Consider the following 144179-nt stretch of genomic DNA (forward strand, 5'->3'; position numbering starts at 1 on the left):
CTACTGCTCCTTCTATCTGAAATGCTGCACCATTACTACACCCGCCCCCCATGCCTCACCCCGAATGAGTCATTTAACTCTTTCACATAGTGGGGGACTGGAATTGGCCACCCCAAGATACGTCTCTTTGGCATGAGGATTATTTTGGGCTGCTTACTTTTTTTTTAATGTTTTTGTTTTTCTTTTTCTCCCCCAACCCCCCCCCAGTACATAGTTGTATATTTTAGTTGTGGGTCCTTCTAGCTGTGGCCTGTGGGATACCACCTCAACATGGCCTGATGAGTGGTGCTATATCCACGCCTAGGATGGATTCCAACTGGCAAAACCCAGGGCCACTGAAGTAGAGCATGTGAACTTAACCACTCGGCCATAGACAGGAGAGAAACTCTGAGAAGTAGAAGTGACCCTTTGTTAAGAGATATTTACATTTATAAAGGAAATCTCCATCTATAAAGGTGTCTCCCTCTCGGTACCAGGAAGAAGGAGGGATGACCTTATCTCTAGAAACTCTTATCAAGGCAGACGGCAAGGATTTACATCTGCATAATAATCTTATTCTTGTTTACTGTGCTTTTCTGGTAATCTCCCATAACTGACTCTCCCCACCCCCAACATACTCCTTTGTCTTTAGCTGAGGGTGGTATTTAAGCTGAGAGCTTCTGCCATTTTGGCAAGGTACTCAGTTTGCCTGAGCCTCTCGCATGTATACATGTTACAAAGCTTTGTTTAATTTTCTTTTGTAATTCTGTCTCATAGGAATTTAATTCATTATCTGGCCAGAAGGACCCAGAGTGAGTAGAGGGGGTTCCTCCCCTACAACATCCTTCAACACTTGGCTCAGGAAGGATTCTGTGCAGGAAGCTCTCCCTGCCACCTCTTTGTGCTGCCACAGCATCTTGGTACATCTCCACTAAATCAATATCACCATCCTCGAAGCCCCTTGAAGTCCAGACCCTTGCTCACTCATCTTTGTATCCTCAAGACTTAGTGTGGTATCTGGCAGAGAGTAGGTGTCCAGTATTTGTTGAACTGAGTGGGACACATTATGTCTGCGTGCTTACCATCTCGGGTACAGAATGCGGGAAGTACTAAGGAGGTCTCATGGGTCTCCCCAGACAGACCTGAGAGTCAGAAACTCCAAGGTATACAGAAGTTGGAGTGACCTACGGCAACTGCCAAGAGAATGACAACATAAGTCTGGAGGCAAAAACAGAAAAGAATTCACCAACATGAAAGAAGTCTTAGGACTGAACCTTTGAAAAGCTCATGTTATCTGCCTCCATAAGAGTTTTCATGATACTGTCCCTCTAGATCATGAGCTGGGGAGGGGGTGGGAAGGAAGGGAAGGGGTATCCTCTTATTCACCTTGGGATCACCTTGTGAAGCTCATGGAAGGCACCTGCCAGAGAGTCATTCATTTCCTTGTTTCTATACATCTGTTTCAATATATACAGAGCAATTGAATGCTGATCATTTTGTAACACGGATTCTATTTTTCTCAAGTAATATTTTCATTGCCAATTTAAAATTCAGAGTTAAAAAAAAAAATCCCTTCAAATATGGTTGAGACAATCAAATCAGATGGCCCAAGCTGGATGGGGTGCATTCATTATCTTAATGGTTAACTAAGCAGTGCAAGAACTGTGACCTCTTTCACAAACATAAAAACATTTTGTTGGAGAGTGGGAATTTCTGCTCTTGGTCCTGGGGATTCCCAGTTTGGCCCCAATTCTTGGAGAAGACAGGGCCCCTTACATGAGGAGAGTAGTGGGGAGGAATAGAAGAAAGTTCATTATACTAGATATTAATTAGGAAGTCTAGGCGCCTGCCTCAGCTGTGTCACTAACTCGCTGACCCTTGGCCTCTCCAGGCACCAATTTCCTCAACCTGAAAAATAAGGCAGATGGATTAGATGATATTATAAACCCCTTTTATATATCACAATCATATACTCCAATTATATCCCTTCCACCTGTCATTCTAAGTAATTCCACACGCCTAATCAAGGAGGTTCCCAGCAGTTAACCACAGAGACCCACAAGGGCCCCTCCCAGGGTACCCGACCCTCTCGGTTCTCCCTGCCGGCGCTCGCCTTCGGCCCCGCCCGCCCTCCGGCCCCTGCGCGCCGCCTCCGCGAGCGCGGGAACGCGCCACGCGCGCCCGAGGCCACGTGACCCCGAGCCGCGGGGCCGCGCCCGAGCCGCCATGGCGGCGGTACCGAGAGATGCAGGCTCTGGGCCTGCAGCGGGCGCCCGCTTCTTCTGCACCGCGGGCCGCGGTCTGGAGCCCTTCGTGATGCGGGAGGTGCGGGCGCGGCTGGCGGCCACGCAAGTGAGTCGGCCTCGCCGCGCGCCCGGGCGGGGAGGAGGGCGTCCCGGCCGCGCCCCCGCCTCTGCCCCTGCCCCTGCCCCTACCCCTGCCCCTGCCCGGCACCGGGAGAGCCCCTAGCCCGAGCGCGCGGCCGCGCCCCCCGCTCGGAGTTCTGCCGGCAGGTGGAAAGCACTGCTGGAAAGAACCGCCGGTCGTTGTTCCCCACGTATCTATTACCGCACGTGTGTCACGGCTGAAGTGTTTTTAAAAGGGAAGTTGAGGCAAGTTAGTTCCTAGATTCTTTGAAAGAAAGTATTTGATAGTGCCTATAATTAGAACTATCGGACTTGGAATCCTCTCTCCATCCTTTAATTGCAGATGGAATCTTAGGGTTCAGTTACTTGACTCTTGTCAGTTTCCTGACAAGGGTTGTATTTACTCCATAGGATTGTTGTGAGGATTAAATGGTATGGGGTGGGTAAGTACACCTAAACACACAGTAAATAGTAGCTAGAAAAATAATATACTCTTGGAGGCCCCGTAGTCCAACTTCCGGAGGAAGTTAACAGTTGCCGGTATTTGTTGTTAATTTCAATGAAATGAACACGGTTTTAAACATAAGTTTAGGTTCTAGAACATGCTGAGCTGGTTTCCTGAAAGCAGAGGAAAAACCGTAACACTACAAGTGACCAATATCTTGATGGGGTGTATATGGCAGCGTGAATGATGTTTTAGGAAAAGGAGAGCTCGCTAAGTGAAACTGACCACTCCACTCCCACAGCTATTACAGTGTTGGAACCCACAAAAGGAGTTTCTGCAACGACGAGGTGAGGGAAGAGGAGGATGGAGCGGGTAAAGAATGACATCAGTCTTATTAGACTACCTGCCTCTTGTGGTTTGGGCCACAGATTTTAATAGAGTGTTGAATATAGCTAATCTAATAAAACGACATTATAATAACTGCAGTCATTGATTGAGCGTTTAATATGTGTCAGGCATATGTTCTCAGGTCCTTACTCTGCGTTCACTTGCTTAATTTCCACGACAGCCCTATAAGGTAGACTCCACGTTTAACAGAAAAGGAAAATGAAGCACAGGTAAGGCCAATAAATTATTCAACTCACCTAACCAGAAAATAGCAGAGCTGAGATTCGAACCCAAGCTGTCTGTGAAATCAGGCATGAGTAGATAATCATGATCAACCTGGGCAGGCCGGCACCTGGCTCCAGTTCCGAGACCACTGTGTGGCCATGACATCACACTGCACTGATTTTTTTTTAATGTTAACTTAGAGTTCTTGGTATGAAAAACAGAAGGTTTGACCCGGTCTGAGTGTTTTGGATTATTAGAAAGAAGAAAGACCTTCTCTGCTTGTTCTCCATCTTCTCTAAACATGAAATGAGATGGGGGGGGCGGGGATTTTAATCACAGCAGAAAATTTCGATTAATTATAGGGAAAAACTTCTTGGCAATGGGAGGAATTAAATGCCAAGAGATTTGGGAATTTCCATATTTTGATTGTGTATGTTTTAAAGCTAGATATGCCTGGAAATGGGATCTGAACAAATAAACTCAAATTCCGTCCCAGTTCCACTTATATAAACTCTCAAAGTTAAGGCAATCCTGAAATAATGATGACAGCATCTAACATTTATTAAGCACTTGAAGTGCATCAGATGCTTTGTGTACATGACATGATTTAATCCTCAAAAGAATCCCATGTGGTATGTCGTTTTTACTTCCATTTTACAAAGAAAGAGAAAGCTGATGCTAAATGGTGGAGCGGGGACTTGGGTCTGAATCTTTCTTCCTTCGAAGCTCCTGTGCTTTACGGCTGCGCTAAATCCCCAGGGAAAACTGCCCTGGAACATTGGATGTAGCTTATTTCTGTAACAGTGTGGTGAAGAGTGTGTGTGGGCTTTAGAGTCAAAAGACATGTGTTCAAACCTTCTATCTTCCTATAACAGATTTTTAAATTTGGACAAATTACTCAAATTTCTGAGCCTCACTTTCCTTGGATATGAAATAGAGATGATAATACCCACTTTAAAGGATTAGTGCAATCCTGAGATGAAGATCGATAGCACGTGTGTCATGGTGTCTGGCAAATAGTAGGTGCTCAATAAATGTCCCCAAAGAATGAGTTGCACAGGAATACTTAAAATCATTCTTGCGATGACAAGAGAGTTTTTTAGAACCTTTGGTTCACTTCAACAAAATTAATATTGTAAAATCTGAATTTACAAAAATTAATTCAGAAGCGATTATTTACTTTTACAAAGTAATCACTGCTCTCATGAGTTGTTTTTCCAATTTTGGTGAACATAAGAATCATCTAGGGAGCTGGTTGAAAATGCATATCCCTGGTTGCCGTCCCCAAAAGCTTTTCTTTCAATAGGGCTGTGGATATTTTGACTTGCAACCTCTCTCCCCCGCACCAGGTGACTGATGTAGGTGCTTCCTCCAACTCACAGCTTGCTGTAGGACATGTCCTGTGTATTCTGTTTAGGTTTTTCCATGGAGAATTTCAAACATACGCAAAAGTAGACAGAACAGTATGATGAATCTCATGTACACAATAACGATCAGCCATGGTGAATTCTGCTCCCTTCGCAGCCCTCCCACTCCCCACCCCATGTTATTTCGAAGCAAATCCCAGATATCACTTCATCTGTAAATATTTGCCTGAATATCTGTAAGAACTCTTTTATAGCACGATACATGTATTATAGTATAAAAGAGAGAGTACATATAAGGGCTCTTTTTTAAAAAAAAAGATAAACCACAGTATCATTATCACATCTAAAAATTAATAATTCCTTATTGTCAAATATCTAGTCAGTGTTCAAATTTCACTTGTCTCATAAATTTAACTTTTGTTTTTAAGTTTGTATGTTTGAATCAGGATTCAGGTATAAGGTCCACATGTTGTGATTGGCTGATATTCTTATAAGTCAGTTTCACTTTTTTTGAGTCTTTTTCAATCTATACATTTCCCCTCCATCTTTTTTTCCCCTTGCAATTTGTTAAAGAAGCTGGATTGTTGTCCCATGGTGTAGAGCGAGGGTTGGCTAACTTTTTCTGTAAAAGGCCAGATAATAAATATTTCATGCTTTGTGGATCACACATGTGGATCATTTTGTGGTTTCTGTCACACGTTCTTTGTGTTATCGTTCGTTTTTATATCCCTTTAAAATGTAAAAACCATTCTTAGCTCACCAGGCCTAGTTTTCTGACCCCTAGTCTAGAGCTGTGCTGTCCAACAGGATCATCAGCCAAAGTGGCTGTTTTAATTAAAATTAAATAAAATTAAAACTTCACTTTCTCCCTCGCATCAGTCACATTTCCACTTCTCAGAAGCCGCGTGTGCTGGCGGTGACTGTGTGGGAGAGCACAGGTTGTGGAAGATTTTCGTCGTCACAGCACGTTGTTGCACGGCACTGCTGGGGCTTCCCCTGGTCTAGGTGTTGCCGGTTGTGCCTCCATGGTGTCGTTTAACAGGTTCCTCTGTCCTCTGTGTTTCCTGTAAGTTGGAATCTTGTAAGTTGTATCTAGAGCTTGGTCAGATACAGGTTTGGTTTTTTTTTTTCCTCCTGGTTGTGGGGCAAACTTCTTGATCGTTTCCTGGGTATTGTAAAATATTTAATTTTATTATACAAATATATATTTTTTATATATGTGATATATTTTATATACATACATTATATGTTTTTTACTTAGACTACTTTAATGAAATATATTGGGAAAAATTAAGCTTTACTTTATAACAACGTTTAATGTGTTAAATAGTATGATTTATTATAACAATAATAGTAGGAACAGTTATTTTTAACATAAATTAAATATAGTAGAGGTGTCTCTAATGCCAGCTGGCCAGAAAGGCCCTATGAATTGATTAATCAGTCTTTATAAACTCACATAGCAAAGACTATTAACCCAAGTCCTGATAAGCCAACCAGTTTTTAATTTTTTGATGGGGTCATGATGCTGGAGGCTAAGGGGTAGAGCTAAGCAGATAGTCAAGTTATTTCATAGTAATTTCATTTAATAGGATGATTGCGGCTGATTTTTTTTTTGAAGGTTCTCTGCATTCCTTGTAGATTGAATGCCTTTTTAAAAATTAAGTTAAATGTTTTTTAGTTCTGTCTTCTAAAGTGAACCAAAAAAGCTCGCACACCACCTCAACTCTTCACTTAGCACTTTAAAATTAATTCTGAAACGAAATGGCATTTGTAGAATTAGAACTTTGGTATCTCCCTGTATTACTATACGTTTGTGCCTACACTTAAACTTTTAATCTTTGTGTTAGACTTGAATCCCTGAATTTTAAACGAAAAGCTAAAATGCTAATTGCTTAGATATGCTAGCTGATGACAGAGCTGTTTTTATTTTAATAAAGGCTGTTACTTCATCTTCAGAAGTGTTAGACCTAAAACCAGCTGGTTTTAGACATTTAGTTATGATTTAGTTCCAAATGGAAAAAAAAACCCAAATTATATATATAAATGAATTTTCAAGTAACAAATACTGGGATGAAATATTCTAAAACACCACATTTCCCCTAACTATTGAGATTGAATATGATCTATTATAAGCAATAAACTAAAGAGAAACAGTGACACTAGCTTCAGCTGTTTTTGAGATTATAAGCTTCCAAATTCATTCTCCCTACTGCTGTAAGATATAATACCTTATCTTCACAAAGAATAAACTGTTAAAAGTGCTTCCATATATATGAGTATTTGATTTTTTTTATAGTGACTGTTTTACAATTTGGTAAACTTCTGATTACATGCTTATTACTTATAAAAGGAATGTAGGCCTTATGTTAATTTTTATTTATTTATTTGTTTGTTTGTTTATTTTTTGAGGAAGATTAGCCCTGAGCTAACTGCTGCCAATCCTCCTCTTTTTGCTGAGGAAGACTGGCCCTGAGCTCACATCCATGCCCATCTTCCTCTACTTTATATGTGGCATGCCTACCACAGCATGGCTTGCCAGGCGGTGCCATGTCTGCACCCGGGATCCGAACCAGCGAACCCCGGGGCTGCCAAAGCAGAACATGTGCACTTAACTGCTGCGCCACCAGGCTGGCCCTAATTTTTAAATAAAGAAAATAATGTTGCTTTTGTTTTGAGAGTGTATTTAGCATTTTAATGCCTCAACACATGTTATTCTTATGATTTGACACCCCAATTAAATTAACCTTTTAAGTCCTCTTAACCGACTTGATTTTCAGTCTTTTTTCTTCTCCTCCCTCCTCCAAAGGAAGATGATATTTTTAGAGGAAGCTCATTGTATAAAATGTTTCCTTTGGTATTCAAATAACTAAGAAAAGATCTTTGCACAGTTAAATAACTATAAATTAATGTTAGATCATTGACTACTTAAATTAAAATCAGTGGTCTAGATGTTTGCATCAGTTTATTTATAGGACTTGAATCTTAAAACTATACAGTTTCAGTGAAACATTTATTTCAGTTGCCCTGGAATCTTGGCAAAGTATTTCATGTCTGTTAACTTGTTTTGTGATGGCTTTAATATCAGCTATATTTTTATTTTAAGTGACATAAAGTCTAAATTTTTAAAAATTTACTTTTTGAAACTTTGTTTTTAAGTTCTAAGCATTTGAGGTATGTATTTAGTTTTGACTTTAGTGGGAAACTGTCACCTTTGTAATGAGAAAGAAATAAATTCTAGAAACCACAAGTTCTTATTTTAGTTACTTCATTATCCCCTTAAATATTGGTTCCTAAACATTCTTTGCATTCCCTACTTCCTCTGTCTCTCTTGGTCAGCTGCATTGCTGGTACCTAAGCTATTTGAGTTTTATTTTTATTTATTTATTTTTCCAGCTTTAATGAGGTGTAATTGACATATATTATGTAAGTTTAAGGTATACAGCACATTGATTTATACGTTTATCTATTGCAGAATGATTACCACTATGGCATTAACTAACACTCCCATTCTTCACGTAATTGCCATTACATTTCTGTGCTGAGAACACTTTAAGATCTACTGTCTTAGCAACTTTCAAGTATGTAATATAGTAGTATTAGTTGTGATCACCATGCTGTACATTAGATCCCCAGAACTTGTACATCTTATAACCGGAAGTGTCAAGATTTTAATTGGTGTCAACCTAAGACTTCCTCGGCAGAGGTTCTTCTTCATCAGGCTAGAGAGGTAACCCCAGAAATAACCATCCCCAAAGCTTAATTGGACCATGCCAGATCAAAGGAACCCAAAACACCTGGAGTTCAAGTTCCCATGGAATGGAAGCTCCCTAAACACATGGGATACCCCAAATTCCCTGTTGCCTCAGTTCTAAGAGATGACTTAGAAACATGTTAGTCAGCCCGTGACCACTGCCGAAAGGAGAATTCTAGGACAATCCATATCCATCCTGAACTTGGGTTGAATCCATGTCCATCCTGAACAGGTGCACGGGGTTGGGTTGACCTGAAAAGGTTGAGCATTCATTGGTATTGGGCAACGTTTGCCGTACCTCATTAGACTATGAGTCAGTGCTCTTAGTTCTCCTTTCTTCTCTCACTCTTACCACATGTCCATCCTGTCTCCAAAGCCTCTTTCTGTTTGATGCATATTTCTTGATTCTGTCCGTTTTCCAGCTCCCACAGCCAAGTGTCTCACTGTTTCCACCTCAGTAATCTACTTCTCCCTCCAGCATCACATTCTACACTCACTACCTCTTCCCGAGTCATTTTTTTGCCAGCTAATTCAGTGCTGTCACAGGTTTTATCAAAAGTCTGTAATGGCTGACTGTTACCATCTGTGGTACTCCAAATTTCATGACCGTTTATCAAGCTGGCCTGAACTACACCATTCGTCCATCTGACGCGCAGTCAGCATAACACAGCAAATGTTGGCATGCTAACTTACACTGTACTTCAGCCAGGTGGTCACTCTCACCTCTGCGTCTTGCTCTTTGTTCTTTTGTTAGAATCCCTCTTCCCGAATCTTATAGAGACCTTTCTAATGATGGCTTCCATATTCAGTCCTACTTACTGTACTTAGAGATTATCAATGCATTTCTTCTGTTAACTTTTTGGTTTGCTTCTGGGTTTAATTCAAGTTATTGGCTTATAAATTTTACATTTTAATTTGTATGTCAGTGTATGTCTATTACATTATTATTCATATGTATGCCCCCTGGTAGAACACAAGGAAGGTGTTTAATAAATACCTGCTGAGTATGTTAACCTGGGGCTAGACACCTGATTTGTCCTATCCATTATACCTTTCTTTTGTCCACTTTTAAATAGTGTGTGAAATTTGGTAATTACTATTTTGTGTTCTCTTTTTCTAGTAGTATATGTGTGCATTTGCACGCACACACACACTTTACAAAAGGTAACATAGGAAGAGTATACTCTTGGTCACTGACTGTGTGACTTCATACAAACTATTTAACCCACTGAAGCCTCAGTTTCCTAATTTGTAAAATGGGGAGGATAAAATCTACCTTAGAGAGTTGTTATAAGGATGAAGGGAAAAAATGTATTCTGAGTACCTAGTACAGTGTCTCACAGCTGGTAGATACTTCAGAAATGATCATTTTTATTACTGTTAATCTAGATGCTGTGTTTTAATTGAGGGGGCAAAAGGGAAGTGATTGTTTCTCTGACACTGGACTCCATTAATAGCTATTTTTTCTATCTCTAGGTTGAATATATTTCAGGAAAAGTTTTTTTCACCACCTGTCCTGACTTGAATAGGCTGAAAAAGTTAAAATCTGCAGAAAGATTATTTTTGCTAATTAAAAAGCAGTTTCCATTTGATGTTTCTTCTGTAAGTAAAGGTATGGTGTATACCTATTGCTTTTACCCACATAATATATTGTACTCTGAAGTTTTCTGCTTGGTAATTGTTATGTAGCTATTTCACATTTTTAAGATTCATTCATACCTATGGGATCATTAATTATGTATTTTTCCTGCATATTGTAACCTGATTGTGTCTCTTCTCTTTGCAATCTGCTGCCTGTCTTCTGAGATTTCAGTGTCCTAAGTCACATTTCTTCCCTGAGCATTATGATCACAGACCTTCTCTAGAGACATGCATGGGCAGTTGCATTTGTTTAGTTTTCGGAGCATGTGATAAGTCAATGCGTTGTTTTAATAAATTGGTAAAAATTGCCACCTTGTAAATTTTAACTGATGAATGATATAATTGGAAAAATACTACATAATAAAATTTCCTGTTTGGGGGACTTTAAATATTAGGAATAAATTTATATTCATGCTTTATAAAAAGCATCAGAGTTAAAGGGACCTTAAGAGATTTCCTTTCTACTCCCTAAATTTGTAAATATGCTGCTAACATAGTTTAAGGATCTTGATAAAAGCAACAAAAAAGGGTCAGATGCTGCTGGACTAAACATTGCCTTAAACTTCATTTTGATTGCTAAATGTGCACCAGAGATCATGTCATCATATAATCTATAATAAGCTGTGTCAGGAAAGATACAACTGGCAAGAAATCAAGACAGGGCAGAAAAATGGTTTTAAAGCAAATCCTAAGGTTTTATACTGTGGGGTCAATACAATGTCATCCCAGTATTCCATACACCCTCATCTTAGAGAGCTACAGTTATTACTCTTGGGTCATCGTGATGACCTTTGTTCATCAAGGAAAGATTACATTCAGGGCCAGCCCAGTGGCGCAGCGGTTAAGTTCCCACGTTCCACTTTGGTGGCCTGGGGTTTGCAGGTTTGGACCCCAGGTGTGGACCTATGCACTGCTTGTCAAGTCATGCTGTGGCAGGCGTCCCACATATAAAATAGAGGAAGATGGGCACAGATGTTAGCTCAGGGCCAATCTTCCTCAGCAAAAAAGAGGAGGATTGGCAGCAGATGTTAGCTCAGGGCTAATCTTCCTCAAAAAAAAAAAGAAAGAAAAGATTACATTTTATTGAGCATGCTGGCAGTCCGTAAGTTATGAATGGGTTGTGTATCTGAAGTGTTACTTTATGGAAACTCATTTATTATGTATGCTAATATGTTACGATCTCAAATGGTCCCAAGATTTAGTTGCTCTGTTTCTGAGCTCTGTGTTTTGCAATTTATTCTGTTTTTTTAAACTTTATTTTTATAGGCAAGATCAGCATTATTTCAAGGATCGATACACACTCTAGGTTTATGCATATATTGAAGAGATATATGTATTATCATAGGACAAATGATCTTGCTAAAGTATATGATAATTCTGTGGGAATTTTAAAATAATTTTGATGTTAAATATGGAATCTAAAAATGAACTTTGTTCTGCACAATATTCTTATGTTAAACTATGAATTCCGGATGAAAGTGAAGTCACCATTCATGTAGCGAGTTTACAAAACTTATTTTAAAGAAATAAAGTAATGGAATTGGAAGGTGATAAATGTAATAGACTGTCTTTAAAGCTTCTATATAGGATAAACTGAGATTTTATTTTTTTAGGAAGAATGTGTAATGAAATGCAAAGACTGATAAGTGATGATCCTGAGAGTTGGTTGAATGCCATTTCAATATGGAAAAATCTTCTTGAACTTGATGCAAAAAAGGAAAAACTGTCTCAAAGAGATGCTAACCCACTGAAAAGAAACATGGGAGAGAATGACATCATCATTGCTAAGAAATCAAAAACAGAGATACAAGAGAACAGGGAATGCCAACTGGAAAAACAAATGGAAGAAGAAATACTGGAGCAAGGAAATGGTATCACTGAAAGAGAAGAAGTTCAAGAGGAAGAATCTGAGAAGGATGTAGCAAAAGCGGTGGTTGCTCATATCCAGGGCGACTTGACTTTCCGAGTTTCTTGCCGCTGTAGTGGGGCTGTTGCAAAGACCTTCACTGCACAGGTACGCGTACCTCCAAAGTGGGGGTTTTCTACAGAATTTTCTAACAGAATTATTTACTCTTTAAATTTAAAATGAGATAAACACCTTTCACAGAAGAGATAACTAGGCCCAGGCGGATAACTAGGCCTAATCTCTTATAATTAAATCTCTTTAAACATGCGTTTTCTGACTTCACCTCAGATCCTTAAGAGGAATAGGATGCCATTCCATGTAGTGACCTCCTTTTTCTTTCTCCCTAAATGTTCCCTTAAACTCACAGATATCCTTTACATCTGGAAATCCTAATATCATGGTCCTAAGCTTTTTGGATTTCTCTTCAATTCTGTTTACTGAGTGTTTACTCTGTACCAGGCCCTGCAAGATGACTGTCACCAGGACCCAGACTGCAGATAACTCAAATGCAAAGTCCCCACTATCTAGAAACTTCAAAACAGCTTGTCAGTTGACCCTTACAAAGTTCAGTGATACAAAGGGCATAGGTCTGGTCCTTTGGCCAACTTTGAGATGAGTCAGACCCTAAAGTTTGAGTCTTATGCTACTGATCTGGTAATTTTTAAACATACAGGATTATGGTAATTAAAAGACTTAATATTTCAGCTTGCCTCTATATCCTAAAACCCAGAATGACCATATTTATCCGGGTCATGATCTGGTTATTTCATGTATCAAAATTACAGGAATAGAGATTACACATGAGTAGATGTTAATGCCATAGAATGTGGTGGGGGGTGGAAGAGGTAAAATGCAACCTTATTGTCTTGAATAGAAAATGCTTTAGTGTAATATTCTGATATTGCAGCCCTAAATTACCATCAGATAGTCTGACTTGATTTTCCTGCAGGCTTTGTTAGTTTTTGCTTACATTTATACTTAAAATTTGTATTTTTAGTATTCTTATCTTTTCTGTAACTTGCTGCTTTTCCAGGAGATAGGAAGAGTAATTGGAATTGCACTTATGAAACAGTTTGGATGGAAAGCAGATTTGAGGAATCCAAATTTGGAGGTACTGAATGTTCGTTTTATTTTACATGCTTATAACCTAATTCTTTAAAGACAATGTCAACTAGTCTTCTTGTACTTTTCCATTTTGTTTTAGAGTTTTAAAAACTGTGCCTGCATGGATCCATGGTCTGTCTTCTCTAGCAGTAGAGTAGTGCAGATAATTTGCTAGTAGTTTTCACTATGAAAATGTCTTATCCAAATAAGACGTTTTGGAATGGAATTGTTTAGTCCATTTGTTATAAGGTTGCAGAGATGTTCTCGGCAATCACTATGCTATGTAACAAGTCTCTATAATCAGAAATTCTAGCTAATGTTTAAAAAAAAAAGAATAGAAAGCAAAAAGTCCTGCACAAAATTCAGTAGTGTGTTAGTATGACTTTGTTAGGGTTGTGGGATCATGTGTTTCTTTTTCTCTGTTTTCAAAATTAATTTAATGAGGTTGCGCTAGTTTTAATTAGAACAAAGGAAAACACTTAACATGGGGAAACAAATCCTAGCTGTAGAAAATGTTCTCCACTATTTTGTGAAAAACATCTCGTAAATTTGACGGGTAGTCATTTCCCTGATTCGTTAATTCATAAATTTATTGTTATGTAGCTTTAAATGGAGTAATAGCTCGCCAAATCAGAACATTTTGTGTTGTTTTATTTTTTAATTTTTTATATGCTATTTTTCACTTTTCGAAAGTAATGCCTGGTATATTTCCTTTATTGCTGTCATGAAAAACATTTTGACCCCAAAAGTGTTTTGACCTGAGGGTGTCTTCCCTCATCTCTTCCTGTCCTCTTCTCCCATCTTCTCCCCTCCTGGTCTCCTCCTCACCATCGCCCCATGACTGCATCTCACTGTGTCAGAATTACAGTTTTCTCATAGTTTAGCTCATAAACAAATATAGCTAATTTAATTCCTATCAGCCACTTAATGCAAGTAATAATAGCTATTCTTGGTAGAAATAATCAACACAAAGTTGACAAAACTAAAATCACACATAGTAAAATTTATGACCAAAATTGACAGAAGAATCAAATCTTAACATTTTTGTTCTACAGAATTATAGAAAAAATTTTATAGGGGGAGAAGCTATTCTTAATAACATTTGATGTATAAAAATATTAGTGTATCATATCTTTTCTAAATTTTAAAAAGAGAATTAATGCCAATAAATAATTTTGCTAAGATGAATAATATAAAAAATTGGAGAGGCCAGCCCTGTGGCATAGCAGTTCAGTTCACGCACTCTGCTTTGGCAGCCTGGGGTTCACTGGTTTGGATCCTGGGCCTACACACAGCTGTCAAGCCATACTGTGGCAGGCATCCCACATATAAAGTAGAGGAAGATGGGGACAGATGTTAGCTCAGGGCCAATCTTCCTCAGCAAAAAGAGGAGGATTGGTGGCAGATGTTAGCTCGGGGCTAATCTTCCTCAAAAAAAAAAAAAAAAAAAAAAAACTTTAGCTGTGTGATGATCAAGGAATTAAATTGACTAAATGGAGTTCATTCCAGATCATTCTTTCTTGATGAAAATTTATCAGTATTGGAATAATTCTGATTAACTACATATATTAAAAATAACCTTAGGTTGAAAGTATCGAGAATCAGATGTTCCTGAAGTCAAATGGCAGAATTAGAATATTCCATAAACCTTTTCATACTACAATAGTAAGATTTTAACTTTTAAGATTTAGGTGGGCTACTAATTATATCTTGAGACGTTGAAATCCTCCTTATGGCCTAACAGAAGACAGGTAATAGAAAGGAAGAAGCTCACCTGTAGAGAGGAGACAGAGAAGAGGTCCCCTTGCTACCATATATTTGACCTGAAGAAGGTTTTCTCTGACCTGTGATAGCCCTTTGTGGCCTCAAGGCTCGCTAGAAGTTAGAATTTGGGTAGAATGTAGGAAGCCTTCTCTAACCCAGAATGCTGAAAATCTGATCCAGTGATGATAATTAGAGAATCTCCAGGAAGAAAGTTGCTCTTGAGCTCATAACATGATTCTCCTTATAACTTGTATACCAAATTGACCTCAGAATTTTTCTATGAAATGCACTTAAAATTTACTTCACCTCTGCTCAAGAAAAAAATATTATGGAACATTTTTCCAGATATGACAAATAAGGCCTTAGAATTTCTTATTAAAATATAGGTGATATAGGTTCAAAATGGAAGTTTCCAGGTTGTCGATAATTTGGTCCTGCATTTCCTATTCCATTCTAACTTCCGTATTTTTTCTTTCAGATATTTATACATCTAAATGACGTTTACTCTGTGGTGGGAATTCCAGTGTTCAGGTAGATATTGTATTCTGAGTTCAGGTTTGTCCCTTAGTAGAGTTTGTAAAATTAAGAACTTTATGCTTTTTATTTATAGTATGAAACACTGATATAACAGGAGGCTAAAGGTAAAGCGTTTGAGTTCTTTGAACCAGGGAAGTGTTGTCATGGAGCTTAGTGGGTCTGATTTAATCTAAACAGTTAGAGCTGTGAAAGATTTGATCACAATAATCTACTGATTACATGATTCATACTGAAAATTATACCTAATCATTTCTATTAAATGATTTTCACAGGCCCATATTTGAACTAAAATTTTTAGTCTATTGGCATCTTGGAGTTTTAATTGAAATAGAAAATACAGCACAGTTCTTTAAAATTTACCTTGAATATTCCCCAAATTTTATTACCATTATTCTGTTACTGTAGGAGAGTATTTCCAGTTTTAAAAATTTTCTTCAGGTATCTCCCTAGTTATGCTGGGTACTATAATAATAATAAATGCAAATGATTTATTTCCTTATTCAAAAATACTTATTAATGCATATCGTACACCAGGTACTTTTCTAGATGCATTGGGAAGAAAGAGCTGGTTGGATGAAAATAGTGATTTTCAGTTTCTTGGGATCATATAAAAATTGTTGGCATCTTCAAGACATTTTATATGCATAGCCCTATTTGCATAGTATAAAGGGATTTAGATACCCTTTTGTAGCTGATTCCAGGAATAGAATGTTTTTAAAATCATAAAAGTCCTGTGGGAATACCCCATTTGCCCTAAGATCACATTTATGCATGTGCCAGCCTGACTCAGGATGTAGAAAAGAACATTTAAGGTTATTGTGATAGCTTTTATCAGATGGTGCCGTACGGCAGTTGATTACCACAGTGCTGAGAACATTGTAGCTGTTAAGAAATGTGGATGATTGAGTTCTTGCTGTGTGTTCCATCAGCCTCTAGATTACAAAATTCATGCGCTAAATATTTCTTGTCACTTTCACACCCATGAGGTCATCATGTTGTAATACGCTGTTGCTTTCCCTTGGCCCCTACATCCCCCAATACCTTCCAAGTTCTCGGAGACCAAACCTAACCCACTGTCTTACATCTTCTCTCACAGGGCATCCAGCCTCCCCTACTTGAAGCCCCAGGCCCTGACCACTGCAGAATGTTTGTAAAACTGATTGCCTTTAATTTGAACAATTTTGCCTATTTGGCTTTTTAAAATTCCATAATAGTTGGCAGGAAACGTAGGGGTAACTGAAAGATGGTCACACTTCAACCTAGTATAGTTATTGATGGTCACCAAGAGAAGGGTAAGAAAGACTAGTAAAACGTAAAATATGAAATATCTTTTTAGAAGAATTCTTAAAGTAGTTAAACATTTTTTTTAACACTTTGGCCTCTAAAAGGGTTAGCGTAAGTCTCTAGAATACTGACTTAAGAGAAATGTTGTATCCTCAGCAGGGTTGACTTAGTGTAGCACGAATGTATTTAGCTTCTTAGCACCAAATAAAGGAACTAGTGTTTAACTGTTAATTATATATAAAAATGCCAAATTTCATGCTCTTTGGTTATTAACTTAACAAGTATATATGTATACATTCTTATATAAATATCTTTAAAAGGTGTTAAATTTTATTTAAAATTTTTTGAGTGCTTGCCAGACACACTCAAGAAGTCGTGTTTATGACATCTCAAATAATAACTGGTAATGTGTACCTAAAAGTTTACAATTAAAAGGTATCAATATAAAAATTAAGACTCAGACCCTGAATGAGCAGTGGCTGAAAATAAGAAGACTGTATTAGATGCTCCATGACTAGTGGGTTTGACATTCTCAGGAAAGGAAGGAATCAGTCTCAATGATGTGTGTTGGTTAAAGAGAACAGTTCGCTGGTGTGCGAGGAAAGGAGGTCGTATGAAGAATAGCAGATGGCAGCGGACGGGAAGTGAGAGTGGAGATCAGAAACTGCCACCTGGTGACCCTGACGAGAGAAGAAAGTCAGAAGGGATGAAACAGAGAATAGAGCAGCCATGCAGTTTGAGGGGACATAAAAATTTGTATCTTGGTAGTTCCTAAAGACATCATTTGTAATAGAGCTCTGCTTTCTTCGCAGTCAGGAACCATTTGGATATCAGTAGCTCCATAGGACATTACCTGTGTGCAGCTGTGCACACTGACACATCACCGAGGACAGCATAGCATAGCGGACAAGAACTGTGCACTTCAATTCTGCCTTCACGGATTAACTCCACAAGTGTAGGCAAATTATCACATCCCTCTGCTGTAAAGTCAGGACAACAGTAGTACCTACTTCAGAGATTTGTGGTTGGGATTAAATGAGATAACCCATGTAGAAATGAGAGAGCTGATAAATTTCAATTGTTTTGTTTTTTGGGGTTTTTTGTGAGGAAGATTAGCCCTGAGCTAACATCTGTTGCCAATCCTCCTCTTTTTGCTTGAGGAAGATTGTCGCTGAGCTAACATCTGTGCCAATCTCCTTTTATTTTATATGGGATGCTGCCACAGCACAGCTTGATGAGCGGTGCTAGGTCTGCGCCCAGGATCTGAACCTGAGAACTCTGGGCCACTGAAGCAGAGTGCTTAAACCTAACTACTACGCCACGGGGCCAGCCCCTCAACTGCTTTGTTTTTTAAACAGATCAGCAGGTAGGGAGAGAAAGACAGAAGCGTTTACTAAGTTTAATCCATTCAGTTAACTTCAGTTGAGACATCTAGTGAGGACTTACTGTATGCTAAGCATTATGCCGGAGATCCAAAGTTCAAAAATGGTTATTAAGTTCAAAGAATTCAGTCTGGTGGTAGAACATATCGGTGATAAATGCTTGACTAGAGTTAGAAAAGCGGACCTAACTCTGATGGAGGACAGGTGAGCAAAAGAACATAGAGGAGAATAGCTTAATGTATCACTTAAAAGGAGAATAATAAGCAAGGGTTCTCAAGTGGACAAGAGATGGAAAGGATCTTACTAGCAAGGAATTGCATGTGCACAGGCATGGAGGTGTGAAGAAGCTTGATTTATGTGGTGGATAGCAAGTAGTTTCAGTATAGATGGGACAGGCAATGCATTGGGGGGTTGGTAGAAAATGAGACAGAACGATTAGAAACAAGTCTTGAAGTGTCTTATAAGCCATGGATTGGATTTTATTCTTAAAGCAGTAAGAGCATCAGCCCCAGTGGCCTAGTGGTTAAGTTTGGCTGTGCTCAACTTTCGTGGCCCGGATTCAGTTCCTGGGCGCCGACCTACACCATTTGTCTGTCAGTGGCCATGCTCTGATGGCAATTCACATACGAAATAGGGGAGGTTTGGCAACAGATGTTAGCTCAGGGCGAATCTTCCTCAGCAAAAAAATAAAATCAGTAAGGATTTGAAGCAGAAGAGTGATGTGATCAGATTTATGATTTTGAAAAATTAGCAAGGAAATTATATTTTAAAATGAAAGAGAATTAAAAAGAAAAAGGAGGTTTAAATTCATTTATAATAGTTAAGGCAATGAATGATGAGCTGAACTAAGGCAAAATTGGGAGTAACAAAAAAGGAGGCCATCAATTCAAGAAAAAGTAAAGAGCCTAGAATAACTTCCAGATATCTGATTTGGCAACTGGTAGATACTGGTGTCAGTCACTGAGATACGAAATGTAGGGCAAGAAAGTAGTGTATTCAGTGAAAAATGTCCAAGTAGGTATTTAAGTTACAGCTCTGTGTTCAGGTGACAAGTGTAGGCTGGAGATGTAGATTAGGACACGCAATATATAGATGGTAAGTGGCCCAGGAAGATGAGGAAATGTGTCAAGATGTGAAATGCAGGGAAAGGAGAGTGTGCTCAGTTTACGGCTATTGAATTCGCAGTAGATAGATCACCTCCAGGTCAAAGGTGTCCTATAAATACACTTTTGGAGATAAAGATGTAGGATTTGAGTGACAGGTCTAGGCTAGAGATGTAGATGAGAGTGTCTTCATCTTGGTGATAGATGGTGTGTAAGAGAGTAAAGAAGAAACACATGTATATATGGAGGATCAAAACCCACATTTTTGTATTAGGTGAAAACCAAATAAAATCTAAGTAAACACATTAGCCAGATTCTATGGAAGCAGAGAATTATTTTTATTTTCTAGGAGTTTATTTCTGAATACTTTCTTCCCCTGAATAATTTAATTATATTGAGCCCCCGCCCTTTTTTTTGTCGCTGAGCTAACATCTGTGCCAGTCTTCCCCTATTTTGCATGTGGGACGCCACCACAGCATGGCTTCATGAGTAGTGTGTAGGTCTGAGCCTAGGATCTGAGCCTGTGAACCCTGGGCTGCCGAGTGGAGTGCACGAACTTAACCACCACGCCACCAGGCTGGGCCCCTACTGAAGCCCTTTTGTTGAAGTAATAGCAGATCAGTTTGCCCAGATGTATGCAAAATAAGAACACACTCACTTTTGTCACGTCTTAATAGGATTGGCTCTCATAAAATAAAACCTCTATTAGTAAAAATATATACATAATTGTCAAAACTTTCAAAGTTTCTACATAAATCCCTGGTGCTTAGAAAACCACTTTGCAATAGATTTGGACAAAGAGAGTTTTCTATATCAAGTCTCTCTTTTTTGGTATCCAGAGTGAAAAATAATCTCTCAATTCTGGTTTTAACTAATGTGTTTTGTAGCAAGACTATTGCTGAGCCTAGCCTATAGAAGCAAGATTTGTTGATAAAAATATTTTAGTGTTTCCACCCTTGAAGTTTATATCCCAAATTCCAAATCTATGGATATAGTACTATTTACAGTGTGAATTGTTAAACAAATTTGCATGGGTTTACCATGCAGAGCTTCCTCATTATAACAATTAATCTACCTTTATTCTGTTTTATTTGGAAGAGATACCTCATCTAATTATAACATTTTAAGAGGCTTACAATAAATACATGCAGAACAGGATAACTTAAGGTCAAAGAAAGATCAGAAACAAAATGATGAAAGAAAGTGTTTGGAGAATCTGTGGCTTTGTGTAACGTTCGTAGAAGAGCCCTCTTAGTGGTGTTGGAACAAGCCTACTCCCAAAACAGCCAAGCACTAATTCTTGAAATCATATCTTCATATCTTACCAACAAATTATTTAAATGAAATAGAAAAGTGCATTGAAATTTCCAGGGAAATGCTTGTTCATTGCATTGGGAACATAGAAGAAATATTTTGGACATTTCTGTCAAATCTGGAAACACTGATAGTAGCAGTGATGAGATGGAGGATAAAGTATGAAGTGATGTGTCACAGAGACCAGCGAACTAATGTGGGAGACCCTGCTTCAGCCCTTCACTCAGTAAATTATTTTAGACAATGCAATGTCATGCTTCATTTCATCTCTTGAGAAAGATGCAAATGAGCAAAAAGCAACTTACAAAAAGGACTTCTTATAGAAAACATGTTTTAAGAGTTAGCATTCATTCAGCCCTACTTGCCATACTACATCTGTGTCACAGAACGATATGTTCTTCTTAATGACTGTGGATCAGCAAGAAAGGTCAATTCCGTATGGGAATTCTGTGTAAACACTTTAGAAAGATTTCTCTCCGGGGTGATTAAATTTTTATGGGTTAAACACATAAGAGTTAAATTTCAGTTACCTAAAAAATTTACCTTTCTGAAATACTGCACTGGCTGATGAACAAGGTGCCAATTAGAGAAGGTGTTTTTGTACTAAGGTTAAATACTCTCTAACTTAGGGAACACTTCCGTGACTGTTGTATGAACATGTTAAAATGATTCACAGATGTGGACAGCTTAATCATTTGTATTTAGGCCATGTTCTCCTTTGACATGCAGTAATAGTGGGTATTTCATCAGGCTCTTTTCTTCACAGGGTTCCTTTAGCCAGCAGAGCTTACATCAGGACAGCAGGGCTGAGGTCTACCATAGCGTGGGCAATGGCCTCTCTCGCCGAAATTAAGGTAAGGAAAATGTCTTCAGATAGCAAGGTCCTTTCCATAGGTAACTCACACAGTCTTTTATCGGTGGACAGCTTGCTTGCTTGCTTTCTCTTCCTTTCTTTTGTCTTTTTCTTTCATTGTTTTTTTCCCCCTCTTTTTTGTTGTTTTTATTGCTGCCGTTACACTCGGGAACTGCTGCAGTGATGTGCTTTTATGTATTGTTGAACTTTTAAGAGTGTTTTGGCTATGAAAAAGCTGAGTCAAAAGATGGCAACATTTTATTATTTCTAATTTTTTGTATCCTAATCATGTGGCCTGTAAAACCTCTACTTCTTAAAATTTAAGGGTTTTTTTTCTGTGACCAAGATCTTGATCAATTTTTGTAGATGTTCCATGGACAAAAGAAAATAATTTTATTCTCTAGTCAAGAATTGTCCTCTATATCTTTACTTATGTGATCTTTTACTGCTCAATTCTGAAAGAAATATTTTCAAATCTCATTGTTACATATTTTAAAGTTTTTGCATTTTTATTAGTTGTTGCCTTATTTGGTTGCTATGTAGTTTGATATGTATGCACATTTATGACTGCTGTTGCTTCATCATGAATTGTGCCTTTTTATTATTACATAAAGTTGTCTTTATCTTGATTAGTGAGTGTAAACTTAAATTTCATTGTCTTATTAATATTTTCACTCTTTTTCTTTGCATTTGCCTAATATTTCTTTGACCCTGCTTTATTTTCAACTTTGTTTTCAGTTTTTTTTACAACCACACAGCTGTTTTTATCCCACTCTGATGGTCTCTGTCTTTTGATGAGAGACTTCAGTATTACGACAGACCCACTTGATTGTATTTCTCCTGTTTAACTTCTTACAGTTAGTCTTTTTCTGCTAGTTTGATCAAGTTACATCATAATCCTCCCTGAGGTTGGAGATTTTACTTTATTGTTCTATGCCATTAATAGTTCCCTTTTCCAACTCTCTTAATTAAATAGCCTCTACTATTACTTTAAACCAAGGTATCAGCTCTTTCCTCTGTCAAAATGAAAGAACACTCTGATCTTCCCCTCTTCCCTATCATGAGGCCCGTAGAATGCTTTTTTCTCTTCTCCTGCCCCACCTTTACTCCTGCCTACAATGAGACCTTTGAAACATTTTTACCCCTTCCCTTCCCAACCTCCAACTACTAGATTGAACTAAAGTATTTATTGTATATCGGAATTCCCCTTAAAATCTGTCCCTTCTGTTTCAGAAGTTCTTATTTAGCACTTACATTACACAGCCTGTCCTTAATCATTAAGATATAATTGTCTAACAAACCCACATTTCTGTATAAACACAGAGAGATTGTAGGGTGTGTCACTGCTGGCCATTGTTCTTCACTTGATCTTTCCCTGTTTTAGGTTTCTGTTCTGGTTCACATTTTGCTTGGTTAAAGTCTTTTCTTAGACATTTTCCTCAAATGTGGTAGTATTTGAATAATATACTATCTGAATTCCAGTATGGCCTCAAATTTCTTCCTTTCATCCTGCGTATACCCGTCTTGGCTGGGTATAAGATTCTTGAGTTGCAGTCCTTTTCTCTCAGAAATCTATGGATGTGATTCCCTTGTCTTGTAGCTTCTGCTGTTATAGGTGAGCAGTCCATGCTGGTATGATTTTTCCCTTCCTTTCTAGCTACCTTGTTCTCTTTCCTTGGAAGCTTATAAGACTTTTCTCTTGAATCTTCTGACGTTCAAGAATATTACCAGGATATACTTATGTATGTGTCTTTTCTCTCCAACCCAGAACTCGGTGAGCCTGGGTTCTAGTTCTGGCTCCAAGGAAACTTTGGGCAAGATACTTAACATCTCCGTGCCACAGTTTCTCATTTGCAAGATGAAAAGAATAATATCTTATAGGGTCATGTGAGGATTACGTGAATTAGCATTTATCAAGTGATTAGAACAGTGACTGGCATATAGAAAATATATAAGTATTAATTGTTGCTATAGAGATAGTAATTATAGTAATTATTGTTTGGAATATATAATAACTATAAAAATTATTATTTCTCTAGCTCAGGGACTCATTCTTTCATTATTTATTTATTATTGCCTCAACTGTTTTGCTTTAGTGACTTTAACCTTAAACTACTTTCTTTTTTCTGATTCTGAAATTCATGTTGTAAACATGTTCAGCTTCCTGGATCTGTCGCCACGTGGCTTCTCCTTTCCCACGTGGTTTCCATCTCTATGTTTTGGCTCTGCATCTTGAGTTATTCTTGAGCATTCTCTTCCAAGCTATAACAAGAGTCATAGAGAGACGCTCTACTTTAACTTTATTAAAATTTTTAACTTAATTGTGGTGTTTTAGCTTTGGACAATGTTGTGTGCTACATTTGAGCATCCCTAGGAGCTGTAAACGTCTTTTATTCAACTGTTTATTTCGCTGGATGTGTGTTCTGATTGCTTTGCCTATTTATTCTTTAGCTCCTGAGGGACCCCCTCCCCTTAGATGTGCCATTATTTTTCTTTGTTGGGTCACTGGGACTCAAGTGTGGTTATTAAAGTATTTTAAATGGCCAGAATCCTATAAATGGTAAAAGGCAAATGATCTCTGGTACCACTGGGCATAGCAGTATAGGAGAAGCTGTCGCCATGCCGGGACACTTGGTGAAAACCTTTCTATTCACTGGTCTTCCTGCAGGCCCATGGATCTCTGAAGACAATTCTTCCCCGGTCCCAAGGATACTCCTCGGCCCTGCGCTCCAGTGCTGTTTTCTAATCACCTACTCAGCCCCTGGCAAGGAGGCCCCATACCAGTTCCTTCTTCCGGGACCCATCAGAGCCCAGAGCTTCTCTCAGCACCAGTTGCCTCTAGGTCTGAGCATCACTCGGCTCAGGGGACGTAAATAGCTGGAAGCTGAGAGAAGAGAAGAGAGCTACCTTCAGATTAACATGCCCCACAGTCCGTGATTGGCTTTTTTATTTGATTTAAATCTTCAGTCTAAATTTCTTTTAGTATAAGGAAAGATAGGTATGTTTACAGTTTATTTTTTCCAAACTGCCAGTGATTTCACCACAGTTTATATTTAAATATAAATTTATATAACCACCTACAAATTTGAAATGTTACCTTTATCTTGCTATAAACGTTCATTTTTCAGAAAACTAGGAAGTAAATGATCAAAAATGTCCAAAGATAATGCTTGATAAAATTTTTCCTTACTGTCAGTTTGTCCTGCGAGGACCCGGGGTGAATGTGCCCACCAGCAGGGAGGTTGCTTAACACAGGAGGAAGGAGCCCAGCAGAGTCCTTTTGGAGGAATGGAGTGATGGCCCGCGATGCACGTGATCCCAGTATCCAGCCTTGATTCAGTCCACTCTTTGGGGCTGGGGACCCATGGCGGTCCTGACAGCTCAACCTTGGGTAGGGCAATGCCTCTAAAAATGAAATTTAAGCCTGCGGATGTTAGATATTTTTCATGTTTGCTATAAACTGTTCTCCTTCCTACATATCTTAACAAGTAGGGAAATTGAGTTCTGTAAATCTTAGTTGTTATTATAAGCATCCAGCAAGACTTCTCTACTTCTGCCTGTGTACACAAATGCCACGGCTAGAAAAGGTCTTATGGTAAAATAAAGACTTTTAAAGATATTTAAGCCAGATTACCTCACTGAACATGGACCATGGGGGAGGGAGAGTACAGGTTTGGCACATTTTAAGATCTTAATAAAAATTCTCATACCACTAATTTTAAATAAAATGCCATTTAAATCATGGTTCTTTTTGTTACTTAACTGCCCCTTCACGGGGGATTCATATGATGCTCTCCTTAGAATTTAGTGCCGGGGACCGTCTCTCTCCTTAAGGACATTGTGTTTCTTTCTGTTAGGTACCCTCTGGCTCTGACTGAAACCTGCCTGCACACTGAGCGCTCTGCTTCCTCTGTAGACATATCAAGGGACTGCTGGGCCTGAGGTGGGGTAGGTGTCCTGCTTGCTCCTCATTGCTCCTTCTGCCCCAAACCTCCCTGTGCCTTTGAAACAGATGCCATTTGATTATCCCAGTCCAATACAGATCCCTCCCTGTCATTCCCGGAGGAGTCCAGGCCATTATTCCTCTCCTAATTCTTCATGATCTCAGTATCCTCTCTGTAACCCGATCCCTTAGTGTCCTGGCTGCCCTACCTCTAATGAGCTGCCTTGTGACATCTAGACCTTATCATACCCAGAAGGGTATACCATCCAAAAATCTCAGTTTCCAGAATCCTGCTCTTAACCTCCGTGTCTTTCCTACTCACTTCCTCCTGCACCCTAAACCAATTCTTTAACCCCACGAGACCTCCAGTCATTTGACCCTACCACCGTCCGTTACTCACACCCATCCTCATCCCTCCTTCACAGCTTAGATGTTATGTTCTATAGTTATAGTCATTTCCTTGCCCACACTTTTAACTCTCGCTTCTTATTTGACTTAAATATTGGAATCAGAAGAGAACTCAGCATGCTCTCCTCACCAAATCTACCAACATTTTGGAATCTGTGTCCACATACTTTGCCTTATTGTCATTACAGTAAGTGTCCTTATTTCACTCCATTACTTGTGTACTGGATTCCATTCCCTCTTGCCTACTTAAGGACTTTTCTCTCTACTGAGCCATTCCCATCAGCATGTACACTTGCTGTAATATCTTGCAAAGAATAGCCGTTTTCTGAACCCACGTACTCCTTCAGCTGCCACCCCCTCCCTCTTCTTCCCTATGCAGAAAAACTCTTAAAACTAGTTGTCCGTATTTGAGGTCTCTGCTCTTCTCATTCTCTCTTGTGCCCACTTCTGTCAGGCTGTCACCACCAACGATCCACTGAAACTGCTCGTCTTACCTAACCTGTTAGCTCTTTGACACTGTCGCCAGTCTCCTCCTTGAAGTGGCTTTGTCCCCTTTGTTTCCGGAGCACCCCTTTAGGCTCTCCTCCTGCATCAGTGTGCTGCTGTCAGTGTGCATTGCTGAATCTCCATCTACCGAACGTCTCTACTTAGGAGATCACTGGTGTCCAACCTGTAGACTTTTCTTTTGTAACTTCTCTTGTTTCCTAAATGGCGCATCCAGTTTTAACGCTTTAAATACCATTTATAAACTTACTAACTCTCACTGTTCCCAAATTTATATCTGTAGCCTGAACCTCTCCCTTGAACTCCAGACCCATGTGTCCAATGACTCACTTGACATACTTGGCCTGAGAGGTATCTCAAAATTACATGTCCAGAACGATACTCTTGTCTCCATTGAAGCTTCTCCTCCCCAGAGCTTCCCATCTCAATAACAGGCAGCTCTCTTCTTCCAGTTGCTCAGGTCAGAAGCTTTAGTCATTTCAGGGCCAGCCCAGTGGTGTAGTGGTTGGGTTCGCAGCCTCTGCTTTGGCGGCCCCAGGTTTGTGAGTTCAGATCCCAGGTGTGGACCTACACACCACTCATCAAGCCATTTTGTGGCACCATCCCACATACAAAATTGAGGAAGATTGGGACAGACTTTAGCTCAGCAACAATCTTCCTCAAGCGGAAAGAGGAAAATTGCCAACAGATGTTAGCTCAGGGCCAATCTTTCTTACCAAAAAAAATAAATAAATAAATTTTAGTCATTTCAGATTGTTGCCATTCTTTAACATTCCACACCCGATCCATCCTGTTGGCTCCACCTTTAAAATACACCCAGAATCCAACCACTTCTCACCACTTGCACTCTTTATTCAAGCACCATCATCTCTGCCTGGATTGCCTAATTAGCCCTCCTGTTAATACTCTTACTCTTCTGTGGCCCATTCTCAGCAGAGCAGCCAGAATGATCTTTGAAATGTAATGTCATGTTACTCCTCTGCTCAAAACCCTCCAATAGTTTCCTATGCTTTGGAATATAACCAGAATGCTTACAGCACCTACCCAATCTGACATGATGTGACCCCCATAATGGGAGTCATTGGTTTTTTCTCCAAATTTCCTGTTCTCCTCCAAGGTGTACATAGGATTACACTTTCCTGGTCCCTTGAAATTGGGTGTGTCCTGTGACTGACATGCTTTAGTCTCTTAAATGTTGGTGGAAGTGATGCGTGTCACTTCCAGATGGCACCTTTAAGAGCCAGTGCGTAATTCATCATGCTTTCTTTCCCTCTGCCACAGTAGTGGCGGTGCAGCAGATGGTGACTGCTTCATCAGAGTGAGGAGCTGAAGCCCCAGGTGCCCTGCTGTGGGCATGTAGCATGAGCTCTGTGGTATTTTAAACCTCTCAGACTGGGATTGTTATGACATGCAGCATAACCCAGCCCGTCTTGATGGAATCGCCCAGTTACCTCTATGCCGTAATCACCACATTTTCCCCCTCGCTCACTGTGCTTTGACCACACTGGTCTCCTGCCTAACCTCTACACGTGCCAAGCATGCACCTGCCTTAGGGCTTTAACTACCTGAAATTCCTAATAAAGTGTAAAAAGGAATCTTTACTCTTGAAATAGTGATTCTTCAAGTTTTAGGGTTTTTTTTATAGTATGTATTACAATAGACTTAATACCAAATCAATATTTCTACCTATAGGCTGGTGCATTTGTGTTAGATCCAATGTGTGGACTTGGAACAATACTTCTGGAAGCCGCTAAAGAATGGCCAGTAAGTTGTAAAGTTTGGTCAACCAAGCAGTACATTCACTTTAATCAGTATGTGTGTGTGTGTGTGTATATATTCACTTACCAATTATTTACTTATAGATTGTCTATTTGGGGATTATTATTTTTAATTATATGAATTGCTATTTACTATAGTCAAAGTAGATTATAAAGGGTTAAATTGCTATGTTATTTGTGATACTGTGATAAATTTAGGAAAACATAACAGAATTCCAGTAATTAGTCATGACCTAGATTATAGAAATCCCTAAATTTCTTAGATGTTGTTAATTGTAAAATATTATTGACAGATTTTAAAGTTTGGACAAAATTTTTAAACTTTGCTGTTAAGTATCATTTTAAAGAAATACAGTAAACTTGTTTTAACCCAAATTAACAAATCAATTAATTTCATTTTCATCATTTGAGAAAGTGTAAGTAGGTTTTCCTAACTACATAAAATATCTGATTGTTTTATTTATACTTAAAATATGAACTTCTTTCCTCATAGGATGTGTATTATGTAGGTGCTGATGTCAGCGACTCGCAGTTGCTCGGTTCGCGTGACAATCTGAAAGCTGCCGGCCTTGAGGATAAAGTGGAGTTACTTAAAGTCTCTGTTGTAGGTAAGATATTAAAATGTAAACACTTGGAAAAATGAACATATGTCACTATATTTAGAATCATAATACAAAACATGACTCGCTTTCTGTGTATAAAGGTTGAATTGTATACCCTGTAATATATCTGTGGGGCTAATACTAAGTTTACTTCCAATCTTATCATTGTAACTTTTTTATTTTTCAAAAGACTCATGATCAAAAACAATATTTATAAAGTTTCCCTAAGCATTTAAGTAAAAGCATGCCTTTTTTTTTTTAAGATTGGCACCTGAGCTAACAACCGTTGCCAATCTTCTTCTGTTTTTTTCCCTGCTTTTTCTCCCCAAATCCCCCCAGTACATAGTTGTATTTTTAGTTGTGGGTCCTTCTAGTTTTGGCATGTGGGATGCCACCTCAGCATGGCCTGACGAGTGGCGCCATGTCCGCACCCAGGATCCAAACCAGTGAAACCCTGGGCCACCAAAGTGGAGTGTGCAAACTTAACCACTCAGCCACGGGGCCAGCCCCAAAAGCATGGCTTTTTCAGTTGTGTTTGTAGCATCTGAACCATTTCTCATATCATAACCAGGGATCACTTAATATAAGCAGAAAATAAAGAGAACAGTATAATAATACTGGTAAAGGCTCTTTGGACATCTTTCAGATAAACTGTATGAAATGTTTTGAATTATCTTGCCTTCCCTGCCTCACATTGGGCAGGATTCCTGTGATATGTAGGAGGCAGGTAATTGGCCATCCCAGTTTGCTAAACCAGTACTTTCAATGCCAAAACCAGCCAAGTCTGGGGCACACCAGGACCGTTGGTCACCCTGTGAAGTTGAGGGAAACTGTTCCCCCGTTAACTGATAGGAAATCAGCAGTGACAAACATGGTGAGGAGTCAAGTCTGGAGTCCAATCAAAATAATACTTCCCTAAGGGCCAGGGGACTCAGACTGTTTGAGAGAAGCCCCACATTCCTTCCTTCTTTTCCTTTCCCCTAGTACACTTTTCTCCCTTAAAAATGAGCACATTTAATTCCCAGCTAAGAAAATCGTATTCTCTTGACACAGTGTCACTAGGTAGTAGAGAGGTCCCAGTAGTGAACCTGTAATCTGGAGAAACAAAATATTGTTTAAAAAAACTTTATCGTAGTGGAAAAGTGGTAGAGACGAGTTATGAACAAGAAGAGAGTGTTAGGATAACTTCTGTGTAAGAGCATAATAAAGCGGCCCCAAAGAAGAAATTGATTGTTGATTGAGATCTCACAGTTTGCTGCCAATGACTATTTTGTCAACCTTTCTGTCAAAGTTTTTAATAGGATTCTGTGCATAAAACAGAAGTTTCTGGAGGAAACGGGTGGTTACACTAAAATGAAGCTTTTATTAACCCTAATTTCTTTATGAAAGCTATTTTGGGGGGACCTTCAAGAAAACTTCAATGGGGGCCAGTCCAGTATCACAGCAGTTAAGTTCCCATGTTCTGCTTTTGGGGCCTGGGGTTCGCCAGTTCGGATCCCAGGTGCGGATGTGGCACCACGTGTCAAGCCATGCTGTGGTAGGAGTCCCACGTATAAAGTAGAGGAAGACGGGCGGGGATGTTAGCTCAGGGCCAGTCTTCCTCAGCAAAAAGAGGAGAACTGGCAGATGTTAGCTCAGGGCTAATATTCCTCAAAAAAAAAAAAAAAAAGAAACAAAACTGGAATGGCTTCATCAGTTGTTCCGGAGCAGTGTTTTTTCAAACCCTTTGCAGTGTCCACAGTGCCTTGGAGGCCTAAGGAAGGAAGTGCTGACCTGGCCTTCACACACCTGCCGCACTGCCAACTCACTTTTATTTGTTTGCATTTGGGGGATATTTTCTGTAAGATTTCACTTTAAAAACAAACAAAAGTGCTCAATTTTTTTTTTTTAAATATTTAAAAGAAAAGAAGGTTCTCCATGGCACCAAATAAATCCTAGTTTTTGAAAGGATCCCTCTGTCATGTTAAGAACAGACAGTAGTAGGGGAAGGATGGAGACAAAGAGACCACTTAGAAGACTGTTGCAGTAATCCAGGTAAAGATGATGGTGGTGGTGTGGGCCAAAGTGGTGTTCATGGAGGTGTCGAGAAGAGGTCGGATGTACATCCATTTGAAGATGGAGTCAACAGGATTTGCTGTTGGATTGAATGTGGCGAGTGAGAGAAAGAACAAGAATGACTCTAAGCTTTCTGCCTTGAGCAGCTAGAGGGTGGAGTTGCCATGTACTGAGCTGGGGAAAGCTGCAGGGGGCACAAGTTAGAGTTTGGGACCTGTGAAGTTTCACATGATTGTCAGACACCACGTGGAGATGACGTCAAGTCAGTAGCTCAATACAGTGTGGGCGTCACCAGTATAGATAACATTTAAATCCATGAGATCATCTAGGGAATGAGTAAAATACAGAAAGGAAAGAGGCCTGAGGATGAGATGCTTAGAGTTCTGGAAGGTGAGGCTCTAGTAAAGGAACAGGCAATGATATAAGAGAATAAGTGGGAAAGAACCCAAAAAATAATGATCAGCCATGTCAAATGCTGCCAGTTAGTGAAGTGAAATGAGGCCTGGCAGTTGCAGAAGTCAAGGGCCATTTCCTTGAGCAGCAGGAGCAAAGGCCTGCCTGAGTGGGTTCCGGAGAGAATAGGAAGAGAGAACTTAAAGACACTTGGTTTCGATCATTCTCTTAAACGGTTTGGCTGGTAAGGGGAGTAGAGAAATGGGACAGTATTGAAAGGGAGGAGACTGGGGATCAAGCAGGGATCTTTTGAAGATAGAAAATCGAATTTACTTTTTTTTTAAAAGCGCCACGTATTTGTATGCTCAAGAGAATGATCAGATAAAAATGAGAAACTTGACAATGCAGGAGAGAGAGTATTGCTCATCTGATACACTCACGGCCCCAAGAAGAGGTGAGACCCAGTGCACAGGTGGTGGGGCAGCACTCCTGGTAATGGGAGGCAAAGCGCCTGAGAAAAGAGGTTGTAATAGATGCCCCCGGACCAGCAGTGGCCATGAGTGCCATTTCCCTAAACCTTTGTTGAGATTGATGTTATCATTTTATTACAGTTTTTAAAACTCTTTACAAATTTGGTAAGTTTTTAAAATTTACCTTTAATTACTAGTGAGATAAAACATTTTTCACATTATGTCATTTGTAGATTTTTCTTTTATGAATTAATTATTTTCAGGATAACTTTCCAGAGGAAAGAATACAATGTCTATTTTAAATTGTTTCAGCATCACAACCTTTTAATATTAAAATTCAGTCTAGGGGGATCTATATATCTTGCGTACATAGGGGCCTATATTAACTGTTTAATAATTAGCCCTTCATTGTACATCTCTGCTTTGGAGGTGGACATTGTAGCTAGATACAAGTGTTTATTTTCTTCATTAATTTGATTTTACCTTTAAAAGCTTTCATCATAAATAGAGTTTAGAATATTGAGACCCCGGAACCCCTTGTTGAATGTTTGCAGGTGCACACCTTTTCAGTATAGTAAGAGCATGAATGGACTTTAGAGTCAAACAGGCCGAATGTAAAGCCAGGCTCCACCATTGTTTCTTCACTGTGTGGTCTTCAGCAAAATACTGGACCTCTCTGTATTTTCTCATTTATAATATGAAGATAATACCTACTTCATAGGGCTATAGTGAGGATTTACATAACCACATAGAGTACAGTGGCTAATACAGAGCAGGAATTAAAGACCTCTGTAAGCCTGGAAAGGTCTAGGATGTTAGTAATACTCTCATCATGATTTATCTTTCTGCAAAATTACTATCTTCATTCTCTTTGTATGCCTTAATGACTTTATTCTTTTCTACTTTTTTAGTAACATTCACTTTATTTTATAACCCTCTACTAGCAGAAAAGGAGGTACTCCTTTAACATGCAAAAAGGGCATGTGTTTATTCCTAAGTTTTAATCATTATGAAAATTTGGAGGGGCCAGCCCCGTGGCCGAGTAGTTAAGTTCACACGCTCTGCTTCGGCGGCCCCAGGGTTTTGCCGGTTCAAATCCTGGGCAGGGACACGGCAGTGCTCCTCAAGCCATGCTGAGGTGGCATCCCACATGCCACAGCTAGAAGGACCCACAACTCAAAAAAATAAACGACTATGTACCGGGGGGCTTTGGGGAGAAAAAGGAAAAATAAAATCTTAAAAATAAACAAATAGATAAAAGAAAATTTGGAACCAAATGAATATTATGTTACAGGCTATCTTAAGAAATAATTGGTCATTGGTTAGGCTTGTTGAAAAAATCTGCAGATGTATTTACCTTCTTAGTGTAAGATGGAGAGCTGTAATATATACAGATTTGAGCAAAAGAAACACATGTATGATTAATTAAAATGACAAAATTATAGACAGGTAAAAAAACGGGGAATGTTTTCATTCCTTCCAATTAGACATTGTACAGCCTGTCATATATTACTTCAGTGTAAGAGTTATAACAACATTTTTGGTACAACTGTGCTTTGTTCTCAGGTGTCACTCACTTCTACCCTTGTAGGAGTGGGTCATGCATTTTCCAGTACACCCATAAACTCCCCATAATGTGGTGGTTGCATTTTATTTCATATTAGAGTGAGTTTTCCTCTACTACCCATTCTGCCCCTGCTGACCTGGCCCAGCCCCTGGTGTACCAGCCAGGTGTCTTGTGGCGCATGCCATATTCCACAAGATTCATGAAGCTGCCAGGCTGCCCATTTGGGGAATCAGAAGGCAATGTGGGAAATGATGGTTGAAGTGTATGTGAAATGTGTGTGTGGGGATAAGAAGCCTACCACCGAGAGTTGAGTGTTTTTGCTGCAATGGCTTTATCATTCGTTGTGTGGCAGAGATCCTGTTTTGTTGTTTGGTGACACTGCTACTCTGTAATACCGTCACGCGCTGCTTAACAACGGGGATACATTCTGAGAAATGCATTGCTAGGTGACATCGTCCTGAGAACATCACACCCTGTGCTTACACAAACCTACATGCTATAGCCTACTACACACTAGGCTATATGGTGTCAGTCTTATGGTCCCACAATTGTATACGTGGTCCGTCGTTGAGCAAAATGTCGTTATGTGACACATGACTATAAACTCAGCAGCAGTAAGTTTTTAAAAGAGCATATTTAGTGAAAAAGTAAATACAGAATTTCCATTTCTCAAGAAAGCTGATAATGAACACATAACTTGAGTAAGTTTGTTGACATTTACCATCCACTATGAGGGCTGTGGTGATTTCACTGACCAAATGAAAGAGATCTGATTATAGAAGGATCTAGCATTTACTTCAAAACTTAGTAGTTATTTTAGGGAGACTAAGCCTGAAGCCAACTGTTTATCACATGCAGCCGAAGAAAATGCATTTAAATATCACTCTGTGAAGCATGACTTTTCATTTAGATGAAATGACTACTCTTTAAATTAACTTCGTGTATTTTCAATTCCAAGTTTTCTTATGTACATGAACAAAATGAAGCTGTAGCCAGTAATACGTTGGCTCCATTAGCAAAAGACCTTTACAGAGTTAAGTGTTGCCAGTTTTGTATCAGTGTTGTCAGATGCTTCAAAAAGAAAATCAGTTAAGTCAATTCTACTACTGGTTTAGCTTTTCTCCCCACCAGTTCTTGGAAATTTAGGATGTTTTTTCTGTCAAAGATGAAACATCTTTCATTATTGTGAATGCTCCTGTAAATGTGCTCAGCACTGCACATGTGTCTGTTTATGTTTTATTTGGTGGACCACAGCATCATGGTAAAAATTAACATTCTTATAAATAGAGAAACCTATGAAGCAGAAATGTGCTTGGAATTTGACAGGGTACCCACGTAATTCATAATTACCTCCAAACAAGCGTGATGTTCTGTAATTGAAACAGAAACTTAAATTATCAACATAACAGACTTTGAAACAATTTTAAAAATATACAGAGTAACTGAACTGCAAACTATTTGTGATAAAGATGGTTGAATGCAAAAAATACTCAGCGTGACAGTACACACTTTATTTGCTTGTACGTCATCAGTTGGGTTTAAAAATGTTTAAGCCTTTGAAGAATTACTTGTAAATCAGCCAAAGTGTCCTACAATTGTGCTATAAGCTTTTTATAAATAAACTAGTTGCCTAATCGTGGTTGCATCTTTTTCCAAAACCCATTGGAAATCCATAATCAAAGGATTCAACAAATGGCGTGCCAAATAACTTAAGTTTTTAAAATTTTTGATGAATTGCAGCTATTAAAAACAAAACTGGCAATAGGAGGATGTTATAATCTATCCCCAAAAACACTAAGGAAGAAATGAACAAATTAAAACAGTGAGAGCTCAGTAATGCACAAGATTTAATTCTGAAGTTCTGTAAATATACTTAGGATATCTTATGGGAAGAATCTTCTGATGGCTTTCTTTATTGTAATTGGATAAATATACATTCTAGTGTGGAATGGAATGAAGTTGAGAAGGGCTTCAATTTTGCAGCCTCTAAATTTGGTAAAACAAAGAAGAATAGAGACGAACTGTTTGAGTTTTGTGTTGTGAAAATGTTTGTCAGAGACACTGTGAATGGAGAGGCTGTGACCTGGAGGGCTGAAATATTTACTCTTCCCTGTGAAAGAAACAGAACTGAGAGCATCCTCCATTTAGCAGAATTTGCTCTGGGCTCTACTGTTACTTTAGCTCCTGTAGAGAAAATGTTTTCTCAAATAAAAATATTATAGTCTACAGAGAAGTTCATTAACCATAAAAACAAAACTTTAAAGAATATTGCAGGCAATTTAGGAAAAAATTTAAAAGTCCACATTAAAAAAATACATTCTTCCAAAAAATTCCAGTGATGTCATGGGATTAGAGATGGATACATCCAAGAAACTGATCAGTATATGAATACAAGCTACAAGTAATTATTTCACTTGTTAGTTTTAAGGTTAAAATAATATTTTAAAAGTGTGGTTTTTTTAAAAGAAAAAAAAACTCCAGTGTGCACAGATATATTAGTTTTAGGTCCACCATAATAATTAATTTGTTAGACAATATTTCAAAAAATATATAATTTTATTTCTGACGCCCTTGTTTTCAAAAATGTTCCTGTTTGGACTATCAATTAAATGGTGACAGGATCCAGATGCCAAACGACATTTAGCATATTTGAGATGAATTATGGACTTCTGGACTGAGATGACAGATTGAAACGTCACTGAAGGATTTGCATTCTCCTGCACTTAGTGAAATGAGAATCAGAATAGTAAAAATAAAAGGAAAAAAATTCACCAGCAGCAACCAAACAAGGAAAGGGCATAATCTAATGCAATAAACTTCAAAATCTGGCCCAGTGGAAAGAAGCAGAAAGTTATAGAGCAATAGCCAATAAAACTGTGGCTGTTTACAAGGCTGCTGAGGCCAAGTGTGACCCAAAAATACTGTGCCCGACCGAGGTGTCATTTTAGTACAGGGACAATTTCAAATAGAAAATAGTTCAGTACACATTTCACTAATAAGCCCTTTTGGCGGAAAAATTAATAAAATCCAGACATTTAAGAGATGAATCACCTGAGGAATGGAGAAAGCGAAGGCAGAGTGGCTGGTCGTGAGGCCTGAATCAACTTAAATATACAATAATTTTAAACCACTATAGGGATTATTACAGTTACATGGCAGAGTGTGAATGTTATTAACCTGACAATGGAAAGAATGTTCAAACAGCAGAAAATACAAGGAAAGAAAATATGAAGAAGGGTGTGCCCAAATTTATCAGTCCTCGATTTACTTAGTCTTTTGTCTAAATATATGCATAAAGAAGTATCCGGAAGGCCCTTAAAACCTATTGGAAGAAAATATCTTAGGGCCAGTATCCTGAGTTTTAAGCAATTCTCACCCATTTTTCTCCTGGAAGGAGGGAGAAATAGGCCAGCTCTTTTCAGACACACAAGTGTTTTAAAATTTTTCATGTTCTTGAATCATCCTGCAGAGATGTAAAAAAGAGATGATTCTTACTTGTTTGTTTTGAGCTACATTTCTATTTCAGAATTTTATCTCCTTGGTTGCAAGCAAACTCTTTGTTTACAGGCAGCTCAGAGCTGCCTTTAGAAGAGTTTGCTGTGTAGTGAACTTACGGGTCAGGTGCTCTTGGCTTTAGGAGTTTCTGCGTCAGAAACTCTGGAGATGGGGCCAAGAATCGGTTTTTTACCAAGCCTTTCAGTTATTTCTGATACACACTAAATAGTAGGTTTGGAGGGTCAGGGAGGGCTGAGAATTTGCATTTGTAGTTCCCAGGTGATACTGATGCTGCTGGACTGGGGACCACACTTTGAGAACCGCTGCTAGAGGAAAGGAGGGTAAAGAGGCCCACCTGGAAGTAGTTGCCCTGCCTGGCTTTTGAGGAGCCGTGAGGAGGAAATGCTGTGTTCTCCAGGGCTTGTTTGAAGGATTCTGGCCCACTGGTCACCACCTGGCCATCCTCTCCCTATACACATCAGAGAGGACATTGCAAATAATAACCCCAACAATAGCTAACAGTTAGTCAGTGCTCACTAGGTGCCAAGCACTGTTCTAAATGCTTTCCATAAATTACCTTACTGGTTAACTTCTGAGATAGATCCTCTTAATCTCATTTTACAGATAAGGAAATGAAGCAAGAACTTCTGAAAGTTCCACCACTAGTAAGTGGCAGAGCCAAATGCAAGCTGTTTGACACAGAGCCTGCTCTCAGCCACATCAACAAAAGCTTAGATTATTCTATTGGAAGATGACGCTGTTCCGTTCTAGAAATCTTCTGAAAATTTATCTAGGTGAAGTCTACTCCTTCAACTTCTAAAATGATTTAAAGCAGTTTAGCAAATACAGCGTAGGAAAGTTGCAAATAAAAATAGACACTGGCCAGAAGAAGAAAAAAAATGTTAACAAACCTGTTGGACAGCTAATTTGTGTGTGTGTGTGTGTGTGTGTATGAAGGCAAAAGACAGACTTGAGCTCCAACTCGAGTAAATTACACATAGTTCATCATGTGTGAAACATTTGATAACCATGGTTGCCTTCCTTGTCTGTTCATTATCTTCAGTAGTTTTGCAAAAAGTATAGTTATGGTATTCAAATAGATGTGTCCTATATCAACGCCCTAAAATTAAGTGCATGAAGTTAAAACGTGACTTGGAAAAAAAGAATTCCTGCCCAGCTCTAAAAGAATATCCTGTTACTTTTTTTTCTAACCTTCTCTTCTTTCTTCTACAAATTTCAGGTGAAGGTTAGCACTAGAAGAGATCTAGCAAGTGTTCATTAGACTTTCCCAGATAACAGGACTTACGTTTTGTTTTTAAATTTCCTGCCAACAAAAATTTATCTAGTATTTAGAATAGTAAAGATTATTTAAATTTTATTGCGTTTCTACAGAATTAAATGCTATTCAAAATCAAAATTGGGACACCTTCTACTTTGTGAATATCCAACTTAGGTGAGATGAATGACGGGTGGAAGAAAAATAGGTAGAAAGTGACAGGTGTGCTCAGAAAATGTGAAAGTGAAGATGGGAGTATTATCTTATAGTCTGATTTCTGAGAATGTAAAGATAAGAAAGAAATTTAGATTTAATAATCGAACACTGTATTTAATTTTTTTTAGTGATAATCATTTTGTTGATTATTGATTAACCTTTTCTCTAGTCCTGGGACTTCAGTAGATATTCTCAACCTTTTGGGCCCCCTTTAAAAATACAGTGAAAACGATGAAACAAATAGATCGACACATGCATCATTCATGTATAACTATGAATAGGGAAATGAAAGTTATTCTGATTGGGTTAAAGATTTTTCTAGACAACTTAATATATTTCTTCTTGGATCTGGCGACTTTCTGTTCATGTAATATGTTTAGAGGATTGAATTTTCTGGTTACTTTAAAATTCTGCTTAATTTTTGTCATATTTTATCATACCTGAAAAGCTAATTTTCAAAGAACAAAATACGATAACTATCATTTATCTTTAGTGATTCCCAGAGCCTTTCAGGATCTTGTAATTCCTTAGAAATTTAATATGCAAAAATAATCCTGTGTACTTCAGTTTTCTCATATTTTGGTTGTAAATATTTGAACTTTCTGTAATAGGATTCTCTGATTTCTCTATTTCAGAATTGCCGTTGCCTTCAGAAAGTGTCGATATTATTATTTCTGACATTCCATTTGGGAAAAAGTTTAAGTTGGGAAAAGACATCAGGAGCATTCTACAAGAAATGGAAAGGTAAGTTGTTGAATTTGTTTCCATAATTTTTTTAGCTATTGGGCATTTAACCAAAATATATCATAGCTTTTCAGTTAAGATTAGATTGCATTTTAGTAATTTCCCAGAATTTTTTTGGCTTAATTTTCTAAGGTTTCAAATCAGAAGTTCATAATTGAAATAAATAGTTAATCCATATCATCTTACACTCTTAAATTTTATTCAGAAAAAATACTAGCTTTTCATTTTGCCTGAAATTTGAATGTATGAAATAGTGACCTATATTTCAGTCGCTGAGCTGGGTAATTTACATATTTACTTCTAATCCTCACAAAACCCTGCCTCCTACATGTCAGTCCCCAACACTTTGCAGATAAGAAACTGGGACCCAGAAAGATTAACTTTTTCAAGATCCTGCAGCTGCCAAACAAGAGCACAGAATTCACATAAGGAACGCTCAGTAACACAGATGGACGTCTTCATTATTGACTGTGAAATGAAAATGCAGAAGTGTTTTAATATTATGGCTTTCTTAGGTCGACCTCAGGGAATATAATTCAGTGAAAGTATTTCTTTGAGAGGTTCAGTAAGGCCTGGATCTGTATTTTTGTGATCGTTTAAGTTGATAAAGGAGAGAACTTAGAATAACGTAGAGGAATAATGGGGATGAATAAGAGGTCAATTCATATTAAATTGTCTCAGCTCGGCATTTGATAGAGCAGGACAACATAAATGTTCAACAGCCTGGATATAAATAGCGTGCCGGCAAATGAAAAAGTGAGCCATGTGCTTTGGATGGGGAAAATTCAGTGTCACTGCTGACATGCTGTAAGGAAAATTAGAGATTGACATGAAGCCTAAGCTTCACTAGGAGCCGCCTCACCTCCATCTGGCGAGCTCAGTCCTCCAGGCTTCTTTATGGGTTATCTTATTTCTAAGCGGCTGCCCCTGTTACACAGTGACGTAACTCTTGGTGTGTTACCTGGATCTTTCTTTCTGGACAGCATCTGTAATTCAGATGTTCCCTGAGTTCCTGTACTCCCTCCTGCCTGACAACACATTCCCCTCAAGCAGATTTTACAACCCTGACTTCATATTAAGATCATTGTAGGAGCTTTCAAGAAACACCGATGCCTGTTCTCCACCCCTCCCCTCCGAGGCTCTGATTTAATTGGTCTGGGGTAGAACCTGGGCGTCAGCATCTCTTAACTGCTCCCAAGGTGATTCCGTTGTGCAGCCAGGGTTAATAAGCACAGCCTTTGCACCTAGCGAGGTAATTTGCCAGCTCTACACATGGTGAGATACTAATTGTGTGAGCAGTGACTTACACTTAAGCTGGAACTTGCCAGAGATAATGGCTCACCCTAACTGACGATCTAACGCTGCGTATTTGAGACATCACCACAGTCAGTGGAGGGCAGTATTGTGATTAGACAGCCCTTCCAGCGCTAGCCTGACTTTCTCTAGGCTGGTTTTGCTTTTTGTTCTAGGTAATTGAAAATGAGGCAGTAATAGATATGACTGCCCTCACATTGTGGCAGTAAATTTAAATGTTTACCTGAGAATCAGGAAGATAGTCAAGATTTCCTACATAATTCAAGTGCCTCAGTAGGATCAATTGAAAGTGTACGTATTTGGACATAAGGAGCTTCTCCTGTGACCAAGCTTCTTTGCCACCTGCCCGCAGCCTTTATGGTGTGACTCGTGACTTGTCATGGTTTGGGGTTTTCTGCAGGCGTTGTAGCATAATTCAGCACTGCAGAGTGCAGGCTTCAGAGCCAGAGCACCTGGCTGCTAGTCTGGGTTCTGTTCCCTAGCAGTTCTTCAGTCAGAGGCCAATCGCCTAACCACTCTGTGCCTCCTCTTTAAATAACAGTAGCTACCTCATAGCATTGTTCTGAAGAGTCAGTGGATTTAAAGCTCTGTGAACAGTGCTCGGCCTCTAGAAAGTGCTCAGGAACTGTTAGCTCTTACCTGGTGTTTGAGTGTCAACTTCAGATCCTTTTGGGAAGTGGGTGGGATATATATATATAAATATATCTATGTACGAATAACTTTTCTCCCGATAGTTTACGAATAAAGACTGTACATAGAAAATGGAAGGAAGGGGAATTGTGTTAATAAAAATAAGAGAAAATACAAGAGGTCAGTCAACCTGTTCTTAACAGGCAATGAAAATAGTTGGTCCTGTATGTAATACAGAACTGGATTCTTCAAGAAAGAATATGCAGTCAGAATTAAAGATTGTCAGACACATGATTGCTCTGGTGGCACGAGCTGGGCACTCTCAGCTCAATTATTGCCTCCTTTAATTTATTTCAGCAATAACCATGTCATGAGGACAGAGCATTGTGAGGAATTCAGAGAAGTATAATATTTGAGCTTTGCTCTCAAATATAACCATGTAAAACATGTGAGCAAAATTAGAAATTCAGCCTGCTCAGTTTGAAGGAAGAGTCACTGCGTGCCCAAGAGGCTTGAGATGGATTCATGGAAGAAGCAAGATTTCAGTGAAATTTAGGAATTTGAAAGGAATAAAAAAGGAGACCCCACCCTGTTTTATACAGACGTTCAATAAGTTTTTCTTAAGTAAACACTTCAAAAGGCACATTCAAGGAACATGGATACACCAGACTGCTTGGAACAGAGATTGGTAGTAGAAGCTTAAGGCCTGATGTGTTCCAAGGCCACATGACTTGTAACTCTTTGTATCACCTAGCCCTTGTCTTGCAGGTTTACTTGCAGAAGAGAATCTCTTTTACGTTAATTGATACAGAGCTTCCCCAACTTACTGACCACAGAATTTTTTTTTTTACAAAAAGTAATATCTCATACTACACTAGTATTCAGAGGAATTCAATTTGGGAAATGTTTTTTTTATAATTGCTCAGTAGCTCTCTTAGTAAGAAATTATGTGTATATGAACATGGAAAGATGCCTAGAAAGACATTTATCAAAAATATTCACCTCTGAATAGCAGGATTCCAAGTGATTTTTACTTTCTTATTTTCTCCATCATTTACGATTTGCAATAAGTAAATTGGTAAATGTCCTGCTATGCATCGTTTCGTCTACATATATACGAATAGATGTTTTTAATTTTACATAAATAAGATCATCCTTAATTTATTATACTGTAACCTGCTTTTTTCACTCAACGATATGTCCTGAATCTCCTTTCTGATAAGTTGTTATGATGTGCATTATAGTTTTCAGTAGTCACCAGGGTACTACGTTCTGTTTGTATACCATTGTGTAACCAGTACCTATGGAGGAGCATTTAGATAATTCCAAGTTTTTCATTTTAATAAAGAACAATGCTCCGAGCATCAGTTTTCAAACTTACTACATGACCAGGTTACTTAAAACCACCATGCCTCAGTTTCTTCCTCTGCAAAATGGTGATGCCAACAGGACATACTTGAAAGGATAATTCTGAGGATTATATGGTATGTAATAGAAAGCATTTAAAACAGTGCCTGGCATATAATAAGTGCTCAAAAAATATTAGTGTCATCACCATTGTTGTCACTATCATTCTACTGCTACTACTGTTATGTCTTCTTAGGGTAATTTCCTGCAAGTGAGATTGCTGGGTCAAAGGTTATGCACATTTCATATTTTCGATATGTTATTGCTAAACTACTGTCTCAAAAAAGTTACATCAATTCCGTCTCAGGAGTGCTCATTTTCTCACAGTCTTGCCATCCTGAGTATGACAGTCTTTTTGTTTTTAATAGGGTAGGTAAAAAGTTATATCTCATTTATTATTTTGTGTATGTTTTCTTTTATATGTTGAGAGATATTTCTTGTTTCTGTCCGATGGTACACAGCCACATCTGTCCTCATCCCAAACCCTCCTCTCTCAGTGGAAGAGGTTTCTCTCCTCTCGCCAGGATTTATGCTCTGAGTTCCTACCTCCTCAAAGATCGTACTCTGCCCCTTCTCCTTCTTATCTTCAAACTATGCATCTCCTGGTTCTTTCCAGATTCAGTCTTCCTTCCCCAGACACTTTTGGAGGTCTTCGTATAACACACACTGTACTAGGCACTGGAGATAGAGCTGTGACTAGGACAAGACCCCTGCCCGTGTGGTGCTTGCATTCCAGCCTGGGAAGACAGATGGTTAATACATAAACAGGATGGTTTCAGATCATGAGTGATACCATGAAAGAAATCCAACAGGATATTTGGCTAGAGAGTGACTGAGAGAGACGCAGTGGCTGCCTTAGATAGTCAGGGAAGGCCTCTCCAAGGAGATGGTGTTTGAACTCTGGGATGTGAGTGAGGAGAAGGCACTCAGAGGATGAGTGTTAAGCGCAGAGTGAACAGCAAGGCCGGCCGTCAAAGACAAGGAGCAGCTTGCTGAGTTCCAGCAGCTGAGGGAGGGTCAGTGTGTTCAGACCATAGTGAGCAAAGGGGAGCAAGCAGGCAGCGCATTGCGAAAGGTGGGTGACTCAGGTCACGGAGGAGTTTATATTTATTTGAAGTCTAACGGAAGAGAGGAATTTACATTTGTCTCCTAGGTGGAAAGTGGGAAGGGAGAGTGGGAGGAGCGACGGAATGGAAAGGAGACCTGTCGGGAGATGCCGAGATGGTGCTGGCAGGATATGAGGATGGAATGAAGTGATGTAGTTTGGAGACAGACTTGTCTAGATTTGCTGCTTGTTTCAATGGGGGGAAGCTACTCAACATCCTGACATCTTCGCTGGGCGTTGGGGAGAACTCTTGGTCCTCTAGCTCTCGTCCTGTTTCCTTACCTGTACAACCGAAATTCTTCAAAGAATAGTCTACACTTGACGTCTCTGCTTCCTACCTTCCAGTCCCCCCTCGATTCGAGCAGACCAGCATTTGCTGCTCCCTTAACTAAGATTGCTGTCCCCAGGTTCACTAATGACTTCTTATCATCTTAATCACTTGTTCGTCCTGTAGCATTTGACACTGTTGAGACGATGCGCTTCTTGAAACTATTCCTTTGGCTTCCATGACGTCATTGTTGTCCAGATTTTCTCTCAGGATGTGTTTCATGGGCTCCTCCTCCTCCGTCCTTCCTTAAGTGTTAAGTCTCTCTTCCTTGGCCCTTTTTCTCTTCTCACTCCATGCTGCCACCGCAGATGATCTCATCCACCATTATGGCTCTGTCTACCATTTACTATTGAAAACTCTGAAATCTCTACCTCACGCCTGGTCTTTCTCGTTACCTCCAGGCTGTGTATCCAGCTGTCTGTTGGAATCCACACTGCTGTGTTCCTTAGGCACCTCCGCACGTTCCAAACAGAACTCTTTTCCTCCCACCACCCTCTGATTCACCCTGGTGCTGAAGTACTTTCAGTGCCTCCCCCTCTTCTCGTCTTCCTGTCTGCTGCTTTCTCTGCTCCAGCTCCCTCCCTTGCTCCAGCCCCTAGCTCCCACTTGGCCTGGCTCACTCCTGCTTGTCCTTAATGCACACGGTAGGTGATCTCATCCTCCAGGGATTTTCTACACTGCCTTGTGCCTGGCTTTGGGACCCCCCCTAATGTGTTCCCACGGCGCTTGCCACACTCTTTAACTCTTTACTTTCCTCTCTCTCCCACTGTTCAGTAATCTCTTTAGCACTCGGAGGACAGTATGTCGTTTGTCACCTTTTCCACGTGGGTGCTGTACAGACTTTGGTCAAATGATTAAGTAAATGAATTCAACAAGCTGACATTTCAAGGTTTCCCTTCATTTTCTCATCTTTCCTTCTGCCATTCTTTTGTTCATATCTTCGCTCCTTCCTGGTGACTTTCTTCTGCCATCAGCCTACTGCCGTTAATATATGCTAATCCTTTAGGATTCTTCCGTTTGCCTTTTCCTGTGTACAATCATTAAAATGTGACTACAAATTATTTTGAGGCTTGCCTTTTAAGTAGAGTAAAAATAGATAATTACAGCAGATTTGTACTAGTGATTCCATAATTACTATAATAAATATGCATTATGGAAGATACCACCTAATTATCAAAATCCTTGTATTTAAATAGACAAAATTAAATTTCTAATTAAAAACACCAAATATTTTAAATAAAGTGGGATTGTTTGTTGTCCAAAAAGAAAGAAATACTCATACCAATTATCATTTTTTGTCACAGAGTGCTTCACGTTGGCGGGACCGTTGTGCTCTTGCTCAGCGAAGATCACCACAGGCGCCTTAAAGACTGTGAAGAGAGCAGCAGCCCTTCGAGATCCCATGGCAGCCACACAGGTGAACCAGGAAGTGAAAAGTGTTTGAATCCTGAAGAAAAACCTGGCCTGTCAGAGACAGCGTCATCTTCATTCGAAGCCAGTCACCAGGGATGCTTAGACCAAATGCCACCGTTTGGTTCTTTAGTGCCAGTAGAATGCTACAGCGTTAGCCTTGGAAAAACAGGTGCATGCATCTGTAAATATAAGAAGTCACACTCCTCTGGACTAGCGCAAGCTTGCCACCATAGGCCAGGTTCAAGTCCTCGTGCGTCAGCTGGACGGCAATAGAAGCTGGTTGTCTCAAGCGTCTTGATCGTGCCACAGAGTTCCAGTAAACAGAATCCACTGAAGGCTGGAGTTGGGACAAAGGCTCTCAGTCAGAGTTTCTGGTTTAGACTCTAAAGGGCTTCATGTTTCTGACAAAGAACAATGAATCAATACTTAAAGTTCTCTTCAACTTTGTATTCTGTCAAAATGTAAAAAGTTCTGCTCTGCCTGCACTGTTTCTGAGCAGAAGCTTCAATTTCAAAACAGATGTTCTCAGAGGTTCGCATAAAGTGAATTGTAATCATCACAACGTGGGTATCACTATTTTAACTATCAGCTTTTCAAAATGTAGAAACTTTTATATGTTACTTCTTCGGATATTAAACTTGACTTTTTGAACCTGTAATTTTCTCCTCCATTGGAAAGAAATTACTTTTTATTTGCAGTACATTTTGTGCATCCCACATTATGCAAAACAACAATGGGAATAATAACAATATAAATTAAGCCAGTATCCTCCAACATGATGGAAAATAAAGTTTGCTTTTTTCTAAAAGCTTTAATGAATTTTCACTCAGGCTTATTTAAATTAAATGCATTCCTTGTGTTCACTGCTTGAGAAGAAGCAACAGGAAGTTGAAGAAAATGCGATTTCATTTTTTTCAGTAGCCTAATGTAGTGGCTTAGCTTTTGGCTACTTTAGTACGATTTGAACAATCTTTCCATGTTTGGGAAATTTCTCACCTTGTGAATCCCACCTCTCTGAAGTAGAAGCAGAAAACTTGTTTTCTAGCTAGGGTGTGGCATGTACCCGAGGCCCAGTATCAAGGTCCACTGGTCAGAGTGGGGCTAGTGGGGCACAGGTGATAAGTGGAATTTTTACCTGAGAGCACCTCACAGTAAGCCCGGTGGGACCTGGGCCTACTACATCGTCAAACAACAAATATTTACTGGGTACCTACTATCTGCCAAGGCACTGTTCTCGGCCCATGAAGCACATCAGCGAACCAAACAAAGATCCCTAACCCTTAGAACTTAAACGCTCTAGTGGAGGAGACAGATAAGAAATAGTAGACATAATAAGTAATTGATGAGTTAGGAGGTGATAAGTGTTGGGGGGTAAGGCAGCATACAATGATGGGGAGTACAGGAGGATGGGGGGCGGGTCTCCCTGAGAATGTGAAATTTGAGCAGATATTTAAAGGACATCGAATAGTGTTCCAGACAGATGGAAGAGCCAGTTGCAAAGGCCCTGAGGCAAGAGAGTGCCTGATGTGTTTGAGGAAGAGCAGAGAGGCAGATGTGGCTGGAGTAGAGTGAGCGAGGGGGAGAATGAGAGGTTAAAGAGTGGCAGGTTAGATCATACAGGCCTTGATGACTAATATGAGGACTTTGACTTTCAAAACCCCTAGAGAGTTTTGAACAGGTGGCAGTTCTAACATTTTACAGAATCACTGTGACTGCTGTATTGTGAATCCATTATAGGGAGGCAAAGGTGGAAGTAGAGAGAGCAGTTGGGAGATTTTGCAGTTATCTAGGCAAGAGAAAATGGTAGCTTGTCCCAGGGCGGTAGCAGTAGAGGAGGTAAGAGGCAGCTGGATTCTGGATATACTTTTAAAGTAGAACCAGCAGGATCTGCTGATGTCTTTGATGAGTGGTGTGATAACGGAGAGGAGGCAGGAATGACTACAAAATTTTTGGCCAAGCACTTGGAACAGTGGAGTTTCCGTCAACTGATGGGGAAAGGCTGCAGGAGGGGCAGGTGGGGTGGGAGATAGCAGAAGTTCAGTTTTAGACTTGCTAATTTTGAAATGTGCAGTATACATCCAAGAGCTGTTGAGCAGGCAATTGAATATGAGTCTACAGTTGAAGAAGAAGGCGTGCTCTGGAGATAGAAATTTGGGAATTTTCAGCATGTTGGTGCCATGAAACTGTGATCCTTTGGGATCACCAAAGGACTGAATGTAGGAGAGAAAGAAAGAGGAGCAGGACTGAGCCCTGGCTTCCTCAACACTGAGAGGTCAGGAGAAGAAGAGGAATCCTCAAGGGAGACTGACAAGGAGCTAACAGGGAGGCAGGAGGAAACCCTCGAGTGGTCTGCCGGAAGGCAGATGAACAAAGGGTATGGAGGAGGGAGGAGTGGGCAACTGTTAAATGCTGCTGACCGGCCAAGTGAGATAAAGACTGGAGATTGAGTTTTGGCCTTGGCCATGAGGTCATCAGTGACCCTGCTAATGGAGTTTTGGTGGGGTGGAGAAGGAGCAAAACCAGACTGGACTGGGCTAAAGAGAAAACAGGAAACGAGCTGGAGGTAGTGAGTATAGACAACTCTTTCAACTAGTTTTGCTGAAAAGGGAGCAAAAAATGGAGGTAGTAGGTTGGTAGGGGATGTGGAATTGAGACAACGAATTTTTTTTAAGATAGGAGAAGTAGCAGCATGTTTTTTATGTTGAAGAGAATGTTCCAGGAAAGGCAAAAAACGGTTGAGGTGTAGGGAAAAGGGGATAAATGCTGGACCAGTGTCCTTGAATGAGGGGATGGAATGCAGTCCACACGTGGAGGACTTAGCTTTAGATAAGAGCATGAAGAATTTCTCCATGGTTACGAGTGGGAAGGCAGCAAACAAGCATTTCTGCAATAACATGATAAATGTGCCCCTGGAAATTGTGTCATTCTCAAATTCATGCACTAAAAATAACACAATTTATGGAAAAATTAGGTTTGGGGCAGATCATTCCAAACCTATCCAACTTTGCAACCCATGCACTAACAAAAACAACATAGTTCAAAAAGTGTATTCCTAATAAATAAATACATCAGTAAGTTAAGGATTTCACCTTTCCAGAAAAAGGGCAAAGACAGCTTGATAGAATTTGGTAGAAGGAAGGGTAGAAGCTACTGAGTTACACAACAAGGACTTGCAAGACAGAACCTGCGGTCAAACTGGACCCAAGGAGAAGGTGCAGTGACTGGACATCCTGTGAAGAGCCTGATTCTCCTGCAGCTTGCTCAGTCCGCTCATTCCATTGGTGTCCTTCACATTCAGCTGCTCTTATCTAGTGGCACAAAATATTAATGTGCTGGAGGGGAAAGAAATCACTTACAAACCGACCTGATTTCCACATTATAGTGACATCATCCCCCTACTTAGCCATATTTGAGTGAATGCCCATTACAGAAACATGCATTGTCGGAGAACAGACTGTAAGTGGGAGCAGATGCTGGAAGGTGGGCGGATGTGGTGATGGTAGACTGTGCAAGTTGTCTTCTGATTGCTTCAGTTTTCTCAGTGAAAAACTATGTGGTAATCTCCCCAGTTCCTGAGTCGATAGTTGGAATAGCTACCCTCAGCAATTGCAGAATCCCCACAATGGCTTTCAGACCCATGGAGTAGGGGTGTTTATGACTGGAGGGCCAAGGTCACATACTCCTTAGGTTCCCCCTTCCTACCAAAATGGCCAAACAAAAGCACTATCATATCTTTGTAAGAACTGCAGCTCTTAGAAGCCCCTGCAGCCACCAAGGAGAAAGAGGCCCAGACGCTTGATGGAATTCTTTGGCATCTGAAGGCAACCCACGTCACCTTTGGGTTTGCTGCTCTGATGGAGCCCTGGGTAAGAGAGGGCTCTCCAACTGGCCCACTGTAAGCAGTAAGCACTGTAAGCAGTTCTGCATTTGTGCCCTTATGACCCAGGAGATCTAATGGGCTCAGAGTGTCTGTGGCCAACCTGGATGCAGCATGCAGCCCACAGAAAGTCCTAATAGGGGGAATACAGCTGCAGCTTCTTAGCTTTTGGAGCAAAACCAAGCTCTCATGCAAGTAATTATTCTCCTTTTAGAGAGAAACTCTTGGGGGCCGGCCCCATGGCCAAGTGGTTAAGTTCAGCACCCCAGGGTTTCACTGGTTCGGATCCTGGGCATCCCGCATAGCACAACCAGAGAAACTCACAACTAGAATATACAACTACGTACTGGGGGGCTTGGGGGAGAAGAAAAAGGGGGGAAAAAACAAAAACCCTTGGCTTGCTATTGAGGGCCTGGCCAGAGAACACTAGGTGACCATGTGACCTAACTGCCCATCTTGAACTGGGAGTGATTTGATCATCCAGGCCAAAAGTTCAGTGGGCCCAGCCCAGCAGCACACCCTCATTAGGCGGAGTGGTAGATATTAGCACTGTGCGCCACGTGGCTGGCGATCCTCATGAGCTGCAGGAGCAGTCAGTATCTCATCTTGTCGAGTGCCTCCTGCCTGCCACGCTGCTGGCCTCCCTCACGACCATGGTCCCCTGGGGAATTCCCAAAGAGCAGTTGGCCAAGGAAAAAATCATATCTGGTTTACAGATGGCTCTGCAAGTTTTGCTGGCACCTGCTGGAACTTAACTGCTGGGCTATTTCAGCCCCGCCTGGAGCTGAGGGACAGTGGGGAAAGGAAATCCTCCCAGGGAGCAGAACTTGAAGTGATCCACATTGTACACTTTGCCTGGAGGGAGAGGTGGCCTAAGAGGCAGATGCTCACTGTGTTGTGGGCAGTGGCTACCAGGTTTAAAGGATGATCAGCAACTTGAAAGGAGGCCTGGGGAAGAGCAATGTGGATGGACATCTCAAAACAGGCCCGATGTGGGAGAATGTGTCCCGCTAACATGATCAAGAGTTCCCACTGTGGAGAAGCTTCTAAGTATGCAGGTGGATGATTGCCTGACCTGTGCCCTGTAGATGTCAGTCTTCCCCTTTACCCAGCCACCCTTGCTCAATGGCCTCATGAACAAAGTGGCCATAGTTTGAGGGCTAGAGATAATCCACTGGCCCAACAAGGACTTCTCCTCACCAAGGCTGATGTGCCTATTGCCACTGCTGATTAACTTTCAGCAGCAGTGACCAACCCTGAGACTTGTTATAATACCACATCCAGGAAGAGAATGGTAGAAGAGACCCTTCCCTTGTGGAGAGGGCAATAATTCATATCACTGGAATAACTGCTCATTCTGGATTTGGACTCTCCGGGCCAGCACCGCCTTTCGTGGACTTAGCAAATTGCCTTATTCACTTGCATTTATTTCCATGCAACAGTGCTTTTCAGCAGAGTTCAGTTACAGTGATGTGAGTGAGACCACAGACCAAGGCTCAAAGGATTTCTAGTCTTACCATGTACCCCATCACCTGAAACAGAAGGCGTTATGGCATAGTGGAGCAGCCTATTGACCACTCAATTATTGTGCCAGCAGAGGGAGAATTCCTTGAAAGGGTGAGATGTCTCCCTACGGGATGCTGTGTGTGTTATGAAGCAGCAACCAATAGATGGCGCTCTTGCTCCCAAAGTCAGAATAAAGGGACTAATGTGAAAGTGGGAGGGATACCCGTTACCACATCACGTCTAATTAAGCAGGCACCATAATGGAACCCACTTTCTGGAAGGGTGGCAACAGAAGCATCTGGCCTCAGGGGTCAGCAGGGGCAGAGGGCAGCATTCACGGTCCAACGTCTATGGTGCAAGCTGCAGTGTGGGTGCCTAGCAGAGGCTGCAATGGGTCATTGTGGCAACAATCCCGTCATGTGGTTTGGATGGTGTTCCTGGCAAATATCCACCCAGGCTAATTTTCTGACCCTCTTGAACACTTTAATATATTTTTTAATAAACTCTTTTTCTGCTAAACAACGTAGCAGTATAATTTAGTTCAAGAAATACTATTCTCATGTGCCACACTCTGTGCCACATTTGGCAAAAGGGAAAATGCAAAACATATGCGACACGCCCCCGAGAATGACATAGGTAGTGTCTGTGTGACAGGAGTGTGCTTTCAGTAACCAGTGTGGTGGGGGCACTGTTCCCTGTTGCAATCAACAGAATCCACTCTAAACAACTAACAGGAGCCAGGGAAAAAAGTCCCATAAAATACTTCAGCATGAGCAGGGAGTGGGAGGGCACCGCCAAGAGTCCGTGGTTTTGAGAGGATTGACCTCTGGAGATGGAAAGAGGAAACCACTCTCTGAAAGAGCTTGCCAGAGAGAGAGAGATGAAAGAGTCCAGGAAAACATGTGAGAGTGAAAAGTAATGGATTTCTGAGGAGTTTAAAGACAGCTGAAAACATGCCTAAGTACATGAAGAGCTCAGCTTTGCCTTCTAGTTAAATTCCATGAAGTTATTATGTTCAAGAGAATCAGGAGATTTGAAGTATAATTTGCCATCTGAATGTCACAATCATTTAATATGGTCAGTTTTCATCAAGTCCCTTCAGCAAGTAACTGCCTTTTCAAGGGTGTAACAAATGAGACCACTTACTCTGGGTCCCTCCCTACCTGCCTCCATCTCTCCTACGCATTATTTCTACCACTTCGCGGTCATCCTTCCAGCTGCCCCTTGTAACTCCTGCCCTTGACACTATCTGAGGTTGAGTCCAGCCTGGAAGAGTGGGTATATTAACCATGTATTCTGCCAGGGGGCCCCAAATGCCCAGTACCGGCCTCTGGGTATTAACATGGGAGCCAAGGAAAATTAATTCACTCGGACAAACGTTTTTTGTTTCTGTTTTTATGTGTCAGATTATATCATTCTCCAGCTCAAAACCCTCCAATGACTTTGCATTTTACTCAGAATAAAACCCAAAGTCTTGATCTGGCCACTGGTACCCCTCCAACTTCATCTCTAACACTCTCCCTCTCATTCCACCCCCTTACTGACCCTGGAATGTGCAAAGCTCAGGCCGTTGTACTTGCTGCTGCCTCTCTCTGGACATTTCCCCACATACCTGCGTTACTCAACCTCTCTGCTCAAACGTCCCCTTATTAGCAAGGCTGTCCCTGGCCTCCCTATCTAAAAGACCCATCACCTTACCCTTCACACTGTTCTCCTAGCCATCTCTATTTCGCTTCATAGTACCTACCACCAGCACACATGACATGCTAGCTTATTGTCTGCCTCCTGAGGGGAGTGGCTTTGTTGACGTGCTCACTGATTACCCGCTGTACTTGAGTCAGTCTCTGGCACACACCAGGCACTCCGTATAGATCTGATAAGTGAATGACCACATGCAAGTTACTTTTCCTAGTCATCTGACAACCAAGTAAACAGAGCCAGAAAGACCTAGATGCTAGACCAAATTCCCCCTTGCTTTGACCAAATCCATGCATTCCAATATCACAAGGGAAAAAAGAAAACATTTTCAGCTGTTATTCCCTGAAGAAAGACTTTTTTTTTCTTTTGTGACTGTGGAATGTATGGAATCACGCAGCACCAAACAAGCTGCTCGATCGTTACTAGGTAAAAGCTTGACATTTTCTGTGACACCCTTCTTGATTATGTAGGCGTATCACAGACCCACAAGCTGATTGCTTTAAAAAATAATAAAATTGTACTAAATTTCATCTTAACCAGTTGCATTCTTCACTTTTCTGGCTCCCCACAGTAACTGGTATTTTTTTGACAAGCTTGTGAGAAGGAGGCATCCACATGTCCCAGTCCACATGGTTCCACGTGGCTCTCTGCCCCTCAGCCCGCCTCACTCCAGCTCACCCTCATTCTTCCCTCACCTTCACTCCAGTTCTTTTATTCCCTACTCCTGTGAACACTCTTTAAACTGTTACCTTATTTGGAAAATTCTTTGTTTAAGAGCTGGCTCATCCTTTGAATCAATACCACATTAATCACTTGTGTTGTCTCCCCCAGATTACCTTTCACAGTTGGTTTAGTTCCAATTCCCAAGTCCATTTTATTTGAGAAACATGTTGGCATGATAGCGATTTACTGTAGTCACAGCAGAGGCATATAAAGCAGAGGCCAATGGTCCATCGACATATTTGCAGGAATACAGATACTTACTCAGATGTACTGACCTCAAAACCTAGTTAGCTCATTTGTTGGGAAGTTAGACACCCTGCCAGAGTCTGCTGAGAGATCTTGGGCTAATGCTTAGGGTCTCGGTTTCCTTTATTGCCAACAGGAATGACAGAGCCTCCACAGACCTCCCAAGGCTGTCCTGAGGTTTTGTTTTGTTTTGTTTTGAAACCACTGCATGGCGACCAAACTCTTGAAGAAAAAATGTAAAATGAAGTGCTCTCCTTCATGTGTAATAAAAAACTTGGATGATGTCCTTGTATCGACTCAACATCAAATGGCTTTATTTCATTGTGTAATTTACATGCTGTGTTTCTTAAATTTGTTCACTTTCAACTTGGATAAAGAAAATAAAAAGTTTATAGTGGGGTTCAGAGTATTTCATGGGTTTCTTAATGGGTAGTTATTGCCAATGTCCCTGGAAAGCATGTCAGCTCGTAACTGTCTGCAGAGGTTTGGGAGAGATGATTGACTTTCAGGGCCACACATGAAGACAGTCACAACACAAGGACTGAAATTCATGAGTCTGTGAGTTCCTATCCCATCTCTAACCACAAAGCTATATAGCCTTCTTTTTCAAATAATTGCTTTCATTTAATAATTTTTAAAAAGTCATCAGGAATGCTTTCACGGGACAAAGTAAGGTGAACCTAGCCACTTAAATATTAATCTTTGAGCTGCCCTGGTGACACGGGAATTTCTCAAAATGTTCTGGGGTTGGGGAGTGTCAAGAAGGTAATTAAAATTGCTGTCATACCTTTAGGCTACTGCAGAGGACAGGGTCTCCCAAAGGTCACTCATGTAAGGAGAGGTTCTGTGCTTATAAAAATAGATTTGGCATTCTTTACAGAATTACAAAGGGCAACGTATGCTTGGGTTTAGAAATATAGCTTGATTAAAAACTGCAGAGCAGCGCTTCCAAGGAGAACCATGAAAAATGCAGGGGAATGTGAATCTATCTAGATGTATAAAATTTTGAGAAATAAGTTCAGATGTGGTTAAAAATGCACTGTTGATATTTGTGCTCGGTCTCGAGTAGGTGATGTGGATGCTGTATGGGAAAGTGGAAAGAGCAACAACTTGGGAGTGAGCGGGCCAGAATCCAGACCTTGGCTCTACCACTTAGTACCTTAGGGAAGGTTATTCCACCACTATGAGCCTTAGTTTCTCCAACCATAAAGTAGGGGTTATAAAAGCAAGATAAGGTTTGTAAAGAGCATGGCCTGGAATGGTCCCCGAGGAAACCCTGAGTCAGTATCATCAAGGCCAAGAGACAGAACAGGAGAGGACGCGAGAATCAGAGCTTTCTTTTCCACTTCTTATTTATATGCAACACTTACAAGGAGGAAGGAGACCTAGGAATTGACAGGAATGGGACTCCAGCACCATCTTCTTAGTATCAAGTGCTTTGAAAGAGAGAAGTGTTTTTTTGAGCACCCACTAAAGTCCGAAACTAGTAAATGGAAAACCAGGGCTTAGGGAGAAGTAAGAAAACCTCAGCAATTTATGCAAAAGGCATTGGGTTCCTTCTGTGTTTTCATACTTAACAGCTCCAACTGGTATGATGAGATGTGACGTGTTTTATGTGTGGGGAATGAGTTTGAAGCCCACTGAAGCCACAGCTGAGTGAAGTTCAGTTCAGGCATGGCCAAGTTTCTAAAGCAAGTATGCATGTGCTCATCAGTCAACTTGACTGACAGGCAAAGAAGTGAGGGTAAAAACAAAAGGTGTTTTACGATTCAAGAATTAAACGTCCTGAACTTGACATCTGTCTGTGATTGTGAGGGATCTGTTGTGTTCTAGCAGCCTAATCAATGGAGTCCTAGACTCTTCTCGTCAGGAGCTAATGACGCCTCCATGAACCCTGCTCTAGCAAGCCTTCCCTGTACTTTCCAGAATTCCCAGAGGGTGTCACTCCACATCTATGCAGATTTGAGGGAATGTACCTCTAAGGTCCTATGTAGATTTAGAATGTGTCCTAAAGAGTCTGAGGGTAGTTAGTTCATCCATCCTTACAACAACTCACTCAAGGCAGTGACATCATCAGAGTCTTGGCCATCCAAAAGGAGCAGATCATGGGGCAGTGGTCTGTGTACTTCGTGAATGTCAGCAAGGCCAGCCCTAAGATATGATGGGGGCTTAAAAAAAACAGGCCAATAGTCTATTGGGTGTGATTGAAGCTGGGGGTAGCCAGTGTGTGATACCTGCCTTTCCTATTCACTCACAATCACTACATCCTTTCCCCTTGTGGCTGGACAGAAATCTCCCCAGTCATCACAAATTGATCAAGTTCACATTCAAACTAAATCCTATTTGCCAACCCTGGTGTAGGTAGCTTCTGGAGAACAACTAAAAACCAAAGAGGAAGAGGCTGGCAGCAGGATCAATTAAAGAGAAAGTACACTGGGGTCATTGGACCATATTCTCAACTACAGCTTTTCTTTTTTTTTTTTTTAAAGATTGGCACCTGAGCTAACACCTGTTGCCAATCTTCTTTTTCTTCTTCTTCTTCTCCCCGAAGCTCCAGTACATGGTTATACATTCTAGTTGTGAGTCCTTCTGGTTGTGCTATGTAGGATGCCGCCTCAGCATAGCTCGATGAGCAGTGCTAAGTCCGCGCCCAGGATCCGAACCAGTGAAACCCTGGGCCCCCAAAGAGGAGAGCACAAACTTAACCATTCGGCCATAGGGCCGGCCCCTCAACTACAGCTTTTCAATCTTGGGTTCCACTCAGTTAAAGATAAAGCCGTCCTAAGTGACACTGGATTTACCGTGAAATTTAGTATTTTTTTTCTTTTTCTCTTTTTTTTCAAATTATGCTATCTCTTTTTTGATACAAGGACCATAATTTCCTCAGAAAATAACAACTCTAAAAATTGCTTAGTTGTCATCTTTGATAATGTCCCTTCTTTTTTCCCCCTTCCATCCAATTTACCAGCAAGTCTTTTCAACTCTATCTCTAAAATATGTCTGCCCACTTCTCTCCATCTTCATTGCCACCCTCTTGGTCCAGGCCACCATCACGTCTCCTGGACTCCTGTAACGCCCTCCTCCTCAACCGGCTTCTCCACCTTCAGTCTTGGCTTCTTCTAATCCATTCTCCATCCAGCGGCAACACTGATATTCTTAAAGTGGAAATCAGATCACATCATTGTCCTTCTTTAAACCCTTTCATTGCTTTCCATTGCCACAATAAAACCCAGCCTCCTTACGGCAGCCAACAAGGCTCTGCCTATCTTGGCAATCTTGCCTGCACCACTGCCCCCTTGCTCTCACCACTCAAGCCCCACGGTCTTCTGTCAATTCCCATCTGCAGAGAGGACCTGAGAGAGGCCCATGCACAGCCCAAGGCCTTACACGTAGCAGGCAGTATTTTACAGGACATGCTGATGGGGAGAAAAAATAGGAAATAAAGATAGAAAAGTATCTAATTTTAGAGCCACCTAATTTGTTTTCCTCTTATGGAAGCTACAAGAAGACATATTCTAATAGGTTTTAGAACAATTCAAAATCTTGCTTTGAAGGCTGGCAAAATATAGGTTTTGTATTGGAGAGGAAATATGTTGGATAGCCATGTTCCCAGTATGCAATGGGATGCCCTGAGCATCGTCAAGCAATTGTGCTTGTCCTGCAGCAAGGAGAATTTCCTCTCCTTCTGGTCAAAGGACAAGGCCCCAGAGAAATTCAAATAATGCAATTTAAAAAGGTTTTTGGTCAGTATAGCTATTTGCATTCAAACGAAGTCATTTTTGAAGCATTCTTTTCAGAATTCCAATTAGAGATTTAAAACATACCCGCACATAAATGGGAAAGCTTTAAATTGAGGTGTAGAATCATATTGAGGTTACTGCCTTAATACTGTTTGAGCCATCAAATAAATGTTCCATAGTACTTAGTTCATAACACATTTCAAGTTTTATCTGGGCTAGTTTGGGTTAATAGCCCCTTTAATTATTCTAATGAGGCTTACTTGCTTGCCAAGCTATATTCTCATTCCATTTAGCCTATTATAACACTATATATGTTTTTTATGGGCTCCCTAAAATTGGTGCTAAGGGAGTCAGTTCTGTACAGGGAAGATGAGAGTTTATCTTTGGGACTTGGAATTCATGCATTTATTCCACAAAGATTTGTGAGTACCTACTGTGTTCCAGGCTTAAGCCCTGGAGACAAAACACAAACAAGACACAGCTGACATCTTACAAGAGGCTATGATGCAGTTAGGGGTGATGGGCAAGCACAGTGTAACCAGTCAGGAGAAGGGTAGGGCAGTGTAGCATGCTCAAGGCAGGCTTCCAGGAGCATTGTGTTGAAGCTGAGACACAAGGAAAAGTCTGCACAGGTCTGCACTGGGTAGTTTATTTTGACCTTGTGGCCCCCTGAGTCTCTCAGATCCCAGATTCCTCTTCATCCTTAGCTCAGATAACCTTAGGAACTCAGGAACCCAGTCTCCTTAGCTCAGGTAACTGAAGCTTGCCTGTGCAATGCACCTTTATCGTTCTCAGATTTAAGTTTCAAACGAGAAATCTTCGAGAGGCAACCCCGCCCCGCCAAAAAGTTAATAATATACTTTTTATGTTACTGAGGATAGATCCAAATAAGAATGATACGAAGTGAAATGCACAGCCAATGTAAACGTAATTCAAAAGAAACATTTTAATAACTATATTGAGCTACTTTAATCCTGGATTTATGAAATCGTTTCGGGCTTGAAAGGGTAACTGATTTTTTACTTGTACTTTACTGCGTTTTACTAGAACACGCTTCACAAGGGCAAGAACCTTTATATGTTTTGCTTCACTGATGTTCCCCAAGTGCCCAGAATAGTGTCTGTCATATAGTAGGCATTCAAAACATATTTGTAGAATATATAATGACTTTTATGGAGAAATTACTTTCTATGTAAGTTTCCTACATCCTGGACTCCTGACTATCACGGGTCCATGGTTCTCCAAAGGAGGGGTAGAGTTCCCCGGAGTGGGTAGCAATGGTTCTAACACTGCAAATACACCAAGGACAACAATGTCAAAAGGAGGAGCCTGTGGGGTCTGTGGTTATCTCATCAAGGTTTGAATAAAGCCCTATTTCTTTGTAATTGTCATCTATATATGGCAAAGGGACATGATTCTTAGTATACAACCCCGGGTGTTCTGTAAATCCACTTACTTTCTATTCAAAAAGCCTTATCTTACAGGACTGGGGAGAATGTGACTTCAGTCTTTATTGGAGACAGACACACACAGCTATGCCAATGTCCCTGGGCCTTTCAAGGGTTAGAATGCTACCACTGAGAAGCTCATTATTCCAAGGCTAGGTTCCTCCCAGCCATTGGTTCTGCTGCTCAGAAAGCCATTGTACCAACGGCCCCAGTATGCCTGGCTGCCCCACGCAGCCACCCTCTCCGAGGTCCTGACACCTTCAGGCTGTGTGGGCCCAGCTAACCACGAGCTCACCATCCTTTTCTCTTTCCGGTCTCCAGGATGCCCTGAGGCACTTCTAGCCCACAAAGTCAGTCCTCTGACCTGTCCTCCCTTCTGGACTCATTGCATCCTCACTTCCATGAGCTCATGCACCTCTGCTTTCTGCCCTGTAAAAAATCCCCGAGGCAAAGAAATACTGTCTGGCTACAGGCATGCAAGCAGAAGTGGGACAGAGAGAACAAACCAATGGTCTCAATAAGTTATTCTGCCCCATGCAGTACTGCGTGGCCATTTCAATCATTCTTCATTCACCAGCCAATTAAGAACACACCCCTAAGAGAAGCCCAAGGACTAGGGGTCAAATGCCCAACTTTAGCACCACTTGCTCACAGTTTCATGACAGTCAATAGAAAGCAAGGAAGCTTGGGCGCTCGCTCCTCGCTCCTCGCTCTGCGCTCCCTTGGGCTGGAAGGTGGGGAGGCTCTCTTCCCGCCAGCACACGTTTGAATCCCAAAGAAACTCCCCTTGCTTCTGGGCAAATCTTTCTGCTGCCTGAACCCTTCAACCTCCTGTCATTCCTGGGCTTTCTTCCATTCTCACCTCAAACCCCTAGGAAGCTTCTCAGAAACTTCAAAAGTCACTCGCTCAGACACTGCTTTGGTGGTTGGAATATAAATGTTCAAGAGTCTTGACATCTTCCATGAGGATCTTTAAAGAAGACTTCAAAGAAACAGCTCTCCAGCTTTGAGAATTTCCCACATAAGCAATAAATGAAAATAATTGCCCATTTCTATATGTCTCTGATCTCATCCCGAGGGACAGGTTTATTAAAAAGGCCTGAGAGATTGCCAGGGAAAATACACACAGGCTTCGGCAAGGGCTTGTGTGGTCACTGGCATCATCTAAAGTCTTCCAAAAGGCTTCCATGACAATATGTGGAACTGTCACTCGGAAATCAGGCTTTATTTTGAGGGGGTACATTATCATTATCCTTTTATAAGTACGAAATCAGTTTTTATAAAGAAGAAAAAAAGTATCTTTTATGAAATCTGAAATGGTGTCTCACTTCTAGATACGGCATCTTCCTCTATTTTAAAGAGCATCTTTATCACACATTGTGTGTAGAATACAGGATAATGTTGGCGTTAAAAGGAAAAGCTTAGAAGTTAGCCAGTGCCCACCTTTCCATTTAAAGATAAGAAAACACAATGGGAGGATTTTAATTTTTGTCCTAGACCCACACATAGGAAAAGGATTGAGAAAAAAATAAAGCAAACGTTCAGTCTGAGCCTCAGCTTCCTTATCGTAAAATGGAATAATAATACCTACCTCATAAGCTTTCAAGAGGATTAAATGAAATTATAGCCAGAAAAGACAAAGCTCAGTTGCTTGCACACAGTGAGTACTAAATAAATGTTAGCTGCTCAGGAGACAACTGCAGCTCTGGCCCAGGTCAGTGGCTCTGAATCCCACCTCCACATCAGAACTATCTGAGATGTTTTATCAAAAATACTCAAGTCTGGGCCAAGACGCAGTTCTGAGTCAATCGTTCTGAGGTGTGGCCCATTCTAGGTACCACTCAAAAATTCACCGGATGATTCAGCCAAGGCTGAAACCTACGGGCCTGGGAGGGCCAAGGACAAGGTATCCTTTTCGCTCCCCAAGTACCAGGCCAATGATAAAGGGAGAGAGAGAGAGAGAAGAAAATTTAAAATACTATGGTAAGGTCTTAAAAGAAGTTTGAAGATGGCATCTTTTGTCACTATCAAGTGTGTGGTTGCTACAAAAGATAAATAATAATGACCAACCTAGTGGAAATGATGCACTTCGCAAGGCTTAATAAGAGTCTTATGAAAACAACAGCTCTCCCCTGTCCATATGGCTAGGGAGGCCTGTTGCCACAGCTGAAAGCCAGGAAAACAAAGCCAGATTAACAAGGGGGCAGCCGTTTATTGCAGAAATCCAGTTAACATAAAGAGACAGAGGTTGAACAACAGAGAGGACTTCAAACAATACTGCATAGTGTCACAGAGTAGCTCTTACACGGTTCATCTGTTTTCCTTATGATTTTGATTCCCACACAAAGACAGAGAAGAGACTTCAATTAAAAAGAATAAATAAGGCAACAGAAGAAGAATCTTCCTGTGACAAGGAACATCCACAAATAATGCACCAATATTTGGTGCTGACCCAAGAAGACACCATTAGGACAAGTGCTGAAGGTGCTGCATTAAAATTTAACAAGCATGGTCCAATGACAAGAAAATTATACTTGCTTTGTTACGAATCCTTTTGCAAATAGAAACGACTCTCAGGTAATTGTTATATACAAACTTTCCGAAATAAATGGCAATCATACAAATTTTTCCATTGCTGTTTCCTCTTTTTCTAAACCTAGAAATGTCCCATGGCACTGCTCCCTATTTCTCACAGTCAAAGCATAAATAGTCATTAAAGCACTTGAATCCACAGTAGGCTTGTCCTTAGAAAGGTATGGAGGTTTTGCATGATTTCATATCAGTCATCCAGAAAGGGCTGGCAGGCAACAGGCTGGAATGTAAAAGACCATTTTGTGCTTGGGATCCTGACGCAGACTCTGCTCCGTGCCCCTCAGGAGTTGTCCGCACTGTGGACGGGTCACCGAGCAGTGAACTTGAGGGTGGGCAGTCATACCGTGGAGTCCCTGCCAGACTTTAGATGTGCAATCTTGGTCCGGCTAATAAATGGATAGGCGATGCAGAGACCTCCAGCTGCCACAATAAAGCCTAAACTGCACCAGGCGCAAAAGATGGACCAGCTGTAGCCATGTTCCACATCATCAGGCAGGCTATAAATTAGCTTCGGGAGCCGGTTCAAATCATAGGAGATGCTGGCAGCGTAAGTGCAGAGGGAAATGGTGCAAAATATCCCTATAAATAACACAAAGAGAGCAGAATGATCAGTTACTGTTTTGCCTGCTACAAGGCAAATGCCAGACAGGCCTTTGTGAAAATCAGATCAACTGATGAGGCGATCCCTCCAAATTAATAAAGGATCTATAATTGTTTCACTTGAATTACTTCATTCAACAAACATTGGCAAAACCTTTATGTGCCAGACCGTACATTAGTTACTGAAGATATGGGAGTGAAAGAGACAGACAGGGGAAAGTGCTGGTAACCTGAATTATTCAGAATTATCTTGCTTGAATGGTATGTATACTTGAATTTATTTTTGTTTTTTATTCTTAAAAACAACTTAATAAAAATTCTAATTACTTTAAGGGAAAAAAATCTTCTGTAATCACTCAAATGTAATGCAAAAGAGTTTTCATTTCCCTTTGTTCTATACCTGATTTGACACATTTTTGTAAAGTTGCAATCATCATACAAAGTCTGCTTTCTTTTTCAATTACTACCATCATTAGTGTTTACCATGTTGCCTGTAAATAATATTTTAAATGAATTTTTACAAGTGTTAAATCATTTTTTAAGGCACAGAGCCTGGCACATTCCAGGGCCTCAACAAATCGTTGTGGGGTTTTTTGGGTTTTTTTTTTTTTTAAATGAATGAATAAAAGCTTTTAAATAATATAAATTAAATCTGGAAAGCTGGAATTGATGTAAAACAGCTGAGTAAGCAGATGATACACTTCAACCACTCAGAATGTAGGGAATATTTGGGTGACACAAGGAAAATGAACAGAGCCAAAACTTTACTTTTTTATATCAACGCATGTATGTACAATTGTCCTTCCAGAACACTAAAATCAAGACTGATAGAAGTGCTTCAAAAGTCCAAAACACAGGATTTTTAGTGTTCAAGTGATGCACCGAGGATGCAGATGCTTCCGTTCCACCACAACGGACCCCCAAGGATGCTTCTTTTGAATGGGCATGGGATCAGAATGAGGCGGCTGCTGAGCTGACGGTGGGTAATGGAAACAGAAACTGGCACCCAGTGAAGTATCAGAATGTCCAGCTCAGTTCCGAGTCCTACACATCTCTTCTTCATATTTCAGTTTACCCCTGTGTACAGTGGAGGTTACATCCACTTGCTGGAAAATTGCTTTGGGAATCTTGGGGAAATATTCAGCATCTCCATGGGAAACAGAGACACAGATTTGGGAAAGATTAGCCCTGAGCTAACATCTGCTGCTAATCCTCCTCTTTTTGCTGAGGAAGACTGGCCCTGAGCTAACATCCGTGCCCATCTTCCTCTACTTTATATGTGGGACGCCTACCACAGCATGGCTTGCCAAGCGGTGCCATGTCCGCACCCGGGATCCAAACCAGCGAACCCTGGGCTACCGAAGCGGAACGTGTGAACTTAACCAATACGCCAGCGGGCCAGACCCCCCAACCCCCTTTTTTAAATAGAGCTTTTGGGGTCAGAAACACTAGCAGAAAAACAAACTCAGAGCAGACAGCTGTTGAGAGGAAATAAAGATCACCTTAATGCCATTTTTAAGCACTAGGAGTCTGCCTGCACTCAAATCACATAAGGGCACATTGCCTGAATCCTTTTCCAAATGAGCATTTAGAAAAGAAATGTTTTAAATTAAAAGGACACTTGATCTGAGATAATTTGGTATTTCCCACTCTGCTTAATTCTGTTTTTAAACTCTAAAGTGATTCTGTTATTCTAAAAAGGATAAAATCTTAGCTTCCGATTCCTTGCTCCAGATTACTACGGGAAACATACCACTATGAGTTCTCCAAAGAAAGAACATGATGGAAATAATTTTTTCATAAAGGAGTGGACCAGTCAAAAAAGAATACTCTGCTGCTTTCAAACCTTGCGAAGAGCAAATTTTCTTATATCTCCATGAATGTTTTCTCTGGCATCAAAGCAAAGACAACGTTTAATATAAAACAAGGTCCTTCTAACGAATGCTGGTGACAGAACAAGAAGGCGGTTAGAAAAAATTGATCTCTGGAGTATCAACAGGTAAAATATAATGGAACAATGACCTGTTCACAGGACAAAAAACTCTACTCTGCATTTAACTGCACACAGCTGAATGCCTAAAAGCAAGGCTTTTTACCAGTAATGTGGTTTTAGCAACCTCTGAAAGCTTGAGTTCAAGCTTGGACTTTTAAGCATTCTTTGATGTCCAAATGCATTGGGCTGGGATGCAGGAAATGTGTATTCTGGTCCCCAGATCTACTACGAATCACTGCGTGACCTTGAAATTACCTAACATCTCTGAACCTTCTTAGTTTATCTAGGAAAAAAAAACTGGGGGACCTGGTTACTGAAGTCCCTTATAGCATCAAATTTCTGTGATTCTGTTATTCCAAAGTAAGGCATAGAGCAAGAACATTTCCCCAAACTTCCTAATGAATCTAGTACTCAGTATTATGCAACTAAATAAAATATAGAATGTCATGGATTTTTCTTTCTTTATATACTCCCTTTGATTTTACACTAAACATTGATTTTATTATCACCTCTCCCCTGCCAACTCCATAAAATTATTTTGGGTGAAATGAATTTTAGCATAACACCACCAGTTCACACTGAATACACAAGGATTATAGAAAACAATCTAACCCGAGGACTTAACCAAGAGGATGATTTTCTCTGCCCTTGCTGTCATGAACAGTTGTGCTTTCCCAGGGCACTTGCTTTGTGGGTACCTCATGGACACTGTGAATGATGTCACTAACAGGATTTCTTTCTTTGACTAAGTTGCCAGGGAGCTGAAACACCCTAACGCTAAATCAGTGGTCCACGGTGAGCAGAAGTTGGGGACTTCACATCATGCTATTTGCTGCTGCTCTCACTCTTGGATCCATCTTGACTTGCAAACCTGATTGCTCCTTTGTCTTATTTTTAGACTTATTTGTATTTATTTTATCATGAAATATTATACGCATCTCTGTGCCACTTAAGTTCTTTTTGGAATAGGGCGCTCATCAAACCTGGATGAAAACCTGCTTTATTTTCTGCAGCCTTTCCTCACGCAGCTGAGAATGGTGGGGAGGGTTCCTAGGAGCCCACAGATATGCCTCTGTCTGCCCCTCCCGCTTCCCACAAAGGCCCCCACAGGCCCTTCGGGACAGTTTTCCTCCTTCCGAGATGCTCCTGAAGTTGTTCTGAAGAAGAGAAGAGCAAAGATTGACAAAAGAGCATATCTCCGAGTTCCTCCTCTTCAGACCCTCGCATCCCTAAGAACGTTTGCAAGCATCCAGCTGCCACAGCTATTATTTGTGGGATGAGCAGGACTGTTTCTGATGATTACAGGGAAACGTCCTGAGAGGAGATAAAGCACTCTTGGCAATGTTTCCAACAAGCTTTTGTAAAAGAGTTCTAACCCATTCAAGATATTTTTAAAAGGAAAAAAGAACCTTCTAACTTTGAAGACACCAAGAAAAAGTGTTGTTTAAATGATGAAAACATCTTTGTTGTGGCTGGATTCTCAGTCTTCGGTCAGCTTTGATGTGGTGGACTTCTATTTTAGTTCCATATACTCGTCTTACAGTACCCATGCGTATTGGTTTGCTCGGGCTGCCACAGCAAAGTACCACAGACTAAGTGGCCGACACAACAGAAATTTATTTTCTCACAATTCTGGAGGCTGGAAGTCTGAGATCAAACTGCTGGTGGGGTGGATTTCTTCCAAGGCCTCTCTCCTTGGCATGGATGGCTGTCTTCTCCCTGTGCCTTCACACAGTCTTCCCTCTGTAACTGTCTATGTCCAAATTTCCTCCTCTTACCAGGACACCAGTCATAGTATAGGATTACGGCCCATCCTAATGACCTCATTTTAACTGAATTACCACTATAAAGACCCTCTCTCCAAATACAGTCACATTCCGAGGTACTAGGGGTTAGGACGTCAACATAAGAATTTTGGGGACACACAATTGAGCCCATAACATCATGTGTGTGAGTGTGTGTGTGTGTGTGTGTAGTCAATTACGAAGTATATTTCTATCCCTTTTATAGGTCTAAGCAAGGTTTTACTATTTTAGATGTTATTTAATCAGTTATTCAAGAATTCTTTATCAAGCATCTACTATGTCCCAGATCCAGCTCTGATTATCTTAGAGACAGTTTAGTTTAATGACTCCCTGTTGGTCACAGCCATCAATGGTTTGACGTCAACGTGGTCAAGAACCCCAGGAGTTCTTTCCACTCCACTTTCCAGCACGCATCTCAGGGAAAGGTAGTGGAGACCTTCTACACTTCCCATAAGTTCTTCACAGCGTCTAACAGAGCGGAGCACATGGAGTCAACAAAACCTGCTGGACAAAATCAAGCTCTGCGATGCACTGAGCTCTACCAACCTCAGAACCAGTTCATGCCAAAGTGCCCCATGCAGGACTAACCTACATAGCAAGCTCTTTCAGAGAATGCTGCATTTTTGTCCGTAGCATCTAGTTAATGCAAGGTATGGAACAGGATATGAGAAGATAAATCAGGTAGCAACGCTGCAGTCAAAAAGTTCAAAATCTAATGGTCCTTCCTAAAAACCCACGAGAGAGGTTGCCTCTCCTCCATTCTTCTCTCAGGTTTTCCCTTCCCTTTCGCTTCTCCCCTGCCCAGGCAGAAGTTACCTGTGGTACCACTGACACTCTCCAGCCCAGCTGGTGGCACAAGGGAAGAGCTTGCTGAGTCCCAAGATGGGTCCCGGCTATTGCTGGTAGCATCTTCCAAAGAGTGAATAACTACTGGTTCTGAAAAGCCCTGTATGCCACTACTTTTCTTATAAAATATTAAAAGGTTTTCTGCCAATATTCTTAATTAGAAGATACCAAAATATCACAGAATTACAGGGCTGGAAGGGATACTTGTGGATCAGGACAGAAGTAAATTTATGCTGCCATCCCAGATCATCTAACTAATTTCCTTCCCCGAAGTCTTCCTGGTGCCTGTAGCCAGCTGGTGAGATGTAATTAGGGTAACTGGGCCCGCTCTTTTGACCATCCTCCTTTGATGTGCTTAAAAGGCTGAAAGGAGTGGAGGCTGCTTCACCCTGGTTAGCCTGCTTGATAAATAACGTGACTGCAACACCCAAAGGCACAAACATTGATTTTTTTTTTTCACTCCTTCAAAAAATGGCCTGCCCCTCATTTCGGTCTCTTTGCAATTCCAGAAAAAAAATGCCTCATGCTACCTTTCACACAGATTGCTCAAAAAGCCATTCCTAAGTTGTCAACTAAATGACTGGAGGGGGGACAAATAGAGACAGACAAAACTTAAAAAAAAAAAATAAAGGATCCACAAGCTGCAATGATCAAATCCAGAAAACCTCCAATCTTCTTCTGAAAGATCGCAGCAATCTCATTTAATGGCAAAGCTGACCTGATGTGACATGGGTTATTTATAGTCTTTATAGATCCTGCTTAGTATGAATATTCATATGTTTTGCTGCAGAAATGTTAATGTATTTGATTTCAGCCCCGGCTGAGGGTGTTAGATGATAGAACATATATGTACCATACTACCTTTCTAAAATAAAACTTAAAAATCCTGAATTCCAAAACACACCTGACCCCAAGGGTTTAGGTCATAATCAATGGATAACTTAGATAATCTAATACATCTACTATAGTGGAGTCTTTTTTAATTTGAACACAGTGAAGCAAAGGAATGCATAAAAAGCACAGGTGTGAACTGTCCCTGGGCTTTGCTGGGGCTGTCTAGGCTCTATCCCTTCTTTATCTGCTGTCACAAAGCCCGCTGGAAGGCCCTGCCTCATGGGCAGTGGCCGCTCAGGGCACAGCCTGGGAAGGGGAGTGGATCCAGTGAGCAGTGAGGCCACCCTCAGGGGAGGCCCAAGCTTTATCCAATTTTTGAGACTCCCAGTGTATACAAACTCTACAACAAAGACATAGAAATTGTATTTAAAAACGTTTGCATTGAATAAATTAACCCTTTCAAATATTTATATTTATAACAAATTATAATCATTATCACTGTATCACTATGGCAATCTAATAGAATGCATCATTTAATGTTGATGGGAATACTCATTCACAGCGCCCTGAAAGCAGTGTGGTCCAGCAATGGGCAGCGGCTCACACCTGGGAGATGAGTGTCTTATCCCCTCAGTCCTCTGTCTACGCCTCTGTGACCCTCTGTGTGTAACCTCACAGGCCATGAAAACACATGCTACATCTGGGGCCCCTGGGGAATGTGATGCCTGCCCCTGGCCCTTCTGGAGGAGCCCTTGAGAGACCCCAAGGAGGAGGAAGGAGTTGAGAACCTGACTCCCGATGAGAAGTGATGAGAATTGACAGTCGGCAGCATGGCTGTTCCACACGTGGGTAATCAAGAACTATCTGCATGCAATAAGGCAGAAGGAGAAAGATTGTTTCAAAGTTTCCATTTTAACATCTCAAACTGTCACAGCACTGATGTTCTTCATTGAAGGTTTGGCTAATAAGTTCAGGCGGAGAATGAAGATGCCAGCGCATTAGATGGGGCTAAGTTTAGCATCAAAACTCTGTGGGAGTGACGCTGACTAGGGCTGCTGAAGACATTTCTGCTTAATTAAAATCAATTCCTTTAACCCTTGTTTGCTCTCATCTCCTGGTACTACATGTGAAGGTCCAACAGCTAATTTATCTCTTGCGATGGATTAACATAGTTATCTCGGTGTTTACAGAGGAAATGTAAAGGCATTATCTGTAGTAGCAAAAATAAAACAAGCCTCCCTAAACCCCACAGGAAGGGAACAGATGAACACAAAACAGCATATCCACTCCATGGAAAAACATGCAGCGATTGAAAGCAATTAAGGGGCCAGCCTTGTCGCCAAGTGGTTAAGTTCGTGCACTCTGCTTTGGTGGCCCACGGTTCGCTGGTTCAGATCCTGGGGATGGACCTGCGCACTGCTCATCAAACCACACTATGGCAGCATACCACATAGAAGAACTAGAATGACCTGCAACTAGGATATACAACTGTGTACTGGGACTTTGGGGAGGTCAAAAAAAAAGAGGGAGATTGGCAACAGATACTAGCTCAGGACCAATATTCCTCACACACACACACACAAAGCTATTGAAAACTAAGCAGAGGGGCCGGCCCAGTGGCACAGCAGTTAAGTTCGCATGTTCCGCTTCAGCAGGGCCCAGGGTTCACTTATTCGGATCCCAGGTACAGACCTACGCACCACTTGTCAAGCCATGCTGTGGCAGGAGTCCCACATATAAAGTAGAGGAGGATGGGCACGGATGTTAGCTCAGGGCCAATCTTCCTCAGCAAAAAAGAGGAAGATTGGCAGCAGATGTTAGCTCAGGGCTAATCTTCCTCAAAAAAAAAGTGAGTCGAGAACAATGTGGAAACATGGGGAATGTTTATGGTATGATGCTCAGTGGAAGCCCAGAAGACTAAATACTTTCCATGTGATAATGGTCCAATTTTTTTGTTTCTTCCTTCCTTTTTTCCTTTCTCTTCCTTCCTTCCTTTTTTCCCTTCCTTCCTCTCTTTTCTTTCTTTCCATCCTTCCTTCCCTCTTTCCTTCCTTACTTCCAACACATAGGCAAGATTTGGTCCAGAATAAAGAAAATATTTACGCAAACTCATTTTTCAGGTGGCAGGATCTATAAGTGGATTTCCCTTTATTCCAAAAATGTTGTTTGGCCAACCAAAAGCAAAGCAATCTTATGTTGTGTCTGTTAGTTCTTCAGGACTGGTTATCAAACGTCAAGTTTATAAGTTTGGGGTGGTGTTTTGGCTGTTGTGAGTTTTTATTATTACGGCTATTGCTTTACTTGTTTTATCTTTGCTTAACAATTGCACAGGGCTTTTGAGACAAACCCTGAGGACCCCTGAGCCAGTCTGGCCCGGAGGTACGGTCCACGTAAGGATGAGAAACAAGGGCTGAGCAGGAAAAGGGGGAAGTGGCTGAGCAGACTCTTCCTCGCTCTCCTCCAGCCAACCCACAGCTGAACTCCACTCTCCTTTCCTCCACAACCAAACCAGCCCCTCGACCTCCCAAGGAACACTACCAGCTCTGGCTTTTATGGCCCTGTGATTTATTTTAATGCTAACGATTATTTTATATGCTAAGAGCATCCTAAATTATTCATGCCTTACTCATATTAAAACTGTCCTTTAAAAACTATTACTACTGGGGTTTCTATTGGATCCAGAGCTTCTCTCACTTTCCTGACAAGGGGATGTGATGTGGGGCCTTTGCAGGGTTGGGGGGAAGTGAATCTGCACTTCTTTGATGTATATGGGGACAAGAGTCAGCAAAATAGGGGCTCAAGTAATAAAGGGATGGGAGAAAATGGGGGAGATTTTTAATGAGCATTGAGCCCCAGCAGAGGCTTAAAGAAATCCTCTGAGAAGCACAGGCCTCTGATTCTTTGCCACCCTCGCCCACTCATTCTATAATTTGGATTTTAAATAAATCCCTTAGGCAGGCGCTGGATGGCTGGTCTTAAGGGCTCAAATCCTACTCTAAAACCTCAGGAACTAGAATTTTAGCTACAGTCCTGGCAGCCACTGTGTAGTCACCCAAATCTGGAAAACCTAAGTTGGTTTTCAGCTCACAACTCTTCAGAGGCCATGGGACTTCGGAATGGTCCGTCAGGATGCTCACAATGATGATCCACATTCCAGATCATTCCCAGTTACAACACCACCTCATGGAGCAGGAAAGGGGCAGGTGGGAGTTAGAAGGAAGGGCCCCTGCCAGTGAATTGGGTTTCTTAGGCCACGGTTTGGCTGACCTCACCAGAAAGCAAAGCGCCACCTACCTGTCAGACCTGAAAGACAGACAGACAGAAAACGGTGTCAGCCACAGAGTGGTTCTGGGGCCTCCAGTTAACACGGGCCTGAGTAGGAGACCCATTACAGTGATAAGTGCTAGAAAATCCTGTCATGGCCACCTGAGCAAAGAACTCCAGGGAATGGAAATAAGGCTATTTAAAATGGCTACATGTCAGGGCCAGCCCGGTGGTGCAGTGGTTAAGTTCGCACCTTCCACTTCAGTGGCCCAGGGTTCACCAGTTTGGATCCCAGGTGCAGACATGGCACCGCTTGGCAAGCCTTGCTGTAGTAGGCGTCCCACATATAAAATACAGGAAGATGGGCATGGATGTTAGCTTAAGGCCAGTCTTCCTCAGCAAAAAGAGGAGGATTAGCAGCAGATGTTAGCTCAGGGCTAATCTTCCTCAAAATACATAAATAAATAAATAAATTTTTTTAAATGGCTACATGTCTAGAGTAACAGTAGTTCTGATACTGAGTGTACTTTACGGAACTTTTAATTTGGCATTCATTAATCACTAATACACTAATTTTTTGTGAACGAGCAGAAAGAAGGAAGGATTTCTTTCCTGCAACTACCTTGAGTCAGTGTTAGCTGTCAGCTCAGCTCCTGATTTCTTTTCAGACAAAAATATCCTTCACCTGCTAACCAAAAAGACCACGGTCACGTCTCCACACACCCTCTTCCAATCTCCTGCTTTAAGATCGAGTCACTCTTCTGCTTAAAACCTTCTGGTGGCTTCCATCACCCTCAGATTAAAACCCGAGACACTGCTTGCTTCTCCCACCTCACATGACACTCTCCTTTCCTCCCCTGCCTTCCAGCCACCCTGGTCTTCTTTCTATGGCTCAATATACACTAACCCACGGGCCATCCCGGTGGGGTAGTGGTTAAGTTCCCGCACTCCACTTCGGCGGCCCAGATTTATTTTCCTACAGCTTTTGTCACCATCACAACTTATCGTTTATGCCTCCCCACAACAAAAATGGAGGATTTTTGTCTGCCCTCTTCATTGCGTCTCTAGTCCCTAGAGCAGTGCCTGCTACATAGTAAGTCCTCAAAAAATATCTGTGGAGGGGCCAGCCCTGTGGCTGAGTGGTTAAAGTTCCACACACTCTGCTTCGGCGGCCCAGGTTCACGGGTTTGGATCCCAGGTGAGGACCTACTTCACTTATCAGTCATGCTGTAGAGGCATCCCACATACAAAGTAGAGGAAGACTGGCACGGATGTTAGCTCATGGCTAATCTTCCTCAGGGGGAAAAAAAAAGGGAGGACCATTGGCAATGAATGTTAGCTCAGGGCAAATCTTCCTCACCAAAAAAAAAAAAAAAAAAACCTGTGGGATGAAATGAATGAATGTTTTGTGTATAAAAATGACACCAGTGACACCATCATTAAGAGATGTACTTTGAGTTGACTTTCAGCCTGAGGGGCTGGGGAGGGCTTGTGCTGACGCATTACCCTCTCTCTCCTCCAGGCCTCCTGATAAGCAGTGGCCCATGTTTGCCAAGAATCCAGGTCAGGATTATGGGCATGGTATGAAAGAATGAGACAGAAAAAACAGAGCTGGCTCATATGGAGATGAAACCCAAGATATTTCCATCTAACCTAAGAGGCCACAATAGAGAAGTAAGGGCTGCATTTTTACCATTGCTGTTTTCTTTAAATTCTGTATTACCCACCAAAGCCAAATGACCTTCTGGCTGCTTTTCTCACAAGTGAAAACAAAATTAACAGAGAGAGAGAACGGAGTGAAGCCAGCTGCACACAGAGCAGCCTCCCCTCCTGCCGAGGGGAGGAGAGTCTGAGGCGTTGGGCCCCCGTACCTGTCATGAGGAAAAGGAGCCCGGCCACGTGCTGGGTCAAACTTTCCTCCCAGAAGAAGCTGACCGTGGCCACAACGCAGCCGCAGAGCAGGACGGCCACAGCCATGCCCAGGAAGCCGGCCGTGAGTCTTCTTAAGTCTGATCTCAGAACACAAACACACATTCAGAAGAAGCTGAAGCAGGAGAGTCATTGAAAATGAGAGAATGAAAGCTTTGTATACACTGTGCAAATTAGTAAGTTTCACGGGCAGGCTTAGGCCTGCAGAGCCCAGGCGGTTCAGGGAATTCTTGGCCACCTGTCCTGTTTCATAAGAGGACAGGTGGGGTGTAACACACGGAGGGGTCAGAGTCTGCCCTCTCTAAGTCCATGGAAGCGTCTACACCAAGCAGAGAATAGACCAGAGGACCATGCCAGGGTAAACTCAGGTAATGATAGCAAGTTACTTAGTAAACTGAGAGTGAAGTGGGTTTCAGAAATATCCTTATTATCCTTAAATGAGCAATAGAAATGTAAGTTGCCACCACTGTAGTGGCTCTAATTAATCTGGCTTTGGAGAAAAAGACTAAAAAGTGAGCTACAGTGAAACAAGGTTTTACCTGAGCATCACGGATGCCAATTATTTTATTTATTATCCACATCTACGCCTGCCTATTTTCAAAAAGGATTTGAGAAAGTGAAGGCAATTGTGGGGACTGAAACAGGGCCCAAAGTGCACATATGCGACATCCGCTCATAAACGTCCTCTCCCACAGCCCAATCCCCGTTTCCCCAGGTTGAGGAGGGTCTGTTCCCACGGGTCAAGTGTCCACTGTACACACAACTGTCAGGTTTGGTCTATCACAAAAACAGAGTTGTGATCACTGGGCCGGAAACCCAGCCCCTCCCCCACCTTCTAGGCAAAACCAAGAGACGGACCGACTACCTGTACCTGGACATCCTTCCACCCCGGGTGCTACCCTGAAGGAGTACTCCCATTGCCCACTCTCCTTCTATTAGTTCTTCTTTCTCTTTCCTTCCTTCCTTTTTTTTTTTTTTTTGAACAAAGCTGATTTTAAAAATTGTTAGCTAAATTTCTGTGATCCTTCATAAAACAAGAAACCCCAAATATAGGTCTGCTGCCCCTGAGGCCAGTCAATAGGTCTGGGCAAGTGCATGTGGATCAGGCACACCTGTGCACACACAGAGCCAAGACAAGGGGCATGCCCCACTGTTTGAAATGAGGGCGGCCTGCTAAGGTGGAAGTGCCAGTCAGATGTTCGCTTGGCTCCTGGGCATCTTGGGGGTGCTGCCTACAGGGTTAGAGGGTGGATTATAGCAGCTGCCAGTCTTGTTCGTAGTCACACATGGACCATCCCTTTCTTTTAAAAGGATTTCTCATTTCCAGCTCAAGGCATCTAAATTAAAGCAGGGCATCGCTGCCCAGAAGAGGAAGTGTAGACACCACAGAGCGAGGGCTCAGGGGCAGCGACAATTTAAAGGGGCTGAGTTTAATGTTAAGGGTTTAAGTCGTTTTGGGACATCCACATCTGAGCAGGAGAAGAAATGTAATAACAGTTCAGCCACTATTAGCTGACAACCTCCTAAATTCCCAGTGGCTTAAGCAATAGTTCTATTTTCTATGACCATTAAAAGGCATAAGGTTCAGATATAATCCACACGGGATTCACATTAGTACTAGACATGTTAAGATTATCTAGTAAACATGGTACAGATCTCCAAGCGTGACTTTCTTAGAAGGAGCCACGCATGAGACTGCTAAAAGTGTCTTTCCATGTGAACCTCAACAAGGATTAAGAGGAGAACGCTCACATACTGTCTTGCTGGGCAGTAACAGGGTACATACTCAGAGCAAGAGATGAGTGGCTTTTCAGGATCGTGGTGATCTTTTCTCACCTGACTAAAACCAGTGATCATGGGGCTTTCTAGACAGATGATTAAGGCAACGAACTCGAAGCATGCTCATAAAGAATTCAGATTCAAGAATACTTAAGACTCTAACTCTGATCTGTGGAGAAACGATCATTAAGATCAGCCAGCAAGAAAGAATTTTCAGGAATTTACACTATTAAGAAATAAACCGCATTTGAGCCAATGACTTTCCAAGTCCTAAATTTGCCAATCATAATATTTATAGTATTATACCACTGCTGTGGCAATATCATAAGAGCTTCCATTTGCGTGTTTGAGATTCAAAACAGAGCCTTTTGACCTGCAGAGACACTCACAAAACAAGACCCTGCTTGGCTTTCTGCAGTGGCGTTGGTCACCAAAAAGATTGCTGAAGTCCTTGCGGCTTATTTCATTGGAAAATGACAATGTCAACCTCTGATTAGGATAAACGCTGAAAAGAATCTGGTCTAGTTTTTTGCTTTCCTGAGTTATCTATCACCAGGCAGCAGGGATCAACAGTTTTCAGGTAAATATCAGCCCTCTTTAGCGTCACGTTGCATGATCCTTTCTAGAGTTTCACATTTTCCTAACAGTGAAAAAGAGTAGTTCCTGACATCGAGATGTGGAGGTAACAAACACGCTCTGAGAAAATTATGATGCACACTCATGAAGATGTTTTAGCAGAAATACCAAGGTCTGAGATAGACACAGTAGTTAAAATGAATGTTGTATAAACAAAATAAGACAAGCGGCAGAGCAGATCCTCTTACCAATGACTTGCTAAAGAAAACTCAGGAGGCCACTTGAGTGCAGATGCCACCAGGAGGGGCACACACGCTGCACTCTCACAAAGCCTCATGCCCAATTTTCACACATTGGCTCTGTAAACAAGTCGTGACCCAGCACGGCGAAATGCATCTCTGAGTCTCTGACCACGTTGGATTGGGCCCAGAGGCCCACATATAATCAGCACAGTAACTTTCAGTCCAAACCCGAGAGGGCTGGTGGGGATACTTTTTGTTCAGAAAGACACCATTTCCTCTCTGACCCTTTCCCAGAAATACTCACGAAGCAGATGCCATTCATCTTGCTGTATTGTCTTGGTTAAATTGAAAGGAATGTTTCGTAAGCGGATTGGCTGAGAAAAGTGGTACTTGATAGCCGTGCATCGCTGCGCAATACCTTGAAGGAAACAAGAAATGCGACTTACTAGTCTGTGCATTTGTGACAGAATTCTGGGGACCTAGGGCAGGATAACATATCCTAACATGGGTTGAATGGGGGGAAGGGATAGGAATCTCTTGATTACTCTCATTAATAGAGGCAAGTCAGAGCAGTAAAAACCAAATCATGAAATAATTTTTAAAACCATGTTTCACTTTTGAACGTATTAAATTTGATAAGGATCTAAAGTCCCCTCAATTTTTCAACATTGAGTTTGTATTAACTAAACGCCAAACTCCTCAAGGAGAAATGGCCTAAAAGCATACAGACGATTGGGAGAAATCAGCTTGGAATTTTAAGTTAACACAGATAAATTACACATGTCTGAGTTTGACCCAACCCATTTGAACTTTCAAATGGGTTGCACCAAAAAGTTTATTAGGAAGTGTGTTATTTGGAAACCAGAAGACATTTTTCCATAAAGACAACCTTCTACATGGTGGCTTAGGTGGTGACTGGGTCTCCAGACAACCCAGAAGCCTATTTAACCCCAGGGCAGCTGATGTCATTCCTTCATATGAATTTTACTAACCTGAATTCTGGGTCCCAGGAGAAAAGGTAATATAGAAAGTAGAAAGGAGAAAGAAAAACATTTCCTCCCTTTTCTGGTTGCATGGCCAGCTCTACGCATAATATTTTGAAATGGGCAAATGTACCCATTGATCTATCTTGTCCCTTCTCCTACCCACCCTCCCAACCCACGCTTTTATTGCATAAATTAATATAGGCCTATTTTTCCTCTAAAGTCTTCTCAATCCCATGAAAGTATCTACCTTTCCTTCAAATTAAAACACAACAAAACCTCCTTCTTTCATTACAAATCATCTTGGTCAGTTGTTCAGATAAATGCAACGTGATCTGATTAATTTTTAAAGAGATATGAGTGAATGTTGATCCTTTAACTCTGGCAGCTATTAAAAAAATACCCTCATAGATGCAAATAAACCTCTAACTGGTGGAATTTAAGTAAGCATAAAAATAAAGTGATTTTTAAAAAAAAATCAGGCATCGAAAGGGGGAGATTACTATTTGAGCATAGTTCGTGTCATGCGTCAGTCACTCCCTGACGTGAAGGCACCCACAGTATCATCTTCCCTAAAGAGTTTCTCAGATGTCATTGTGCATTAAGAATCAATCACCTGGGGAGCTAGTTCAAAATGTAGATTCCTGGACCCCACCCAAGATATTCTGAATCAAAAGATTTTGGATGGATCCAGGAACCTGAATTTTAACAAACATCCCAAATAATTCTGAGGCAGGCAGTCCTTGCATCTCACTTTCACAAACCCTGCCCAAGACTCTCTCTGCTCTTCAGAAGGTTTTTTTTTTTTCTTATGAAACCACAGATTCCCTAAAAGCTCAAAACTCTTTTATTTTCCTCTTTGTTCTTTCAACCTGTGGCAGTGACTGTGAGGGCTAAGGCATATACGTTAGGTGTTTATGTCTAAGTTAAGTGTTTATAAGTCAGAAAATTCTTGTGCTTAAAAAGAGCAAACAATCTGGGTACGAGAAGAACAATAGAAAACAAACTGCAAATGTATTTTTTTAAGTAGATCTTTACTAGTTACTTTATTTTTATTATTTTTTATTTTTATTTATTTATTTGTTTATTATTTTTAATTTTTTTGTGAGGAAGATTGCCCTGAACTAACATCTGTTGCCAATCATCCTTTTATTTTTTTTTCTCCCCAAAGCCCCAGCACATGGTTGTATATCCCAGTCGTAAGTCATCTAGTCCTTCTATGTGGGATGCCACCACAGCATGGCTTGATGAGTGGTGTGTAGGTCCACGCTCAGCATCCAAACTGGCAAACCCAAGATCGCCAAAGCGGAGTGCGTGAACTTAACTGCTCAGCTGGCCCCTGCAAATGTATTAAGAGCTTACATTTGTATTATTCAAAACTATCGTTCCACTAGATATTCAACCTCAGGCTGACCTTGAGGCTCTGTGTAAGCAGGAAGTAAAAACTAAAGCAGAGTTGAAGTTATGTCCAAATACACACACTGAATCGATCAGCAAAGACTGGGGGACTTACTGGTTCCAGGCAGTTAAGGAGACTTTTGTCCAATCATTAGCTTCCCACTAAGCTAGCCAAGCAGAGACTTCGGGGGCCACATACGACAAAGAATACAGACTGTACAGAATTAGTTCAGAAAGTCACTAAAGAAACAAACAGCAACAACATTAAAACAATAACAAACTCTAGGGAGGAAGAAGAATCTAATTTCCAGAGTTGCTACATTATATAATTTTAAATGCTCAGTTTTCAACAAGAAAAGTACAAAACATACAAAGAAACAAGAACATATAGCCCATACATGAGGAAAAAAAGCCAGTCAATAGAAACTGTCCCTGAGGAAGCCCAGACACTGGACTCACATGACAAAGCCTTTAAATCAGCTGTTTTAAATATCTTCAAAGAACTGAAAGAAATCATGTCCAAGGAACGAAAGGCAAGTATGAGAATGATGTCTCATCAAATAGAGAATACCAGTAAGGAGATGGAAAGTATGAAAAGAAAAAAATCACTCAAAGAAAAAAACAAATAGAAATTCTGGCATTAAAAAGTAGAATAACTGAAATAAAAACTTCACTAGAGGAGCTCAAGAGGATGTTGAGCAGGCAGAAGAAAGAATCAGCAAACTTGAAGATAGGTCAATTGAGATTATCCAATCTGAGAAAATTAAGGAAAAAGTATGAAGAAAATGAACGGAGCCTCAGAGACCTGTGATCTATCATCAATCAGTCCAATAATAGTAATTCTGGGGCATAATGCGAGCCCCAAAAAGTAAAAGAAAGAAAGGGAGGCAAAAAGAATATTTGAAGAAATAATCACCAGAAATTTCCGAAATTTGATGAAAAACATGAATCTACACATCAAAGAAGTTTTATGAACTACAAATAGGAGAAACTCAAAAAATCCACACCCAGACACATAGTAATCAAAGTAGTGAAAGCCAAAGATAGAGAATATTATAAGCAGCAAGAAAAAAGCAATTTATCACATACAAGGAGTTCTCAAAAGATTAGAAGCTGCTTTCTCATCAGAAGGGAGAGGACTGACATGTTCAAAGCACTGAATGAAGGATTCTCAAACAAGAATTCTATATGCAGCAAAGTCACCCTTCAGAAATGAAAAAAAATTAAGACATTCCCAGTTAAACAAAAACAGAAAATTTGTCACTAGCAGACCAGCCCTACGAGAAATGCCAAAAAGAAAATGTCTCCCTTTACTAAAGGACAGTAACTGAATCTACATAAAGAAAGAAAAAACATTTGTAAAGGTCATGACATAGGTAAACATAAAAGATAATATAAATGTATTTTATTGTTTGTAACTTTTTTCCTCTTGTCTGATTTAAAGGACTGAAAGCATAAAGCAATAATTATAAGTCTGCATTGATGGGCATACAATTTAATTTGTACGAACAACAATAACAGTTCAAAGGAGAAGACAGGGAATGGAGCTTATAGGAGCAATGTTTTTATATACTAATGAAAGTCAGTTGGTATTAATTCAGATTTAATTGCTATAAATTAAGATGTTTGTTGTAATCCACAGGGCAACCACTAAGAAAATAACAAACAAACAAAGTATATATGTAGGAAATGAAATGAAAAGGGAATTAAAAACCTCATTGGAAAAACATCTATTTAACCCCAAAGAAAAGATAATAAAGGAAGAATGGAGGAACAAAAAAGACATAAGGCATATAGAAAACACCGTGCAAAATGGCAGACATAAATCCTACCTTATCAGGAACTACAATAGATCAAACACACCAATCAAAAGGCAGAGATTGGCATTATAAATAAAACAACAAGATCCAACTGTACGATGTCCACAAGAGACAGACACGAATAGGTTGGAAGGAAGATGGAAAAAGATATACCATGCAAACAGTCACCAAAAGAGAGATGGAATGGCTATACTAGTATCAGACAAAACAGACTTTAAAACAAAACTTGTTACTAGAGGCAAAGAAAGACATTTTATAACGATAAAAGGTCAATCCATTAAGAAGATATAACAACTACAAACATATGTGCACTTACCAACAGAGCCCCAAACTACTCGAAGCAAAAACTAACAGAATTGAAGGGAGAAATAGACAACTCAAAAATAATAGTTGGAAATTTCAATACTCCACTTTCAATAATGGTAGAACAGATGGACGAATCAGCAAGGAAACAGAAGACTTGAACAACGCTATAAACCAACTAGACAACAGAGATATCAACAGAACCCTGCACCCAACAGCAGCAGAACACACATCCTTGTTGAGTGCACCTAGAACATTCTTCAGCATAGACCATATGTTAGGCAATTTTTTAAATCTCAACAGATTTAAAAGTATTAAAGTCATACAAAGTATGTTCTCTGAACACAATACCATAAAATCAGAAATCAAGAACAGAAGGAAATTTGGGAAATTCACAAATTTGTAGAAATTAAGTAATACACTCCTAAACAGTCAAAAGGTCAAAGAAGAAATCACAAGAGAAATTTAAAAACACTTTGAGATTAATGAAAACAAAATCACAATGTACTCAAACTTATGGGATGCAGCTAAAGCAGTGCTTCGAGGGAAATTTATAGCTGCAAGTGCCTACCTTAATAAAGAAGTTCTAAAATCAATGACCTAACTTTCCTCCGCGAGAAACTAGAAAAAGAAGAACAAACTAAACTCAAAACAGAAAGAAAGAAATTATATAATTACAGTGGAAATGAAATAGAGAATAAAAAAATAGAGACAATAAATAAAACTAAAAATTGGTTCTTTGAAAAGATTAATAAAACTGATAAATCTTTAGCTAGATTGTCCAAGATGAAAAGAAAGAAGACTCAAGTTACTAAAATCAGGAATTAAACAGGAGACATTACTAATGATCTTACAGAAATAAAATATAGTATAAGAGAATACTGTGAAAAAGTTATATGCCAACAAATTATTATTATTATTTTTGCCAAGAAAGATTAGCCCTCAGCACATTTGTGCCAATCTTCCTCTATTTTCTATGTGGGGTGCCACCAAAGCATGGCTGACGAGTGCTGTAGGTCCACACCCAGGATCCGAACCCACAAATCTGGGCCGTCGAAGTGGAGCACACCAAACTTAACCATTATCCCATGGGGCTGACGCCAACAAATTAGATAATACAGATAAAAGGGCAAATTTCTAGAAACACATAAACTATCAAGACTGAGTAAAGAAGAAATAGAATAGATCTATAACAAGTAAAGAGATTGAGTTAGTAATTAACTTAATAAAAAACTTCCTACAAAGAAAAGTCCAGGACCAGATGGTTTCACGGGTGAATTTTACCAAATGTTAAAAGAAGAATTAACAATCTTTCGTAAACTTTCAAAATAAAACAATAGAAGAGGAGGGAACAATTCCCAAGTCATTGTATGAGACCAGTATTACCCTGATAGAAAAAACAAAGACATCACAAGAAAAGAATACCACAAAATATTCCTTATGAATATGTATGCAAAAATCTTCAACAAAATACTAGCAAACTGAATTTGGCAATACATAAAAAGTGAGATTTATGCCAGGAACGAAAGATTGGTTCGACATATGAAAATCAATTAATGTAGGATACCTTAGTAATAGAATAAAGCACAGAAACCACATGATCATCTCATAGACACAGAAAAACCATTTGACAAAATCCATTTGACACTCATCAACAACTCTACGAGCTAGATATAAAATAGGTAATATCAGCACCATTAAGTAGGTAGAAATATCTGAAGCTCAGGGAGGTTAAGCAACTAGCCCAAGGACACAGGGCAAAGTAGTAACCAAGCTTTAACGTATATGCCGTTACATCATTTTTGTGTACTACTCAATCAGGAAAGTTAGAAATCCTTAATCTTTTAGAAATGTATCTTAATTCTGTGAGTGGTTGGAACTGTAGCTATTAAATGGACTGTCAATCTGAAGTGAAAAATTTTTTCAGGTTAGTACCAATATATACTCTTGTGGAAACAAAGCATATATCTAATCGAGGCTTCTGTCTGTATATTATCCATACTTTTCAGTACATGTTATTTGGAGATTAGACTAGCTCCACAGCTGAGTCAATGGCCTCATCCTACCTGCATCTCACAGAAGCTAGTTAACGTTGGCACTGGGGTGTGGACTGGGGAGAAACTGTTCTCTCAGACCCAGAGGGGCCAGACCTACAACAACTCCTGTGCTAAGCAAATGTGTGCTTCCTCTTACCTCATTGCAAATATTCTCAGGGCCCATCTCCTCTGCCCCGAGCTGGGAACAGGCATGCTCCCAGTGGGCATGGAGAGTAGCAGAAGGAGGCGGGCAGCTGGCCCAGGGCTCTCCCGCTTCCCCAGGGGAGTCTGGCATGTGCCAGCAATGAGGTAAGCTGTGCACACATCACCAAATTACCTTTCCTTCCCCACTAATCCCCGAGGCTAAATTTAAACTGCCAAGAACTCTGAAATGAGAAGAGAAAGGAGGTTGGGAGAGTGACAAAGTCTGGACCAGACAGTGATAAGCACTACTCAAAGATCCCAGTGACCGGGAGTCTGGTGGTGAGCCCAGAGCATCTGAGCTGAATTTGCAAGAAAATCTTCTCCAGCCCCCATGCTCTGTTCCCTCGGAAGATGATTAGAGGCTTCACGCAGAATCAGAGAGAAAGTGGGAATGAAGGACAGATCAGTCGCAGTGTCAGAGGCCTGCCATTAGCCGTTTTACTTCCCTGTTCTTAAACACTTGTTCCACTGTCATAGCAGAAAATCAAATAGATTCGAAGAGGAAAATATATTGTTAAGGTCTGGCTTCCTGCAGCATACACATAAAACTGACAAAATGAAACCTGACAAAACTCACATAGGAAAAGACCTGTAGTTGCTTGATGGCTTGCAAAGACAAATTATGTCCTTTTGATAAAAAGGCAAGTATATATACTAGCGGGGGTTACAGACAAAAGTTCCATGCACTATTATGTTAAAGAGTGATACTGTGAAAATCCACAAGGAGGCACCAGATTCAAATTTTTTCAAAGCCATGCATGCAAACTTTGAAGTTAACTGGCTTTTCTGGGTTTAGAGAGCAATGAATCTGGCTCTCTGAAAAGGAACACAAAAAGCATGAGCTCATAGCACCAGATGGCATCACACAATGCGGGGAAGAAACACGCAGAGGGCTGGAAAGAACAAGTTGTGGTTTATATTTAGTGATTAATTAGCTTCTTAAAGGGCCAAGTAGAGCCGCTTTAAAGACAATATAAATCATACAATAAGATATATAAATATGCTGCACAGGGGTTAGGAATGAGGCTTATGGTCTGGTGAATTTCTGTTGTTTCTGATGCTTAGAGAGATGAACCAAATTCCAAGCTAAGTCATAGAAACCCATACTCTAGGTTAAACGAGAGAGAAATGTGAGAAACAGCAGAACATGCTGTAAAAAGTCCTAACTCCCAGTCAACAATGAGGGAGTATACCTGATGGCTAAAGGCCTCATAGTCAGACAGACTTGGATTTGAATTCCAGCTGTGTGACTGTGGGCAAATTATTTAACCTCTCTGAGCCTCAGTTCTCTCACCTGTAAAAGAGGGGGAATAACGGCAGACACCCTATGGGGTCACTGTGAAGAATGGAAGAGGTAATTCAAGGACTAAGCATTGGATGTGGCCCACTCCAGTCACTCAATAAATGTCAGCATTTGATTATGAGTTATCTCTCAGCCCTGCTCGCGTTCATTGTATAGAACCATTGCCACTGTGTAGTCTGTGTCCTAAATGGGCATCACAGATTAGCCCGAGTATACGGAGAGAAACAGACATGAAACAGCTGCCTGAACAATGGCCCAACGAACGGCTCTCGGGTTTCCTCTCCATCCTCACCGCCTCAGTGCAAGACTCCCAACCCTTCACTCCTGAAGATTGGTAACTGGCCTCCTCGCCTCTGCTCTCTCCACCGTCCAGCGCCCCCTGCCTGCCAGTGCCAGACAAACCTGCCGTGGGGCCTCTGGAGCCTCAGCTGCCCATCTGTAATGTGGAATATGAAAACCTTTAAGACTTTTGCTATATCCACCTGCCTTTTACAGTACCAGGAACTCAATAGATTCTTTAAATTATTACTATTAGTGGGACACAGTTTTCTTTGCCATAATGTAATTAAGCATTTATTTTAGAATTACATACTTATTTTAAAAATACAGTGCCTGGCACATAATAGTGCTACATAATTGTTTATTAAATAGCTTTAACGTTGGCCCCTGGCAGTGTCGTGCCCATTTCTTCCTAAACCTGCAGCCTTCACCTTAAGATAATGAAAACCTCCTTGGCCCCCCAGGCCCACCGACTTCACTCGAAACGCCTTCCCACACACCAGAGCCCACGCGGCCCACTCCCTTCTCTGGCTTTATTTTGAAGTTAGAGGCTGAGCCACACAATTTGGCTCTGGATTACTAGTCATTTCCTAACATACGGGAAACTCTGCCTCCCTCTGAACGTCCCAAGTTCCTTAAGAGCTGAGGCTGTGACTTCTTTCTGGGTCCGTGATGTTTAAGAGCTATGTCAGCAACAGTTGCTGACAACGCGGTATAATCGATGCTTCAAGTTCTCCAGCAGATGAAAGGATAGTGAACACTCTGCTTTGTTTCCTAAAACATTTCAAAGGCCACTAGGAATTCCATAACAGGCCCATAGGCAGAAAAATAAAGAACTCTTTCCTACCAGCTCTGCCTGCACACATGCCAGTTTCAAAGGAAAGATCAGTCGTGGGGTCACAGGGCAGGGTGGCTGCCATGTTCTTGTCAGAGAGATTTAATTTCAGAGGGAATCAGGTGCTAAGCAGACAAAAGGAAATGTTTTCCTCGTCACCTCCTTTAATGGGTATGAACAGCCCCCATTTAGATAAATCAAACAAGTACAGTAAGTTTATTGGCTTAATGCTGACTTTGAAGCCTCAAATGGCCAAAACCAGGCCTAAAGATCAAGCCCCTGAGGGCAAACCCAATGGCAAGTCTCCAGAATTTAAAGGAGAGAAGTAGGAAGTTAGTAAAGCCAAGAGTGGTGCTGTCCAGTAGAAACATAATGTAAGTCGCATACAGTCATGTGTCACTTAATGATGGGGACCTGTTCTGAGAAATGCATCATTAGGTGATTTCATAGTTATGTGAACACTGTAGAGCATACTGAAGGGGAACAAAATTTGCCACCCCAAAATACGTCTCCCTAACATGAGGATTAGTTTAGGCTGATTATTTTTAAGAAACAAAAGACACAAAGTTTTTCTTGCTACCTCCCCCTTACCTGCCTAAAAGAATTCAGATTAAAAAAACCCTGTCTCAGGAAGCAAGCTGTCACCTCAGCATGACATGAGCTAGGTGGTAGACAGAGAGGAACCTAGAAGAGCCTGTTTGTTGGGCTCCCCTCTGTGTACTTCTGTTTCTGTGTGGCCAAACACTTGTTTTCCAACCGTTTGCTCCTTTTCACCTACATGTGAATTGCCTTCCTTCTCTTTGAAGTGACTCTCCCCACCTCCAAAACCTTCTTTTGTCTTTAGCTGAGGATGGTATTTACGGTGAGGGCTTCAGCCATTTTGGGGAGATGGTCGGTTTTCCTGGGTTTCTCCCATGTATACACACTATTAAACTGTTGTTTGTTTTTCTCCTATTAATCTGTCCATGTCAATTTAATTCTTAGACCAGCCAGAAGAACCTAGAAGGGTAGAGGAAAATTTCTTCCCCCACCCCCCCCGCCCTACAGTACTTACACAAACACAAACCAAGATGGTATAGCTTACTATACACTTAGGCTATAGGTACTAATCTCATGGGACCATCACTGTACATGCCATCTGTCCTTGATGAAAATATCATTATTCAGCACATGACTGTATACAATTTTAAATTTTCTAACAGTCACACTATAAAAATAAACAGTTACTATTAATTTACTATATTACAATTTAACATGCAATCAATATTTTGAAGATTATTAATACTTGATATACTTTTTTCCATATTAAGTCTTCAAAATCTGGTGTGTGCTTTCCACTTACAGCACATCTCCTTTTGGACAAGTCTCATTTCAAGTGCTCAACAGACACAGGTGGCTGGTGGCTATTGTACTGGACAGAGATTTCCAGAAGAAGGTGAATAAGATTCCAATGAAAATAAAAGCAACTGAGAGCACATGTTTGAAACAGGAAGTGCCTGAAAAGTGTGAAAGTTATTCTTTGTTTCAGATACTCTCTCCACAACATACTGTCATGTTCTGCTATAATTGTTTCATATTACCAATGAAGAATCATCTTCTCAGTAGTGTGGAATTATATCTTAGTTCACTCTGTGTTCTCTTTGGAGCAAGACAGCCTGGGTTTGCATTCTAGCTTCACCACTTACCAGCTGTGTGCTCTTGGCCAGTTGCTGAACCTCTCTGGGCACCAGTTTACTCAGCTGTAATATATGTATAGACAGTGACAGCCCACCTATCTCAGAGGAGAACTGAATGAAACGCTTATATATAGTATTATTAGTGTGAGCTCAGGTGAGTTCCTTGAACTGTAAATACATGCTCTCTAGGGGCCAAAAAGGGAGGGTTACAAAGTGACAGATTCAACTTATTGCAGAGATAGGAAACATTGCCACAGGAAGTTTTAAAAAAAAGTGACAGTAGGGGACTGGCTCCATGGCCAAGCGGTTAAATTCTCGCGCTCGGCTGCAGGCGGCCCAGCGTTTCGTTGGTTCGAATCCTGGGCGCGGACATGGCACTGCTCATCAAACCACGCTGAGTCAGATCCCACATGCCACAACTAGAAGGATCCACAACGAAGAATATACAACTATGTACCGGGGGGCTTTGGGGAGAAAAAGGAAAAAATAAAAGCTTTAAAAGAAAAAAATTTTTAAAAAAAAGTGACAGTAGAGCAAACCAGAAATAACTGTTCAGACAGGCATGATCCTGGGCAAAGGTGGAAACTTGTTGTGTTGGGATTTTGGAGGTCACTGGTTTGCAGAATTAAAATTTAAATTTCCTTTAATTTAGTTACTATGTTGCATCTACAATAAAAAGTAATAAAATATTTACAACTTCAAAACTAGGGGTTTTCAGTTTCTCAGAAGCACCCCGGCACAGTCAGTAGCGTAGCTGGTGGGTGGGGGATTCACGATCGATCGGGGGCCAAAGAGCACATGGGATTTTATGTGGCTTATGGGGGATTTCAGCCCAGCTAAGCACTCTCTGCCTCACCTCCCTCCCCTTCTCCTCTTCTCCTTCCATTTACCTTCTCTCTCCAGCAGGAGACGGCAGAACCACAATGTGGACCAGGCTCCTATTCCTTTTTCTCCGTCTCAGAGGTGCCAGTGTGGGAAAGGGTACATGGTCATGCCACTGGAGAGAAGGCAGACACAGGCAAGACCGACACCCCTCCCATACCTCACTCCCTGAGCCCATCTCCTGTGAAACCGAATACATACAGCCATCAACTCAGTGGATGTGCGGCCGCAATGCACTGTGGTATTTTCCTTCCCACAGGGGATACCGTGTTACTGGGACAGGCCTCAGTTGCTGCTCCTTACTCTCGCTCTGGTCAGAACATGCTGACCTCAGAGAGTTCGATAAGTCTGAACAACAGCTGTCTTAACAGTACACAGGTCTGAAGCTGTTGTTAATACACACCTGGTTAGAATCTCCTGGATTCAGGAAGGCATCCAGTCAGGGTGGGAAGCAAACCTAAGCCTTCTTTCCTTTCTGGTCTCCACAGCTTTTTCAACTAGTGTGGACATCAAGGAACAAAATTTTTTTAAATCAGAAGGTTAAGCCTATGTACTCCCAAATACTAGGAGAAACTTGGGAATATGGGTTTTTGTTCTGCATTTAATATGTGTGTATATGAAGCAGCATGCAAGAGTGTAAACTAGAATATTGGCTCTGGAACCAGTTGTGTGACTTACAGCAATAAACTCAACTGCTCTGAGCCTCCATTTCCTCATTTGTAAAATAGAGGTAATACAGTCTCACGGAATTGTCATGAGGATGGAATGAGATCATATATATCAAGTGTCCTAACAGTGCCCAGCTCATAGGTGATGCTTAATAAAGGACAGTGTCTATCTACCCCTCTACCTCCATCCCCTTTATAAGCAGGATGAGAAAAGTGTGAGTCCTGGGGCTGGCCGGGTGGTGTAGTTAAGTTTGCACACTGTGCTTCGGCAGCCCAGGGTTCGCCAGTTTGGATCCCGGGTGTAGACATATGCACCGTTTATCAAGCTATGCTGTGGCAGTGTCCCACATATAAAATAGAGGAAGATGGGCACAGATGTTACTCAGGGCCAATCTTCCTCAGCAAAAAGAGGAGGATTGGCAGTGGATGTTAGCTCAGGGCTAATCTTCCTCACAAAAAAAAAAAAAAAAAAGAAAAGAAAAGTGTGAGTCCTGACCTGAGGGACCGCAGTGCTTGTAATTTCATTCTCATCTCCAGCATTTGGGAAAAAACTAGTGGTCAAGTATCAATCACTGTCCTTTGCCATCAAAAGTCAATCACTTTATCATTTATTCTTTCTTCGGAAGTGCCTTTTAGATGGAGGGCCTACTTTCTGAATCTAGAATATGGTTCCACAAAAACTAAGAACTAGTAAAGTGTAACTAAACCCTAACTCTGAAATGAGGAGAGGGGAGGGAGAGAGAGGGGGAGGGAAAGAGGGAAGGAGGGAGAGAGAGGGGGAGGGAAAGAGAGAGAGAGAGCACTCTCCCACTTGCCACTTGATGACCTACGAATACTGATGGCTTTAGCAACTTCTCAAATACTCAGAAAAGAGCAACTGACTGGAGAAAGCCTGCCCATTCTAGAATGGGTTGGCAGTGTTCCAGCACAAAAATTATCCTTAAAAACAACACACTCTTGGCCTCTTCCAGGTGACTTGATAGAATCCTTCTCGTTGAGCTACACTTTCAAAAGTTGTTTCCTTTCTGAAAATGAGCCCTGGATCAAGCTGAATTGACTAACTGCTACAGTATATGGAGTCAGGAGAGCAACGTTCGGTATGGCTAATTTATGAAAATATAGACAAGGGCAACAGCTCTGCTCAGACTGTGAAAAAATTCAAACATATTTGTTACCATGAACAATGTGCTTGTGTCCCCTTCACCAGATGGGCTGCTGGATTTATGACGGGACGTGTCAAAGATACATATCGAGATAAATGGAAACCAGGAGCCCCTTTAAAGCCAGCCTTCAGGATCTGAAGAGAGAGCCTGTTCTATTGCTGGCTCGAGAACTGATAGAGTTGTACTCCTAGGCTTTGAAAAGTTACTGAAATCAATTTCAAAAAACAACAGAAAGTAATTTTAAACAATATTTTCAACTTTTTCTAAGTAATGATCAGGCCAAGCGATGATGAGGCAAAACAGACAAGTCTGAATTTCACTTCCTTTTAGCCCTTCAGCCCAGCCTCTCATAGTCAGGTGGCCTGGTAGGTACCAGAGACAGGAAGTGAAGGAGCAATAAAATCTCCAAATTGGATGAATTATCAAGAATTCCCTCCAAGAAGAGCCGAGGATGGCACTTGTCACCTTCCAGGGGCAAGAACTTGATGGCAGGAAGAAGCCAAATCCCAAAGCCATTTGGGGCAGGGAGATGACAGTCAGGGCAGGGCCCTCTGTCTTGGCAGCCTTTACCACTATTTTCCATGTGCTCTAGTTCCTCCAACAGCTCAACGGGCATCTCTAAATCACGACAGAAATCTGCAGCCAGATAAGCACACTTTCGAGACCACCAGAATTGCTTTCGTGTCATTATAGGCAAATGATAATCATGCTTTTATTTATTATATAGCTGTTACGCCGTACTCAAAGCGCCTTCTCACACATCCCTGTAAGTCACATAAGGCAGACATTCTGTCTCTTTTGCAAATAAGGAGAACAAGGCACACAGAGCTTAAGCAGCATGCCTATGGCCAGATAACTAAATAGTGATGATAATTTACTGAGGGCTTGCTATATGCCAGGCTCTGTGCTGAGAGCTTTACTCACATCGCCCCATGAGATAGGTTCTATATTACCTCTGTTTTACAGAGGGGGAAACTGAGGCTCAGAGAAGTTAAATAATTGCCTGAAGTCCCACGGCTAAAGATTGACAGAGCTGGCACTGAATTGGCATCTACTTCACAAACCAGTTCTTAGCTATCTTAACAGACTTTGCCAGATGAGAATCACTGTGACTACATCTGATCATGCCTAATTAGGCCTCTGACATGGACAAGGACAAAGCAGGCAGGTACGGACTGCTGTGTGGCATTGCTTGTAGCATAATATTAACTTGTGTATTCCCATTCCCTCGGCCCTCACGCTGCCCTTTACCCACAAGGAAGCAGAAACAAAGGCTGGAGGAAACCACTGTCCAAAGCTCTGCACGCAAAGATTTCTCCCCGGGCTTGCCTGGCAGGTTTCCAGGTGCCTCCACCCCTGCGTGGGGCTGAGGAAAAACAGGAGAAGGGGCAGCGGAGGGGCTGGGGAGAGGTACAGGAAGGGTGGGAGGGGAAGGAGGGCCGAGAAGGGAGGAGATTCCACCTCTCTGTAACCCCAGAGCTGCAGATATGAAGGACCCCAGGATGAGAGTGGGGGGGGGGGGGGGATTCAACTCCTAAAGTGAAGGTGGAGGGAAAAACCTCCCCCTTGACGGAGTGCAGCGGAGGTCCCCAGATGGGAATCTCTCTGTGTGTGGGGGGAAAGAGGGCCCACGCCCACAGCTGCACACTCTACACTGACGTCTCCATTCTTCCTCCTACCAGAACTCAACCACCTACCCGCATAGTTCAAACAGTCAAAATAACCATCAGGTGCTTGAGCCTGAAATACAAATGTACTTCTGGTCCAGTTCCAATGACAGTGTAAAGGAGAGCTGTAATTCTCTTTCTGTTTACCACCTGTGCATATCACACCTCATCCTAACAGTCCTTGTAGGAGGACAAGGAGAGAACGAGATATCTTGCATGTAGTCCAGAGCTGTACCTTACTACCCTTCTCATGGCATCTTAGAACACACACACACACACACACACACACACACACACACACACACCCCTTGCCACATTTCAGCCCACATCACATCAAAACATGCCCACAAAATGTTTCCAGCCTTCATGAAGCAGCATGAACGACACAGAGGACCAGGCAGGAAAAACTAAAGTTCCAATAGGCAGTTTTGCTAAGCATCACTTAAGTCAGCTATTTGGGGATACAGCGCCAAGATCCGATGGGTAGGCAGAGTTATCAGAATCGCAAAAATCAAAGGTTAACACCGAGCCTCCATTCAGCTTGTGGGTCAGCAGCTCTGCCCCAGCCGCCCCTCTCATCTGCTCCCCACCCCGCCCCCAGGCCCGGTTCAGCGAGGCTTCTCCCCTCAGGCGCCAGCTCAGCCCAGAGCTGCAGCTCATTAGCATTCCTCTCACTCCCCTCAACCCAAGGGGAAAAACCTCCAGCTGCCTTGTACTTAAGCATCACCCTCGGCGCCTTAAGCCTGAGCCTGTGCATAATTGACTAGGAATATGTTGATAAGGAATGGGACTGTTCCAAGGTTCTGAAGGATAACTAGGTAATTAAAAGAAAAACCTAATTTAAGAAAATTCTGAAGACATTTTTTTAAACTCTCTGGCAACATCCTTTATGGATTATTCTCTTTTACCAGAGACTCCTGTTTTGCCTTTGTTTGGTTTTCAAAGCCTGGGGCTAGATATCCACTGTTTCAGGGCTTCCCGCAGTCCTCAGCCTCCTCGGGGGTAACTTACAAAGCCCTGAACTAGAAGCACAAAGGCCACCTCCGTTTCCTCGCAGGGCTCAGAAGTACCTCAGGTTTTGGAACTCTGCACACCTGGTGACTTCCTGCTCAGGGCTCAGGACAGTGCACCCTGAGGACCCTGGCACCCTAGGCAGCAGCTGCTGCCACTTGTTAGGGCAATGCACAAGGTCCCGGGAGCGCCACGAATTACCAGATGCACAAATAGGCAGGGACGAGACCAGCCTCTGTGGCGCTCCCTGCTTTCTGGCTGCACCACTTCGCTGCCTCGCTGGTTTACGCCAGCCAGCTGCCACATGCATCCTGAGACGCGCAAACAAACATGCGGGGCTCTACAACCGCGCACCAGGAGGTCCCTCCCTCCCTAATAGACAGCCTGCACCAGCATGTCCTCACTCCGCATGGCCTCCCTATCCTGGAGGCTGGCCTAACCTTAAATTGTGGCCCTGCAACCTGCTATCTTTATGAAATTCTCTGAGTTTTAGCTAATCCGTAAAATGAGGCTGATAATATTGATTTCATAGGGTAAGCAGGGAGTGTTCGAGCCCAGGCACTCTTTATGCATGATCACCCTTTAATCCACACTTCCTGCTTTGCCCCACTTGGTCACATCTCACAGAGCTGGTCTTATCCAGCCCGATTTGCTGAAGAGCTTGTCTAACTTCAGCTATTGGACTTGTGAGTTTCCCTTAATAAACCTATAACCTGAATGAAAATGAACACAGGCCCTACCCTCAGAGAGCTTAAAGTCTAGAGAAGGACACTGGCATTACTGAAATAACAGCACAAACAGATGTCAAATTACGACTGACACAAAGGAGAAGCACACAGTGCTCCGAGCCCCTAGAACAGGGTGCCGGAGCTGCGAGGGGAAGGTGGAGGCAGTCCAAGCTCATGGATTATCCAGCACAAGGATTATCCTCGTGGGGCTGGAGGAAGGCATGTACGTGGATTTGAAGAGAAAGGGGTGGAGTACAGGGGTGCAGAGGGTAATGGGGTGTCAGGGAAGATGTTGCTAGGGAGGAAAGTGAGGGCTAGACCATGGAGGGCCTGAAAGCGGGGTTGAGACTTGGTCTCTATCATGAGCCTCAGTGGAAGTCACTGCAGACTGTAAACTAAGAGAAGACGGGATCAGAATTGGTTTTTTAAAACAAACAAGCATAAAACGCTACTCTTGGGGATGGCCTGGTGGTATAGTGGTTGGGTTTGCACGCTCTGCTTCGGTGGCCCGGGGTTTGGGGGTTTGGATCCCAGGTACCAACCTACACACTGCTCATCAGATCAGGCTGCGGTGATGTCCCACATACAAAAAATAGAGGAAGATTGCCAAAGATTTTAGCTCAGCAACAATCTTCCTCAAGCAAAAAAGAGGGGGATTGGAAACAGATGTTAACTCAGGGCCAGTCTTCCTCGCCAAAACAAAAAACAAAAAACAAAACTTCACTTTTGCCCCAGCATGGAGAACAGATTGGAGGGGCCAGCAGGCATTTAAGCAATGGAGATACAAGCAGGCCAGGCAAAACCACCAGCAGAGACTGGTTCCCAGTGATGGGAGGTCAGAAAAGCCCCACTGGAGTGAATCTGAAAATTGATTCAGAGTCAGCCAGGTCAAGGGGCGTGGGGTTGGTGGTGTTAGGGGAAGGAGTGGGCATTCCAGATGGAAGAACAGCAAAAGCTAAGGTGTAGAGGGAAGGAGTGGTTACAGGGACTGAAGGACAGGAGGTTCCGTATTGCTGGAGAAAAAGTGTGAGATGGAGAATGATGAGAAATAAAGTACTGAGGGGACAGGTTGGAAGAGACCAGGCAGGAAGGGCACCTCCCCCCACTGCAAGGCTCCAGCCAGCAAGTTATCAGGAGCCACAGAAGGGTTTAAGCAAGGAAGCGATAGCATCAAGTTTTATTCTAGATAGATGATTCTGTCAGTTGGACAAAAAAAGGGATATGAGGAGATATGGGAGTCTGAAAGATCAGTTGACTAGAAGGCTATGCATCCACACGTTAAAATACTATGCAGATATTAAAAATGATTAAAATTGAAAAATTCTTGTGGCTTAATCCTGGATACAAAGCAGTATATATGGTATTATCTCAAATATGTGCTTCTGTATATATTTGCATAAAGACTGGATGAAAATAAATCAAATTTTAACAGGTTATATAACTAAGTGGCAGGGTTCTAGATGACTTTTGTCTTCTTTGCAGTTTTCTGCGTTTTCTACAATAAGTATGTGTTTATGAAAGTTCATAATTAGAAAAAAATAAAGATTTAGACTACATGAAGTCAGCATAAATGGCCCTATCAAACTGATAGCAACAATTTACATTTTGCTAGTGCCTGAGATTTAGTGACCCTAAATCTTAAGCCACAAGATAAACATCATCTCCCTGTGTTCACAGAGAGGAAAATGAAAAACAGGGAAGCAAAATGATTCATTTAACATGACACAAAGGGCTCGAGGCAGGAGCAGGTAGGAAGCAGGTAAGTGCATGCACACCTCAGCTGGTTCAATTCTTTTTGCTGAGAAATTATTTGAACAGAACAGATCATGCACAATCCAATAATTAAGATAGCCAAAATAATTAGAAACAGCCCAACAGACTGCATGATTATCAGCCCGAATCAATAAAGAAGTCAATCCAAAGCCTCGGATAAATCAGGCCTCTAGCCACCCTGCCACAGGGACTGTAATTTCAGAATCCTGAGCTCGATGAGGATGGTATTTTTCTAGAAGTGAGGAGGGGCCAGCATGAGGGGGAAGAAAGCAGAAGTTGCTTCCACACTGTGCCCATCCTCACCCATGCTGATGGTGTTAAGAGAGGAAAATGCTAACACAAGTGGTACACAATCGTGGCACACTTCACTCCCATGCTAAACGGGATGGTAGATACAGTGTGTTTCTCTAATTATTGATCATCTCGTGGCTTTTTCCCCACACCTCCCCATCACCCTCAGGAGTGTACCCAGAAAACACAGCAAAGAGCCCCACAGGAGACTGACCTCTATGACGCTTATTTTTACGTATTTTAAAACTTCAGAAAAGCTGAGAGAAACCCAGGGGCATTTTTTAATATGGCTCCTACAGCCTAAAATAACATTCTTGGCTTTGTTGGTCGGGCGAGGTGAGACCTGAGGGAGGGAGCATGCAGGAGGTAGGAGGCTAACCCAAACTGCCAGGCTTGCAGATTAAACAAGCGCAAATTAGTCAGTGTCCAAATTTATGCTGAAATGGACAGATACTGTATTTTGCAAGCTAATAAAGTGCATTTACATGTAAATACACAGAAAATGAATAACCAATTTACACTTTCTTAACCTACTGTGAGTGGTCCTGAGGAGCCACAGAATAACAAGTAACTAGAAGTTCAGCGTCCATGGGTCCTAATTCAATCCTGCCACTGCCAATCTCCTGCATCCGCTTTATCTAAAGGAGGCAGTAATGGGCTGTCACGGCAGAGAATGGCTGGCAAGCAGAGGCAGTGAAGAGGACGACTGTGTGGGATGCTCTACAAATGAGACCTGGCTGTGACTGTCAATCATCTGGACACTCTCACAGACCCGCCCCTCCGCCCTCCCAGTGACCCCTTTCTACTTCTGAGCCCTCTTGTAGTCCCTTGGGCTATGGCATTCCTGCCTGGCTCTCATCTTCATTTTCTCCTCTAGGAAGGATGGTCACAAACTTTACATCATTCCATAAATAGGAAGGACTATACACAGTACTTATCTAAGGCTCACTTATTGCAACACAGAAGAACACCCCAAGGCCTGAGGCAGGGACAATCAAGTCCCAAGGTCTTTACTCACAGAGCACCTCCTGAAACCCCACCTAGAGACTACCTGCCCTAACTTCAGACCTAATTCCAACTTGCTTCATCTATGGCCCTCTGTTCCTAGCCAATTAGAAGCAGCAAAGTAGAATACAAAAAGGGACAGAGTAGCTGTCTGAAGCAGACAACAGACGCAAAAGCAAGTGATGTTTAGAAAAGCAGCAAGCAAGAAAAATAATCAGAACAAGCACAATCTTTTTCTTAAAGGGTAGTAGACAGTGTCATTAAGTTTTGAGGCACATAGTTTCACACATCTCTATATTCCCTAAGGGTGCCTAGGTATTAGGTCACAGTACACGACGATAACAGAGTCACTAACAAAACTTGAATTTCGTGCTCTCTGTTTCAGAAGGACGAGATGTACATAATGCCCTGAATAAATATATCCCTTCAGTTAGATAAAAAGTTTTGATGCACAGAAAGGTAGGTCATAGCTAACTGGAAAACTCACCCTTTACTTCCCAACGCTCTAAGTAAATCATAAAATGGAATAATTTGGAAAATTTCTTAGAAATCATGAAGTCTGACTCTTCACTTTAAAAATAAGAAAGAGAAGTCTAGAGAGGTTTAAATAACTTCCTGAGGTCCCACCGGTAGCAGAGAGAGCCAGGCCCAGGCCTGTAGCTCCTGGTTCCCGGGGTTCCTCATCTCCCCAGACTCCCACACAGGCACACACCCCTCTGTCTACAAACGGTAATTTCCAGCAGTTCCAACCACACAGTCAGGGAACTGTCTCCTTTTTCTCCTGGTAAAAACGACTCTGAGTTGTGTGGCAGGAATTTGCTGTGTACATTTAAGGTGCTTTATCGTATATTCCATGAGTACCATACTCCTGGCCATATGGCTACCACAGACTAATTTCAGTTTCCTGGCTCATAATCTCCCACGGATTTTGTAAAACCCTTCCTAGTGTTACTGTTTATAAAGGGAAACAAACAAACGAAATCTCAAAAGAATGAAGAAACTTCCTAAGAAATATATTCCCAAATCAAGAGACCAAAAGACCACAATACCTTAGACCACGTCCAGTCTGTCTTCTGGAAGTCGCACTCTGGTCTCTCAGTAAGAATCAGCCTGACAATGATGGGGACGATGAAGATGATTGTCTTGTCTAGCAAATCTCTGCTTTGTGTGGAATGATTTAAGCAAAAGCCACTGATCCCATCAAGCATCAGAAGTTGAGCAGTGGATCTGCCATTGTAATCCTTGCCATGGAGGACTAAAGAAGTTGACCTGAGCATTTCCTTCTCTCTACCTTAAGGAGGAAATCTGAGGTCAAAGCAATTATGTCATGCTCAAATTGTCTGAATAGGGCTTTCAGTGAAATTATTATGCCAATTACAATACGTGGCATAGCCACCTAAAATATGATTTGAGGGGGGGAAAAAAGAATCTGAAATGAATAATCAGGATTCATAATATGAAGTATATTAAAATGATCAAATATAACTTCCAGGTATTTAATACAGTGGATTATTAAATTCAGAAAGTACATCTCTAAAACTTTTGAACAAAATGAAGCGTAACACATAATTGAGGACTTCTCTTTGACTTCACGTGGATTGTGAGTATTAAATACTCTCATGAAGCAAAGAAGGAATAAACCTAGAATTTTTTCCTATAGTAACAAAAAAAAAGTATACCATATTTTTCTTTCCTCAAAATCTTTTCAAAACTTCTTCAAAAAAACTTAAAATGAGCAAGTAAGGCAAAATTTAAATTATACTCTGCAATTTTCTAAAGGGTCCTCCGTTTTTGCTCTCTATTATAGACTCTAACTGGTTCCTCAAACCAGATATAATTTATTTCCAACTCCTTATGACGTCATCTAGAGAGAAAAAAATTATACAGTTGAGTCCTTCCAACCAAATGGCAAACATTACTCCCACAGAAGACAATTCCTGGAACAATACAGAAAGTTCTGCTTCTCCTGTGAAACCCTCAGGAAATGAAAACGAAAATTAGACTTGGGGGGAAACAATTGAAAACAGGAAAAGGCTCTCAAAGGATTGTCCTAATGCATACCTGCTTCTAGAGAGAACTGACCTTTTTCTGGCCTTACACTTTGCTGAGTTAATTAAGCTGCTGTTTTCTGGGCATCCTATAATTACAGGCAGTTAATGCTGCCAGAGACCCAACAGGTTACACTGATCCAACCTTTGTATTTACCAATGAGAAAACGACGATCTGGAGAGGTGAGGTGACTTGCCCAAGGTTACACAGCTAGTTAATAGCAGCGTGAAGAGGATGCCCCAAGTCTCCTGACTCCCGTCACCTCAATAAACTGCAAAATAAACTTGCTGAGAGGGAGATCACTTCAGAATGCCAGCAAAGCCAGCATCCTCTTGGAGAGCTCTCTGTGCTTGAAGAGTGCGAAGAGCGCTCTTGTACCCCACGTGAGACTCTGGGCTTTTTCAGCCTGCAAGGGCTCCTCTCATGACAGGCCTGACACAGACAGCTCAGGTAAGAGCCAGATGCAGGCCACAAGCGAGACTCTTTCAGCAACTCCTTCCAGCAACTCTGCTTTCTGGGAAAAGGAAGTAGGCCACTGGACTTGCAACAGTTTTATTGAAAAAAAAGAATATTCAATAAGCCAAAACTGTACAAGGAAATACTTGGAATGAACTTGGCAAAACACCACCTATGTACTGAGTTCCTGATGTTTGAAAACCACCCTTCCAGGTCCTGTGAGAGAACAGAGACAAAGGAACAGTTCCTGGAAGGTACAGACTTCCCACGGAGATAAGCAGAAAGACAAGAAAACCTCAATAATAATATAATCCTTTAGTTGAGGATTAAGAACATTTCATGAGGCAAATCCCCCATAAAGAAGCATTTTGTGAATTTTACACTGATTTTTTGAATACTTCCAAAATAAAAGCAACCATAAATGTGGTGGTTTTTTTTTTATTTCTACTACTATTACTCCTTTTTTTTAAACGCCAAGTCCTTTGTCTTCTTTGAATTATTAGCATCCTAGTTCTCCAAAACTGAGAATAATTCTCTTTTTCTCCCTGTCCTTGAATTGAAAGAAAAACAGTGGAGTGGGTGAGAAGAGAATGGACCAGATATGACTGTGGTTTGTATCAATCCAGTGCAGTTTATTCGACAGCCATTCTATGGGAAGATCGCCGTGTGCCAGACCCTGAGCTGGGTGGCGTCTGTCTCTGGCCTTAAAGAAGAGGGTAAAATGGACAAGGAAACAAAGCACAATGCAATGTAGAAAGTACTGTGAGAGAGGTACGTATAAAGCACACTGGGGCCACAGCTAATAAAGCAATTAATTCTGCAGGGAATGAGAGGTTCAGGGGAGAGTGAAGGAAATCTAGAGAGGAAATAACAATGGCAGTAAGCTTTCAAGGAAGAGCGCCCAGGTGGACAAGAGGGGACTGTATTTCAGGCCAGAGAAACGGGATAGCAATGGCACAGAGTGAAGCGCGTTAAGTATTGAGGGAATAGCAAACGGTCTGGCATAGCCTGACCCTAGATTTCAGAGAAGTGGCTGAGTATAGAACCAGATGGGTAGTAAGACCCACACAGTGAAGGCTTTTTCGCAACCTGCTAAGAAGCTTCGACTTGTAGCTGTGAGCAGTGGAAAACCATCAGAGATTTTTGTTTTGTTTTGTTTTTTTCTTTTTTACTATGTTCATCATTTTGAAGTGTACAATTCAGTTTCATTTAGTACATGTGCAACCATTCCCACTACCTATTTCCAGAACATTTTCATTAACTCAAGAGTAAACCCTGTACCCTTGGAGCCATCACTCCCCATTCCCTCCTCCTTGATTTCTGTCTCTATGGATTGGCTTATTCTGGACATTTCATACAGATGGAATCACACAATACGTTGCCTGTTATGTCTGGCTTCTTCCACTTAGCATAACGTTTTCACGGTTCATCCGTGTGGTAGCATGTATTGGTACATCATTGCTTTTTATGGCTAAATAATGCTCCATTATGTAGATACAGCACATTTCGTTTATCCATTCATCAGCTGATGGACATTTGGGTTGTATCCACCTTTGGCTAATGTGAAGTGCACTGCTAGGAACATTCATGTACAAGTTTTTGTTTGAGTCCTCATTTTCCATTTTTTGGGGTCCATTTCTAGGAGTGGAATTGCTAGATCATTTGGTAATTCTATGTTAAAACTATTGAGGAATCCATCAGACAGTGGTTTTTAATCAAAGGAAAGACATGATAAGATTGTATTTGAGAAAGAGAAATGTACCTAATAGATATTTAAAGAAATAAGATCCCATAGAGATGGTTCCCCAAAGACCACCAAATCGTTGTTCATTTGCTCCTTCCTCCTTTCCCTTCTTTCCTGCCTCCTCGCTTGCTTTTTTTCTTTTTGAGCCTACAAATTGGCATGCAATCTGGTGGTCCAAATATATGTCCTCCCACATACCTTGTGGCTCTACACCATCTTCTGAGGCTTCTGTGCTAAAATCCTGCTAGCTCAGCCCATCTGCAATAGTTCAGATTGTTTTCTTGCCCTGTAATTCCTCCTCCAAAGAGGGATCAAGCTTTAATAAATAGGCCTCTTGGTTTCAAATGAGAGATCCAAGAGGAGCACAGCGATTCCATCAGGAAATGTGAAGTGCCCTGGAGTGGTCTGACTGGAACATTCCTGGCGAGATGATTGAGGTTCATTTTGACACACTCTCATTCCATCTCACTCCTCCAAACACAGAATCACACCCTGACAAGCAACGTCTTCCTCAGGTGGCCTTCCAGCTTTGTAACAACACTCACCTCATCAATCTAGTGTGTATTAAACTTATAGCAACTGCACTATCAGATCCTAGAGCACATCGATACCCCCTAAAATGCACAATTTTTAACATTTTGCACTCCATTTTTCAAAGTACAATTATAAAGAAGCCTCCTTAAAACCAACCATGAAGTCTCTCGGTTACTAGAGATTAAAGAGTCACAAACATCTCTTCAAAAAGCAAATCACAGGCCTTTCAGGCACTTCCATATGCCCACAAAGGGAAGCAGAATATGCTACCCCAAAATATGCCACTTTGGCATAGGGATTATTTTGAGCTGAAAAGCAGTAGATGCAAGAAAAGCTCTCTGCCCTTCTCCTATCTGTCTAAAAGCAGGACAAAAATTTGGAAAGGTGTCCCCCTCCTTCCCAGCTCTACCAGGAAGGATGGAAGTTAATCACTGGAGATAGCTCTAGTCCCTTCTCAGCCCAGAGACGGTACCAGAGAATCTACATAAAAAACCTTTGCTCAAACTAGCCCTTAGCCACCATGAGTCTCCCCATATAATTGCCTTCCCATAATCTGTCAGATCTAGAAACTCAAAATCCTTTTCCTTTGTCTTGTCACTTCTCTAAGAATTTATGGTTCTTTTGTTAAGATGTTATATAAGCCCAAGTTCTAACCACCACTTTGAGATACACATCTCTGAGGGCTCCCATGTATATGCACGATGATGCACATGTTAATAAACTACTGTTTGGTTTTCTCTTGTTAATCTGTCTTTTGTCAGTCTGATTTACAGGGCCCCAGCCTAAGAACCTAGGAGGAGCGAGGGAAAACGATATTTTTCTTCCCCTGTGCCCATCAGGGCAGGATGTAGAGAGAGAACTTGGTAAATGTGGAAGAGCTGGCAGGAAATCTGGGTTCTCCTCTCAGTTCTGTTCTCCCTATGGGATGACCACAAGCAGGATGGGACTGCCATTTGGATTTCCCTGCTGCAGCAGGCACTGTGATTGTATAGACAACAGCCACGCCTCCTTAGCTAACAGAAGCCAGATTTTGCTCAGGTGTCAGGCAGCCAAGTGCTTCCTGGGAAGACGGTGCCCTTGCCCAGTACCAGGGCGGAAGCTTGATTGGTCTAAGGGAATCATGATAATCCCACTCCACTTGCCAGGGATTGGTTTAGAAATGGCCATGTGACCTAATTCTGACCAATGAGACCTGTGGGAAGTCTGCCAGGAAACTTCTGAAAAATTACATTTATTCTAAGAGTGGTTTACAAAAAAGGGGCATGGCCTCTCTCCTGCTTCATAGCCTTTGAACTGTGGCTGTGTGAGGAAGTGACTCACAGCACTGGTGTGACCGGCAAGGGACAAGTCTGAAGGCAAAACCATCCATGTTGGAACCACTAAAGCCCACAGCGTGGCATCTTTAATTGACTGGCCTGGGCACCAACTTCCTCCAGACTTCTTGTTATGGGAGATAATACATCTTCCTTGTAGGTTAAGCCATTTTTATTCGGGTTTTTTCTTATTTGGAACTAAAAGATCCTTAACTGATAAACCAATCTATGCGAGTGGATAAGTGTTTGTCAAGCACTTTATTCATTCCATTTAAAAAAATTAGACCCACAACCCAAATTATCTTGTTTCATACCTAATCAGAAATGCTGCTGTACCTGACCTTTCAGAAATAAAAACAATTCCAGAAAACTACATATATGGGAGAATTCTGGGCCAGGAAAAAAAAAATAGGTCTGCCATTTTAACCTGCAAATAGAACTGGAAGAGTGCTGAAATAAGAACTATGTGACGATTTAGAAATAAAAACATACTCTAGAAAATACCCATGCCACAAATGTCCAAAATGAAAATCTGGGGCCCATTAGTAAGAACCACTCAATTTCTCCCATGGCAAAATCAAGTATTACTGAGAATCCTCTGTACGTGCGGTTTAGAAAATAGGGAACAACTCTGTTTCATGCCTCTCAGGGGTGCTCAGACATATTTATCGCAATAGCTCTGTCACATTTCAAGGACATACAAAACTGTGACCTTTTATGATTTCTCCTGTCATTTTTTTTTAACTTTCCCAAATCAGGTGTGTTGGGACTGGTTTAGAAGATTAACAGGTAATGAGTTATTTATACGGTTCCCAATTTCCAAATCAATGATGGTGCCTGGGGACGACTTTGGGGGCCTGAAGCACCCACGCTCACAATATCCATCAGCTCCTCATACAACCCCCACCCGGTAAAACACACAATCTGGATAAAGCGTCCCTTCCCAGGGCTGACCAGACTGCTGTCTCTAAGCCTTTTCTATATAAGATCGAAGGGCCTCCCCTGTCCAAAGGACAGACTCTGTTTTAGAAATTAAAACTGATTTGAGATTATGCTAACAACATCCCCTCCGTCACAGGCATTCTGATAATATACTTTCAGAGAGAAAAGGAGGGAGTTAGAGCTGGAATGCTAGGAATTGCATGTAACTGACAGGCGTTCCCAACATAAGGGACGATCATCTATCACTGGCATGGTTCCCCAGCATCGCAGTAAACAAACCGGGTGAGGGTCGCTCTCAAAGTTCCTTTCAACTCAGTGCACCTTTGATTCTGCATGTGCTCACCCGTTTTCCTTCTACCAATTTGAGTTTCTTTCAGAAAGAAAAGGGAACCCTTGAGAAGAAAGGAAGGAAATATAACACGATTTTGATGCTTCTTCAACAGACATCTTCTGCTGGATTTTATCTTTTACCGCTCAATAGTAAAAGGTCTCCTCGTGTCTTTTGTTTTGTTGTTTCAAACACCTGAACAAAAAGACTGTTTTTCAGAAACGTTCATGTTAGCAGTCACTGTCATTTTCTCTGTCACTCTTTATAGCTCAGCCTCTTTACTTTTCTAGTTCTTGTGAGTTTTAGCTTCCTTCAACCAGTACTTCCATTGTCTCAGCACCAAAGTTTCCGTAAACTATGTTATATGCTCAGGATTAAATCACCTGGAGTAAGTGACTCAAGTGTCAGTGGCCATAAAACAAATACTGAGCTCCAATTAGCCTACACTCAATTATCCCCATTGGCCACTAGATTTTTGGTTTCCTCCCCCCTACAGGTTATCTTCTGCTACGTCAAATTGTCACTCTGATGATCAGTTTCATAATTTTTCAATCATATGACAAGCGATCAATTCTGCTGCTTTTCAGGATAACTTCTAGTACCATTTAACAGCATGCACATGCTTAAAATTCCACGACAGCTGTAAACACGACTGCAAGCAGTTTTGAAAAGCTTGAGAACTTAAGAAACGGCATTCAAACTCAAATTAACCAATAGCCCCAGTCGCCTACTCTGACCCCCTTCCTCACCACTCCGGGTGTAGTTAGGGAAAGCTACACCCCACAGGACAAGGAGGACACAGGATCCATGTTTTTCACTAAGCAGCCTCTTATTTTCGAAAGCATTTCTTTTCCAACACTCAGTAACATTTATGACTGACTGTTGAGTGAAGCAAATGCTCACATCCCCTACACCAAATAAAAATTCCTTAAAATGTAGACAAAAGAGATCCAAGCCAAATACAGCCTCCCACCCACACTCCCACTCCCTCCACCCTGATTGTTCCACTATTATAGACCCTAAGCCTGCAAATCAGTGCTTATTGGCATGACACATGGAAGCATCAGTGTTAATTTGCAGTTGGTGATCTGCTGTGTTGGGACAATTACACCTTCTAGAATTTTCTATACATTCCGAATTTCCCTCTTATATTTCTGGAATCTCTCCCCTGTCTGCCTGTAGACTATCAAACAACTTGGAGAAACCAAAAGTGAACATATTATATCCTTTAGGTCCTTAGAGGAGAAATGAGTTGATTGATTTTTACCCATGAACAAAATATTAAAAAGCCTAAACACTGGGGGACATCCAGCAAGTTATAGAAAATAACTCAGTGTGTCCTCAGTAACTCAAGATAACAGAAACTGAAATATGGTTTGCACTGTTCCCCTTTTTTCACTTGCTAATGCCTTCCCTGATGGGTGTCCCCAGGACATTATTGTTTGGTCTGCAATCAGCTTATCTGGCTGAGTTACAAGAAAGATGGAGTGCAGCATGTAGTTGCCGTTACTCTGAAGCAAACAAAGGCTGTCAGCTTCATGACTGTCGATGCTGGCTCTCTCATGCTCCAAGAAGTTCACTTACATCCTTTTAGTTAAAACTGGCAATAAAACAGATTAATCACTGCAATCGCTTTTAACCATGGGGAAACACTATAAGAAAGCAAAAAAATAAACTCGCATAAATTTTACCAGGTTTTGGAAATAAAGTCCATTTGTTACTTACAAATGCCTTTATTTTGATAGAAATCTTGACAACTAGTGTGCAAAGCTTCAGACAATATCAATGATGTGGTTTTTTAAAAAAAATAGTAAATATAGAAAAAACAAACGTTTTAAAACTAAAGCAAATCTACGTGATTGAAATGATCTTATCTGAATTGTCCCAAACTATTGAGCTAATGTTTTACACCAAAGGAGACACGTTTGCTATTTGTGTTATTTGCCAACCCTCCAGTTTGGTTGTTTTCAACTTTTTCCTTCCATTTCACCAGCTGCTTTTGCAAGGGGGCGGGAAGTGAAGGGGATGACCAAATCTGATTATTTTTATTCTCTTAACCAGCAAATAATACAAGAAAATGGGTCCTAGATGTTTACACAATTGAGTATCAAAGGACAGTGGAATCTTCCTGAAAGATGTGGACACAGAAAGATGGGCTCAGGGAATAAGAGGAGAGCCAATCCGAGGTCATGGTTTGCTTGGCAGAGGTCACAGGTCAACAATCTGGGGTACACTGCACTGCAGGTGTATCACAGATGAAAGGAGAGTTCATTCTTGTTAACTGTTGGGAAAAACCCTGTGATCTGCCTAAATTCCTTCAGTGTTCCCCCTCCTCGCGGGCTCGCACTTAGCATTGACACCGGGAGTCTCAGTTACTCCCTCAACGGAATGTAACGCCCAGATGCTCCCCCAACAAAAGCTTATCTTCTACGGCGATCAAGAACGCTTGCAATTATGAGTAGTCTGCCTGATGGGGTTTGAGGGCTCTTTTTTGAGCTTTGAAGAAGAAAAATCAGTAGCTGAGGAAAAAATCACAGTGACTTGGGTATAATTGGATGTGAACTTTCCATGACATAGCAAAAACTCTTCTCTTTTTCCCTTCAAGGCCATTGTTAAATATTATCCATGAGACACGGTGGATACAAATGTCATTGATTCAAGCGATTTTGATCACAAGCCACTGAAAGCACCATCCACTTTTGTGCTTATAAATTACTTTTAAAAGACAAGTCCAGTGTGCAGATGGAAAGAACAGAAGCAAGTATCTTTCTCTGATAGCAGAGTGACAAATAAGAATTTAATTTTTGTTCAAGATAACCTTCAGGAGTCTTAGCGAGAGAACGTGTTGAAACACAGTTAGCACACTTGAGTATGTTCAGCCTCAGCATACTGTGGGCCAAAGCCACGAATCTAGTCCTTAAGAGATGTGTTGTGTGAGCTGGCAGTTGTTTAATCAAAAAGGGTTCGTTTAATACTGTGCCTAATGTCAGAAATGATACAGAAATTAAATGCATCTTCTTCTCTCCCCCGTGCAAGATGAATGTGTGCGATACAACAGTGCACTGGGAGACCCACCATAAATTTCAGCCATGATAGGAAAAATCATTCCTTCCTCTGCCCAGATAAGAAACTAGGCTCTGCTAATGAGCAGTGAGAGAAACAATCTTCAAAGTGGAGTATGTACACGCCAGGGGGTACACAAGCAATCCTTTGGAATGTGGGGTAAAAACAGTTGAACTTCTAATTATATCTCTTCATTACCACATCCCTTCTAAATTCGCTTTTGTCTGTGTTTTATGACGTATATGGTAGTACAGTTCATGCACATAATTTAAAAATGAATAAAAATAAATTATCTAGATTGATGCTCAAAACAATTTCAGAGACCACTTGGCTGGAGAAGTACAGAAAGAAAAAGGAAGTCTTAATGATATCCCCAGCACCCCCAAAACTGAGGAATCTCTTTACCAGCAGCATCTTCTGGTCCAAGAGAAGGTCTGAGAACAAGATGTGAACCCTAATGGGTCAGGGAGGAAAAACAGCGCTAGCTTCTCAGCTTGCCTAGATATATCTGCTCTTGGGAGATAATTATTCTAACACAAATGATACTTTGGTCTACAAACGAGCAGAAGAAAATCATCAATCTATTTCTGTGTCAGGTAGAACTTGGTGGGTCCTGTACAGACTATTAATTTCATGGAAAATAAGCAACAGGGGAAACAGATAAATCATTAGCAGAGTGAAGAGCAGTCCCAATGAATTCCTACCAATTTTCTTACTTTCTTTTTCTTGCAGAGAACAAAACGACAAAGTATTTATGTCCCACTGTCTTTGATATCTCTGTTTATCTCATTAGAGGAAAAATGCTTCTGAAACCACAAGGAGATGTTTTATTTCAAGTTTCAAGAATTCAATCCCAAATGATTTATACAAGTTAACATTATGCATACAGAGTTATAATCTTCGCATTTTTGAAATTCTATCATTTCTAATTTCATAAAAATGAAACACTACAACATTAATTTCCCTTTGTTTATTGCAGGCACTATATAATATTAGAATCTGATTTATGTAAACAAGGTACATATATTTGAAAAGTAATGTTAATTGCTTTTAATGAAAAATTTTAATTACAAACATTTTTAAATTAAAGTTAAAGCTAGTAAGAACTGTTGGAACTTTTAATGTGATTTCAATGACTAATTCCTATTCAAAATTAATTTCTCCAAAGTTCTACATAATGTATTCACAAGTCTCATCAATGTTTATTTATTAAAATCAGTGTTTTCAGGAACTGAAAAAAGCATTATATGTTTCCAACTGAGTCTCCCTCCATCTGTCCTCCTCTTTTACTGTTCATCCAGGAGTTTAAACATAAGAATTGCACTTGGAACAGAGTGGCCGGGTGACCCCTAAAGAATACAGCACTCCATCACCGCTCTGTATTTTCTGTCACTTACTAGCAGTGCTACGGCCTTCCCATAACCTACGATGAGTAGGTACTGTATAACCTACTAGAAAATAAGCCCACTACTTGGAATAAACTCTATGAAGGCAGGCATTTTTATCCATTTTGTTCACCCTATATCTTCTACACCCAGAACACTATCTGTCACTCAATATATATTTGTTGAGCAAATAACCGGATGGATGAATGAATGAATGAATGAATGAAGCTCATTTCCTAGGCTCTTTATATAATCCATGCCACACCCACCTGCCTTACTGCCTTTCTGTGATTTTTTACATATAAAGGCTTCTTTCAAACAGTCAAATTTCCAGTGGCACAGGGCGTGGCCTGAGGCCCTACCCTTTAAATCCATGCTCTCAAGTTCCTACCACAAGGCTCCCTCAACTATTCTAGCCCTGTTATTGCTGGGTGGAAGACAACTTCATTTGTATACTTAGCAGAGACAGTCCTTACTTTGACCAGCAAAGCTTCCTTAGTATCAAAAGTTAGCTACAAGGGGCTGGCTCAGTGGTGTAGTGATTAAGTTTGCAAGCTCTGCTTCAGCAGCCTGGGGTTCACGGGTTTGGATCCTGGGTACGGACTTACACACCACTCATCAAGCCATATTATGGTGGCATCCCACACACAACATGGAGGAAGACTGGCATAGATGTTAGCTTGGGGCCAATCTTCCTCATCCAAAAAAAAAAAAAACAGAAAGTAAGCTGAAAAAGGGGCATACAATGGAAGAATAATTTAGAGTCAACTGACCAACTCAAACACAAAAGAACCCCTTCAGGTGTAGATGAAATCTTCCTAATGTTACCTTGCACATAACAGGCTTTCAATGGGTATTTGTGGCATTGGATCGTAAACCACGGAAATAGAGTGTGAACCTACTATCTCTAAAGCATTTGTAAGTTCCCATGTTATCCCAGCAGGCAAGCTAGTGAAACGTGGATTGGTCAATATAGCGGCCAAGAGAACTTGCTGCTGGAGAAACAACTGTATTCATACTATATTGGTGAGTGGCCCTTTGTCAGCCTGGTAGAGTAGCATAGAGTTCTAGTCTTGGTTCTTAATCGGTTTATCAACAACTTTACCTCCATCCTTATTGAAGGTCCTGGTTGGAGGTCCAATTTAGACCTTCTAGGGTCACTTTGGGCTAGAAGTGAACTAGAATCATAATGAAACGGTGACAATCAGAACGTGATGATTTTGCCAGATACCTGTCCCCTTGAGACCAATGCTTTTCTGAGTCATGTGACTTCTCTTAAGTAGATTAACAAGACAGCATCTATACATTTCATTTCTAAACCGATCTCTGTCCACATTGTATGTTTCTATTCCCTCGACATCTCACAGAAATACTTGCCTGGCCTCCAGTAACAGGAAATGCAAACAATTCCAACTGGAAAAATGTTTTCCATATTACCAACTCTACATTTTCCTCTCTGCAACTTTCACCCACCACCTAGCTTTGCCCTCCAAGCCCACATGAAGAAAGGCTGACCTCTTTTTCTCTCAAAAGCTCAACGGATATGCCAGGTAGTTCTTGTGGCCCCATCCTACCCCTCCTCATGCTCCCATCTGAATCTACTCTTCTTCATTTCCTATCACTAAAATTCCTAAATGTTAGGACTCAGAAACAAGGTAATTCAGAGAAGAAAGTAAGACTGCCACTTGGGACCCTAGCTATCCAAATTTTTATATAAGATGTGATGTCAATTTCTATGGCTCATTTAAGAAATTCGTGCCACAGCCACTAATGCCAGATGCCAACACAGAGGTAATAATGTTTACCTAATATGGGTGCCAAAATCATCTGTTTGAGAAAGGAAAATGTTGGTGACATTTTCCTTTCTCAAATTATTCATAGAATCAAAGAATTTTAAATCTGTTCATTTCACAGATGATGAAACTGAGATCCAGAAGGGCTATGTAACTAGTCCAAGGGAAGTTAGTAGCAATGGTGAAAGTGCTTGAGGCATTTTTGGCCATCTCCCAAACAACAAATTATGATCCTATAATGTACAGACGTCTGTCATTTTTTCCACGCTCCACGTCTTAATAATGTCAGCTCATTAACTTCCCAAGAAGCTAAATTTACATTGTTATTATTATAACAATGGCAGATTTTAGAACTAGAAAATTCCCTAAAGAATAGTCAGCCTTCCCACTACTATACACAAGAAAACCGAACACCAAGGAGGCCTGGACACTTGTCTGGGAATACACTGCAATTTGGCGGCAGGGCCAGCAATGGAGCCCACGTCTTCTGATTACTATCTAGAACTCTTTAGTGTTCTGCACAAAGGAATAGCTAAACACCACCCATATTACAAATCTAAGATTATTTTAATCTCAACATGCATTCACAACTAGAAAAATATAATTCTTTTAAGTAGTATACAAGTTCTGTCCCCTGGAAGTACTGGGCTGGACGGCCATTTGTCAGAGAGGTTGCAGGAGGGAGTTTGAACAATGGGTGGGAGGTTGGATTCAATGATGTCCCTTTCCACCTCTAAAATTATTCAATTCCAGACTGCCCAGGAGCTGTGCACCTCAACAAGCCAGGGCCCTTGCAGAGGTGGGGGAATGTGCAGTGTCCTGTGGGGGTCCCTCTCCTGCTGTTGGGTTGGACTCTGCCCTGGTGTTGCAGGTATTACTCTCTATCCAATTTACATGCAATCACATACTCTAGGCACAGAAAGAGTGTAAGGAAATGCAGCTCCATCATTTTCAAAGACAGACTACACTGCTTAGCTTTCAAAATTGCCTTGCCTAAATGAGCATTCCGTAACTGAGCCTCCAAATTCAGCTTTTACAGTTTGTTCATGTACTATGCTACTATCAGAATTAATTATGCAGCATCTTCATGAGGAGAAATGAGATTTGGATGCGAGTTAAGAGAGGAAAGAAAAAGGTGTGCTTCCCAAAGGAAGGTTTCCTGTATCTGCTTCCCCCAAAAGCGCTGGAGTCATTCCAGGCACAGACAGACCTCAGATGGCAGTCCCCAGCTGAGCTAGCCACGGGAAGGAGGAAGTTGACACGTTTGAGAAATGAAGAATATGCCAACTAACACGACTCTGAAGGCCAAACCGTTCCTAACCCCCTCCTTTCTATGCAATTCCATTCCAAACTGACACGAGTCTGTTCATGTGCTTTCCTGAATGGCTACTAAATATTAAAATGTACTGATTTTAGACTTTGTCTTTTTTTTTGCAATAATGAGTCCAAGGGAAAGAAGATTTATTTTTTCATCTCAGAAAAAAGAATTTTTATTAGGGTCAAGCTCTTAAAGTTGGAAAGAATCTTCACCAATAGTATTGTCACACCGAGTATTTTTACATGAATGAGATTACAAAAAAGAAATCCTGAAACTATCTGATTACATGCGTGGAAGCCAGGTGTTGCATAGATTTTAGAATAGCAAATCGATGCGCTACAACTCAGTGCCAAACAACAAAACAACAAAAACAACCTTAAAGGCATTTCAGACATGAGAGTGATTTTGCAGAGACTCCATGCTCAAATCCAGAAAGCTCCACTTGAAAGGGGTGATGCAGCTTCTCTCCTCCCTCACCCCGGTGTGCCTAGACACTGGAGACGGGGTGCCCACTCATCAGGCAGGGGGAAAGGAAGCAGATGTTTTATCTGCCTCCAGCTGCCTCCACCAAAGACTTAACGGTCTCTGAGGTCTAATCCACAGGAACCCTGCACTTCGGGGGTTTGGAGAAAGGTTCCTCGGGCCTCCTTAGCTCCCGATTAGCCTGCCAGGCTAGGATGACCACATCAGTGTAATGCTACCGACATTAACACAATACAAGAAAAAAATCCTTTCCCCCTCTTCTGAGGTTTGCATCACTTTTCTTCCAAAGGTATTTCTAAAAGGAAAGCACAACTTGAGGGAAGGAGCCCGACCGGGAAAGGTCAGCTCTTTTTGACTGTTGCCCTCGTGGGGAGCGTGCACACATGCACTCCAAATCTGGCAGGTGTACAAAGATAGCAAAGGACGAGAGGAGAGTAAAAGACGACGAGAAAAGGAGGAGACAGAGGCGAGGGGGGCTAAAGCACAGACTCGAAGGAAGGGGGAAAGGGAAGAGCAGGATGAGGAGCAAAGAAGAGAGTCATGGAAAGAAAGAAGACAGTCACGGAAAGAAAGAAGAGCGAGAGAGAAGGGAAGGACGGGAAGAAGAAAGGCAGAGGGGTCAGGAACGGAGGCGGAGGGGAAGGATGAAAGCATGTGCGGGGGAGCGGAGCGCGGGGACGCGGCGGGGAGGTGGACGCGGGGACCGGCGCGCCCCGGGGGAGCCGCGGGCTGCGCTCCCCGCGCGGGCTCCCGGGACGCAGGGCGCGCCCGCCGCTCACCTTTCAGGATGAGGGTGTCGATGTCCCGGTCGATGCCCAGGAAGTAGCACTTCCTCCAGAGGCCCGAGTAGGTGGCGAAGAGCGGCCGGCCGCACTCGGCGTCCAGCCCGCCGAGCCCCAGCAGCGAGCGCCAGGACTCGGGGTCTGCGCGCCCGGGGCCGCCCGGGAGCAGGCGGCGCCCCAGCGGGGGCGAGTCCCGCAGCGGCAGGTGCGACAGCGGCATCAGGCGGTTCTTCTGGTCCGGGGGGTCGGCGCCGGCGCGGCTGCGCTCACAGCTCTCCTTGTGGCGCCGGGGGTCGGTCTCGTACCAGTGGTCGGTGAAGATGGCCGTGACGAGCAGCCCCAGGGAGCAGAGGCTGAGGCCGAGGCTGAGCGCCGTGACGAGCGCCCGCGGCTCCATGGCTCCCGCCCCGCCGCAGCCGCCGGTGGGCTCGCGCGCGCCGCCAGACACAATGCACTTGGCCTCGGCTCTCCGCGCTCCCTCCCGCGCTCGCCCACCTGCCCCCCACCTCCCTCCCGCGGCCTCCCCGCCCTCGGCTCCCGGCCCGCTCGCTCGCTCTCCCCCGCCTGAGCTCTCCTTCCTACTGCCCTCGCCCCCTCCCCGGCCCGCAGCCCCCGCGCCCGCCCCCGCGCCCGCCCCCGCGCCTCCCGCACTTTCTTGCCCTCCTCCTCCTCCTCTCCAGCCCCCTCGCCGCTCTCTGCGCCCCCCACCCGCTCGCTCCCCTCGCAGCCTCCCCACCTCCCGACCCAGCCGTCCGCCCTTCTCTCCGGCGATCCCCTTTCCCTTTTTAATCCCTCCTAGCCGCCCTCACTTCTCTCTTATCCTCCTCTCTCCCCTTAACCCTGTCCCTACTTTCCCCTTACTTTTCTTCAACTCTTCCTCTCTCTCTTTCCCCACGCATTTTGTCCTCTGTTTCCCGGCTCCGTGTCCCTTTATATCCCTGGATTTGATGCTTCCCTCCACCTACCCCTGAGCACACCGCCTCCCATCCTCTCCCCTCCAACGACCTTAAAAGACATCCACAATCATCAGACTCAGTCTTGTCACTTGTCCAAGTTGATTTTGATCAGTGTCCCGTTTTGTACCCAGAAGCAAATCCCATCCAGGTCGGGCTGCGCAGTAATATTTAACTCTTCGGAATCTTGATCTGGAGCTGAAGACCCTTTCTCGCGCCGCCTGAAGGATGCAGTCTCTTAGACTCCCTGGCAGCTCTCTGTCGTCGCTTTCCTTCCCGCTCTCTTGCCCATTGCAACCTCTAAGCGTTCTGTCTGCTCTAGCCCCTCTTCTGAAAGAAAAGACGCAGAGTGTCACTGATGGACCCACGGCCAGAGATTTTCTCCTACTTCACTTCAGCCTGCTGGGACATGGACTTCTTTTTCGTTGGCCACCTCCGTCTCCCGCCAGAGTGACGACCTTCTGGAATTTCTAGAAGAGCAGAGGATCAATAAACCCTTGCAATGGCACCTGCTCTGTAAGGTGATTATTGCCTTTGAATAAAGGAAACCCCCAGTAATAAATCAGAGTAATGATTTTCTCCTGTGCAAGTTTCCTGCATGGGCTGGGAGAGTCAACGACAAAGCAACGCTCCACGACAAAGTCAACATCTCACCTCCCTCTGTTCTTCCAGGGCACTCAGCACTCGTGGCGGTTAGTTCTGAGAATGGTGGGCAGATTCACATTTTCTAAAATGAGAGAATGTTAGGACCCAAGGTACTGAAAGAGTTAACTGCTTGTGTTGTAGAGTCTTACAACAGAGGTGCAGTACCCTTGTGCCACTTAATGCCCTTGGGGCCATGTCAGAGACAGAAAACCATGCTGCCTGAGCCCAGGGATGCCAATTCTTGTGTTCTTATGCTATGAAATTTTAATGATCAAGAGATTATGAGGCATTCATTAGATACTAGATGTCATTACTCCACGATTTAATGGGACTTATTAATTAGTGCCCCACATCAATTGGTATTAAGGTGATTTATGTATTTCCTCTAAAATGACATCTGTAAGGGTTGGATAAGAATCTTGCCGGGATTTATTTTCGTTGCTGTTTGTGCTCAGCATCCTCAGAGGGTACATTTCCGATGGAGACTGTTCCGATGAGCCGTTCAGGTCACGGATAGATCACTTAAGCAAACCTGTCAGTCATATCAGACCCGGTGCCCATTTCTGCTGACCTGACAAGGTGAATTACTGCTTGGATTTTCTCATAGCTTGAGCAAGATCTATGGCGAGCTCTAGTCTAATTAAGGAAGACAAAGAATTATAATTTTAGCGGTCCTTTCACCTATAAGCCTTCCTTAACAGGAAACACTAAGCTCATCAAAGGAATCTTATCTGGATTTATACAAAAATGATGAGACTTAGAAGCTTTCCTTTATTTATATTCTAAAATACATGTAAAATCCTAGATCTTTGTGGGTACACAGAGAGAATATCTTTAACTGTAAGCCCACAGTTGACAACTGAAATTTACTCAAGTTGTCATGTGTCCTTTTATTTTAAAAAGTGCCTCTTGAGATAAAGTGAGATTACAAACCTCTCAAGTCCCAAGGGTGGTCAAACCCTCAGCAAGTCCTCACTCTCTTTTCAAACAGTGACATTCAACAAGAAATAAATATTCCGCCGCATTTCAGAGTCACCTGATTATCTTCACACGAGAACCCCATCCCCAACTGGAGTAGACAGAAGGACACTTCTTTTTTAGGCACTTCTGTTTAACTTAAAAGAACATAATGTTCTGGCTCATTTTCCTAGCCAAGAACTCTTTGATTAGACCCTTCTTAGAAAATAGCATTATCCTTGAAGTTCATTTATGTCTATGTTTAAGACCAGTCGCAGCATATAATCCAAAGGTTACTATATGATGGATTACCCTTGACAGTATTTCATAAAAAATGTCACACATTACAAATATGGGCCAGCAGCATGTAATGACAGTGCTGCCTCTGCTGGTGCAGCGTTAACGGGATCAGCGGGGATGTGACATATGATGTGTATGCAGGCTTTGCCACCGCCACTGCACACTGCTCCATCCATGTTCTGAAAATTTCTCTTTTGGATATTTCCAACAATGAAATATCACCCACTAATCCTCACTCTGTTAGGGGAGTGGGAAATACCAAAAGGAGTAAATGGTTCCCATGTTCAAGATGCTCCCAGTCTAGTGGCAAGAGACAGCCACGTAGACGGTTCTCCATGCTCAAGCAGAAACAAGAATAAAGTGTTGTGAGAAGATGGACAAGAAAAGACTTAACTGCCTGGGGGAGTCAGGCAGGCCACTTAGAGTCAGCAACTTTTGAGTTAGTTCTCAAAGGATGGCTTAAACTTTACCAAGAGGATTAGATCAGAGATATTGGCGTTCCAGTCAGAACATAACTCTTTGATTTATATGTCTACTTCACAAATTCGGAGGCTTCAATATTTGGGGCCACCATAAAATAAGAATTTTTTTTCTACATTTTCAAATCCTGAAGTTGACATGTTCTAATGCCTGACTACAAGCTAAATACTTGTGGATGAGTAGAAGCAGGAGTCTAAGCCAGAACACAGTCAATGGATGAAGGCATTGAGCCTGGCAGGCAGTCAACGTGATGCGAGATCAAATATCCAACCAGAAAATGCGGCATGTCCCAGCTGTGGCTGTGCTGTGACCTCAGCGTTTTCAAATTTGGCTCGCTCTACACTTGTCTTAAATTTCTCTTTGCCATCTCCAGATCTGATATTCCCAGTGCATCCCTTGAAGAAAAACAATGGCCTAAAATGACACAGATTAAGCCAGAGAATTTCCACCTGGTTGTCTTTACTGTATTATTTTTCCTCTCTTTTTTGGGGGGGGAGGAGGAAGAAGACTCACCCTGAGCTAACACCCGTTGCTAATCCTCTTCTTTTTTTGCTTGAGGAAGATTGGCCCTGAGCTAACATCTGTGCCAGTCTTCTTCTACTTCGTCTTCCTCTACTTTGTATGTGGGATGCCTCCACAGCATGGCTGATGAGTGGAGTAGGCCTGCACCCGGGACCCAAACCCATGAACCCCGGATGCCGAAGCAGAACGAGTGGAACTTAAACCACTTGGCCACCAAGCCAGCCCCAAGTCTGACTGTATTACTGAACTCAACATGTCCAAAAGTAAACTCTTATATTTCCCTATGGTCCAGCTTCCCCTCCCCACTTCTTTCTCTCTGGTGGTAAGTCATTCAAGTCACTAAAACTCAATATTTTAGAATTATCTATCACACTCACAGAGTCATAGAAATTTTCCCTTTAAACTGTTTTTTACAGCTGATCGTTCCTCTATATTTTACCACTTCCTATCACTATGCCTCTGTCACCTCACCTGGACTATTAATACATCTTTCTCCTTGGCCCCATGATTCCAGGAGCAACCCTGCCTCGGTTATTCAGGATACTGTTGCCAAATGCACCGTCCTCAAATGTTACTTTGATTATGTCATCCTTCAGTTTCCAACTCTCCTTTCTAGGTTGGAGAGAATTATCCGCTATGTTACTCTAGAGTCCTTCTTTGTTACCATCAGTATTCCCACAGCATTTAAACCTCCCAGCTGATGTGTTGGCCATGTTTAAAGATTTAGGAAACAAAATACTTTTGCCTTCTCCAAACACACTTACCACACCATCTAGGTGCTTTATGACATTCATTGTATTTCTCTTTATAGTCAGGAAGTTCTTAAATAAATATTTCCTTATAAAAAAGTCTGTGCACACATACACACACACATACACAAAGATCTCTAATTATCACAGAGCTGTGGCAGTGATGTATTGACATACCTATGCTAAGCTAACCATTGCCACCCATGAATATTCTAAAAGGCTTTCACCTTTTTGCGCCAGTGCTGAGACCAAAAGCAATATCCCTCCTCATTTCCAACATTTGGATTCCGCAGACTTTAGACTACGCAATTTAACCAAAACCATGCACTGGCTTTCATAAAGAGAGGGGATTTTTTTTCTTGGTAATATCAGATCCTTTTTTTAGCATTTAATGTGAAGATGTAGTCAATGATGTTGTTGATCTCCGATATGTCATTTCTGAAAATAATTGAGGTATCTTATGTTAAGGTCATCATTCTAAATTGTTTTCCTGAAACAATTTTATTTTAATTCAACAACATATATTGAGCACCTCCAAAGTAAGTTATTACGCTAGTTCCTACTGGATTATGAAAAGATGGGAAAAAAAAAATGGCCTGTGCTCTCAGAGAGCTCCAGGTTAGTGGAGGAGGGAGATAGAAATGCAAGAGGCTACAAAGAGAGGTGGCCTGGGATGAGGGCTATCACAGAAGCTCAAATAAAATGCAACAGGAAAACCTAGTACAGAGAGATTAGTTTCCACTGGAAAGAATATGAGTAAGCAAAGTAGAAGAGATGCTAATTCAGTTAGGCTTTGGAAGAAAAGGGATATTTTCTGTATGTGTGTCAACTTAGTCCAGGGCAAAGCCAAAAGTAAATTTTAGAAGTAGCGCCTACCACAGTGCTCTTCTCTACCCCACGCATGTGGTAAGTCATCTTGGCAGTGCCATTTTGTCACTAACTAGAAGCCTGGAACCATAAAATACCACAAAACCCCTGAAATAGATGGTGCCTGATAAGTTTCTCATTTCACTGACACACCACAGAATGTCACCATTCTTTTTCACATTCCTGGATTAAGCTGTTTCCTTTTTGGAGCCTTTAAGCACATATGGTGGAAAAAAAAAAACACGTTCAAAGAACCCCATAACCATGTTAAGTCCCACTCAGGGTGTGATGTTTCAGCAGATGGCAGCTCGTTAATTGCCATACCTAACTGTGTCCCCCACCTCGTCTGTGTGCACAGATACTGGGTTTTGAAGTTGGGGTCTCCGTTAGCTCCTTCAGGCCATGTTTGACAACCAAAGCAGAGTCATCCAGTCTCTCCGATTCACAGCAGCCTGCAATGCTGCCCGTGGGAACAAAAGCCAGTGTTTCCAGGTGTGCCCCCTTTTTCTTACCTTTGGACCTCCTCTCTCACTTGTGTCCTCTCCAAGGGTCAGGATCTGGGGACCACACCTGGGTGCTGGGGTCAGACCACTGTGAATTCTAGACCCACTGCTTCCCACCTGCCCACCCTTAGCCAGTTAATTGACCTCTCCAAATGACCTAAGTTCTGAAAAACAGTGATATCATCTACTCCCAGGATTAATGATTCATGATTACCACATGCTGAATATGGTAATTCCACTCTCATCCCCACTCCCTTCTCCTCCCTACTCCATCCACGTAAAAAATATAAACATGCTTCCGAAAACCCATAGCCTAATTCTATTAAGTGCATATAATTTAAATATCATAAATACAAATGGCTAAGTTATTAATGACATGATTTTTGTTCATATTACTTATTATTTATATTATTCAAGGAGGAGTGGCAATCTACTATTCTTATTTGTTCAATTAACATTTATTGAGCTCCCATGGGCCAGGGAGAGAGCATTCCAGGCAGAGGGAAGAGCCAACGCAAAAGTCCTGTGGCATGAAAGAGCTTTGTATCACTAGAGAAGTGAATGAGGCAGCAAGTGGTACCAGATTCAGTTTCAGAGTTAGTCAATGGCCAGATCATACATGGTCTTGAAGGCTGTCCTACAGAGTTTGGACTTCAGTCACAAGAAAATCTTTGAAGAGTTTTAAGCAGAGGAGGGCCTGGAGTTGATTCATGTTTGAAATATCGCTCAGATGACTATGTGAAAAATGAATTGGGGCTGGAGGTGGTAAGTGTGAAAGCAGGGAAACCAGTCAAGAGGCTATTGCAATAGTCCGGACGAAGGATATTAGTAGTTTAGACAAAAGAGACATCAGTGGAAATAGAAGTGGAGAGACATTGAAGTCACAAAATTACCGTGAGTACAGATGAGGGAAAGGAGAAATCAAGAAGCATGCCTATATTTCTGGTTTGAGTGTTCGATTGGTGGTATCATGTACTGAGATGGAGTACATTCTTGGGGGAGAAGCAAAAACTCTGTTTTGGACTTGTTAAGTTTGAGATGCCATTTAGAAATCCCAGTTGGATGTATGAAACTGAGAGTAAGGGAAGCAGTCTGGAATGAAGATTTGCATTTTAGAGATGTCAGCATGTAGGTGTGACATGTACGTTGATCTTTAAATTCACGAGACTAGATGAGATTGCTTAGGAAAAAGTGTAGCTGGAAAAACTAAGAGGTTCAGGTCAATGCAGGCTGTGAGGCACTCGAGCACGCAAAGCTCCACTGGAGGACCCGGTGCCACAAAGGAGACTATGGAAGGAAAGCAGGAGGGAAATGAAGAAAATGCGTGTCCGCAAAGTCAAGACAAGGGAGTCTAATAATATGCTATGATGACATGGTGACAGGACAATATAGAGTCTGAGATGTGGAGTCAGAGAGACTTGAGTTCAAATTCTAGTGTGATTTTTTTGTGAGAAAGAGGGATTTACTTAATCTCTCCAAGCCTCTGTTTTCTCATCTGTGAAATGGGGATCAGAGTAATAATATCCTTAGGGTTGCTATGAGAATCGAACACATAGTGAATATGAAGCAGTTAGCAACATGGTGAATGTGAAAGGTGACGTTTAGTAAGCGCTCCATATATATATGGCAGCTGTTGTATTGTTGTTATTTATCATCTCCAACAATGATATTCGGTGACTGTTCACATTTGTAGGCCATGATCCTAGATGTAGTACAGAACGTTGCTCTCCCAAGGATTGTGTCCTAATGAAAAGCACAGAGGCATACCATAGGCTCCTAAAAACGTAAATCATCTCCAGTATGGGTAGACTGATGGGCATTCAAAAGTGCAAGACAACAGTATGCTCTTTCAATAGGCTATTCAGTTATGAGCCCATAAAAGGGGTTAATTGCTGTTTTGTGAATAGCCGAAATAAGCTGCCAGAGTACAATCAGGTATCTCCATTTCTCCAGGTCTTTAAGTGGACTAGATAGAAAGACCTCTGTAGAAGATGAATACCCATAGCTACTGCATTTTATGGGTACAATTCATGTTAGGGGAAGATAGGGAGTGCCTGGACCTTGCTCTCCCCATGCAGGGGGCTGGGAAAGCCCCGAGCGGACAAGCGGATATTGAGCCAGGTGTGGACGGTGTCTGGATGAGAAGAGGAAAAGAGATAGCATCGAATAGCTATTCGAAATAATAAACAAATACATAAAGTTGCAGCATACAAAATCAATGTACAAAAATCAGTTACATTTCTATACACCAATAACGAACTTGCTGAAAGAGAAATCAAGAACAGAATCCCAATTACAGTTGCAACAAAAAGAACAGAATACCTAGGAATAAATTTAACCAAGGAGGTGAAATACCTACACTCTGAAAACTATAGGACATTATTGAAAGACACCAAAGAAGAGACAAGGAAATGGAAGGATATTCCTTGCTCATGGATAGGAAGAATAAACATAGCTAAAATGTCCATATTACCTAAAGCAATCTACAGATTTAATGCAATCCCAATTAGAATCTCAATGATATTCTTCACAGAAATAGAGAAAAGAATCTTAAAATTTATATGGAACAACAAAAGACCCCAAATAGCCAAAGCAATCCCAAGAAAAAAGAACAAAGTTGGAGGTATGACACTCTGTGAATTCAAAATATACTACAAAGCTATAGTAATCAAAACGGCATGGTACTGGCAGATAAACAGACACACAGATCAATGGAACAGAATTGAGAGCCCAGAAATAAAACTATACATCTATGGACAGCTAATCTTCGACACAGGAGCCAAGAACATACAATGGAGAAAGTCTCTTCAATAAATTGCTTTGGGAAACTGGACAGCTATGTGCAAAAGAAGGAAAGTAGACCATTATCTTACACCATACACAAAAATTAACTCAAAATGGATGAAAGACTTGAATGTAAGACCTGAAACCATAAAGCTCCCGGAAGAAAACATAGGTAGTACACTCTTTGACATCGATCTCAGCAGTATCTTTTTGAATACCGTGTCTACTCAGGCAAGGAAAACAAAAGAAAAACTAAACAAATGGGAAAACATCAGACTAAAAAGCTTCTGCACAGCAAAGGAAACCACCAACAAAACAAAAAGACAACTCACCAGCTGGGGAAAAAATTTGCAAATCATATGTCCTACAAGGGGTTAATTTCCAAAATACATAATGAACTCGTATAACTCAACAACAAAAAAATGAACAACCCAATGAAAAAATGGGCAGAGGATATGAACGTACATTTTTCCAAAGAAGATACACAGATGGCCAAAAGGCACGTGAAAAGATATTCAACATCACTAATTATTAGGGAAATTCAAATCAAAACTACAATGAGATATCACCTCACACCCATCAGAATGGCTATAATTAACTAGACAAGAAATAACAAAGGTTAGAGAGGATGTGAAGAAAAGGGAACCCTCATACACTGCTGGTGGGAATACAAACTGGTGCAGCCACTATGGCAAACAGTATGGAGAGTTCTCAAAAAATTAAAAATAGAAATACCATATGAGCTAGCTATTCTACTACTGGAAATTTATCCAAAGCACGTGAAATCAACACTTCAAAAAGATATATGCACCCCTATGTCCACTGCAGCATTATTCACAATAGCCAAGACGTGGAAGCAACCCAAGCGCCCATCAATGGATGAATGGACAAAGAAGATGTGGTACATATATGCAATGGAATGCTACACAGCCATAAAAAAATACAAAATCATGCCATTTGCAACAACATGGATGGACCTTGAGGGTATACTGCTAAGCGAAGTAAGTCAGATAGAGAAAGACAAATACTATATGATTTCATTCATATGTGGAAGTTAAACAAACACATAGATAAGGAGAACAGATTGGTGGTTACCAGAGGGAAAGGGGTTAGGGGGAGAGCAAAAGGAGTAAAGGGGCACATATATATTGTGATGGATAAAAACTAGACTATTAGGTCCGGCCCTGTGGCTGAATGGTTAAGGTTCTGCGCATGCTGCACTTCAGCGGCCCGGGTTTGTGGGTTTGGATCCTGGGCACAGACCTACTCAACTCATCAGCCGTGTTGTGGAGGCATCCTACATGCAAAGTGGAGGAGGAATGGCACAGATGTTGGCTCACAGCTAATCTTCCTCAAGCAAAAAAAGGGGAAGATTGGCAGTGGATGTTAGCTCAGGGCAAATCTTCCTCACCAAAAAAATCCACAAAAAACTAGGCTTATTAGTGATGAACATGATGCAGTCTACACAGAAACTGAAATATAATAATGTATACCTGAAATTTACACAATATTATAAGCCAATATGATCTCAATAAAATAATTTATATATGAAAAAAGAGACAGACTCTTTCTAAGAAAGGCAGGAAGAAAATGGCAAAGACTCAGGAAGGATCTAAGACTTAGCCAAGATGCAGCTGCTAGAAGCCAGAAGGCAGATCTCCACGAATGATGAGAAATCCAAACTTAGCCCACATGAACTAGGTCAACATTCCAGATTCGCATTTCCAAGACCAGGAGACAAATATTGAGTCATATGCCTGAAGATGATGAATTCAACTCAGGTCCATAGGCATTTGCCTCGACTTCAGAGAGTAAGGTCAGCACCCTGGACAACTCTGTTTTTATCTTCAATTCTTGATTTGGATAAAACTCTTGAAAAATTATTTGAGTCCAGGTGATCCTTAGCCGGTACATGAATAGCTCTTATGAATCAGATACTCTGAAGAATATATAACAATGTATTATGTTCTCTACAGCATGCCAGGATTTCATCAGGCACAGTAGAGTGTAATCATCTGATGTGCACAGTGCTTGGAGAAACATCCTGTTCTTTTGGAAAGAGTAACCATTTGGCAGGACTTGGCACACACCTCTCCGCAGCCGCACCTGAGCCCCCGTAATGAATGGGTGCCATGTGGCACTGACGGTCACTCAAGTGGAGAAGCAAATGAAAGCTTGAGGACAAATTACCATCTCATCTCCAACTATTGGTATGGAGAGGTAGGACCTTGTCAGGGTCAGATTTATGGGGCTGATTAAAAAAGAGAGAGAGGAAACGCACCAATGGCCAAAAAGGAATCCATGTAGGTGGCTTTGATGTATGAGTTCCATCTGCCTAATTTATTTGGTGTCTACAATCTGTATGTGACCAAGAGCCTTGGACTATGTGAATGGCAAGTCAGGGAGGGGATTGACAGCGGGGGAGATGTCTCTTAGTATTTTCCAGCTGGGTCACTGTGTGCCCTTAAGAATCCCGCTGAAACAAAACCACAACAGGAAGGGATTCTCTCATAAGAATCCTCATATTTAGCTAAAAGGGATCCCTGAAGTTTTAAACGTTGAAGTTTAATCCCAACTTTAAAAGGCTATTTTCTGGATATTAAGGGAAATTCTTCAATTTCTCAATTTCCTTTTCCGAAAGCTGTCTGGCTCTTTTGGTCGTGAATTTTGCGGGTGTAGTTTTAATTACTTGTTTTTTCCATTCTCACTCAGCAGTTTACCCTTTTCCATTCTATATCAACCACTTTTGCCAAGAAGCTCAGGTTCTTTGTATCAATAAAATGAGAACTTAAAATGGCTCTCATGGCAGTACTGCTAATTGGGTTTATAGAGCACCCTTTTAAATGTTCTATTTGCTGGCAACAACAGCAAACTAGCTATGGAACCCTGAAAGGGGGAGGTCAACCCAGGACATAGCCATGATCAGGACTAAGGCTCTCTGAGGTTCCAGGGAAGTGAAAAGAGGTTTGGAGAAGAAGAGCTATAGAAATGACTCTCAAGACAAAGGAAAAAGAGGTGACAATAGCAAATAGTACGTGATCAAGAAATGTTAGCTGCCCACTGTTATTCTATAAATCTATAGGTAAAAGCTATGCAAAATAAGCAACATACCAAGCAGTAGGCACAGGTCAGAGCGGGTTGGAACAGTAAATCCCCAGCCCTGTTCAGTGTGGGTTTGGGTATTTAAAGATTTGGATGTCTTATGCTTAGAAGAATGACAATTTCTTCTTGCCTACTACTTTCCACTTTTGTCATTGAACTTTTATATATTTATAGAATAACAATATGTAGCTAACATTTGTTGACCACATACTATTTGCCAGGCACTGTTCTAAGTACTCTATATGTTTTTCTTATTTCATCCTTATAACAATTGTTATTATCCCCATTTCATAAATGAGGAAACTGAAGCACAGAGAGGGTAAATAACTTGCCCAGGGTCGTACTCTTAGTCAGTGGCAGAGCCAGGATTGAAGCCTGCATAGTGTGACTCCAGGGCCTGCACTCTTGTTATTTGTATCATTATAGAGAGAAGACAGTGTTTTAGGCTGGAGGATAACAGTAGAATGGCAAGAAGTGGGTGTATTCTGAATAAATATTGAAAGTAGAGCCAACAGGATTTGCTGATGCATGCATCGTGTGGTGAGAGAGAAAGAAAGGGACTGGGTGGAGTTGTCATCAATGGACACAGGGAAGGCTATGGAAAGTGCAGGTTGGAGTAGAGACAATAAGAGGACCTCAGCTTGGAGGGCACTAAGTCTGAGATGCCTGTTAGATTTCTAAGTGGAGGTGCTGAGTGAGCAATTGCTGAGTGAGCTCAGGGGAGGGGTTCAGGCTAAAGATATAAATTTGGGAGCCAACAAGATCCACGTATGGATGGTACTTTAAACCATGAAACTGGATGATGTCACCCAGGGAGTGAGTGTTGATAGAAAATAGAAGAGAGCCAAGGACTGAGAAATGGAAAACTGCTAAAGTTGAGGTCTAGGAGGTGAGTAGGAACCAGCCCGAGGGCGAATGCCAGAGAACTAGGAGAGTGAGGAATCCAGGAGGCCAGGTGAACGAAGTGTTTCAAATAGGAGAGAGTCATCAAGGTCTCAAAGTTTCTGACTGGTCAAGCAACATGAGAAATGAGAATTGAGTATTGGATTTAGCGAAGTGGAGGTCTTTGGTGACCTTAATAAGAGCATTTTCAGCACAGTGTTGGGGATGTAAGCCTCATCGGAATGCATTCAAGAGAGAATGGGAAGAGAGATTTAGAGCAGTGGGTATAGAACACTTTTTCAAAGAGTTTTGCCGTACAGAGAAGGAGAAAAAAATGGATAATAGCTAGAGGCAGAAGTGGGATTAAGAGAGGATTTGTTTGTTTTATTGCAGATGAGAAGATAACAGCATGCTTGTACAGTGATGGAAGCGATCCAGGAGGGATAGAGAAATTGATACAGAAAAGAGCAGCAGACTTGCTGGAGCCAAGTCAGCGAATGGGCAAGAGTGAAGGGATCTGGTAGACCAGTGGAGAGGTTGCCGTAGGTCGGTGCAGGCAGAGTTCATCCATGGTAACAGTGGAAAGAATTGAGGACATGGTGACAGTTGCAGGAAGATGGATGGGTGGATGATTGGACTTTATGGACGTTCTCTGCTGATCTACAATACTCCCAGCAAATGTTAGTGTGTTCAGAGCAAGGAGAAATCTTATAAATACAGATGGCCAAAGAATTATTGAAGAGGAAACTGGGACTCGAGCTTTGAAAGATCTAGGAGAGTAAATTGGTGGAGAGGAAGAGAATGAGGAAATTTCAGGAATGGAAAACGATGTGAACCCAGAGATAGTAAGGAACAAGTTATGTTCACAGGACAGTGGGCATCCTGGTCCTGCTAGAATGGAGGATAAATTTGGAAATATTGATTAGATTCAGACCGTAAAGGGTTCAAACAACACTAGATCTTAGGCAATGAAGAAGAGAAGAATGACATGATGGAGGAAGAGAGATTAGGGAATAATCTAGCAGTGGTGGTGAAGTAAATGCGGAGAAAGACTTCAGATCACCCAGGCCTGGGTGTTAAGGAAGAGATGCCAGAAACATAATGAATAAAAATAGTGAATAGGTCAACCAAAGGGGAAAAAACAGTCAGACACAAATGCTGGAGATTCAAGCCAAGATGACTAGGACAGTGATGAATTTATTGACTAAAATGAATAAACAGTCTTTATATAAGCAATTTTATAAATAAATCAAGAGGGAGAACAGATTTGGAGATTTAAGCTCTGGCCACTTAAGTGTGAGAGGACAGAAGGATATCTGTATAGAAATGTCCATTACACAGTTAGAAAAGTATATTTGGCAGGTATCCACCTAGAGGTAATTATGCTGAGAAGTCTGTGGGAGTCAGTATAAAAAAGAAGAGCTAAGACCATGTCTGGAGGCAAGGGCTAGGTGAACGAAGAGGAGCCAGAGTCTGGCAGCATGTCGAATCAGGAGAGCCACACAAGCTGGGGATGGGGAGTTTCAAGAAGGGCCTAGTTAATGGTATTGAGAATTGCAGCAACATCCAGCAGCTGATAGAAGAGAAAGGGCCTCAGTGACATGATCCCTGGGGCCTTCAGTGAGTCAGTGTCAATAGAGATGTTAAGGCAGGAACCAAACTTCTGGGGTCTGAGAGATGAATAGAAAGTGAGGCGGGGCGGGAAATAACAGATGTTGATTAATTTTTGGAGAACTTTGGCAGTCCACAAGGGAGAGGAATCATTCTACAGCTAGAGAGGTCAGGAACATTAAAGTTCTTTTTAAGGCAGAGAAATCTCATGTATGTTTGAAGTAGAGACATAAAGAAAGAGAGGCCAAAGTTACCCCTAAAACTGAAATTAAAGTGATAATTTGAATAAAGAAAAATTATGATATCATTAACAACATTGTTGCTTGTCCATAAGAAAATTTCATTTGTCATAGAATGATTTAATGTCAAATAGAAGATTTTTTTAAAAAAATCTATGGATATCCCATAAGATCTGAGGGAGACAAAAAAGTCAGGGCTAAAGGTAGAGGCTTTCTTTTTCTCTCAGTGAGGACATCAACTTTGTGGTTGTGGTAGGACAGAATGATTCCTCTCCTTCCTCCCCAAACCTATCACTATGTTACCTTAGATGGCAAAAGGGACTTTGCAGATGTGGTGAGGATCTTGAAATGGGGAAGAGTATCCTGGATTATCCAGGTGGGTCCAATCTAATTGCATGTATTCTTAAAACCAGAGAACCTTTCCTGGCTGTGGACAGAGAGAGGTGTACAATAGAAAAAGGATTAGAGAGATGCACTGTTGATGGCTTTGAAGATAGAGGAAGTAGCCACAAGCCAAGGAATGCAGGAAGCCTCTGGAAGCTGGAAAAGGCAAGGAAACAGATTCTCCCTCAGAGCTTCTAGAAAGGAATGAAGCCCTGCTGATGCCTCGGCTTTAGCCCAGGGAGACTAATTTTGGACTTCCGACCTACAGAATGGTAAGGTAATGAATTATCTTGTTTGAAGTCCTTAAAGGGATGGTTATAGCAGCACCTGGAAACTAATACAGTGGTTAACTGCTTCCTTTTTCAGACAGGTAGCCCACAGTTGGCTGCTACTTCCCCTCCTCCCTGACTGTGTTCCCTCTTTGATCTCCAAGGATCTACTGAATTCCAAAAGACGTGACAATTAAAATTCCTACCAGCTAGAAAGTGAATGTCTGAGCTAATCCTCCTGAGCTCCAGGCGTTCATTTTCTTCCGGCATTTATTTCAGCTGAGCACTCATTCCCTCACCCAAGGTGCTGCTCTATCTGCCATCCAGGACTAGCAAATGCTTGAGAATGATTGTGGTAGATGCTCCAGAGAGCAACAGAGAAGCCTGAGTGCAAATGATTGTGTCTGTTACAGTCACAGGAAAGATGCATTTGGTGAGTCTTCAGATTTATGCTGAACCATGAGCTGTTTCCTGTATCAAACAGCTGGGAATGTTTTTTTTCCTTTCAACTTCACTTTGAATTCAATCAGAATGGATTTCTACCTAGCATTTAACAGAATGAAGCCCAGGTAGCTATTGTCCTAATCGCCTGAACCAAGTTATCAAAACCCTAGAGGTTGCCTTTGGACTCTGAGTATGGACTCTGAAAAACGACCCACGTTTTTTGAGACTCACTTATCAGGCAGGTGCATACTGAGTGAGCAGTATTGATCCAGAAGAGGAATTTATTGTACAGGAGGAAGGAAAGACATCAAGGTTAACTAGTAGAAATAAAAGGAGCTAAGTTAATAAATCCAGGGGAATGTGGACAGGTCATGAATATTTTATGGAGAAAGAACCAAAAACAAAAAATGAAGAAAAACTTAAAAAGGAAGGAGAAACTGAAGAATGTTTAAATTCTTAGTGCCATAAAAGTGAAAGGTGTTAAGAACACAGTTGGGGTTTAGGCACAGACCACAGAGGGTTCCACTGAAGCTGAACTGGGGCTTATTTCCCTTGTTAATGGTGTTATGATAAGAAAAAAGTATATTAGTTAGCTATTAGAAGTTGGGCTACATGGGCTTAATTAGCACCATTTTGAGAGCTCTGAGTAGGGGCTTGGAGGAAGGGAGGTTGTGCAGCCATGAATGAGGTCATGAAAGAAAGAAATTAGTTGTCTAAAAGGTTAAGTTGGACCCCTCCAGCAGAGAGAGCTTCTGGCCCAGAGACCAGTTGCTTCTCTGGCTGAACCAGCAAATGGGTATACATATTAAAAAATGGTGTTTGTAGGGGCCGGCCCAGTGGCATAGTGGTTAAGTTCACATGCTCTGCTTCGGCGGCCCAGAGTTTGCAGGTTCGGATCCCAGGCACAGACCTAGCACCACTTGCCAAGCCACGTGGTGGCAGCATCCCACACAAAATAGAGGATGATTGGCACAGATGTTAGCTCAGGGCCAGTCTTCCTCAAGGAAAAAAACAATCCTACATGGAAGGAAATCCTCAGCACATAGGCCAAAAAGAAGTTCGACCCCCTGGTGCTCTGTGGAAGCGGCCTGAGAACAAAGCATTAGCGGCAGCCCATGGCTCGCCATGCCTCACTGGTGTTCAGGAGGGCGTGCTCACCCAGATGGGCTCATGTAGAAGAGAACAGAGTCAATGGCACTCATGATTCACTGTAAAAACAAGACCAATGTTCAATAACATACGTGGGCTAATTTTTGATGTCAATTTTCTTAAGGGTACTCAAGTTACAGGAAACAAATCTATTGATCCTGATGATGTGTTTACGTAAGTCATTCCTGAAAAAATGAAAGCTGTGTGCTTATTTGTACTTATTTGTATTTTTCAAGGACCTTTTCTTCCTAACTAGACAAGGGAAGAGGCAGGTGTTGGGGCTTGGAGGGGCAATAATGTGATAAATCTTTTTCAACTTTAAGATGCATTTTTGTTGAAATTCCATGGTACTTATATTAAGGTTCATGTTTTGCCTTCCTGTACCTTGATAAAAGGTAGATAATGCAAGGTGTGTGTATATATCAACTTGCATTCATTCACACACATTTGTAAATATATACTACCTCTCAACTTGACAGATGAGTTGATATATGTGTGTAAATATATGGATGGAGGGAAGGAGTGGGAGGGGCTAAAAATCCACCATAAAGAACCCACTGCCACCTGGTAATTGTATAGCTTAATTGCAGGAAAACTGAAGAAATAAAATATCCCAAATGACAATCTAGTAGTCTTGGAAGGAAAAAACACATATAAGCCTTTCCCATACTTACTAATGCCAAACCAGTGATCTGCATGAAAGTGTAATGTGTTACTACACATAGTGTTATACAGAGTGATGGGTTATATAGCCAATTTTTATTAGCACTCCTGCTTGCCAATGCTTTGCTTCCTTTTAAGGCTAATCTAATTCATATCAGCCTGTATCAAGCATGTCTTTTTATTTTGATGCTTTGACATCCGGGGCCTTGTTGACCCTTGAGAGACTGCCCCTCCCAGGGATGATCAATTCCTAGAGATAGTGAAGGACTCACATGGCAGACTACCTTTTACGTGCAAACCAACCAATCCAAAGCCATGACCAAACCACCTCCTTTACTGGGCTTTCACATGCTGAGCCACTATCCCCTGTCCTAATCACCCCGGGGCCAGGTACCAGACAACTAGAGACAGCCCCTATACCCCAGAACCTGCTGGGATTATTCAGACTAGCCAATCCTAAGCTTGTTTACCCTGCCTCACCTGTTTCTTCCCGTGGAAACTCAATGAGTGCTCTTGCCTATGTTTTCCCCCTGCTCCCTCTGCCTCCTGATTGATGGTGGTGCTTCCCCAAATGCCCCCCAACTCATGGCATAGTGTAGCCCATCCCCTTGGGAACTGTGAGTAACAACCTTTTCAATGGCAATCATCTCTTGAGCTATTGGCCTCACCATACCAGAATAAAAACAAAACCTTCATCTCAAAACACAGCCCTATGGGTTTAGGCTCATGAAAATTGTGTTGATTAGTGAACAGTTAGGATTCACATGTTTGGGAGATGGTACTAACAAGACTGAGCCAATAGTTCAGTCATAATAAAAGCCCATTTCTTTTACTCTGACCCATTGCCAAATATCCATGCTGTAAATTCAGTTATTTAGCAAATATTTATTTAGAGCTACCAGGTACCAACTAGATCTGTATAAAACCATCTCTCTACTCTAATTCAAGTGGAATCCTTATGTAAGCAGCTGAAATCTCCAAGGCCCGGAAAGAAGAACTATAATTCATCCGTGGTGGGCGATGGCCACCTGAGTTAGTACACATCCACGTTGTCCAGGAGCTTCCTGGGTTCTCATCAGTGCCAAGTGGGAAGGAGGCACACGGCAGGCATGATGCGACCATATCGCCTTGGGTCCCTTCCACCAGTCTGCAATAATTCGTCCTTTAAAACTCTGCATAAATATACAGCCTTTACTTACACCTAAATAAACTAATAGAAAGGATAAGTATCTTTAAACACATCCATGGAATTGTCCCAAAGTTAATTGGGAGGGGGGCGTGTGGGTTAAGGAGTATCTACACAGTTTCATTTAAAAAACTGTATACTATCATACTTAGAAGACTTCCCCATCCCAGTTTTATGGTTGAGGAACCTGAGACCTAGAAAAACGGTGATTTATCTAGAATTAACGGCTAACTGGGGATAGAATCCCTATCTGACTCCTCCTGGAGGTCCGCCCTAACTAGTCGTGTGATTTAGAGCACATCAGCTAACTTCCCTAAACCTCAATTGCTTTTTCTGAAAATGAGGATAATAGTAGATAATAGTAGAGCTTCGGAGCTCTGTTGTGAGTATCATCCCAGACGTGAACAGTGCTTTGTAAACTGTAAAATAGGAAATGAATAATGTGTGTTAGTAATAGTATCATCAAACTGATAGAACAAAGAGGCCAGAGCAATAAACAGCTCGGACTTACCGTCCTCCCTTCTCTCGGAGGACAGAACACGCCTCCTAGAAATACGCTCGGGTGAAATGCTTCGTCCCATACCCTAGAGCTACCGTAGACGCTCTGTTTGTAATTATGGATTTATTCTTTTTGGCTACTGTATAATCCCAAGATTACTCTGGGAATCTTGACTGAAGAGCTTTTAAATTATTTAATCTCCTTTTTAAAGTATATTTTTAGTTACAGAAGTAATACATGTTCATTGCCAACTTTCCAATAATACAGAAATGCAGAGAGGCAGAGTGATGATTTCTCCCTCACTTCCTCCAACTCTGGTGCCCAAAGGCAGCACCGTTACATACATGCAGGTTTTTAAAATACAGAAATGGGATATTTTATATATATATATATATATGCCATTTATGTTTTCTCCTCAGCAACCTATGGTGGACATCCTTATCCATATAAAGCTGACTGGCTGTTTTTCACAGCTACATAATATTCTGTTGCATAACTATATCCTGATTTACGGCCATCCTCCCATTTAGGTTGTTTCTAGTTTGTCATTCTAATACTACATGATGCTATAATTAACTTTATTGTGTATATATTAATGGACACTTGTTTGAATATCTCTGTAGGACTGATTCCTGGAAGGCAAAGGGCAGACACATTTGGGAACGCTCAGAGAACCTAGACTTTTGTGTTTTCACTTTCAGTAACTGTACTGACTTTCATCATTCCTTTATCACCAACTACATCTTCAAGCAGACAACTGTGCACAAGCCCAAGGCAGATGCAGTCTGGATGGTGCAGAGTTGGTAATGGCACTAGAATAGAACCGGTTGCATAAGAGGGGTTATCTGGCATGCTCTGCAGAATGACTCAGCCCTCACATCGTTTGCCTCTCACCCTGTCAAACTCCAAGTTCCTGCTGACTTGAAGCATCTGTGTGTACAATGAAACCTTTGAGAACACCAGCCTAGGGTTGCTTTAAATATATCAAGGAGGTCATGTCGCCGTTAGTGAGCACTCATAAATAACTTCCTAATGAATAAAAACAAGAGGAGGCTGAAACTCCCATTCTGCAAAAAGGTCAAAGTCAGCCTCCATTTGGAGACAGGGACTATCAATCCATCATCAGCCAGCAAGGCATTGGCACGCCCAAGGCATGGCGCTACCCAGTGGGCTGCTCACAACTCCAGCCTCCTATGGTCCCAGCCTATGCATCTGAACTCCAACTCCTGGGAAAATGCTGGAACAAATCCCAACTTTCAGAGTTGTCTTTAGCTTCAAGAAAATATTTTCAGGAGTCCAGTTGTATTTACTGAACATTCATGGACCAATTCTTATTGCACCCAATTTTCTAAACCAACCGTAATTCGCCTGTTACATTTGGACTTTTGGCTGTGCTATAGTTTTCCTAAATTGAAATATTTCTTATGCTCAAAGATCTCTCTGGTGTTCAAAAGCAAAACTGGTTTCCTATAAAAACTTGACATCGCTATCATTAATTAACAGAAAGCAGAATGCTTCTGTGTTTACCTTTATAAAGTGTATCCATGCAATGCATTTCTTTCCCAGAGGCACAGTTTATTCCTACAGACCAGAAATTAAGAATGTATTAAAAAAATAAATGCATATCTTGAGGCCAGCCCAGTGGCACAGTGGTTAAGTTCACACACTCTTCTTCAGCAGCCAGGGGTTCGCAGGTTCAGATCCTGGGTATGGACCTATGCACCACCCATCAAGCCATGCTGTGGCAGTGTCCCACACACATAAAATAGAAGAAGATTGCCAAAGATGTTAGCTCTACCACAATCTTCCTCAAGCAAAAAAGAGGTAGATTGACAACAGATGTTAGCTCAGGGCCAGTCTTCCTCACCAAAAAAAAAAAAAAAAAGCATATCTTTCACCAGCAGGGAAGTTTTGAGAAGTAGACAACTGTATTTCATGAAAGGACATCAGACAACAAGGGTGTGAAAATTAAATAGAACCTCTCACTATGAGAAAGCAAATTATGTTAAATCGTTCACTTTATCTGAAGCTACTTTTTTGTGGCTTGATCTGATTTGCCAAACAATGTATGGACTGATCACCCAGCTAGTCAGTAGCCATTCATTGGCCACCCTAGCAGCTTTACAGCTGATCCGATTTGTTAGCAATGCAAGGTAGAAGTCTGTGTGCATATGCACACTTGTGTGCGTGTGATTTTATCATTAGTTATAACAATAACCATTCATAGAACTTTAGAGCTTAAAGTTAGAATTCTTTTAAAGACTAGTGCTGGAAAGTAAGATGAAAACAAAGGTTTTCTGTGTGACTTCTTTTCGGTCGTCATAATTTGAGTCATGATACATCTAAATCCACAACCCATATCGCAATATTAGCCACATTTCTATGTGCATTCTATGATTTTAAGTCGTAGTGACTTCTGGGCACGCCCTTGAAGTCTGGAACCACATTTTATATTACTTTTGACTGTGCCTTTTATAACAAGGTTAGGAATGTAAGTAATGCTGATAAATACTAGATATTTGATAAACACTTGCTGACTTTAATTAGACCATCTTTTCCCTTCACTGTTTACGTTCTATGATAGACAACATAAAATATTTTTTTTTTAAGATTTTATTTTTTCCTTTTTCTCCCCAAAGCCCCCTGGTACATAGTTGTATATTCTTCGTTGTGGCTCCTTCTACTTGTGGCATATGGGACGCTGCCTCAGCATGGTTTGATGAGCTGTGCCATGTCGGCGCCCAGGATTCAAACTAACGAAACACTGGGCCGCCTGCAGCGGAGCACGCAAACTTAACCACTCGGCCACGGGGCCAGTCCCCAACATAAAATATTTTAATTCAAAAATTCTACTCAGAATCCTTCAGGCTTGTCACTCATAAGAAGCAGGAGGCACAGTGGGACTTAGAGTTGAAGGAAATGGCCTTATTGGCAGTCCTCTTTTCTTTTCCCCTTCTGTTGAAATCAGGGCCAGAGCCAAACAGAGCAATGCCATGTGTCCTGGGAGCGGTGAGTAACATCAATTCTATTAAACTGAAAATGAAACAGAGCCCAGACTCAGGGAGGCAAGACACTTGCTGGGGCCTTCACAGCAAAGGGCAGGCAGGAACGGGCATCGTGAACCAAAGTACAAGCCAGGCCAGCTGCAAACTTGAAGGTCCTGAGTCCAGTCTGACAGAAGCACACTCTCCGGCATGCAAAGAGGTCCCTGCAAGGTTCCCTCCTCCCACCACCGTCCTCCCTACTGGATCCCTCCCTGCCCGCTGTGCTCGCCAACCGTTCACTTCAGCCCGAGTTTCAACCTGGGCACCTCTGTCCAACTGTTCCTTTGTATAGTAACGCACCCCTTCAGCTCTAGGCTCATGGCATTTCTTCTCCTTCCTCATTTGGTGATGCTTAAACTGCTTTTCTAGAATCATGAGCATCATGGCCACTAGAGCCCTTATTTGGGACTCACTCCTGTGTAACTGCGCCCATGGGCAACAGAGCATTCAGCTCAACATTCCCGCTTACACTTTGCCCTAGGCTCTGGGCATAGAGAGAGTCAGACTCAGTCTCAAGGCACAATTATTAAAGGGCATAGTGAGGTCAGGCGAAGTTCAGAGTTTGTGGATCCGTGGAGCTTCAGCCCAAAGGGACGAACACAGTAGCAAGAGATTCTTAAGGCAGGGTCAGCTGGGATGTCAGGCAGGAGGTTGCAGGTCAGTATCGGGCAATGAGGAAGGGCTCAGGGCCAACACTGGCGGCCAGCATTTGTGGCCATGTTGCTGGACACCCAGGCTGGGAATGTAAACTAATTCCAAAGGTAAGGCTAATACACTGTCTACCAGGATTGATTTTGGACTGAGGTAGGTATGAGGTTGGAAATGGGACCATTTTAAATCCAGCTTTAAGGGGTTAGGGAGGACAAAGTCAGAAGAAGAAAGATGAGTTCAAGAAGCAAGGGATGTGGAGATGCAGTCTTAAAGGATGACTATGTACAGTATAGTAAGACAGAAAGAAAATGATCTTATATTTCCACAAAAGAATTACGTTTGGGAGAACTTTTAGGAAGGAAAAATGGTGGAGTCATTAGCAATTTTAGATTTTCCAAACGAAACAGAAAATGGTTATGATGGTAGCTATAAATTTACTCACAAACCAAGAGCATTTATTTATGCTGGGCGTGTACTTTGCCAAAGGAAAAAGAATAAATTTCCTTTTCAGAACTCACAAGTTCCAAGTTAAATGACAACTCTTTCAATGGAGCAGGTAGTTCAAAGGAAATACCCAGGCTGGGAGAAGGCCCATGGCAGAACATCTGAACTCGCACACCAAGATCCAAAGGCGTCCGCCCAAAAGTGTGTCAGTAATTTAATTTTCCTCACTGTGTAATCTGATCTGATTTGACTATAAGTCAATACAATAATCACAGCAGCAAATTCTTAAATATATGCTTCAAACCTGGATAATTGCCCAGAAGTAAAATGCATCCAAAGATTCGATATTCTGACATTTAATAAAAGTTTGAATCATATTTGCAATCTGCAGTGATTTAATTTTCTTGAGTTCAATATTTAATAAGACAATAGAAAATTATTATGAGTATCCTGTGCCATCCAGAAGCTACTGGTTACGAGCCTGGTTCTGGGGTCAGACTGCAAGAGATTAAATCTCAATTCAGCCATGTACTAGTTGTCTGACCAGCAAATTACTCAACCTATCTGTCCCTTGGTTTTCTCACCAGCCAAACAGGCATTATTATAGAAGCTGCTTAACAGGGCTGTTATGAGGATTAATGAATTATTACACACACAGAACTTAGAGCACTGCCTGGCATGTAGTGAGGACTCAGGGTAAGTTAACTAAATTTACTATTTTTTAAAGTGGAACAAAGCTACTCCTTCTTCTTGTTTTGTTTGCTGCTTGCTTGTTTCAAATAACTGTACAAACAGCCACACGTTTTCCCAGTTTGTTTCAAATATTCTTCCTTGGGCCCGGCCCAGTGGCGCAGCGGTTAAGTGCGCACTTTCCTCTTCAGCGGCCCAGGGTTCGCCGGTTCGGATCCCGGGTGCGGACATGGCACCACTTGGCACGCCATGCTGTGGTAGGCGTCCCACATATAAAGTAGAGGAAGATGGGTATGGATGTGAGCTCAGGGCCAGGCTTCCTTAGCGAAAAGAGGAGGATTGGCAGCAGTTAGCTCAGGGCTAATCTTCCTCAAAAAAACAAAACAAAACAAATATTCTTCCAAATAAGCTCTTTTTAAGGAAAATCTGAGGTTGTGTGGACTGAGAACAGAAGCAGTGACACATCTGAACCAAAGAAGCTCCCAGAGAAATTCGACTTTAGGGCAACCTTAAAAACTGGCACCAGCCTCTGAGTTCCAAATCTGAAAGGCTTTCCATAAAGCACGAGGAAAGAAAGACCTGTGAACAAGGTAATGTGACAACATTGGTTCAGTCTACTTGCGCCCTCTCTTCTGTAAGCCCCGTAATAGCAAAAAAGATGTCACATTTGCCGTTTCAACCTGGAGGCCAGTAGAATGTCAAGAACCTAGAAGGTATTCAGTGAATGCTGGTCGGTTGTTTAAATGAATGAAATTAGGAATGGAGCACAGACCTGGCCACGAGCTAATAGCATGTCTTTTCTCCCCGTACGCCAGCACTGTATCAGAGCAACATGTTTGTGAAAATAGTGCGAACTGGGAAGAAGGATTTTGCTTCGTGTTTCTGTAAAATTTTGTTGAGGGCTTTGTTTTTCTTCCTGGATCTCTGGTTATTTAGGTAGAATATGGTATAAAGGACAACAAGGACACATAATAATAGCTCCCGTTTATTGAGAGTTTAAATGCACCAGATACTATACTAAACACAGTACATTTAATCTTCTAGGAAGTGTGGGCTGTAGCTGTAACTATTGTACCCGTCTTACGGATGACAAAAATGGAGACCAGAAAGGTTGAGTTTTTCAAGATCACACAGCTAACAAGCCGCTGACATAAGCCTGAAACCCTGAAATCCTTTACCTGATTCCAAAAGACCCTGCTTTTAACCACCACACTGTATCAAACCCTCTTAAATAATCACAAAATGTCAGAGACTAAAAGGATCTTGCATATTTTATAAGCAAGGTAACTGAGACTCAGAGGTGTGCGTGCCTTGCCAAATACCTGGCTCGTCAAAAGCAGAGGCTGGGCCTTGAATCTGAGACTCCGTGTGACAATCCAAAATGCTTTCTCCTGTGCCCCATCACCTCCTCCTTAACAAGAGCAGCCCTATTCTAACTTTGGCAAACTTCAGTAGGTCTCTTTACTGAATGCTAAAAAGGATTTCCCTTCCAGAAATGACTTACTCTTGTTTCATAAGCTCAATCAATCCTTTTGTAATAATAAAAAAAAATGCACCATGAAATAAATTCCATGGGTTAGTAGCCTAAGCACTCAAAATGCTTAGACTTCAAAATCACCACTCAGGGCATGCTGCCTGACACAGACTCCTTTCCTGGGACCACGGCTGACAGAAGAAAAGGGGGAAAAAAAAAAAAAGACAAAGTCCAAACCTATTTTCACAATCAGATCTATCTTTCACCAGATGATTGCCAAGTAATAGATGCGGGTGACAACAGTTACCTGATGAGGTCCAGCATCTTAACTAAGATGCCCATTGTGTCCAATCGATTTGTTAAAGATGTCCATACTATGCAGACCACATGATGATTAAGGCATTGTTCACCAAAGCGGGCATTATGATTGATGTGAAAAAAAAAAAAGAAAGGAAGGAAGACTTATATGCAAATCTGATTACAGCAATAGTAAGGCTTTCTTTAATTTAAAAAGAGATGCTACTCCAGCATACGTGGGGGCCGTTTTACTCTTGGATCACAGACTGCACACTCGCTCCTCTGTTAGAATCAAGGAATGTCTTCACAACGGAAGGAAGGGAGAGGATTCACCCTTTGGACATAGGACAAGGGGAGATGGACGTGGGATCTATTCAGTTTCTTTGGAATCACCAGCAGAGCCTGCTACAGAATCACTTCCATTAAAAGTGTCCTTTCACATAGCTGATGCGGGAAAATGCTGATAATTGTTGAATCTGAGGATAGGCCAAGGGGTCTATTCTAGTCTCTCTATTTTTGTGAATTTGAAAATTTTCACGATAAAACATGTTTGGGGTTTGCTTTTTCTCCTTAAGTAATCCTTTCCTTGGGAAGAAGCTTTCCAGAGCCCTGTCTTGGTGACAATGCCCATCCAGGAAACAGGGATCAGTAGAGGGCACTGGACTTGAACTCAGAAGCCCATGACCTCTAGCAGTTCAGCAACCTCTCTGATCGCACAGTCTGGAGGACTCAGCCTTCCCTGACTCCCAGGGTGTTTTATATTCTCCTCCCTATTTGCTCCCATCATACCCCAGATAGCCCTTGTCATGTTGTATTTCCTTTGTCTTCTTCCCCACCTCCCCAGGAAAACGAGAACTCCTTGAGAGAAGGGATCATGACCTATCTGACCTTGAATCACCAGCACCTAGTACAACATCTGCATGTAACCAGCACCTAGCCGAGAAAGAAAGCAACTGACACTAAGTATACATTTATTAGCAGTAATCATCTCCTACTGTTATTGTAAAGATTAAGTGAGATCACTTAGCACAGTGGTTGGTGTGTAGTAAGCACTCATTTAATGGTAGCTGCTTTAATAATTGTCATTCTTAGTACTATGATTATTACCCACCTATCATATGCTGTTTAATCCTCACCTGAAAGATAACCCTCAGGGAGCTCCCAATCACACCATTACTGAATGGCAGAATTCAAACCTAAGACCATTTGTCTCCAAAGCTCATGCTCTCAGCTCTGCATCATTCAGATTTATTTCTCATGTCACTGCCAATGCTACCATAAATCAGTCTGTAGATGGGCCTAAAAAGAGCCAAAGGATCTCAGTGTGGATTGTTATCCTCGCCGATAGGGTGTCAGATTCTAGAGGCAGGACACCTGGCAGCTTCCATGGCTGAAAGCAGGAGTCATCAAACTGTTCCGGGCTGCTTAAACTCAATTTAATCCCTGAGTGAACAGAAAGAAACAAGTAGCAACCACTACGGTTCATGTGGTTGAAATAAATGTATATTTCACTTGAGTCGGCAGTTTCCTCCCCAAGTATGCATTAGTTTTAGTGTACTGTACATATACGTTTTCTTTAGAATTAGTTTAATCATGATTATATTAAATCACATTGGTGCTGCTAACCCAACAGCACAGGTTTGGATTAATGTTAAGAGGACACTGGACTGAAACAATTTCTTTTTCCTTCATCTGCATTCAAATTTCCCTATTCCTAGGGAGCTGTGAACGGCAGCTGTGATGGAAGACAAGGTGTGAGGGTGGACTGGCTGGGCAAGGGGTGCAGTAAGGGACAATCACTCTCTTAGCTCTACTGATTTCACTAACTTGGTGATCTCGGACAAGTCCTTGCATCTCTTTGTGCTGCTGTTTGCCCAGTCATAAAGGAGAGAAATAATGCACAGATGTAGTGAGAGTTGGGAGTTCATATTTGCAAAGTACCCCAAAACCTACGTGAGTTAATAAAAAGGAATTTATTATACATGCAACTTGCCGCATTATGTTATACCCCACGTTAAGAAGGTACTAAGAAAGCACAGATTTTTTAAGCTTCACTCTCATCTGCCTTCCCAGCCCACAGGTGAAGAACCAGCACCAGGGGGCCACAGCCAGCCATTCTCGGGCAGAATACAGCCTCAGGGGCTTTTTGGCTCCAAGAGATCAGATGTGTCCTCCTTGCAATGTGTTTTTCTGTGAACTCAGCCAGGGATCTAGGATTGGACTTCCAGGACCAGTCCTCAGATACTCTTTTTCCAAATGTATCACCAAGACCATCAGATAAATTTTAATTACATCAAACCGCCTAGAGTAAGTTCACACTTTTGGCTTTCTGGGAACCTTAGAGTGAAATTCCAAGAGGACTAAACATTCAGAAAACAAAAGAGAAACTTCAGGAAGCAAAAGGTGAGCTTTTAACAACTTACTGACTCCATAGGAAAGTCTAGAAATTGAGATCATAATGGAACACGAGACAACTTCCTAAGGGAGTCCATAAGCCTTTTAAATATGAACAAGAGGGAAAAATGGACCAAGAAACTCAGAAGAGATACATGCACCCAGCCTTAAGAGTTAGGGACCCATTGTCAAATCTCTGCTGAGGAAGAATTTGTCTTGCCTGTGTGATGAGCAAGAGGTAAACATAATTAATTGTGTAATGAGTTGACTACAGATGATTCTTGACTTCTGATGGTTCGATTTATAAATTTTCGACTTCACAATGATGCGAAAGCAATATGCATTCAGTAGAAACTGTACTTTGAATTTTGGATTTTGACCTTTTCCTGGGCTAGCAATATACAGTAGGATACTTTCTCATGATGCTGGGCAGCCCAGTGAGCTATATAGCCCCCAGTCAGCCACGAGATCACAAGGGTAAACAACCGATACACTTACAGCTGTTGGTATACCCATATAAGTATTCTGTTTCTCACTTTCAGTACAGTATTCAATACATTCCATGAGACATTCAACACTCTATTATAAAATAGGCTTTGTGTTAGATGATTTTGCCCAACTATAGGCTAACGTTAAGTATTCTGAGCACGTTTAAGGTAGGCTAGGCTAACCTATGTTGTTCCGTAGGTTAGGTGTATTAAATGCATTTTCAACTTATGATATTGTCAGTTTACAATGGGTTTATCAGGATGTAACCCCACCACAAGTTGATGAAGATCTGTGGTCAAATGTAGCTGAGTCAACTCTATTGAAAACATTGAGGTATCTTCAAATAGCCCATTCACGTTTTTAGGCTTCAATTCAAAACTCTTAACCAGCTATTTTTCACAGCAACAAAAACTGAACCTGACAGGTCCTAAATGCCATCTGACATCCACACTGTGTCACAAATGGTGGACGGATCCACCTAAGTTGGAAATACTTGCACTCTCACTATCGCAAAGAGAAAACGTGTAAAAACCAGATAGAAATGACCATGTCCAGTCTTCATGCTCTCCTGTGGGTCTGTAAAACCATTACTGTGACTCTTCGTCTAGTCTGTCCATCCCCACGTCACCTTCTTTGCCCACTCCTCACCCTTTGCCCTACAAATAATACTCCTATTCTCTCACTTTGCAGCAATCCAGTTGAAGTAATTTGTATTAAATTATGAGTGTTTGATAGCTTCACTCTTTTCAGAAGAATTTGCATTTTTAAAATAGAAGATGCATTAACTTCAATTGATCTTCAACATAAAGGTTCCAGTAAAGTGTCGGTGATTTTTTAAATTTGCCAACAGATAATCTGTCTGGTACAACTTGGCTCCCTTCATGGCCAGGGACATGAGGGTGACATAGCTCAAACATGAATGCTAGGGTCCTACCTACAGGTAAGGAGTTGTATTGGTGGGTATCTTATAGGCTGGCTGGATAGCCTAAAAGCTGTCTCCTACAAGAGGCCTTCCCACAGACCTTTTAAAATTGGTGTTTTCCAAACTTCCCTGATAGTAGAATCATCAGACCTTGCCTGAAGAGTCCGAATCAGTGGGTCTCAGAAGGAGCCTGGGAATGTCTATTTGTAGCAAATGCATCAAGTGATGTTTATCATGAGGGAAGCTTAAGAAACCCTGTTGAACCAAACCACAGAGGCTACTGCCTATACAGAAGGACATCTCTGAGCTGTGCAGCCAAGCTCCACCATCCTGCATTCCTCCAAATGTCTTGGCCTATGATTCTCAATGAGCTTACTCTCTCCTCAATCTAATATTTCGGGAGTGTTCTATCCTGAATCATATCTAAGTCTCAGGAAGTAATTGTGAGGAGAGTCAATATTACCCTCTCTTCAACTTTAATGGAGATACGAGTCCTTCCTTTCAATGCTAGATATAAAACAAGAAATGAAGACAAAGAGTCAACTTCCCATACAGATTTCTCTTGCCCTCCTTAGAGATCACAGTGGTAAGAAAATCTCTCTTCTTTTAAGAACTGCAACTACTTTAGGAGTAGACGAACTTGACGTCTCTTACATTCTTCCTTCACCCCAGTCCCACCATTCCAACCTAGCTGGGTATTCTGGTCTCAGGCACATCACATAGCTTGGAAGATCAATTCACCTCCCTTAGTACATCCCCATAAAGGGTTGATGGGACAATGATATGTAACAAACTAAAGGCTAGCTTTACATATTGTTTTAAGAGTCAAATAATATTATCCTAAGGGAGAAACATTAATGTCCGTTTATCTTTAGGGGAGGTAATCAAATAAAGGAGGCCACAAGTTGCAACTGGAGTAAGGACCAAGCAGATCAACCAATGACAACTGCTGAAATCTTCTTCCTGTGTAAAGTACAGTTGAGCTTTTAAAAAGAAGTGTGGTGCAAAATAAGAAATACAAAAAACCCATGAATGTATGAGAAATTGTTCTCCCTCAGTAAGAACACAGATTAAAGGAACGATGAGCTCAGTATTTGCCTATCAAATTGGCAAAGACAAAAAAGAATAATCGCCAGTGCTGGTGAGGGTGGAGGAAGGCTCACTTCACTGCTCATAGGAGTAGGAACTGGTGAAGCTTTTCTGGAAGGTAAGATAGTACGTATTTCTAGAGCTTTAAAATGTTCATACTTCTTAACCTAGCTATTTTGCTCTTTAAGAATTTATCCTAAAAAAATAATTTAAACTGGACACAAAGATTTATGACAAGGTTGCTGTAGCAGCATTGACCATACTGGCAAATACCTGGAGGAAAGAATAGCCAGCAGTAGCAAACGGTTGAGCCAACTGAGGCAGAGCAAACAATGGATATTACACTATCACTCAAAGTAACGAGGGACCGTAATATCTATAGACAGGGAAGTATGTTGGCAAAATACGAAGGGCAAAAAATAGATAAAAGAGGTATGACCTCATATTTATATTAAAAAATTGTAATAGGGGCTAGCCCGGTGGCATAGTGAAGTTTGTGTGCTCTGTTTTGGTAGTTTGGGGTTCGCAGGTTCGGATCCCAGGCAAGGACATATACACCACTTATCAAGCCATGCTGTGGTGGCATCCCATACACAAAATAGAGGGAGTTTGGCATGGAGGTTAGCTCAGGGCCAATCTTCCTCACACACACATGCACAAAATGGTAATAGACACATTTAAGGGTGGTTGCCCAGTCCACAATCCATATTTGGAGTTACCCCCACCCACAATCCCTACCCAAAGGGATGACCTTCTTGGCCCCGTTTTAATAAAAACTTAACTTTGGCTGATTAACCTGAGGAACCAATTAATAGCCTAGAATTCTCTGACTGGAGAATCGAAAATAAGAGACACAAAGACCATACTCACACAATTGTTGATATGTGAACTGAAGACTATTGTTGAATCGGGGCTGGAGTGGCCATTTTCATTCACCTGCAAGTGGAAGAGTAAGAGTAAGCAGAGAGAGGCTTGTCTGCAGAAAGGAGAGGAATAGCAAACAAGAAAGAGAGAATATGTGCTTCGTGAGACTTTCACGGGTGGAAGGAGGGGTGTCACTGTTTGCCTCCTCTCCCTACTTTTAAATAAGTCCCCTTTAGTTGAGCTATTTTGAGTCATTTAAGAGTAAACCTCCAAACTTAACACGTATTATGTCTGAAAGATGGGATTTCAGATAAATATGACGGTCTCAGTTTTGCTTTTTGGTATTTTTTTATTATAAAATATAATGTGGAATGTCAGAAAGGCTGCACTGCGCCCAGGATTATGCCATTAACTTTTGGAAGTCATTCCACCACCTAGATTCCGTGGGAATTTCAAGCAGGAAATTCCAGGGTTTCTGGAAAGGATAAAGAAAAAACACAGGGGTAGGACCCACAGAACTCCACATCTGCCCGTCTTGTAGATGACCCAAAGCCTGAGTAAGAAAGACTGAATAGTGTCCTGTACTAAGAAGTGGCAACCAAATGTGAACCCTGGTTCAACAACTTTGTGTGCATGAGTTTGGGCAAATTGCTTAATGGTTTTGTATCTCAGTTTCCTTATCCGTGAATTGGGAGTAATTTTTATACAGCCTCCATAGGACTGTTGAAGGACTAAAGTGAGATAAGTCATGTGAGGTTCTTAGCAGAGTGCCTAGAACATAAAATAAGCATTAGCTGTGGTCCCTGGAGGGCCTGTTCATGGAAAGGGGGCGCCTCCATCTCTAACAGATAGATCAGTCCCCCAGGCCAGGGCTTCTCCACTTCAGTGTGCCTAGGAATCCCCTGGAGATGTGGTTAAAATGCTGATTCCATTCAGGAGGTCTGCCTCAAAGAAAACCTAATACATAACAGCTTTTCATACCCATTCTCAATATGCAAAAGAACCCTCAGTTAACTGGAAAGCTTTAGGAGTGGGGCCTTCTTGTGAATTTTTCTATTAAATTGGGGTTAAACACTGTCATGTTTTCAGTTTCAGCTCCTGGAGCAACTGTTTGTAAAATACATTATTAGTTCCCTTTTCGGCTTTGATAAGTATGGGACATAATTTAATCTTTCTTTGATGATTTGTGAGGCACTTCAGACCTTTGCAGCACCTCAGGTCATTATTTAGAACATTCATTTTCATTGCCCAGTTCCATAGACACAGGAGTTACGGGATAAGAAATAGGACTGAATTTGTTCAGACCCAGAACACAGGCTGAACTCTCTTGAAAGGTTTTACGTGTTTCTACTCACTCTTTGGAATGAGTCTTTTCTTGCCATAAAGTTAAGTGAAGGATGCTATTCCGGTTGCTTGAAGGGCCCAACTGTGCTCTGGATAATTGAGCTATGTACAATGCTACCTAATAAGACCATGCCAGGGAGGTGGCCAGAGACTCCCTCAAACAGGCCACCCTGACCTTCTATAGAGAAGAGGGGAAGCATCCATGGGAAGCATTACAGACCTTGAGGACCCCGGGAGCCATTCTCCCTCATCACTTGTGCAAATGCTCCTTCCTCCCCAGTCTTGTCTTAACAAAGAATTAGGGCAGCCTCAAAGTC

The 144179-nt window shown here is 41.6% G+C and overlaps 2 protein-coding genes across 3 annotated transcripts; one reads left to right on the forward strand and one right to left on the reverse strand.

Moving 5' to 3' along the window:
• The first annotated feature begins 2195 nt into the window (after positions 1-2195).
• THUMPD2 (THUMP domain containing 2) lies at positions 2196-45717 on the forward strand. Of its 2 annotated transcripts, XM_046663323.1 has the most exons (10): positions 2196-2331; positions 10000-10135; positions 11778-12178; positions 13104-13181; positions 15417-15469; positions 21325-21412; positions 27959-28030; positions 28538-28652; positions 38754-38862; positions 44951-45717. In XM_046663323.1, exons 1-10 carry the CDS (start codon positions 2206-2208, stop codon positions 45330-45332), a joined length of 1560 nt encoding a protein of 519 aa, XP_046519279.1. In that variant the 5' UTR covers positions 2196-2205; the 3' UTR covers positions 45333-45717. The 2 variants fall into 2 exon arrangements, with proteins under 2 accessions (XP_046519279.1, XP_046519280.1); XM_046663324.1 differs by lacking the exon at positions 2196-2331 and having other exon boundaries at positions 10007-10125.
• A 14779-nt stretch (positions 45718-60496) lies between these two features.
• On the reverse strand, positions 60497-111557 carry TMEM178A (transmembrane protein 178A). Its single transcript, XM_046662378.1, has 4 exons — positions 110970-111557; positions 75062-75175; positions 72103-72240; positions 60497-61468 (listed from the first exon to the last, which is right to left on the reverse strand). The coding sequence occupies exons 1-4, from the start codon at positions 111367-111369 to the stop codon at positions 61227-61229; spliced, it is 894 nt and encodes a 297-aa protein (XP_046518334.1). The 5' UTR covers positions 111370-111557; the 3' UTR covers positions 60497-61226.
• Positions 111558-144179: the final 32622 nt, after the last annotated feature.

Source organism: Equus quagga, chromosome 5, assembly GCF_021613505.1.
Source record: "Equus quagga isolate Etosha38 chromosome 5, UCLA_HA_Equagga_1.0, whole genome shotgun sequence".
NCBI lineage: Eukaryota > Metazoa > Chordata > Mammalia > Perissodactyla > Equidae > Equus > Equus quagga.

Excerpts from the sequence above, each read along its gene's own strand:
- THUMPD2 (XM_046663323.1), top strand. The coding sequence starts at position 2,206 with ATGGCGGCGGTACCGAGAGATGCAGGCTCTGGGCCTGCAGCGGGCGCC. Across the intron at positions 12,179-13,103 it reads CAAAGACCTTCACTGCACAG|GAGATAGGAAGAGTAATTGG; the intron begins GTACGCGTACCT and ends CTGCTTTTCCAG. Across the intron at positions 13,182-15,416 it reads TGAGGAATCCAAATTTGGAG|ATATTTATACATCTAAATGA; the intron begins GTACTGAATGTT and ends TTTTTCTTTCAG.
- TMEM178A (XM_046662378.1), bottom strand. The coding sequence starts at position 111,369 with ATGGAGCCGCGGGCGCTCGTCACGGCGCTCAGCCTCGGCCTCAGCCTC. Across the intron at positions 72,241-75,061 it reads AGATGAATGGCATCTGCTTC|ACTTAAGAAGACTCACGGCC; the intron begins GTGAGTATTTCT and ends TTCTGAGATCAG. Across the intron at positions 61,469-72,102 it reads GCTCCTTTTCCTCATGACAG|GGATATTTTGCACCATTTCC; the intron begins GTACGGGGGCCC and ends TGTTATTTATAG.